At 37.7% G+C, this 144,179-nt stretch overlaps 9 protein-coding genes, 2 long non-coding RNA genes and 2 other non-coding genes across 13 annotated transcripts in view; 7 read left to right on the top strand and 6 right to left on the bottom strand.

The window, feature by feature from the left end:
- Positions 1–47,181: 47,181 nt before the first annotated feature.
- LOC118487722 lies at positions 47,182–47,288 on the top strand. Its single transcript, XR_004882665.1, has one exon. It is a non-coding gene; the product is annotated as a small nucleolar RNA R71 (small nucleolar RNA).
- An 8,754-nt stretch (positions 47,289–56,042) lies between these two features.
- LOC118487748 lies at positions 56,043–56,149 on the bottom strand. The gene has a single exon (XR_004882691.1). It is a non-coding gene; the product is annotated as a small nucleolar RNA R71 (small nucleolar RNA).
- Positions 56,150–63,239: 7,090 nt separating this feature from the next.
- On the top strand, positions 63,240–63,692 carry LOC118487461 (secreted RxLR effector protein 161-like). Its single transcript, XM_035984334.1, has one exon. It carries the CDS (start codon positions 63,240–63,242, stop codon positions 63,690–63,692), a length of 453 nt encoding a protein of 150 aa, XP_035840227.1.
- A 12,363-nt stretch (positions 63,693–76,055) lies between these two features.
- Positions 76,056–80,604, top strand: LOC110911789 (CSC1-like protein ERD4). The gene is made up of 5 exons (XM_022156441.2): positions 76,056–76,509; positions 77,882–78,027; positions 78,132–79,249; positions 79,336–79,591; positions 80,032–80,604. Exons 1-5 carry the CDS (start codon positions 76,236–76,238, stop codon positions 80,380–80,382), a joined length of 2,145 nt encoding a protein of 714 aa, XP_022012133.1. The 5' UTR covers positions 76,056–76,235; the 3' UTR covers positions 80,383–80,604.
- A 946-nt stretch (positions 80,605–81,550) lies between these two features.
- Positions 81,551–83,267, bottom strand: LOC110911788 (phospholipase A1-Igamma1, chloroplastic). Its single transcript, XM_022156440.2, has one exon. The coding sequence runs from the start codon at positions 83,258–83,260 to the stop codon at positions 81,641–81,643; it is 1,620 nt and encodes a 539-aa protein (XP_022012132.2). The 5' UTR covers positions 83,261–83,267; the 3' UTR covers positions 81,551–81,640.
- A 7,659-nt stretch (positions 83,268–90,926) lies between these two features.
- On the bottom strand, positions 90,927–94,160 carry LOC110911787. The gene is made up of 2 exons (XR_002577354.2): positions 93,999–94,160; positions 90,927–91,298 (listed from the first exon to the last, which is right to left on the bottom strand). It is a non-coding gene; the product is annotated as an uncharacterized LOC110911787 (long non-coding RNA).
- A 2,321-nt stretch (positions 94,161–96,481) lies between these two features.
- On the bottom strand, positions 96,482–97,831 carry LOC110911786. The gene is made up of 2 exons (XM_022156439.2): positions 97,634–97,831; positions 96,482–97,432 (listed from the first exon to the last, which is right to left on the bottom strand). The coding sequence occupies exons 1-2, from the start codon at positions 97,719–97,721 to the stop codon at positions 96,606–96,608; spliced, it is 915 nt and encodes a 304-aa protein (XP_022012131.1). The 5' UTR covers positions 97,722–97,831; the 3' UTR covers positions 96,482–96,605.
- A 2,877-nt stretch (positions 97,832–100,708) lies between these two features.
- Positions 100,709–101,805, top strand: LOC110911785 (photosystem I reaction center subunit psaK, chloroplastic). The gene is made up of 3 exons (XM_022156438.2): positions 100,709–100,888; positions 101,284–101,370; positions 101,464–101,805. The coding sequence occupies exons 1-3, from the start codon at positions 100,808–100,810 to the stop codon at positions 101,689–101,691; spliced, it is 396 nt and encodes a 131-aa protein (XP_022012130.1). The 5' UTR covers positions 100,709–100,807; the 3' UTR covers positions 101,692–101,805.
- Positions 101,806–102,359: 554 nt separating this feature from the next.
- LOC118487613 lies at positions 102,360–102,830 on the bottom strand. The gene is made up of 3 exons (XR_004882134.1): positions 102,772–102,830; positions 102,542–102,598; positions 102,360–102,455 (listed from the first exon to the last, which is right to left on the bottom strand). It is a non-coding gene; the product is annotated as an uncharacterized LOC118487613 (long non-coding RNA).
- A 12,276-nt stretch (positions 102,831–115,106) lies between these two features.
- Positions 115,107–117,062, top strand: LOC110913815. The gene is made up of 3 exons (XM_022158633.1): positions 115,107–116,051; positions 116,169–116,464; positions 116,588–117,062. The coding sequence occupies exons 1-3, from the start codon at positions 115,107–115,109 to the stop codon at positions 117,060–117,062; spliced, it is 1,716 nt and encodes a 571-aa protein (XP_022014325.1).
- A 246-nt stretch (positions 117,063–117,308) lies between these two features.
- LOC110913814 (uncharacterized protein K02A2.6-like) lies at positions 117,309–119,586 on the top strand. The gene is made up of 2 exons (XM_022158632.1): positions 117,309–117,479; positions 118,438–119,586. The coding sequence occupies exons 1-2, from the start codon at positions 117,309–117,311 to the stop codon at positions 119,584–119,586; spliced, it is 1,320 nt and encodes a 439-aa protein (XP_022014324.1).
- A 7,697-nt stretch (positions 119,587–127,283) lies between these two features.
- LOC110911784 (DNA damage-binding protein 1) lies at positions 127,284–135,935 on the top strand. Its single transcript, XM_022156437.2, has 19 exons — positions 127,284–127,518; positions 128,672–128,720; positions 129,608–129,667; positions 129,751–129,842; positions 129,917–129,968; positions 130,086–130,148; positions 130,247–130,296; positions 130,475–130,550; positions 130,662–130,871; positions 130,986–131,092; positions 131,192–131,300; positions 131,555–131,755; positions 131,838–132,053; positions 132,128–132,238; positions 132,343–132,618; positions 132,710–132,984; positions 133,115–133,466; positions 134,066–134,350; positions 135,178–135,935. The coding sequence occupies exons 1-19, from the start codon at positions 127,415–127,417 to the stop codon at positions 135,757–135,759; spliced, it is 3,270 nt and encodes a 1,089-aa protein (XP_022012129.1). The 5' UTR covers positions 127,284–127,414; the 3' UTR covers positions 135,760–135,935.
- A 7,857-nt stretch (positions 135,936–143,792) lies between these two features.
- LOC110913812 (lysine-rich arabinogalactan protein 19-like) overlaps positions 143,793–144,179 on the bottom strand; it is a 411-nt gene continuing 24 nt past the window's right edge. The window contains exon 1 of the mRNA XM_022158631.1: positions 143,793–144,179. This exon is cut by the window's right edge and continues 24 nt beyond it. Coding sequence (XP_022014323.1) covers positions 143,793–144,179 — 387 coding nt within the window.

The raw sequence follows: 144,179 nt of genomic DNA, 5'->3' as shown, positions 1-144,179 counted from the left end.
TCGCGCTCCGGTCAAAGATAATATTTATAAGCTCAAATTACCCTTAACAAATAGTTAGTGGTAGCAAGGGGTCGAACCACGAAGAGTATGTGGTTTGCGTATCGATTCAATTGAATTAGAACGATTGTCACAATTTATGAAGCTTGCCAGATATTTTTGTATTTTTGTTTAGTTGAAAGATGTGAATTTAAACTAATGAAATTGGTTCAAATGATTAACAACTGCTAATTAACGAATGCAAGAAAGATTGATTAATAAACAATATTAAGAAAAAGGGTTCACACCCGGTTTCGGTAATCGCCAACCTAGGGTTTCTACAAGTTTTTAGATTCAACTCAATTGTATATGATTAGAGGATTTAGTGTACCGTGACTTAGGTGCCAATAACTATCAACGTTTCAAAGAACGGACAAGAATGCACTTTGTAATCAACACAAGTAAAACCTAACCAAGACAATGCATAACTACACATAACCATTTCGTAAAGTCATAACTTTTAACATCGTTCGACAATTTACGAATACGAAACAAATGTAAACTATTGTCAAAGGTTTCAAAAATCAATAAAAGTTGTCACAAAGTTGAATCAAGAACAATTCAAAACCCTTAATTTAACAACTACCTACACTGGGGTGAAACCAAGGTGATTAGCCGCTCATGATTGAAGAAGCTTGAACATCGGATGCTTAGAACTTGAATGAAGTCATCTCGAAGCTTGAACAATGGAGAATTGATGGATGTTGAAGGTTTGGTGAAGGATGATGGTGGAAAGATTGATGGTGGTGATTAGGGTTTGTATGGATTGGTGATTGTGAATGATTGATGATGATCTTGGTATGATTCGGGTGTTGTTGTATGTTCTTGATGGAATAGAGATGGTAGATGGAATTGGTGATGAAATGGCTCCAATATGAGTTCAAATCTTCAAAACAAGTGTAACTCCCGTCTTCCTTGGCTCCCCAACCAATTAGAATCGTGTTTATCCCAAAACTTAACAAATTTCGCGTTTCAACAAATTACAGCCCGTCGGCGACGGGTGGGGGGCCGTCGGCGACGGGTTCCCCATTTCTCATTTTCTGCCGACGGGTTATATGACTGGATACGGGGTTCTTGGCTGACGGGATCATCTAGAGCCCGTCCGGGATGGCCCTAGACCCGTCGGCGACGACCTCTTGAACTCCAATTCTCCAAATTTCGCTTCTTGCACTCCCGGTTGATCCGTAACGCATCCCGGTGCTCCAGTTTCTGACCCGGTGACTCCTAAAGCTCCTGAAAAGCTCCTTAAACTTCATCAAACCTGCAAAACACATTTTTGATTAAAAGTAGGCTATCCGAAATTAAAACTTACGTAAAAACATCAAGTTATACACTAACAAACACCGGTTTTCAACCACGTATCACATCCCTATATGTCCTAAAATACACCACGTATGTGAAAATGGGCCCCAAATACCTTTAATTTAATAAAATAAAAATAAAAACAAGATTTAAAGGGCCGTCGCGGGGCGCGTAGCCTACGACTACCTCCTACGCGGGGTGCGACAATTGGTCACCAGGGCGACACCCTGAGCTGCCACGTGTCACCGTTCGTGTCGACCTATAGTGCTGACCAGGCCAAGCTAGGCCCTACTGCCCTACTATGCGGGCCGCGTAGCCCTGGCTACGTCTTACGCGGGCCGCGAGGGAAGGCGAAAGGTCGCCTATATAAGAAGGCCCTCAGCCTTCAGTTTCCGTCGTTCATTTCTCGATCTCTCGGTCTAATTTCCGCATAGACAAAATAATTCTCGGGAATAATACCCCCTAATTAACGAAGTTCTGCCCCGTTGTATGTATCATAACCCCGATTACGTATTAGATACGCTGCCCGATTGATCCAGGGTTCCGTAACGGCTATCGTGGTTCTGTTCGACGTAGTCGTTGGAATGTCGTCTCGGGGAGGGTATTACTAATGTAAATATTGGGTTGTTATACTAACGCGTGTGCATATGTGTATTTAATAGATAATCCCTAGGAAACCATAAAGGAAACCATAAGACAGCAATGTGAGTAATCTCCTTTTTGTAAACTATTTTTGCAAAACCTTAAATATTTTACAATGGAATTAAGCAGAGATTCAGTCTTCGTAGTTCTTCAATTACTGCCGGTATGTTGGAGTTTTGTATATAAAATGTGGAACACGTTACCATTGGACAAAGAGTTAGCCAATGGGTAATATGGCCCACCAGTCAGGATTGACAATACTGAATGAGTAATTATGTAGATGTAAACATTGTAATCGCTCTCAATACTGTGAAAATTGATAAAACTCTTCTTGATTAAACTGGGATTCACTCACCAGTATTTCCCACTGACAAAATGTTTTTAAACGCGTTTCAGGTAACAAAATGTGAAAGCCAACTAGAAGACAGCTGGACAGCACTAAAGGCTTAGAAAAGTGGCTATAAAAGTTACATAAATAAAAGAAGATGTTTTATTCAATAAAATAGGGATTTCCCTATGAAAATGTTTGTAATGAAAACTTGGGTTTTATCCCAATATGTTTAATATTATAAAAGCGTGGTATTTACTCTGATAAAATATTTCCTAACTACGGTCCTGATGAAATTTCCGCTGCCAAATTGATAAACACCTGGATACCACCGAAACTGGTCTCGCGGCCGCCCGTTCCCGGGGCAGATAGGGGACGGGGGTTGCGACAAAAGATGGTATCAGAGCTAAGCCACTGATTCAGCCACAAAAGTGTTCTGCTGACATCAAGATATTATTCAAATTGTTAGGAAATTAATTACGGAAATACGTGCATAATCTGTATTTTATTGCTGTGTGTTATTTGACTATTTATTAGTTTACAGTATGAGCGATCAAGGACCCTCCGACGCTTATCGTCAGTTGTCCGGCTCACAAGGCACCTCTTCACAGCCTGCCCTCTCTGGGTATTCAGCTGACAATGAAGATGGGATATTCTTGTTTAAGGCTCAGTCTGAAGAGCTATTCCCTCAGAAAAAGAGAGGATTGTTCAGTAGGGGAGCACACGAGCGTAGGAAAATGTAACACTCATCTTATTATTTCATTGTTTAATCATAAAATACAGACTTTTTAAACCAAAAAGCATAGTTAACAAAAACTTAGTTAATCAGTTATTATGTACATTGTTTTAGTGAGTTAACACAAGCAACCATCTAGTTTAAAAACATTCACATCTAATAGAGATTACAAAAACAACATTGTCTAGACATGTTTAGTTTAGTGCGGAAGCTTCAAAACGGTGTTCGGTTCTTGATTTCACGCTTGATCAGCACCCATAACTAACGAGCATCACCTGAGGTCAAAACCACATAAATAATTAGTTTTGACAATGTTAGTTGAGCTTAGACAAGTCCCAAACAAATAAACATAACAAAAATCAAAAAAATTCCGGTTATTAGTCTGTCGCGCCACGCGCCAGACTTGGTCCGATCCTTCGCGTGGCGCGGGAGGCCCCGCGTGTCGCGCCAGTCCCCTATGCCCCTGTCGCGTGGCGCGGGGGAGTACGTTTTCCAGCAGGTCCAGTTTCTGGACCTGCATTTTGCCCAGCTCCGAAAATTCACAAAATCTAACTTTAAACAATCATAACTTTTGACTCGGTTATCCGTTTTAGTCCATTCTTTTTCCTATGAGTCCGTAATAAAATTACGGAGCCAACCATGTAAATTTCATATTATGAAAACTGAATTACGAACAAATGGTTCACAAAATCCTTGTTTCAATTTGCATAATACCAATTTTCCGTTCTAAAACCTTTTAGACGTAATTACCCAAATCCCCGGGCTTGTAAATCTTGGCGTATCCGCGCCATTCCATGGCTTTACGCTCACATTAGAATACGATGCTTGTTTCTCTAAATTCAAGCAAACCGCTTCAAGCGATACTTGCAATTGACTTCTATTGTTTGACCCGATATCTCGGATTCGTAAACTTAAATTAACATAATCAATTCATTGACGTATTATTATTTCCAACACTAACGCAATATGAGACTCTCAAGTCTCTCAACACATGATTATTTCAAAAGCGTAATTTCTACCCGTTTGATTGTCGAGTGAAAACCATCACTTTGATTTTGTTTTAATTTTGTTTGGTGTGTTTTAATTTTTTTTATTTAATTAAGTTTCAAGTTTAACAACATAAGCCCCTCAACTTTGGTTTGGTTTATAACTTGAGCATTTTAGTTCTTTCATGTGTTATTACAAGACTCATAGCTAACTGGGTTACTTTTTTCCTAGTTAGCTTATTCTCGTTTATTCTGTACTTTATATTTCTATTATAAAGTTTTATAAATTTAGGGGTGTTATAGAAATAGAATGAAAAAGTTACAACAGCAGCGCGTTCTAGCAGCCGCTAAAAGAGAAACTGATGCCCACACCCAAGACATGCTTAATAGGAGTTTAGCAAACTTCCATATTTTAGCATCCACAGCTGCCGACCCAAACCTGGAACAACTAGTAGCCCCTCAACCATTACCCTTATTTCCCACACAGCCAATGGAGATTGAAAACAACCCTGAAAACCAAATCCAAATGCTTGATTTCAACCCAAAGGAGATACCTAGGGTACCAACACCCAATCCTTTAGACCCAGACTACGACCCGTGGTTCGATGATCATAGGGATTATGTACAATGCTACCACCTAATAGATGAACCCATGCCGAACCTAGCAGCTTACCCAGGTCTGGACCCTCTAGATCCCTACTACGATAATGATGAATACATTAGAGAAATCCTAGAGAATCCGTACCCTCAGGAAGAACCCATGCCACAGTACCCAGATCCAGTACCAGCAACTGCACCCCCAATGAGTGCAGAAAAAATAATAATAATAATAATAATAATAATAATAAAAAAAATCTATCGTAGTATAGACCAGTTTATGGTTAGTGATGCATAATAATATTGTAATTTTTAATTCCAGTTTTAGTTTGTATTAGATATATAATAGATAAGAAAGAGTAAGTCGCAATACTTGACGCTTTTGACCAATATGTGTGTTGTGTGATTGTTTGCCTTAAAATATTATTTTGTGATATTAATAATTGGCAAATGTTTAAAATTCAGATGGACAACGAAGTGAACCAGGAAAACCAGAATAATGATAACCAGAGTAACAATAACCTGGATAACCATAACCCGGACAACAATAATAACGAAAACCAAGTGGATAACAGTGCCATGCAACACATAGTGGCACAAGGGATAATAGATGCGATGCCATATATTATTAAAACGGTTAAGGAAGCAGAAAATAAAAGTAAACGTGATAGTAAACGACCAACTGAACCTGAACACAGCGTAAACAATGGACCCATACTTCAAGTGCCCATTCCCAAAAGAAGAAGAACCATGTCCTATGGTTGTTCTTAGCGAAATCCATCGCTTTATTTAACCAAAACTTTATTCTTTATGTGACCATGCTTGATGGTCTTATAAATTCTGAATGATGATTATTATCATCATCCTTTCTTTACTACGAACAAAGTTAATGACTTCAATCGTCTTTTTGTATGAGCAATACCTTCGTTTCTATGACCTTGCGGATCATTTATCCTTTGGTTTTATATTCCCCTTTTTGTCAACCATGGCTCTTTCGTCCATTGTGACTTATTTCACTATTTACTTGGGTCATTTATTTCTATACGCGCCATACATCGTTTTTATGGTTCCCTCGAAAACCATTTATACGAGTATGCCCATAAGATTTCTTGATCCCAAGGTTCTTTTAACTTTTTCATTCATATTGACCTTACCACATCGGACATAACAGTGCTCATTATAAGAAGCTCATGGTATCATGTGTTCACTACTTACTTGGCCAGAGTAAGCGATCAACACATGGTACACATGACCTTATTATAATTACTACATCACGTCCCAGGTAAGTAATCTCTCGATTTATTTCATTTTTATGGTTTCGTTTGGTAAAACTTTATTTAATTGTCAATTAACAATTATTAGTTTTACCTGTTTTATCTTTGAACATATACAATGTTCCTTTTATAACCATTTATACAATCACATTCGTTGATGTGATCATTACTTTTCTCAATTGGATCTTTATTAAGAATACTTACTTGGATGATTACTTTCGTCCAAGTTTATATTTAAACTAAATTCAGTGTTGTCTTATTATTCACAACTGTGAATAATGTATATCTCTACTGAATTTCTCTTGGAATTGTCATCCTGGATAGGAACCCTATCCAGATTTTCCAAGTTTTATCTTCTATATGCAACTGTCATTCACTATATGTTTGTTGCATATTTCTAGTTATACTATAAGTTTAAGACGTGTACCTTGTAGATACTTGCTTTGATAACTTTCTTGTTCAATCTCTCGTTCGAGATCATTTCTTTATTCATGCCCTTAACATGTATGACTTACTTGTCATACTTCAGACCATATCTTCATCGTATCGATAGATCCTTAGACTCTCATCATCTTCAGATGCAAGGATCCTTTAATTTAAAACGTCTACAATTGTTAGTAACGTTAACATTAACAAGCACTCGTATTATACTACAATGCTTTCCACGACATGTGTTAACACACGTAATTCGTTTAACTATATTGGTCTTTTATCGATTTCTTTGGGGTAACATGTTTTACATGATAATCCTTATGTGTTGTTTTCAACACTTTACATGCTAGACCTTTAATGTATTGAATAACTTACCGGATTTTGTGATCAAGCTTCGAACCGAACACCAATCTTTATCAAGAGCATAAGGTTTAAGTCCAAGCATAGTTTTCCCCACCATACTTGAATCTCTTAAACCAGGGCTCTGATACCAACTTGTAAGACCCTTAGTCCAATTATACGATTATTATATAAATTTCGACTATAATAGTGTATTCACGGTTAACCATACACTAAAAATTCAGGTTTGTCAAAACATTTTAAGAAAATATAACATTTTCACATTTTATAAAACATTCGCCATTTAAAACGTGACGACGAATCATTTCACGGAAGCTTTGTTCTTTATGTGTTCGGTTCTTCGTTTAGCTTGATCGTCCTCCGGTAACTCAAATAGTACCTACATTTCATAAAACTTGAAATGAGTTAGTCATATAGCGCTTAAAACATGTCTAAACGAGTTCGCCCATCAATAGGAATGTTCATTAAATAGTAGCAGTGTTCACTGAATAGTAGGGGTTTTTACTGAATAGTAGGGGTTTTTACTGAATAGTAGGAGTTTTCACTGTACAGTAGAAGTGTTCACTGTACAGTAGGAGTGTTCACTGAACAGTAGGGGTTTTCCAAATTATTCGACCCATTCATGCATTTATCAAACAAACAAGTTTGTTTGACCGCTATTTCTCATGAACCTATTAAATTCAATGATGTTTATCATATTAGGTTCCAATTACAGGTTCATATACCTTCTTAAACCCCTTTTCGCTCATATGCTTATTTTGACCCGTTAAGGGTATTTAAGCATATTTTAAGCACGAATCGCTTTCATTCGTTTCTAAATGCGTATGTCCACATTTCTTATCAAATGCTCTCCCACCACAACTATATTTATGGTGGATTCAATGTGGTGATTTATATATTCCGAGTTTTACCCTTCGGATCATTATTTTACGGCAAAGACTCTTATGGAGTCATTTGACCAATATTTTACATCTTTCGCTTTTTATACTTATTCAAAGTATTTATTTCATCATATAACTCATTTCCAAACAACCTTTAAGGGTCGTTTGCTTGATTTAGCTTACAAGGGCGTTTTAGTCAATTCTAGTCCTTCTTTTACGACGAAGGACTTTTAATACTTGTTTGACCCCAAAATCCGACCTTTTAACCATAATCTTGTTTAGAAACCATTAGGTTTCTAAAACACCATGATTATAACTTAAATTATTCGGTTTACCTATAAGATAACCGAATATTCATTTTCAACTTCACTTAACTCTCATTAAACCTTACGTTCTAAATAAGTAGTTAACCTATCACACATAACTGGCTCGGATCAACATATTGACCCATTTAATGTTTTGCTTAATAAATGCTAATTAATAGCGATGCAAATTTCCATTCGATATATATTCCTGTAATCATACACTCGACAAAGTCATTAGTCGATATCGTCAAAGGGTGATATTTTCACCTTTTGACCCGTTTAGTCTAAATGACTGTTTATCTTTGCAATATGATATTTATTATCATCTCATCTACATGACTCGCTCCGGTTTATACCGTATGTTCATTTTACTTATAAACCATTTCTAAATGCTTTAGACCCCTTATGACTTTCGCCATAAAGTGGCTTTCAAAACTAACGGTTATTATCAACGCGTGACCAATTTTACCGTTTTGCCCTTATTATTTATATGGGTTTACCCTATAAGGTAACCACTCGAAACTCATTATCTATTAACCATTGTATGACCAATTAATCGTAATTAGTCCTTTTTAACCATTAAACATGGTTTATTATCATTGTCTTTTGTTTCGAACCGCACATGTCGTGTCGGAACATCACAATTTAAATAAGACTTTATATTATTCATAACCTATAAAACCAATAGGTATTTAATACAAAGAGTGTAAGTTGTACTTACCTAGCATCCAGATTATGTTTTTCCTTCATTCCTGATTCGTTTAACCCGCTTCCTTCCCAAGCCTTCACCGAGCTCGTCAAACGTCAAACTATCATTGTAATTTGTAAGATGGTTAGATTAGTCATAATCATTTACGACTATTCCATCCTACGCTTCTTATGTCGAATTTATCATTCGATCGTGTACTTGGTCGGTTTGACTTTTTAAAGTCAACCGCCTATCAACGTTAATAATTATTCGATGTAGCTCTACTACTTGTTTAATTACTTAGTCCATTTTCCGATAACGTCATTCTTATGTTACCGGTTTAATCATTTTAAAACATGATGATATCAACATCATTCTAATCAAGAATATATCATCATTTTCATTTTATCATACAAAACCGTTTCCTGGCAAGTATGATCATGTACTCGAACACACAATTTATTCAAGTATTTCCCTATTACTATCACGTATGATGATTCTAATCATAGTTATATCATCAATTTCGTCATATGATTAAAACCCACTTATCCTAGTGTGATAAATCATATAAACATTCAATTTATAGCATCTTATGTATAATTTTCACTTAGGGTTTGATTCCTAAGCAATTATACATCATAATTCAGCCATAGCTTCTATAATTCATGCCTAATTCGCGATTAGGATGATTATCCAATTTTTACAACTTCACCAAACATCAAGATTTTACATATCTTATGATCCTCTTGTTCGGGTGATCGTTAATTCACGTTCGGTTGTGAATTTGAGCTTCGTTTAGCCCTTCAATCTGATGGATTTGGTGGAAGCTAGGGTTTTGGGCTCCCCTGGGAGCTTCTGGTCGAACACAGAACACACACATGAAGTGTGTGTTTTGTTTTGAATTCGTTTTATAATTAAACTTTCAATTATCCACATTTGGCCCCTCTTGTTTGGTTAGTTATTAAGTAGGCTACAACTTACTTATTTCTAACAATATTTCCACTCAATAACTAGGTTAAACATTCCTAGTTAATTTAGTGAGTTCGGGGAATTTACGACTCAGTTTATTTTAAGTCCCGTTAACTCAGGCCTTTTATAAACTTTATTTCTTCAAAAGCTTTCGTTTAAGTTTTAATTAACAGTAGGTTTAGTTAAATAAATCCTAATATTTTTCGGGTTAATTTTACCACTAAAGGTACTTTACCCGTCTTTTAGTATTTACGTGGTTTGATTACCAAACCCGTTTTCGGGGTGTTACAATGATGTTTTTGCTAAAGTATTATTTGACTCTGGTGCGAACCAAAGTTTTATTAATACTTAATTTTGCAAACTTCTTAACCAACCATTAACTAAACTTCCACAAGAATGTCTAGTAGAGACAACAAATGGGGAAACCATTAAGATTTCTGAAATCTTGCAGGGAGCAAGAATAGAAATTCTAAATCAAAAATTTATTGCAAACCTTTACCCAATAAATCTGGCAGGATTTGATGTTGTGTTAGGAATGGATTGGTTAATAGCCAATAAAGCCAGTATTTATGTGATCAAAAATCAATCCAAGTAAATTCACCAAGAAGTGGAAAGATCACAATTAAAGGAAATAAACCCTCTAGATCCACAAAGTTCATCTCTGTGATGAAAACAACAAGTTATATAAGAAAAGGGTCATTAGTGTATTTGATTTCCATAATCACTAACACTAAAGGAAAAGAATTAAAAGATATTCCAGTAGTATCTCAGTTTTTAGATGTATTTCCAGAAGAATTACCAGGACAACCTCCAGACAGAGAAGTTGAATTCAGAATCCATTTGATACCAGGAACTGCACCAATTGCCAAAGCACCTTACCGTTTGGCACCCGCAGAAATGCAGGAACTAAAGAAACAATTAGATGAATTATTGGAAAGGGATTAATACGACCAAGCTCATCGCCATGGGGAGCACCGATCTTATTCGTTAAAAAGAAGGATGGATCAATGCGTATGTGCATTGATTACCGTGAATTGAACAAGGTCATGATTAAAAATCGGTATCCATTACCAAGAATCGATGATCTGTTCGATCAATTGCAAGGAGCTCGATTTTTTTTTTCTAAAATCGATTTACGATCAGGATATCATCAACTAAAGGTACAGGAAGAGGACATTCCTTAGACCGCTTTCAGGACAAGGTATGGCCATTATGAATTTACTGTCATGCCATTTGGTTTAACCAATGCCCCAGCTGCATTCATGGACATGATGAACCAAATATGTAAAACATATTTGGATAAATTCATAATTGTCTTTATAGATGATATTCTCATTTACTTTAAGAGTAAAGAGGAGCATGCAAAGCATTTGCACGCACTTCTAAGTTTACTGAGAAAAGAAAAGCTTTATGCCAAGTTTTCAAAGTGTGAGTTTTGGTTAGAACAGGTACAGTTTCTTGGACATTTAGTCAATTATGAAGGAATTCATGCGGATCCCACCAAGATCGAGGCGATTATCAAATGGAAAACCCCTGAGTCACCAACCGAGGTTAGAAGTTTCTTAGGATTGGCCGGTTATTATAGAAGATTTATTCGAGATTTTTCTAGAATAGCCATTCCCTTAACTAAGCTAACCTGTAAATCTGTTAAGTTTGAATGGGGACCAAAACAAGAAGAAGCCTTTAGAATTCTTAAGCAAAGATTAACCCATGCACCCATACTAGCGTTACCAGAAGGAACTGAAAACTTTGTTGTCTATTGTGATGCTTCTAATTAGGTTATGGATGTGTATTGATGCAACATCAAAAGGTTATAGCTTACGCCTCTAGACAACTTAAGAATCATGAAGAGAATTATTCAACCCATGATCTAGATTTAGGAGCCATAATTTTTGCCCTTAAAATTTGGAGACATTATCTTTACGGTAGTAAGTTTACCATATTCACCGACCATAAGAGTTTAAGGTATGTTTTCGGGCAAAAGGAATTGAATATGAGACAAAGACGCTGGATGGAGATACTTAGTGATTATGATTGCAAAATCCAGTATCATGCAGGAAAGGAAAATGTAGTAGCTGATGCTTTAAGCCGAAAGTATCATGAAAAGCCAAGAAAAGTACGTTCACTTAAATTAAATCTGCAAGTAGATTTAAATGAACAGATTAAAAAGGCACAAGAATCAGTAATCAAGGATGATACTGAAAAATTGAAAGGAATGATTAAGGAATTAGAACAAGGAAACCTACGCCATCGTATATTAGAAGAAGCCCGTAAATCTAAGTATACGATGCATCCTGGAAATGATAAGATGTATCAGGATTTAAGAAAGAATTTCTGGTGGATAGGAATGAAAAAGGATATAGCAGCGTATGTTTCAAAATGTTTAACCTGTTCACAAGTCAAAGCTGAACATCAGAAACCCTCAGGATTATTACAACAGTTAGAAATGCCTGTATGGAAATGGGAATTGATAACAATTGATTTTGTTACTAAATTACCCAAAACAAGAAAAGGTAATGATACAATCTGGGTGATTGTAGACAGGCTAACTAAGTCAGCTCATTTCCTACCAATGAAAGAAACTTTCAGTATGGAACAATTAGCTAAATTATATGTAAATGAAATAGTTTCATTACATGGAATTCCTCTATCAATTGTTTCTGATAGAGATAGCCGTTTTACCTCTCATTTTGGACAAGTTTCCAAAATGCAATGGGAACCAAGTTAAATCTAAGCACCGCTTATCATCCTCAAGCAGACGGACAAAGCGAAAGCACAATTCAGACAATGGAGGACATGCTTAGAGCTTGTGTAATTGATTTCGGAGGTAATTGGGACGATCACTTACCATTGATAGAATTTTATTATAATAACAGTTATCACACAGGTATCAATGCTGCATAATTCGAAGCACTTTATGGACGAAAGTGTTGAACGCCAGTCTGTTGGGCAGAAATTGGAGAAAAGCAACTATCAAGACCTGAGATAGTACAAGAAACAACAGACAAGATCATTCAAGTCAAGGAACGACTGAAAGCAGCACGTGATCGACAAAAGAGTTATGCAGATAACAGACGAAAGCCATTGGAATTTCAGGTAGGAGATAAAGTGTTATTGAAAGTCTCTCCTTGGAAAGGAGTAGTAAGATTCATCAAAAGGGGAAAGTTGAGCCCCAGGTATGTTGGACCTTTTGAGATTATTAGAAGAATAGGACCTGTAGCCTATCAGCTACAACTGCCAGAGGAAATGGCAGGAATACATGATGTATTTCATGTATGCAATCTCAAGAAATGCTTAGCTGATGAATCACTGGTAGTACCTCTTAAAGATATAGAGGTAAATGAACAACTTAAGTTTGCAGAGAAGCCTCTACAAATCGAAGACAGGAAAGTCAAGAACCTTAAGCACAAGAGATTAATTCTGGTAAAAGTGAAATGGGACTCCAAAAGAGGACCAGAGTACACATGGGAGTTTGAATCAGAAATGCAAAGAAAATACCCGCACTTATTCCAGTAGATCTCGAGGACGAGCTCTAAAACAAGGTGGGGAGGATATAACAACCCTCCTAAATAATTTTTGACACCCCCTAATATATTCTAAATGGCCCTATATGTCCTAAAATACACCCCGTATGTGAAAACGGGCCCCAAATACCTTTAATTTAATAAAATAAAAATAAAAACAAGATTTAAAGGGCCGTCACGGGGCACGTAGCCTAAGGCTACCTCCTACGCGGGGCGCGACAGTTGGTCACCAGGGCGGCACCCTGAGCTGCCACGTGTCACCGTTCGTGTCGACCCTATAGTGCTGACCAGGCCAAGCTAGGCCCTACTGCCCTACTACGCGGGCCTTGTAGCCCCTGGCTACGTCTTACGCGGCCGCGAGGGAAGGCGAAAGGTCACCTATATAAGAAGGCCCTCAGCCTTCAGTTTCCGTCGTTCATTTCTCGATCTCTCTCTCTAATTTCTGCATAGACAAAATAATTCTCGGGAATAATACCGCCCTAATTAACGAAGTTCTACCCCGTTGTATGTATCATAACCCCGATTACGTATTAGATACGCTGCCCGATTGATCCAGGGTTCCGTAACGGCTGTCGTGGTTCTGCCCGGCGTAGTCTTTGGAATGTCATCTCGGGGAGGGTATTACTAATGTAAATATTGGGTTATTATACTAACACGTGTGCATTTGTGTATTTAATAGATAATCCCCAGGAAACCTTAAAGGAAACCATAAGACAGCAATGTGAGTAATCTCCTTTTTTAAACTGTTTTACAAAACCTTAAATATTTTACAATGTGATTAAGCAGTGATTGAGTCTTTGTAGTTCTTCAATTACTACCGGTATGTTGGGATTTTGTATACAAAATGTGGAACACGTTACCATTAGACAAAGAGTTAGCCAATGGGTAATATGACCCACCAGTCAGGATTAACAATACTGAATGAGTAATTGTGTAGATGTAAACATTGTAATCGCTCTCAATATTGTGAAAATTGATAAAACTCTTCTTGATTAAACTGGGATTCACTCACCAGTATTTCTGTCACACCCCAACCGATGGCGGAATCATCAGGGCATGGCATTGAGCGAAACAAATTGTCCAGAAGTTTCCACAACAACTATCATTACTATTTAGTTTAAATAATACGTCCCATACCGTATTCCAAGTAATAAAACAAGTTATTACAGATAAGCATCTAGTCAAATATACTGTTCCGACAACTCAGATTTAAACATAATAAAATAAATATTGTTTCTGCTTCTAAAGACCCCTAGATTGACTGCTACAGACAACTATTTGTTGGGGGCTCTAGACGATTTATTCTAGCCTCGCTTCCCTAGCAAGAATGCATCTTAAACACCTGTCACATACGTTAAAATAAAGTCAATACATAAAATGTAAAGGTGAGCATACAAGTTTGATAATAGTATATAGAGTTCGAAATAGTTTACGCATAACCAGCACATACACAGAGGAAAACGAAGCATGTTAATTATTGACATGGATCTATCGATACCAATGACTGCGGGTTGACTGTACGAGACAGTTCGCAATACATGATTACCACCGTAATCCATGCAAGTAATAGTCCTTAACAACCCCCGTGTGAACGGGTGCTGAGTCCAAACTATAGTACTACGTCGTTAAGGCAGGTAGACATCATTCCACGTGTAAATATAACAACAAGCATTCATTTAGTCACGTAATACATGCAGAACGGTTAGCGTTTAAATAATTGAGTAGTGTGTTCAATTGTGATTTTGATAAGTAACGTATGTAACACCCAAAAGTGCTAAAACAAAAAGGGTTCGAGTATACTCACAACGGTTGATTGATAGATTGAAGGGAGCGCTTGAGAGTAGGGTTAGCCTGAATAGTTCGATAGCATAACGATGAGTAACACGTAGAATGGGAACAAGTGCAAGTGGGTCGAACAGCCTGGTAGATCGAACAGTAGGTTCGATCGAATGGGTCGTTCGTTCGGTTAGATAGTCCGTTCGGACAGCCAGTTCGATCGGCCGGTAGGCTCGATCGGTTGGACTGTTCGAGTGGATTGTTTCTTCCTTTGAGTAGGATGTGTTTGTGTACGATGGCTTGACCTTTTGAAGTTTTCGTTGTAGTATTTGAGAACATTGAAATTTTCTTACCTTTCAGGTAGATCGATCGAACGGGCCGTTCGATCGGCCGGCTTAACCGATCGGTTAGACACTTCGTTAGTAAGTCCTCAGCAGGATGTCACCTGATCGGACATCTTGTTCGATCGGGTGGCACTCCAATACGTCGAACGAGTTGAAAATCGATTAAGGGTTGAAGCATAGTATCTCATGATCCGATGAGTAATGTTATCGAACAGCTCGTTCGATCGAACATCACCTCGCTCAATACTATACTTCATGAAATTGTCAAAGTGTGGGGCCACTTGCTAGCCGATCGGCTGGCCTGGTCGATCGGCTGACATGTCCGATCGGTTGGGCTGTTCGTTCGGACAGCCTGTTCGAGTGTTCGGTGCGACGATTTTTGATATTTCGATTTTGACTGAAGACGATATGAATTCGATAGAGTTTCCTATTCAATTTACTTTTAATCCTAACCACTATTTCTACATACAAGCATCTACATTCCATATTTGATTTCGATTTCGATTGAGTTTCGAGTTTCGATTTGATTGATTCGATTGATCACCACACATAACATAAAGTAAACACGCACAGGTAACACATAAGGCACACACACACGTATAATAACACCAAAGCTGCATAATTCGAGTCTCGAGTTCGACTGATGATTCGATTAGCTTGATTATTGATTGATTAACTTTATCGCATTGTTACTTCCTACTATTCACAATCGTAATTCGTTTCGCGTCGATTAAACATTCGATTACCTCAATTCTTTTGATAGACAACACTTACTCCACATAATACAAAACATAAAATAGACTATTTACAGTCAAAGAAGTCAAACTTGACTTGGACTTTGACTTTGACTATTTATAGTGTAGCGTTTCGTTGACTTCAAGGTCGTCGAGAGGTATAATCAGATCATGATCAGCCAGGCATTTTCAGAGGTTTGACACATGGAAAGTCGGGTGGACATTACTAAGTTCCTCCGGTAGTTCGAGTCTGTAGGCGACTTTTCCGATCCTTTCCAGAATCTTAAAAGGTCCAACATATCGAGGCGCTAGTTTCCCTTTCTTGCCGAATCTGACCACACCCTTCCAAGGGGATACCTTTAGGAGTACGTAGTCGCCAACGTCAAATTCAAGGGGCTTGCGTCTCCTATCGGCGTAACTTTTCTGTCTATCCCTGGCTTTCGACAAGTTATCTCGAATCTGGAGGATTTTGTCAGTTGTTTCTTGTAGTAACTCAGGACCGGTTAATTGCGAGTGACCGATCTCGTGCCATACAATAGGCGAACGACATCTTCTTCCATATAAAGCCTCGAATGGTGCCATTTGTATGCTGGCATGATAGCTGTTGTTATACGAGAATTCGACTAATGGTAGGTATTTGTTCCAACTACCACCGAAGTCTATGACACACGCACGGAGCATGTCTTCAAGAGTACGGATCGTTCTTTCAGTCTGCCCGTCGGTTTGAGGATGGAATGCGGTACTTAGGTTAAGCGACGTACCAAGAGCTGCTTGAAACGTTTCCCACAATCTCGAAGTAAACCGAGCGTCACGGTCTGAAATGATGTCACGAGGCGTACCATGATTACAAATGATCTCGTCGGTGTAGATTCGGGCTAGTTGTTCTACCTTGTAGTCTTCCCGTATTGGCAAAAAGTGGGCTGATTTGGTCAGACGATCAACTATAACCCAAATGCTGTCGTGACCTGATGGCGTGGGCGGAAGTTTGGTTATGAAGTCCATAGCTATACTCTCCCACTTCCATATAGGGATTGGAGGTTGTTCGAGTAAGCCAGAAGGTCGTTGATGTTCCGCCTTAACTCTTGCACAAGTCAGGCAACTTTCAACATAGAGGGCGATATCTCTTTTCATTCCCGGCCACCAGTACTTGTAACGAAGGTCCTGGTACATTTTGTCGGCACCGGGATGAATGGATTATCGGGATTTGTGGGCTTCGTTCATTATAGTCTTTCGCAATTCGGTCCGCTTAGGGATCCAAATTCGGTCCAGATAATAGAAGATCCCATCTGCTTTGCTTACAAGCTGAGCTCCATCATGATAGATTCTCTCCTTCTTCAAGGTGCGTTCGTTAAAACAAGCATGCTGGGCTTCGCGGATGAGGGTTTCGAGATCATGTTGGGCTTGGGTATTGCGAATACTGAGCAAATAACTCTGTCTGCTGAGCGCGTCGGCAACAACATTTGCCTTGCCTGTTAAGTTCTACCTATCGGCGTTGACGCATGTTAAGTTCTTTCTGATTAAAGATGTGTTGTAAACTCCTGTGATCGGTGAAGATCGTACACTTGGTACCATACAGGTAGTGTCGCCAAATCTTCAATGCAAAAACAACTGCGCCTAGCTCGAGATCATGGGTTGTATAGTTCTTCTCGTGGATTTTGAGCTGACGAGATGCGTATGCTATAACCTTGTCCCGTTGCATGAGAACACAGCCGAGACCAAGGTTGGAAGCATCACAATAGACAATGAAATCGTTGTTTTCATCGGGCAATGTGAGAACAGGAGCATTGCAAAGCATATGCTTGAGGGTTTGAAAAACAGACTCTTGTTCGGTTCCCCAAACAAAAGACTTGTCTTTATGATTAAGGGCGGTAAGCGGCACAGCGATCTTAGAGAATCCTTCGATAAATCGTCGATAGTAGCCCGCTAGTCCGAGAAAAGAACGAACTTCGGACGGGTTCTTAGGCGTAATCCAACTCTTAACTGCTTCAATCTTCGCGGGATCGACATGAATACCTTGACTATTAACGATGTGACCCAGAAACTGAACCTCCTCTAGCCAGAATTCACACTTGGAGAACTTGGCATAGAGTTGATTCCCCTGGAGTAGCTCGAGAACCAAACGTAGATGTTGCGCGTGTTCGGCTTTCGGCTTGGAATAGATCAAGACATCGTCGACGAACACAATGTCGAAACGGTCTAGAAATGGCTTACACACGCGATTCATCAGATCCATGAAACCACGGGTGCGTTGGTTAAACCAAAAGGTATAACCACAAATTCATAATGGCCGTATCGAGTTTGAAAAGCGGTTTTGGGGATGTCTTCCTCTTGAATGCGCAATTGATGATAACCTGAACGTAGATCGATCTTTGAGAAACATTTAGCACCTTGCAGCTGATCAAATAAGTCATCGATTCGAGGCAAAGGGTAACGGTTCTTGATGGTTAACTTATTAAATTCCCTATAGTCGATGCACATCCTGAACGACCCAACCTTCTTTTTAACGAAAAGGACCGGTGCGCCCCAAGGAGAGGTGCTCGGGCGAATAAAGCCTTTTTCAAGTAACTCCTGGAGTTGGTTCGAGAGTTCCCTTATTTCGGATGGAGCGAGTCGATAAGGGGCTTTGGCAACAGGGTTAGCTCCAGGAATGAGGTCGATGCGAAAGTCGATATCACGACTTGGCGGGAGTCCAGGAAGATCGTCAGGGAATACCTGAGGAAATTCACAGACCACTGGGACGTCTTTGACTTCGGCCTTCTTTTTCTTTTCCTTCTCCGCTACTACAATGTTGGCCAAGAAAGCTCTGTATTCCTTGCGGAGATACTTGCTAGCTTGGATGCATGACATGAGCTTGAGACCTTTCGAAGTAGTTTCACCGTACACACCTAAAAGATCACCATTCGCGAGCGAGAATCGAATCATCTTATCAAAACACACAACTTCAGCATGGTTTTCGCGAAGAAAGTCCATGCCTACTATGATGTCGAAACTTCCGAGTTGCATGGGATAAGGTCGATTGGGAAGATGTGATTGTTGAGCTCGAGGGTACAATCACGGAGAACAGAATTAACGACGACAGTTCTTCCAGTAGCGACTTCGACTTCGAATGACGAGGGGAGATAAGAGCGCTTACTGTGACAACCCTCACTAAACCAGGTATCCGTACGACTTAATTAATAATTAATTACTGCTTAATTACTGTGCTTACTTGAACTTGTGAACAAACTGCTACTTAAATGCTGATACATGTACTTACTTGCATCATACTTGATTTACTGTCACTACATTATTTACATGCTGAACCTTAGTGACAAACATGATGCACAAAAGCACAATAGCACTGTAAACGGATAACCTATTAAACGTGTTGTCATAACTAGCACCAGGCAGATACTGCCTCTAAGGCCTGTATGAGCCCAAGATAGTTTACTACACCAATAGTGAGTGTAGGGATACAAGGGTTGTAGAACTGCGTCTCTAGGAATAAGTTACAGTGAGCGGATGTGCCTAAAACATACTCTAAGTACAAAATTCAGCACATTAACTAAAAATTCAGCTTTTGGTTAACTCATAAAGTGCCAAAACATGAGAAAAATATTACTAGACACTTTCCAAAGTGTCGGGAATAAGTTGTGTCACTAAAATTAATATTAACGACACTTTAAAGCTTTGTTAAACACTTTAACGGATTACTATCCAACCGAACAACCGGACTTTACCCGGGACATGAAAATATTGCCAATAACATTATTTATCTTTTTTCTGAGCCAGTTGGGGTCCCTGAATACTCTAACACCCGCCATAAAGCACAACACACTACTAACCGGGTTAATCCCTTAACTAACCTAGATTAACCTAACTATACTAACTAGATGGTTGGATTTGAACTAGGAACCCCCCCCCCTAGCCGATTTCGGTCACAATGTGACCCACCCTTGTACTATTTTGATTAAACAAATCCCCTTGTCTTATATCTAGCCTACATATGAACTATTGGTTAATGAACATGATCATGGTCTATAAGTAACAAGCCTTGCACATCATAATCTTTCACCACTCAACTCACAACAACACTTCCTCTCTCTCTCTCTCAAAGGCTCACGGCCGAACACCCCTCTTGCAACCATCAATTTTTCGAGTTTAGTTCAAGCAATTCCAAGTTCATACAAGCGTTAAGGATCACGTATAAGGAGGCTTGGTGCATTCGGAAGGCGAAGGACCTCTTCTCGTTGCTTTTATCCTCTCATTTTGCGTCTAGATTCTTCCCTAGCCTCGAGCTAGTAGTAAGTTACTATAATCACCTTCTCGAACTATTTTAAGATAGTTAAAATGATTTGTAACGGTTAAAAGTCATGAACATACAAGATGAAGTGTAAAAGTCTACTAAAAATGCAAGTAAAGATGGTTAAAAGCTTGTTTGTTGTGTAAATCTTGTAGTATTTGATTTGTGTAGTTATTTGGACCCGATCTATGTTGTGGTAGCTCGGATCATCATTTAACCCGGGTTGGTCATGATCATGGATCATGACATAAAGCTTGTTAAGTGTAACAAGGGTTAAGTGATGAAACTCTACCACACATCAAATCATGAACTTGTGTAAAATGATTTTACTTGTGAAATAGTGTTTAAAACTAGTAGATCTACGAATCTACAAGTGGTATTTTTCAAAAGACCGAGTGTCAAAGAAACCATGTTTTCTAAAGGCGGATCTTACACTAACAAGAAGGATTTTTAGAACATACAAGTGTGTAAACACTTGTGTAGCACAAAGTTTCGACAAAATAACTATTTTTGTAAAAGATGACGAGAAGTTGTAAAGATGGAATTCCTCTAAAAACGAGGTTTTTACGAAATCGGATTGCTTTATATAAAGATCCGCTAAAAGTAATGGGATTTACATCATAGTTTTGGAAAAACTACAAGTTCATGTAATTTTTGCGATTTACATGTTTATTAACTAGTTTGATGCGTTGAATATTGTTTTGGTTAAATAAGAAAATGGTTGATTTGATTTATAAAAGAAAATGATACGCTTGAAAGCGTGGCCACCTCCAGTTACAGAGGAAACTCTGGCGAAATTTTTCCAAAAACCTAACACTTAGAAATATTTTCACTACAAGTGTTAGAAATACTTTTCGACATGTTTTCAAATATAAGTCTCGCCACGACTTTATTTACAAAATATCGGAGGTGGGATTTCACAAAATAAAACTTGGTAAATATATATTTAGTATATATTTTTCATAAAGTCACTTGATATGTGTTTATGATTATTTTGTGAAGTGTACAAATATTATTTTTAGGGTAAAAATAATATTACCGAATGATAACGAATCCAAAATAATACGAACGCCTCTACGTTAAATAATAAGTTACACCGGTAATTATTATTACCACTCGATCGTTAAAACATAACTTACACATTATTAAGAAAATATGACTGAACGTGTGTTTTGTCAAGGTATTATTTTTTTTTGGAAAATTTCATCTAATAGAAAATATAATATTTTTGAGAAGAATATTTATATTTGGAGTTAGAAATAAAATATATTTTAAGTGAGACTTAATAATATATTTCGAACACACATGTATTAAATCCCCCATCCTTGGGAAGGAAAATGATTACCAAGTATTTACTAAATGTAAACACGAAATAGTTGTCTAACTATTTCCCAAAAACTTCAACCATAAAGCTAAGGCACGGCCGTCCGTCTAATAGAATTAGTACGTGTAGGTCGTCACACAGCTGCTTGAGCAGGAGACATACTTGGTAGAGACGCCCCACTGTGAGTTCATGTCCCCCTTTTCTCTTAACTGTTTTCAGTTTTCTAAACTGCGGGGGTGAAATACATGTTACTTTGATTACAAGTACTTTATACATGGTATGGTTAGCGTAAGGAGGTTTACTACTTAGATCATGTGAGTGGGTAGGAGCAACACGAGGCCATTAGTCCTCATGGTAGGACCGAGGGACAGGAGCGGTAGATCTATCTGGGTGTAGCGAGCCTAGCCCCAGGCCAAACTAGAAACGGACCTCGGGGTGACTTTGTGCCCGACGCATAAATCCGCTAGGTTTGAGTCTCCCTACTTGCACTTCACACATATCAATGGCCTTGCAAACCATTGGTGATCTCTTTTTTCCTTATTTGCTACATACCATGATTTTTATACATACAAAGGTTTATTTACTCACTTACAGATGAACTCGCTCAACATTATTGTTGATTTTTCAACTTACATGTATTTCAGGGAATTAAAGGATCTGGCGCGGTATGACACGTTTTCCCGCTGCACTAGTTACGAGGTCATCCGGGTTTAGGGAATGTGACTCTTTCCTGGACAAGTCACAGTCCTTAAACTGTGTTTATGTTATGTTGATGTTGTGTTTGTTGAACAATGTTTATGTCATTAGGATGTGTTTCCGTTGATACAATGTTGTTGTATTCGGTTTTTAAAACTTAATTAAATGGATGATCTTGCATGATTTTATTTCATATAGCTTTGTTATGGTTAAGCTATGGTATTAAGAAGTCACACCAAATTAACCACGCTTCCGCAAAGCCAGGGTGTGACACTTACGACTAAGGAGCTTCTCGAATTCAAACGACACAAAGCAGTTATCGGCTCCAGTATCAAACAAACATGATGCATAAATACCATTCACAAGGAACGTACCATTAACCACGTTGTTGTCAGCCTGGGCTTGACGGGCGTTGATGTTGAAGTTTCTGGCACGGGCTGCTTGTTGCTGCTGCTGCTGTTGGGGCTCTTGCTTCACCACCCTGTTTGGGCACATGTTTGCAAAATGGTTAGGATCACCACATGCAAAGCAGACTCGAGCATTGACCGCGGGTGCTTGAGCTGCAGGCTGGCCTTGAGGGGCTGGGAGTAGAGCTTGATGAGCGGCGGCTTGAACTGGGGCTTGACGGGGACCATAGCGATAGTTAGCAGTGAAATGACCGTATAGATTGCAATGAGAGCAAAAACGACAAGCGATTCCCACCGGATGATGATATGAGCATGTCGGGCAGAGCGGGTGGGGACCTGTGTAAGCACGCTTCGCTGGCGGTGCATTGGTCACTGGAGCTGGTCGGTGATGAGACTGCTGCTAAACCGGTACGACTTGCAGAGGGGCAGCAGTCGTTGTGACAGCACAGTTCTTGCTGGAGCTGCTGTTGTTGTGCTTCTTCTTTCGGCGTGATGACTTGGATGGTTGAGCAGTGGAGCCGGTGGTTGGTGCAGTAGTAGCTTGATGTAGAGACTTGGATGGCTTATCCCAGAAACCAGCTTTTACTCGCTTGTCATTAATCTCGGCGGCAAGCAAGTAGGTCTCTTCAATTGATGATGTCTTGGCGGCGTGAACAAAGTCGGCAACAGAATCAGGTAGAGCTCGAATGTTCTTCTTGATGGCCATGTCTGGCGTCTTGACTTGATCGGGACAGATAATGCTAAGCTGCTTGAAGTGAGCATTTAAAGCAGCGTTGTCTCCGTACTTCTGCTTGATGTTCCAAAACTCGTCCTCCAGCTTTTGGCGTTCATGGGGAGGGCAGAATTCGTCCATCATGATGGCCTTCAGCTCTACCCAAGTAAGCTCATAAGCTGCATCATTCCCGCGTTTGTTTCGTTCGGCCGTCCACCAGTCTAGAGCTCGGGACTGGAAAACGCCGGTTGCATTTAGGGTACGGAGATTTTCAGGACAGCCGCTTTGGCGCAGAGTGACTTCGACTGAATCAAACCATTGAAACATGGCGGTAGGGCCATCTTCTCTGGTAAACTCTTTGGGTCCGCATGCCTTAAACTGTTTGAAGCTGAAAACGGTCTTGTTGGCATCTTTAGGAGCATCGGTTCGTGACTCCTCAGACGATTTGCTGACGTTTTCATACACCTTGCTCACAGCTTTTGCCACTTGCTTGGCGATGATAGCAGCGAGACGCTTGTCTCTCTTCTCCTGGCGGGTAAGTGGGGTTCGGTGTCCAGATGACAACATGGTCTGCAACAGACGTCGTCGTAGGTCTCAGACACAACAAATCGAATCTCACCTCACACGTCTACTACTTACTAAAGCTTAGGAACACGTCGAAACTCATATCACATAAACACACAGGCACATAACCACATATTCACGTAATCACAGAAACACGTAGAGCACAGAAACACATAAACATAGAAACACATAAACATAGAAACCTACTATTCAAAGTTCGCGTGTCGTTTGTATATATCGGTTGCGTATAGCATATCGAGTAGCATCGTATAGTCGTATAGCGTGTCGAGTAGTATAGTATAATCGTATAACATGTCGAGTGTAGTATAAGCGTATATCGTAGCATGATATCGTCGAGAATTGCAGCGACTTGTCAGCGTCTTGAGATAGAAGAGCAATGCGAGTCGTGCATGTCGATTGAAGTGATAGCAAAAATCAAGCGAACATCAAAATTAAACACATAAACAGGTAAACACACTTAGAACACATAAAATCGACGAATCATCAGAGTGACAACTGCCGACTCAAAAACACAAAAATCGGGAATTGGATTGTCTGCGGCTACTAGACATCGACTACCCAAAGCGATTCGACTATTCACATTAGACTTGTCGTCACATTTCGACTTTCAGGTTCGTGCTTCTCCCTCGATTCTTGGGCATTCAACACGCATTCCTTAGGTCATACTCGTGAGTTCAGGTCGTTGGAGTCCGTCGAGGCTTTGGTGAGACAAATAAAATCCGGAACAAGTTGTCAAGGTCAGGGTTTCACCCCTAGCTTAGCAACTTCTTCCATGTTTTAGTAAAATTGAGGAGATTATTCATCAAAATATGGATTTCACTCCTGATTTGGTATAATTCTCCTCGATAGTTCTGAAAATTTAATGAAGAAATCATTGATGAATTGATAAAGTCAGCATTGATCAAGCAATTTAGTCGAGAGTTTGCGGTTTTTCACACCTAATCCTGACTGAATCGCTTGATTCTATTTGAAAATTCGAGTGCAGTGATAGTGAAGAGTAACAGGATATAACACATACGCTTGGTCTGTTGGTTCCAAACTATACTCTAGGTCTCTAAGACAGCGACCCAGACTAGGTCGTGTCTAGCCTAATTCCTTATAGTTATGGCTCTGATACCAATCTGTCACACCCAACCGATGGCGGAATCATCGGGGCATGGCACTGAGCGAAACAGATTGTCCAGAAGTTTCCACAACAACTATCATTACTATTTAGTTTAAATAATACGTCCCATACCGTATCCCAAATAACAAAACAAGTTATTACAGATAAGCATCTAGTCAAATATACTGTTCCGACAAATCAGATTTAAACATAGTAAAATAAATATTGTTTCTGCTTCTAAAGACCCCTAGATTGACTGCTACAGACAACTATTTGTTGGGGGCTCTAGACGCTTTATTCTAGCCTCGCTTCCCTAGCAAGAATGCATCTTAAACACCTGTCACATACGTTAAAATAAAGTCAATACATACAAGTTTGATAATAGTATATAGAGTTCGAAATGGTTTACGCATAACCAGCACGTACACAGAGGAAAACGAAGCATGTTAATTATCGACATGGATCTATCGATACCAATGACTGCGGGTTGACTGTCCGAGACAGTTCGCAATACATGATTACCACCATAATCCATGCAAGTAATTGTCCTTAACAACCTCCGTGTAAACGGGTGCTGAGTCCAAACTATAGTACTACGTCGTTAAGGCAGGTAGACAACATTCCACGTGTAAACATAACAACAAGCATTCATTTAGTCACGTAATACATGCAGAACGGTTAGCGTTTAAATAATTGAGTAGTGTGTTTGATTGTGATTTTGATAAGTAACGTATGTAACACCCAAAAGTGCTAAAACAAAAAGGGTTCGAGTATACTCACAGCGGTTGATTGATGGATTGAAGGGAGCGCTTGAGAGTAGGGTTAGCCTGAATAGTTCGATAGTATAACGATGAGTAACGCGTAGAATGGAAACAAGTGCAAGTGGGTCGAACAGCCTGGTCGATCGAACAGTAGGTTCGATCGAACGGGTCGTTTGTTCGGTTAGACAGTTCGTTCGGACAGCCAGTTCGATCGGCCGGTAGGCTCGATCGGTTGGACTGTTCGAGTGGATTGTTTCTTCCTTTAAGTAGGATGTGTTTGTGTACGATGGCTTGACCTTTTGAAGTTTTCGTTGTAGTATTTTAGAACATTGAAGTGTTCTTACCTTTCAGGTCGATCGATCGAACGGGCCGTTCGATCGGCCGGCTTAACCGATCGGTTAGACACTTCGTTAGTAAGTCCTCAGCAGGATGTCACCTGATCGGACAGCATGTTCGACCGGGTGGCACTCCAATACGTCGAACGAGTTGAAAATCGATTAAGGGTTGAAGCATAGTATCTCATGACCCGATGAGTAATGTTATCGAACAGCTCGTTCGATCGAACATCACCTCGCTCAATACTATACTTCATGAAATTGTCAAAGTATGGGGCCACTTGCTAGCCGATCGGCTGGCCTGGTCGATCAGCTGACATGTCCGATAGGTTGGGCTGTTCATTCGGACAGCCTGTTCGAGTGTTCAGTGCGACGATTTCTGATATTTCGATTTCGATTGACGACGATATGAATTCGATAGAGTTTCCAATTCAATTTACTTTTAATCCCAACCACTATATCTACATACAAGCATCTACATTCCATATTCGATTTCGATTTCGATTGAGTTCGATTGAGTTTCGAGTTTCGATTTGATTGATTCGATTGATCACCACACATAACATAAAGTAAACACGCACAGGTAACACATAAGGCGTGCACACACACGTATAATAACACCAAAGCTGCATAATTCGAGTCTCGAGTTCGATTGATGATTCGATTAGCTTGATTATTGATTGATTAACTTTATCGCATTGTTACTTCCTACTATTCACAGTCGTAATTCGTTTCACGTCGATTAAACATTCGATTACCTCGATTCTTTTGATAGACAACACTTACTCCACATAATACAAAACATAAAATAGACTATTTACAGTCAAAGAAGTCAAACTTGACTTGGACTTTGACTTTGACTTTGACATTCAAAAACACGGGGTGTTACAATTTCCCACTGATAAAATGTTTTTAAACGCGTCTCAGGTAACAAAATGTGAAAGCCAACTAGAAGCCAGCTGGACAGCACTGAAGGCTTGGAAAAGTGGCTATAAAAGTTACCTAAATAAAAGAAGATGTTTTATTCAATAAAATAGGGATTTTCCCTATGAAAATGTTTGTAATGAAAACTTGGGTTTTATCCCAATATGTTTAATATTATAAAAGCGTGGTATTTACTCTGATAAAATATTTCCTAACTACGGTCCTGATGAAATTTTCGCTGCCAAATTGATAAACACCTGGATACCACCGAAACTGGTCTCGCGGCCGCCCGTTCCCGGGACAGATAGGGGACGGTGGTTGCGACAGTCGTAGTCGTGGTCGTGGTCGTCGTGGTCATGGACGTGGTCGTGGACATGCATATGGTCGGGGGAATTATCATAGTGTTCGAAGAACCCACCAGAAGTTGCATGATAATGAAAAGAAATCCAATGATGAAAGAGGTAAAAAGAAAAGTGGAACCTCATCTAATGCATGCTATCGATGTGGTGGTAACAACCACTGGGCTGGTACATGTTGTACAGCCAGACACTTAGTAGAGCTTTACCAACAATCTATAAAAGACAAACAAAAAGGAATAGAGACAAATTTCACATATAAATATGGAAATGTTGATGTCCCAAGTGGTGAAAAGGACCATACTAATGCAACTAATTTGGATTATGATGATTTCCTTATCGAGCAAGCTAATTTGGATTCTGGTGATATCATGGCTGATACAAACCAGTTGGATGCTTGCAATTTTCCGTACGCATGAATGATTATATTTAAAATTATGTTATTTTCTTGATGTTTTATTAAGACATTTTGTTTGGGATTTCGTTATGTTTTGTTTTGAAGTATTTTGGGGCACTTTATGAAATTGTTATGTTTGAATCATATTATACTTTTATTTATGAAGCTTTGTTTTGTTTTGAAGCATATGGAGTATTCAACTAAACTTCATATCAATGGTGAATATGTATGTCTAATAGACAGTGATACTACACATACAATCCTAAAGAAAAGGGACTATTTCTCTAGTTTGACAATGAAAGAGGCAAGCGTTGGTACTATATCTGGTAAAACAAAATTAATTGAAGGCTTTGGAGAAGCATATGTAGTTCTACAAAGTGGAACTTTGCTCAAAATTAACAATGCCTTATTTTCCCCACTATCTCAAAGAAATCTGATAAGCTTTAAAGATATTCGTCTAAATAGATATCATCTTGAGACTACATGTGAAGGACATGATGAGTACCTTCAAATCACAAATATTATTTCGGGTAAAAAACACATATTAGAGAAGTTACACGCATTTGCCTCTGGTTTGTATTGTACCAAAATTGGTGCAGTTGAATTAAATGCAATCATAAACCAAAAGTTTATGGATCGAGAAAATTTTATCATTTGGCATGACCGGTTAGGCCATCCCGGATCAATAATGATGCGAAAAGTTATAGAAAATTCATGTGATCATTCTTTGAAGAACCAGAAGATTCCTCAATCTAAGGATATTACATGTGTTGCATGCTCACAAGGGAAGTTAATCACTCGCTCATCACCAGTTAAGGTTGGGAGAGAATCCTTGAGTTTTTTTTAGAAAGAATACATGGGGATATATGTGGACCTATATACCCTCCCAGTGGACCATTTAGATACTTTATGGTCTTAATTGATGCATCAACTAGATGGTTACATGTGAGTTTACTATCAAGTCGTAATATGGCATTTGCATGACTACTTGCTCAATTAATAAGGTTAAGAGCACATTTTCCAGATTATCCCATTAAGAAAATTCGGTTGGATAATGCTGGGGAATTTACATCCCAAACCTTCAATGATTATTGCATGTCTATTGGCATAAGTGTAGAGCATCCAGTACCTCATGTACATATGCAAAATGGACTTGCTGAATCGCTTATCAAGCGACTTCAAATGGTTGCAAGACCAATGATTATGAAATCAAAACTACCAGCATCTGCTTGGGGGCATGCGATTTTACATGCAGCAACACTAATTCGCATCAGGCCAACGAGTTATCACACTTCCTCCCCATTAAAGTTGGTTTTTGGTCAGGAACCAAATATTTCCCATCTAAGGATTTTTGGTTGTGCCGTATATGTTCCTATCGCTCCACCACAACGAACAAAGATGGGACCTCAAAAGAGGTTAGGAATATATGTTGGGTATGAATCACCATCGATCATTAAGTATTTAGAGCCATCACTAGGTGATTTATTTACAGCTCGATTTGGTGATTGTCATTTTGTTGAAACAACATTCCTAACATTAGGGGGGAGATGAAAAGCAGCTGAAAAATAATAATATAATTTGGAATGAATTATCACTATCTCATCTTGATCCTCGAACTAAAGAGTATGAACAAGAAGTTCAAAGAATAATTCATTTACAAACATTAGCAAATCAAGCACCAGACGCATTCACTGACCTAAAGAGAGTGACTAAGTCACATATACCAGCTGCTAATGCTCCAGTAAAAATAAGTGTCCCAGAAGGAGAACCACAAGTTGGAAATGAGTCTAATGCACGTCTCAAACGTGGTAGACCAATCGGTTCTAAAGACAAAAATCCTCGAAAGAAAAAAGGAGCAAATAATGATGGTCCAGTCGAGGTAATGATAATGCCAAGAAAATAATCTTCTGAAGAGACACTAGACATGATGGTTCCAGAAGAACCTCAGGTACCTGAAAACGAAGAGATCTCAATAAATTATATCATGTCTAAAAAGGTATTGAACCGAAATGAAATCGACGTCGATGACAAATTTTCATATTATAAAAACCCTCCAAAATATTTTCGACACCCCTAACATATTTTAAATGTCTCAATATGTCCTAAAATACACCCTGTATGCGAAAACAGGCCCCAAATACCTTTAATTTAATAGAAGAAAAATAAAAACAAAATTTAAGAGGCTGTCGCAGGGCGCGTAGCCCTTGGCTACCTCTTACGCGGGCCGCGACAAATAGGCCACCAGGCTTAACCCGGTGCCGCCACGTGTCGGGATCGTAGCGAAGCTAGTTCGATGACTGGGCCAGGCTAGGGCCTACCCAGTCTACTACGCGGGCCACGTAGCCTTTGGCTACGTCTTACGCGGGCCGCGAGAGAAGTCGAAGAGGCACTATATAAGAAGGCCCTCAGCCTTCAGTTTCCGTCGCTCATTTCCTTCGATTCTCTCTCAAATTTCTACGTAGTGTACTTTATACTCGGGCAAAATACCCCCGAATTAACGAAGTTCTGCCCCGTTGTAAGTATCATAACCCCGATTACATATTAGATACACTGCCCGATTGATCCAGGGTTCCGTAACGGCTGTCGTGGTTCTGCCCGACGTAGTCATTGGAATGCCGTCTCGGGGAGGGTATTACTAATGTAAATATTGGGTTATTATACTAACGCGTGTGCATTTGTGTATTTAATAGATAATCCCCAGGAAACCTTAAAGGAAACCATAAGACAGCAATGTGAGTAATCTCCTTTTTGCAAACTGTTTTTACAAAACCTTAAATATTTTACAATGTGATTAGCGGTGATTGAGTCTTTGTAGTTCTTCAATTACTGCTGGTATGTTGGGGTTTTGTATACAAAATGTGGAACACGTTACCATTGGACAAAGAGTTAGCCAATGTGTAATATGACCCACCAGTCAGGATTGACAGTACTGAATGAGTAATTGTGTAGAAATAAACATTGTAATAGCTCTCAATACTGTGCAAATTGATAAAAATCTTCTTGACTAAACTGGGATTCACTCACCAGTATTTCCCACTGACAGAATGTTTTATAACGTGTTTCAGGTAACAAAATGTGAAAGCCAACTAGAAGCCAGCTGGACAGCAATGAAGGCTTGGAAAAGTGGCTATAAAATTTACCTAAATAAAAGAAGATGTTTTATTCAATAAAATAGGGATTTTCCCTATGAAAATGTTTGTAAAATGAAAACTTGGGTTTTATCCCAATATGTTTAATATTATAAAAGCGTGGTATTTACTCTGATAAAATATTTCCTAACTACGGTCCTGATGAAATTTCCGCTGCCAAATTGATAAACACCTGGATACCACCGAAACTGGTCTCGCAGCCGCCCTTTCTCGGGACAGATAGGGGACGGGGGTTGCGATAGAAGGTGGTATCAGAACTAAGCCACTGATTCAGCCACAGAAGTGTTCTGCTGACACCAAGATATTATTCAAATTGTTAGGAAATTAATTACGGAAATACGTGCATATCTGTATTTTATTGTTGTGTGTTATTTGACTATTTGTTAGTTTATAGTATGAGCGATCAAGGACCCTCTGACGCCTATCGTCAGTTGTCCGGCTCACCTAGAAGCGAAGGCACCTCTTCACAGCCTGCCCTCTCTGGCTATTCAGCTGACAATGAAGATGGGATATTCGTGTTTAAGGCTCAGTCTGAAGAGCCAACCCATTAGAAAAAGAGAGGATGGTTCAGTAGGGGAGCACACGAGCGTAGGAAAAGAATGAAAAAGTTACAACAGCAGCGCGTTCTAGCAGCCGCTAAAAGAGAAACCGATGCCCACACCCAAGACATGCTTAATAGGAGTTTAGCAAACTTCCATATTTTAGCATCCATAGCTGCCGACCCAAACCTGGAACAACTAGTAGCCCCTCAACCATTACCCTTGTTTCCCACACAGCCAATGGAGATGGAAAACAACCCAGAAAACCAAATCTAAATGCATGATTTCAACCCAGATGAGATAGCTAGGGTACCAGCACCCAATCCCTTAGACCCAGACTACGACCGGTGGTTCGATGATCATAGGGATTATGTACAACGCTACCATTTAACAGATGAACCCATGCCAAACCTAGCCGCCTACCCAGGTCTGGACCCTCTAGATCCCTACTACGATAATGATGAATACATTATGGAAATCCTAGAGAATTCGTATCCTCAGGAAGAACCCATGCCACAATACCCAGACCCAGTACCAGCACCTGCACCCCCAATGAGTGCAAAAAATGTGCAAGAGCTCTGAACTTTCGGATAAGAGATTTTAGAAAATAGTGACAGGATGAGGCAGATCGGAGAACGACTCGTCTGGAAGTACGACGAGCGTAATATGGAGTTCTGGATGAACCCATATCAGTAAAGGTGATGGTGGAGGTAGTAATATAATAATAATATATATATAATATGTGTGTATGAAAAATAAATAAATAAATAAATAAATAAATATATAATAATAATAATAATATATCTATCGTAGTATAGACCACTTTGTGGTTAGTGAGGCATAATAGTATTGTAATTTTTTATTCCAGTATCAGTTTGTATTAGATGCATACTATATAAGAAAGAGTAAGTCGCAATGCTCGACGCTTTTGACCAATATGTGTGTTGTGTGATTGTTTGCCTTAAAATATTAATTGGTGATATTAATAATTGGCGAATGTTTAAAATTCAGATGGACAACGAAGTGAACCAGGAAAATCAGAATAATGATAACCAGAGTAAAAATAACTCGGATAACAAAAACCCGAACAGCAACAATAATGGAAACCAAGTGGATAACAGTGCCATGCAACACATAGTAGCACAAGGGATAATAGATGCGATGCCATATATTATCAAAATGGTTAAGGAAGCAGAAAATAAAAGTAAATGTGATAGTAAACGACCCACTGAACCTGAACAAACCGTAAACAATGGACCCATACTTCAAATGACCATTCCCAAAAGAAGAAGAACCATGTCTTATGGTTGTTCTTATAAAGAATTCTGGTCTTGTAAACCAATGGAATTCTCGGGCAATGAAGGGGCCGTTGCATCTCTACGATGGATAGAAAAGACTGAGGCAGTCTTACGAATAAGCAAATGCGCGGAAGAGGATCAGATAATGTTTGCTTCCAATCTATTTAAGAATTCGGCACTAGAATGGTGGAACACTATCCTCCAGTCTAGGGGAAGTGATAGAGTTTACAATATGGAATGGGAGGAATTTAAAAACATGGTAGAAAGAAAATTCTGCCCTCCCAATAAAAAGGAACAGATAGCAATTAAGTTCCTAAACCTTAGGATGACTGAGGTAGATAGTAAGGGTTATACTACATTATTCTTTGAATATGCTAGAATAGTGCCAACCCTTGCATCACCTGAACCAGTATTAATCTCCCGTTACATCTGGGGATTAATCAGTGAAATTAGGCATGTAGTCAAGGCAGCTAGACCTCAAACCATAGAAGAAGCTGTAGAACTAGCAAACACCTTGACTGATGAATAAGTCCGTACACGAGAAGAGGATCAGAGGTGGAACTTAACCCAGAAACTTACCCAAGATTTCGTTCTGGAAATTTCAACCGTGGGAAAAATGTAGGTTCTACTTTAGCATCTTATTGCAAGTATTGCAAAAGGAAGCATTCTGGAAGATGCTCCATATATTGTAACTTCTGTAAAATATCTGGACACAAGGAGGAAGACTGCAGGAAGAAGCCTAACAACAGGATATGCTACAACTGTGGAGAACAAGGTCATATCAAGCCAAACTGTCCAAAACTAGCTCCAGCCACGAACACTGATGTGCGTGAAGTGTGTTATATTTTAGGTGTATATTTTAAGCCCTTTTTACACTTTTTAGCCAAATTTTAAATTTATAAATATGATATTCACTAACACTAAACACACATATGGGCAAGTGCACCCATCGTGGACGTAGTATAGTGTTGGTAAGATACCGAGGTCGTCCAAGGACACAAGAGCTTTTAGTACCAGTTTATCCTCAACGTCTAATCAAATCAAAACGTTAGAAAAAGATTTTTAAACTAGAAAAATAAAACTAACTAAAATGCTGAAAAGTAAAATAAAAGTAAAAACAGATAGACAAGATGAATCACTTGGATCCGACTCGTGTGTAGTGTAACCTTTGATTATTTTCGCACTTTTGCACTTATTTAAGAGATTATCTTAGTTATTGTAGTAGGCCCCTCTTTTGAAGGCGACGTTACCCTCAACCCAGTAATTTGAGTCAGCAAGGATACAATCCTAAAGGGTAGGCCCCTCTTTTGAAGGCGACGTTACTGATGTGCACAAAATGCAACATATAAATTACATCAATTGTGGCTTAAAACTAACCCTTTTTTAGTACTAATGTTGGAAAAAGTATGCTTTTGTCTTCCTTTTGTGTTTTCAGGATTAAATAAGCTCAAAATAACAAAAGAAGCAAAAAGACAGCAAAATCTAACAAAAATACAAGAAAAGGAACAAAAGTGATATGCCCGACCCCTCAACAGCATCTCCCCAAGCAAAACAGAGAAGCCAGAAGACTGAACACGCCCCGTGCTCAGCGAGCACGGGGACGTGCCCAAGAAGCAGCAGAAAAGACAAACCTATAGAAGCTTCTATTGCCCACCACGGGGCCGTGCCCAGCGGACACGGGGGCGTGGTCAGGTTGCTGCAGGCGCATTTATTGTAATTGCGAATTACAATTAATGAAGAGAGAGAGTGTCAGATGGACACGGGGCCGTGCCCAGCGGGCACGGGGCCGTGCCCAGGCTTCTGTTCAGCCTATAAATGGGAGTGCTTGGAGCCACTTCAACTCATCCCTTGGCACACCACCTCTCTCACACTTCACCCACCACCCACCACCACCATAACACCATCATCCACCACCATCATCCATTGTCCATCATAGAGTGTGTGAGTCGTCTCGGGATCCAAGATTGATCGTAAGAGTTCTTGACAATCAAAGGCCATGTTTGCCTAAGTCTCTTACATCACTTGGTGAAGACAAGTGTTTAGTGTAATACTTTTTATTTTTAATCTTTTGCACTTTTTAATTTGTTTTGTATTAATGACTTTAATTACTAGTTTCTTATGTTGAAGGTGATTCTTCCTTATCGTTTGTCCGTGGTGTCTTGGCATTATTTTACTGTCTATATAAAATAAAAGATTTTCACCATTCATATCTCCACGGTCTATATGGAGGTATGTTGGCTACCTGGTCTGGGGTTAAGGGAACGGTTTGGTAAGAGTCTTGCCATTGTTCAATGTATAGATCCTGCAAAGGACCTGGGTCAAATTTAGTAGGACCTCCTTCAATACCCAAAGGTATTGGATAGCGGGGGTCTAAACTCTTTGATCCCCTCATAAGTTAAACTACTATTAAAACTTTAACCCGGCTACTTTGGACTGTATCCCTGCTGACTCAGACAACTTAGCCGAGGGTAACTTCGCCTTCAAAAGAGGGGCCTACCACATTATGCATTAATAACTTAATTAATTATCTTTCAATAATCTGACCCTTTAGGATTGTATCCTTGCTGACTCAAACTACTGGGTTGAGGGTAACGTCACCTTCAAAAGAGGGGCCTACTATAATAACTAAGATAATCTCTTAAACAAGTGCAAAAGTGCGAAAATAATCAAAGGTTAAACTAACACATGAGTCGGATCCAAGTGATTCATCTTGTCTATCTGTTTTTACTTTTATTTTTATTTTCAGCATTTTAGTTAGTTTTATTTTCTTAGTTTAAAATCTTTTTCTAACATTTTGATTTGATTAGACGTTGAGGATAAACCGGTACTAAAAGCTCTTGTGTCCTTGGACGACCTCGGTATCTTACCAACACTATACTACGTCCACGATGGGTTCACTTGCCCATATGTGTGTTTAGTGTTAGTAAATATCGTGTTTTATAAATTTAAAACTTGGCTAAAAGTGTAAAAAGGGCTTAAAATATACACCTAAAACATATATACACTAACACGCATCAAGTTTTTGGCGCCGTTGTCGGGGACACAAGGATTTTAAGAAAGTTAGGAATCAACGGCCAAATCGCTTTTTCTATTTTCTTTTTATTTTTTTATTTTTTTTAGATTTTCTTAATTTTTCAGCTTCTACTGAACTCAGCACGGGTCGTGCTTGCTGAACACGCCCCCGTGCCCAATCATTGGAACTGGCAATCTTGTTTTAAGTCAGACAGTAAGCTGAACACGGGGCCGTGCCCACTCAACACGCCCCCGTGCCCAAGATTCAGTTACTGAAAACAAAACCGTAAGATCCCGACGGTTGGTAATTTCTGACACAAAAATGAGTGATAATGATTTTTTTTTGCTTTCGGCACTCTTATGGTACGTGGTGTCAATTATGTGGAGGCAAACATAAAGAATTATAATGTTACTTTCTAAATTATAAGCCCCACTATATAGACCCACCGTCTCCCTATAACCTTAAGAGGGGCGAAAGTAAAAATAATCACTATCTCTCCCTCGAATGCGCCCAACCAGATATTCTAGGAGAAATGCTCCTTGACGAGTTATTTCAATTAGAAAATCTAGTTCTAAATTGGTTAGAAGAGCTTAGGAAGGATTTCATTAATCCATCCCAAGACAATGACCATGAAGAAGTGTTGGGATCGCATTCAACATCCTCATTGCTCCCAAAAATACCTTCAATTCTAGTGGAGACTTGGACGATAGTCGTCCCTGTGCCGATTGTGCCGTGAAGGACTCTCCATCGACTTCGTTCGGTGCATACATAGACCTGAGCGATTCGGCATATACCTTCTTTAACGAGAGCCCGGAAAAGGGTTGGACTTGTCCACCTACATATAGCATAGGAATCACCCTCACCGACAACCTCTTGCATTCTCGTCTTAGTCTAGGGCAATTAAGGTATCTTAGGCACTTTGGGGTTGTTCCATCCAGTAAGGAACCACCCGATCCGAATAGATTCCTTAGAAATAGACAAACTTCATAATCAGCCCCTCGACACGGGGCCGTGTCCAGCCAACACGCCCCGTGTCCACCAAAAGATTCCCTTCTGACTTTTACGTCAGAATACAGACAAACTGTGTCAGGATTCTATCTGCACACGGGGCCGTGTCCAGCCGACACGGGGCCGTGTCCAGCACGTTGTCATTTTCTATAAATGCAGCCAAGAGTTCTGCACATTTGGACCATCCAGGGACAGAGATTTGAAGGGATCTTCTCTCCTACCATCCTAGGTATGTTCTAAAAGAAGGTTCCAACAACCATCTTGTCCTTTCCTCTTTTATCCATTTCCTCTTCTTCATCTTTCTCCAAAAACCTCCATTAAAGTTTGAGAATTCAAGCTTTATGGCAAGAAATATTGAGTTTTGTTCAAGGAATCTTGTTAAAAATAAGTTGTATAACATTGTTTTAAGTTACTATTGATCAAAAAGGCGTCACAAGTTAGAAAAATAACTTAAAACTTCAAGATTCCTTGTTTCAAAATTCTGCAGAAAGGTGAACACGGGGCCGTGCTCACTGAGCACAGGGCCGTGTCCAAGATACTGTTTCATTAAAATAAGCTGTTTTCGGTTTATTTTCACAGAATGTCAAGTGAAAACAGTGAAACATCGTCAGTGCATTCAAGAAACAGTAGAAGTGGAAGAAGGCCTTCCATTGAAGCTACCCTTGTACACTACGTCATGGCGCTACGGGAAGCTATCGATGAAATGACTTCGGTAGAGGAGGTCCTAATAGACCGTATAAATTATCTTACGGTGGGGCTGGAAAATAGTTTTGAAGAGATTAACTTCTTGCACCAGAGGTTAAATATTCTTGTAACACCTCCCATGGAACCCATCCTCCCTCAAGAGGATTGGAACCTAGCACTTGGAGTCAATAACCCTACCAGATGGGATGATATTCCAGCGGAGCCTCCTCTTGGAAATCTGCAAGAAGTCCCAGTGGAAGTCGCACCTCCTCAAACCGATGCCAACGAGCCCTCCTTTCTCCTCCTGAGGGAGATATAGGAATGGCTCGCCGACATATGAGGAGTCCATAACCGGAGAAAGGAGCTCTATGAAGCCACATTCAACCGAGACTACTATCTTCTCTGAAATTTTGCTAATTAGAATAACTTGTAGGCTAGGGCTCCTTGGGTTAAAGCTTCTTGTGCTTACTTATCTAACTTACTAGTATTTCAGGACTATGTAATTCTCTCTATGATTTTTAATGAAATGGTGGTTTTAAGGTTTGGATGATGTCGTAATAAATAAAACACACTCATGGTGGTACAGAATAACAAGGGAAACGAGAAACATAGCCCCATGCACGAAAACAGGGCCGCCCGACAACAATTCCTTCATTACAGCAAGTTCAGCACGGGCCGTGTTCGCCCAACACGGCCCCGTGCTGCACACCCTTCAGAAAATTGCCCAGTTCAGGTAACTGGACACGGGCCGTGTTTGCTGAACACGCCCCCGTGCCCAGGCTTCTGTTTCTTTTCTTTAATTTTTGTCACTGGCACCTGAACACGGGGCCGTGCCCGGTCACCACGGGGTCGTGTCCAGACTGCCAGTAACATAAAATTTTGCTTTTAACACCATTTTACACATTCAATCAACCTAAAAACTTATTTTTGGGACACATTGAGGACAATGTGTAACTTAAGTGTGGGGGGGGGATGCTAAAACATTGAATTTTGCAAGTCCTAATAACAAGACTTACACAAAACTCTATTGGAACCGCTAATCACCCCAAATTTTTTCCAAAAAATTTAATTTTTTACTTGTCTAAGTTTAAGTTGGGAATTCAAGTCTTAACAAGGTTATATTTTTACAAGTTTACAACCGGTAGCGTCGTAATAAAAAGAACCAACATAAGAAAATTTTGAAAAGGCATGACAAACTTAGTTAAAATTTGATTATATATACTTGATCACATAAAAACCCTTTTCCCACAAAAGTGAGTTTTGAGCCTTTAACGGGCGTACAAATATATATATTTACACTAAATGCTCATTTTTCGTTTCTTGTGTGAATAGCCGCTTGGTTCGTACGACTCTAGAACTTGCCACAACAATACATTCCCGGTCCTTACCAACTTAAACCCAAGTAAGTAAATGATGGAGGCATTAGGACGTACCCTTTTTCTTTCTACACCATTATTTTTCATTTTTTTTACCACCTACCCAAAATCCCCCTAGTTAACCCTTTTGAGCCTAAACCTTTTCATTTCTTAACCCAAAAACCATCACCCTTTTTAACCACCCAAACCTTATTATTTTTAACCCTTTAATTTAGTAAACGGTCGGTTTTCTAATGACTCTATTCAAAAAAAAAAAAAAACAGTTGTATATTTTGATGAAACCAAATAAACAAACAAGTTCATCAAAAATAACCTTGTGTGAAACAAGTGGTTCATCAAAATAAAATAAAAATGTGAAAAATAAAAAGTCTTTCAAAAACCGACGTTTGTTACGCCTTTCGCCCTTTTTACTAACCACTAACCCAACCACCCACCTTTAGCCCAAGCCTAACCCTTCACTCAAAAAGTCCTCTTGATATTTACAAAGGTATATAGTTAAAAAGGAGGAGGATTGATTGCTTGGCAAGCTTATGGTAGGAGTAAGTTCCATGCCGCTCTCGAGTGATTCACTAAAAATACACCTTCGGCCGAGTGTTGAGTGATTCCCGCGTAAGGTATGTGAACTTGTATATAAATGGAATTTTAAAAAGGTATGTCATGCCCTAATAAGTAATTTATCTTATGAAATGTTTTTAATAAATCATGACGAATAGGATTGTAAATAAATAAAAATAAAACCTAAATATTCTTGGAATTCCCGACACTCTATGACAAGCCCAAAAAACCTTCTCTTCTACCCATTCCATTTGGGAGTGAATAAAGCCACATTATAAAGAGTTTTGCTTGAGGACAAGCAAAGATTCAAGTGTGGGGGTATTTGATGTGCACAAAATGCAATATATAAATTACATCAATTGTGGCTTAAAACTAACCCTTTTTTAGTACTAATGTTGGAAAAAGTATGCTTTTGTCTTCCTTTTGTGTTTTCAGGATTAAATGAGCTCAAAATAACAAAAGAAGAAAAAAGACAGCAAAATCTAACAAAAATACAAGAAAAGGAACAAAAGTGATATGCCCGACCCCTCAACAGCATCTCCCCAAGCAAAACAGAGAAGCCAGAAGATTGAACACGCCCCGTGCTCAACGAGCACGGGGCCGTGCCCAAGAAGCAGCAGAAAAGACAAACCTATAGAAGCTTCTATTGCCCACCAGGGGCCGTGCCCAGCTGACACGGGGGCGTGGTCAGGTTGCTGCAGGCGCATTTATTGTAATTGCGAATTACAATTAATGAAGAGAGAGAGTGTCAGATGGACCCGGGGCCGTGCCCAGCGGGCACGGGGCCGTGCACAGGCTTCTGTTCAGCCTATAAATAGGAGTGCTTGGAGCCACTTCAACTAATCCCTTGGCACACCACCTCTCTCACACTTCACCCACCACCCACCACCACCATAACACCATCATCCACCACCATCATCCATTGTCTATCATAGAGTGTGTGAGTCATCTCGGGATCCAAGATTGATCGTAAGAGTTCTTGACAATCAAAGGCCATGTTTGCCTAAGTCTCTTACATCACTTGGTGAAGACAAGTGTTTAGTGTAATACTTTTTATTTTTAATCTTTTGCACTTTTGAATTGGTTTTGTATTAATGACTTTAATTACTAGTTTCTTATGTTGAAGGTGATTCTTCCTTATCGTTTGTCCGTGGTGTCTTGGCATTATTTTACTGTCTATATAAAATAAAAGATTTTCACCATTCATATCTCCACGGTCTTTATGGAGGTATGTTGGCTACCTGGTCGGGGGTTAAGGGAACGGTTTGGTAAGAGTCTTGCCATTGTTCAGTGTATAGATCCTGCAAAGGACCTGGGTCAAATTTAGTAGGACCTCCTTCAATACCCAACGGTATTAGATGGCGGGGGTCCAAACTCTTTGATCCCCTCATAAGTTAAACTACTATTAAAACTTTAACCCGGCTACTTAGGACTATATCCTTGCTGACTCAGACTACTTAGCCGAGGGTAACGTCGCCTTTAAAAGAGGGGCCTACCACATTATGCATTAATAACTTAATTAATTATCTTTCAATAATCCGACCCTTTAGGATTGTATCCTTGCTGACTCAAACTACTGGGTTGAGGGTAACGTTACCTTCAAAAGAGGGGCCTACTACAATAACTAAGATAATCTCTTAAACAAGTGCAAAAGTACGAAAATAATCAAAGGTTACACTAACACACGAGTCGGATCCAAGTGATTCATCTTGTCTATCTGTTTTTTCTTTTATTTTTATTTTCAGCATTTTAGTTAGTTTTATTTTCTTAGTTTAAAATCTTTTTCTAACATTTTGATTTGATTAGACGTTGAGGATAAACCGGTACTGAAAGCTCTTGTGTCCTTGGACGACTTCGGTATCTTACCAACACTATACTACGTCCACGATGGGTTCACTTGCCCATATGTGTGTTTAGTGTTAGTAAATATCGTGTTTTATAAATTTAAAACTTGGCTAAAAGTGAGAAAAGGGCTTAAAATATACACCTAAAACATATATACACTAACACGCATCATTACCCTCGGCTAAGTAGTCTGAGTCAGCAAGGATACAGTCCTAAGTAGCCGGGTTAAAGTTTTAATAGTAGTTTACTTATGAGGGGATCAAAGAGTTTGGACCCCCGCCATCCAATACTGTTGGGTATTGAAGGAGGTCCTACTAAATTTGACCCAGGTCCTTTGCAGGATCTATACACTGAACAATGGCAAGACTCTTACCAAACCGTTCCCTTAACCCCCGACCAGCTAGCCAACATACCTCCATATAGACCGTGGAGATATGAATGGTGAAAATCTTTTATTTTATATAGACAGTAAAATAATGCCAAGACACCACGGACAAACGATAAGGAAGAATCACCTTCAACATAAGAAACTAGTTATTAAGGTCATTAATACATAACCAAATAAAAAGTGCAAAAGATTAAAAATAAGAAGTATTACACTAAACACTTGTCTTCACCAAGTGATGTAAGAGACTTAGGCAAACATGGCCTTTGATTGTCAAGAACTCTTACGATCAATCTTGGATCCCGAGACGACTTACACACTCTATGATGGACAATGGATGATAGTGGTGGATGATGGTGTTGTGATGGTGGTGGGTGGTGGGTGAAGTGTGAGAGAGGTGGTGTGCCAAGGGATGAGTTGCAAGAGCTCCAAGCACTCCTATTTATAGGCTGAACAGAAGCTCGGGCACGGCCCCGTATCCATCCTCCTCTCTTTCTTCATTAAATGCAGTTTGTCTGCATTAGTTGACCACGCCCATGTGTCCGCTGAGCACGACCCCGTGTGCAGAAGCATATCTGTACTATCAAGATTTGCCTGGATTTCGCCAATCTTATAGTTGACCACGGCCCCGTGTCCGCTGAGCACAACACCGTGGTGGGCGATGGAAGCTTCTACCACTTTATCTTTTCTGCTGACACTTGGGCACGCCCCCGTGCTCATTGAGCACGGGGCGTGTTCAGCCATCTGTTTCCTTGTTTTGCTTGGGAAGATGCTGTCGGGGGGTCGGGCATGCCACGTATGTTCCTTTTCTTGTATTTGTGTTAGATTTAGTTGCCTTTTTGCCTATTTTGTTCATTTGAGCTCATTTAATCCTGAAAATACAAAAGGAAGACAAAAACACTTTTTCCAACATTAGTACTAAAAAGGGTTAGTTTTATGCCACAATTGATGTAATTTATATGTTGCATTTTGTACACATAAAATACCCACACACTTGAATCTTTGCTTGTCCTCAAGCAAAACTCTTTATAATGTGGCTTTTTTCACTCCCAAATGGAATGGGTAGAAGAGAAGGTTTTTGGGCTTGTCATAGAGTGTCGGGATTTCCAAGATTCTTTATTAAGTTTTATTTTTATTTATTTACAATCCTATTCGTCATGATTTATTAAAAACGTTTCATAAGATAAATTAGTTATTAGGGCATAACATGCCTCTCTTAAAATTCCATTTATATACAAGTTCACATACCTCACGGGGGATCACTCAACACTCGGCCGAAGGTGTATTTTTAGTGAATCACTCGAGAGCGGCATGGAACTTACTCCAACATAAGCTTGCCAAGCAATCAATCCTCCTCCTTTTTAACTATATACCTTTGTAAATATCAAGAGGACTTTTTGGGTGAAGGGTTAGGCTTGGGCTAAAGGTGGGTGGTTGGGTTAGTGGTTAGTAAAAGGGCGAAAAGCGTAAAAAGCGTCGGTTTTTTTAAAGACTTTTTATTTTTGACAATTTATTTTATTTTGATGAACCACTTCTTTCAAACAAAGTTTTTTTTTTTTTTTGATAAACTTGTTTGTTTATTTGGTTTCATCATCATTTTTAAAGTCATAAGAAAAACCGAGCTTTGTTACTAAAAGAAAGGGTAAAAATAAAAAAGGTTTAGGTGGGTAAAAAGGGTGATTGTTTTGGGTTAAGAAATGAAAAGGTTTAGGCTCAAAGGGGTTAACTAGGGGGATTTTGGGTAGGTGGTAAAAAAAAATAATGGTGTAGAAATAAAAAGGGTTAGTCCTAATGCCTCCATCATTTACTTACTCGGGTTTAAGTTAGTAAGGACCGGGAATGCATTGTCGTGGCAAGTTCTAGAGTCGTAAGAACCAAGCGGTTATTCACACAAGAAACGAAAAATGAGCATTTAGTGTAAAGATATGTATTTGTAGGGCTGTAAACGAACCGAACGAACACGAACGAGGCCTTGTTCGTGTTCGTTCGTTAAGCAAATAAATGTGTTCACAAACGGTTCATGAACACATACCGAACGAGATTTTATGTTCGTGTTCGTTCATTAAGGAAATGAGCGTGTTCACGAACGGTTCACGAACACAAGCGAACACAAATACATTTGGTGAACGCGATGAAGGATAAAGGTGGATGGCCTAGAGAGTAGCACTAGAACTTGAATCCTTTATTGTGGAACGGTGGTAGATCATATTCGTCGATGTAAATAATGAGAAAAGAAAGGGAAATGGTGCATAAACAAGGTGAAAGAGGGTTTCCTAGTTTAATTGTTAGGGTAATGATATAAAGAAAAGTTTAATATTATAAAAAGTATAGATAAAATATATGAAAGTATAAAAATCTTTAATTAAAACATGAACATACGAACATAAATGAACGCAAATGAACGAATGTTCACGAACACCTTACCGAACGTTCACGAACACAATTGAACGAACGAGACCTTTGTTCATGTTCGTTCATTTAACTAATTGAACGAATTTATTGTTCATGTTCGTTCGTTTATTAAACGAACGAACATAAACGAACTTCCCGCCGAACGGTTCACGAACTGTTCGCTGAACGTTCGGTTCGTTTACAGCCCTATGTATTTGTATGCTTAATAAAGGCTCAAAACTCACTTTTGTGGGAATGGGTTTTTATGTGATCAAGTATATATAATCAAATTTTAACTAAACTTGTCATGCCGTTTCATAATTTTCTTATGTTGGTTCTTTTTATCACGACGCTATCGGTTGTAAATTTGTAAAAATATAACCTTGTTAGAACTTGAAATTCCCAACTTAAACCTAGACAATTAAAAAGAAAATGAAAATTTTGGAAAAAAATTTGGGGTGATTAGCGGTTCCAATAGAGTTTTGTGTAAGGCTTGTTAATTAGGACTTTCAAGATTCAAAGTTTTAGCATCCCCCCCCCACACTTAAATTACACATTGTCCTCAATGTGTCCCAAAAATAAGTTTTTAGGTTGATTGAATGTGTAGAAGGTTGCTACAAGCAAAATTTTATTTTACTGGTACTCTGGACACGGCCTTGTGGTGACCGGGCACGGCCCCGTGTTCAAGTGCCAGTAACAAAAGTTTGTAAAAAGAAACAGAAGCCTGGACACGGGGGCGTGTTCAGTGAACACGGCCCGTGTCCAGTTACCTGAACTGGGCGTTTTCTGCAGATTGTGCAGCACGGGGCCGTGTCGGGCGGACACGGCCCGTGCTGAACTTGCCGTAATGAAGAATTTTTTGTCGGATGGCCCTGTTTTCGTGCATGGAGTGCTGGTGCAAGTTTCCCTTGTCATCCTTCACCATCCCGAGTGTGTTTTAGTCGTGAAAATTAAAACTAAAAATTATTCTAAGCTAAACTAAGGATAGTTCCGTGGAATGCCTCCGTGGTGCGCCACGTTTATAAGGGTCCTTGGCTAGACCCAAAGCCTGGTCATATGTCACTCAAGCGGGATGCTTTGCATCCCATGCACCGTAGGAGAGCATCATCCAAGCTTGAGTCGATGACCTTCATGTAGTTGACCGGATCTTCGTCTTCCACTCTTTTTCCAACCCCAAACTTTGCTTCCTCTTCCCCAAACTTCAATGTTAGTGTTCCATCATTCATGTCTACTACTGCTTGTGCTGTGGCTAGAAATGGCCTCCCTAGGATGAGAGGGACTTCAATGTCTTCTTCCATGTCTAGTATGACAAAGTCAGCCGGGAATACGAAATTTCCGACTTTGACCAATAGATTTTCAGCGACACCTTGGGGATATTTTACGGATTGGTCGGCAAGTTGTATGCTCATCTTTGTAGGGCTCGTTTTTCCTATGCCGAGTCGTTTAAACATTGAAGCGGGCATGAGGTTTATGCTAGCCCCAAGATCAGCTAGTGCATTGCGAATGGGGGACTCCCCAATTGAGCAAGGAATTGTGAAGCTTCCAGGATCAATCTTCTTTTGCGGGAGTTTGTTGAGTAGTAAGGCGGATCATTCTTCGCCTAAGTTAACTAATTGCAATGATTCAATTTTCCTTTTATGAGTGAGGAAGTCCCTCATAAATTTTGAATATTTAGGCATTTAGGTTAGGACTTCGATAAATGGAAAATTAACATGCAATTGTTTTAATAAATCTTTGAACTTCGCGAATTGCTCATCGATCTTTTGACGAATTAACCGACCGGGGTATGGAACCGGAGGAGCCTTGGTAGGCTCTTGAATTGGAGGAGAAGCCTTCTCTTGTTGGGGCGGTGTTGTGCTTCCCTCAGTTGGCGGTGGTGGAGCCTCTTCGGAACCCACGGTACGATTTCTCAATGTTATGAGATGGACTTGTGCTTGTTGGACCGTGTTCCGACCCTGAATAGTCAGTAGAGAACGTTCATCTTCACGTACGAAGGCGGAATCAACATAAATGAAGTAACAATAGCTTTCCTATTCAATTCCTTTCCTTTTATTGCTTTCTGATGTAATTTTGACAGAGTTTCAGTAACAAAGCAATCACACAGTTCCGCTTCAATGTACACGCATTCCTATTCAGGTTCGCTTCAAATGACTATTTATAGACTATGTGGTTTCGCTTGAATGACATGATCTACAAGCGAAACCTCCTTCAATACCCTTGAAGTGATACCTCTATGACACATAAGCGGAACCTTCTATGAATGTACATACAAGCGAAACCTTAATATAAAACCTAATTTTGACTTTCTAGATCCAATGTTGACCTATCTTGACCTAAGACATAATGCAGACGAAGTCAACAGACATTCTATGCATCAACAGTGCTTTTGGGTTTGTTTCGGTATTACTTGGTAACGCGCCTTGGGGTCTCTCGGAGAAATTTTGAGCTAATTGATTTATTTGTTTTTCAATGTTTTGTATACTAGCTTGTTGATTTCTAAAATTCGATTCCAATTGTTGAAATCGATCCGAGTTTTTCTTTTCAGTATCGGAGATGAGGCGAGATACAGTATCTTCAAGCCTTTCTCGTCCACCTTGTTGTTGAGAGAAATTTTGTGACTCGTTTCTTGGTTGTTGAAAGTTTGTTCGTTGGTTTAGGTTTTGTTGGTTACTACTATTGTCGGGTTCTCTCCAACCAAGGTTAGGGTGGTTACGCCATCCTTGGTTGTAGGTACCCGTTGGAGGACCCGACGGCCTAGGTCTGTTATCAATGTAGTTTGCCGACTCTGGTTGATCATCTGTTTCTTTCATACAACTCCAACTTTCATGTGGCCCACCACACCCTTCACAAGCCATAACCGAGACCGTTTTTGTCATTTCTAACTTTTTGATTTTTGAAGAAAGGGCCTCGATTTGGGCTTGGAAAGAAGTGTTTTCATCAACCTTATGGGCGCCCAGGGTAATAGATTTATTGCCTCGGGAGTCTGCCACTGAAAATTGGTTTGAGCAATTTCCTCAATTTGATTGTATATTTCATGTGGGCGGCGATTACCTAAAAGTCCTCTGGAGCTAGAGTTAAGTGTTTGTCTTGTGTGTGGCAACAACCCATTGTAGAAAGTGGATACTTGTTGCCATACCGCAAGACCGTGATGAGGACACTTTCGCAATAGCTCCTTGAACCTTTCCCAAGTTTCATATAAGGATTCCCCATCCTCTTGTGAATATGTATTAATTTCAGTCATTGATTTAGCCATTTTAGCGGGAGGGAAATACTTATATAGAAACTTTTGGACTAGTTCATCCCAGGTGTTTACCGAGCCAACTGGGAGGGCGTTGAGCCAAGCCTTTGCTCGGTCCTTTAGTGAAAATGGAAACATCCGAAGGCGGATGGCGTCGTTTGATGCTCCATTGATCCGGAAGGTATCACATATTTCTAAGAAATTAGTAATATGTAGATGGGGATCCTCGTCCGCAAGCCCATGGAAGGTTGCGGAGTTTTGAAACATTTGTATCAAATGTGGCCGAAGTTCGAAGTTGTTAGCTTCGACATTCGGTGCATTGATAGGGGCGCCGAGATTACCCACGGTCGGTCGTAGGTAATCCATGAGGGTACGTTGGTCCGCCATTGGAAGTGGGTCTCCCGAAACTTTCTCTTGGTTTTTAGCTTTAAGTTTTTTTCTGAGAAAGCGTTTGGGTTCTTCTAGAGGTTCTTTTATGTCTCTACAAGAACTGGAGCTCATACACTATGTAGGAAGTTCAGATGTGGTGCCTGGGTTCCAAGTCCTGCAATAAAAACAGAAAAGAATGTTGGTCAGAAAGTTCACCATGGCCCCGTGCTCAGTGAGCACGGCCCGTGGTCGGAGATACAGTGATTGTTTTTCGGATCCCTGTTACTGGGGAGTTGGACACGGCCCCGTGTTGCACCGACACGGCCCCGTGTTGCACCGACACGGCCCCGTGCTCAACTCTCTGTAACTCGGAAAATAAAAACGGTCAGTGACAATGCTGGGCACGGCACGTGTCCGACCAGGCACGGCCCGTGCTGAGCTCTGGAGAAGCTGAAAAATTAAGAAAATCCTAAAAAAATAAAAATAAAAAAAAATGATTAGGCCGCTGATTCCTAACTTTCTTAAAATCCTTGTGTCCCCGGCAGCGGCACCAAAAACTTGATGTGCGTGAAGTGTGTTATATTTTAGGTGTATATTTTAAGAATATGGGCAAGTGCACCCATCGTGGACGTAGTATAGTGTTGGTAAGATATCGAGGTCATCCAAGGACACAAGAGCTTTTAGTACCGGTTTATCCTCAACGTCTAATCAAATCAAAAAGTTAGAAAAAGATTTTTAAACTAGAAAAATAAAACTAACTAAAATGCTGAAAAGTAAAATAAAAGTAAAAACAGATAGACAAGATGAATCACTTGGATCCGACTCGTGTGTAGTGTAACCTTTGATTATTTTCGCACTTTTGCACTTATTTAAGAGATTATCTTAGTTATTGTAGTAGGCCCCTCTTTTGAAGGCGACGTTACCCTCAACCCAGTAGTTTGAGTCAGCAAGGATACAATCCTAAAGGGTCGGATTATTGAAAGATAATTAATTAAGTTATTAATGCATAATGTGGTAGGCCCCTCTTTTAAAGGCGACGTTACCCTCGGCTAAGTAGTCTGAGTCAGCAAGGATATAGTCCTAAGTAGCCGGGTTAAAGTTTTAATAGTAGTTTAACTTGTGAGGGGATCAAAGAGTTTGGACCCCCGCCATCTAATACCGTTGGGTATTGAAGGAGGTCCTACTAAATTTGACCCAGGTCCTTTGCAGGATCTATACACTGAACAATGGCAAGACTCTTACCAAACCGTTCCCTTAACCCCCGACCAGGTAGCCAACATACCTCCATATAGACCGTGGAGATATGAATGGTGAAAATCTTTTATTTTAAATAGACAGTAAAATAATGCCAAGACACCACGAACAAACGATAAGGAAGAATCACCTTCAACATAAGAAACTAGTTATTAAAGTCATTAATACATAACCAAATAAAAAGTGCAAAAGATTAAAAATAAAAAGTATTACACTAAACACTTGTCTTCACCAAGTGATGTAAGAGACTTAGGCAAACATGGCCTTTGATTGTCAAGAACTCTTACGATCAATCTTGGATCCCGAGACGAGTTACACACTCTATGATGGACAATGGATGATAGTGGTGGATGATGGTGTTTTGATGGTGGTGGGTGGTGGGTGAAGTGTGAGAGAGGTGGTGTGCCAAGGGATGAGTTGCAAGAGCTCCAAGCACTCCTATTTATAGGCTGAACAGAAGCTCGGGCACGGCCCCATGTCCATTGGGCACGGCCCCGTGTCTATCCTCCTCTCTTTCTTCATTAAATATAGTTTGTCTGCATTAGTTGACCACGCCCCCGTGTCCGCTGAGCACGACCCCGTGTGCAGAAGCATATCTGTAGTATCAAGATTTTCCTGGATTTCGTGAATCTTATAGTTGACCACGGCCCCGTGTCCGCTGAGCACGGCCCCGTGGTGGGCGATGGAAGCTTCTACCACTTTGTCTTTTCTGCTGACACTTGGGCACGCCCTCGTGCTCATTGAGCACGGGGCGTGTTCAGCCCTCTGTTTCCTTGTTTTGCTTGGGAAGATGTTGTCGGGGGTTCGGGCATGCCACGTGTGTTCCTTTTCTTGTATTTGTGTTAGATTTAGTTGCCTTTTTGCTTCTTTTGTTCATTTGAGCTCATTTAATCCTGAAAATATAAAAGGAAGACAAAAGCACACTTTTTCCAACATTAGTACTAAAAAGGGGTTAGTTTTATGCCACAGTTGATGTAATTTATATGTTGCATTTTGTGCACATCAAACACCAAGAATACTAAAAATGCTAGAGCATTTGTTCTAACTGCAGAAGAAGCAAAGATGATCCCGGATGTGATCGCCGGTACGTTTTTAGTTAATGACATTTTTGCTAAAGTATTATTTGACTCTGGTCGAACCAAAGTTTTATTAATACTTCATTTTGCAAACTTTTTAACCAACCATTAACTAAACTTCCACAAGAATGTCTAGTAGAGACAGCAAATGGGGAAACCATTAAAATTTCTGAAATCTTGTAGGGAGCAAGAATAGAAATTCTAACTCAGAAATTTATTGCAAACATTTCCCCAATGAATCTAGTAGGATTTGATGTTGTGTTAGGAATGGATTGGTTAATACCCAATAAAGCCAGTATTTTATGTGATCAAAAGTCAATCCAAGTAAATTCACCAAGAGGTGAAAAGATCACAATTAAAGAAAATAAACCCTCTAGATCCACAAAGTTCATCTCTGTGATGAAAACAGCAAGTTATATAAGAAAAGGGTCATTACTGTATTTGATTTCCATAATCACTAATACTAAATGAAAAGAATTAAAAGATATTCCAGTAGTATCCCAGTTTTCAGATGTATTTCCAGAAGAATTACCAGGACAACCTCCAGACAGAGAAGTTGAATTCAGATCCATTTGATACCAGGAACTGCACCAATTGCCAAAGTACCCTACCGTTTGGCACCCGCAGAAATGCGGGAACTAAAGAAACAGTTAGATGAATTATTGGAAAAGGGATTCATACGACCAAGCTCATCTTTATGGTGAACACCGATCTTATTCGCTAAAAAGAAGGACGGATCAATGCGTATGTGCATTGATTACCGTGAATTGAACAAGGTCACAATCAAGAATCGGTATCTGTTGCCAAGAATCGATGATCTGTTCGACCAATTGCAAGGAGCATGATTTTCTCTAAAATCGATTTAAGATCAGGATATCATCAATTAAAGGTACAGGAAGAGGACATTCCTAAGACCGCTTTCAGAACAAGGTATGGAAATTTAAATTACCGTCATGCCATTTGGTTTAACCAATGCCCCAGCTGCATTTATGGACATGATGAACCGAATATGTAAGCCATATTTGGATAAATTCATAATTATCTTTATAGATGATATTCTTATTTATTCTAAGAGCAAAAAGGAACATGCCGCGCATCTGCACACACTTCTAAGTTTATTAAGGAAAGAAAAGCTTTATGCTAAGTTTTCAAAGTGTGAGTTTTGGTTAGAACATGTACAGTTTCTTGGACATTTAGTCAATTATGAAAGAATTCATGTGGATCCCACCAAGATCGTGGCGATTACCAAATGGAAAACCCCTGAGTCACCAACCGAGGTTATAAGTTTCTTAGGATTGGTTAGTTATTATAGAAGATTTATTCGGGATTTTTCCAGAATAGCCATTCCTTTAACTAAGCTAACCTGTAAATCTGTTAAGTTTGAATGGGGACCAAAACAAGAAGAAGCCTTTAGAATTCTTAAGCAAAGATTAACCCATGCACCCATACTAGCGTTACTAGAAGGAACTGAAGACTTTATAGTCTATTATGACGCTTCTAAATTAGGTTATGGATGTGTGTTAATGCAGCGTCAAAAGGATATAGCTTACGCCTCTAGACAACTTAAGAATCATGAAGAGAATTATTCAACCCGTGATCTATAGTTAGGAGCTATAATTTTTGCCCTTAAAATTTGGAGACATTACCTTTATGGTAGTAAGTTTACCATTTTCACCGACCATAAGAGTTTAAGGTATGCTTTTGGGCAAAAGGAATTAAATATGAGACAAAGACGCTGGATAGAGATACTTAGTGATTATGATTGTAATATCCAGTATCATGCAAGAAAAGCAAACGTAGTAGCTGATGCTTTAAGTTGAAAGTATCATGAAAAACCAAAAAGGGTACGTTCTCTTAAATTAAATCTGCAAGTAGATTTAAATGAACATATTAAAAAGGCACAAGAATCAGTAATCAAGGATGATACTGAAAAATTGAAAGGAATAATTAAGGAATTAGAACAAGGAACAGATGGAATTTGGAGATTCCATAAGAAAAGAATGTGGATACCTAAATTAGGAAACCTACGCCATCGTATATTAGAAGAAGCCCATAAATCTAAGTATACGATGCATCCTGGAAATGATAAGATGTATCAGGATTTAAGAAAGAATTTCTGGTGGATAGGAATGAAAAAGGATATAGCAGCGTATGTTTCAAAATGTTTAACCTGTTCACAAGTCAAAGCTGAACATCAGAAACCCTCAGGATTGTTACAACAGTTAGAAATGCCTGTATGGAAATGGGAATTAATAACAATGGATTTTGTTACCAAATTGCCCAAAACAAGAAAAGGTAATGATACAATCTGGGTGATTGTAGACAGGCTAACTAAGTCAGTTCATTTCCTACCATTGAAGGAAACTTTCAGTATGGAACAATTTGCTAAATTATATGTAAATGAAATAGTTTCATTACATGGAATTCTTTTATCAATTGTTTCTGACAGAGATAGTCGTTTTACCTCTCATTTTTGGACAAGTTTCCAAAAAGCAATGGGAACCAAGTTAAATCTAAGCACCGCTTATCATCCTCAAACAGACGGATATAGGGAAAGGACAATTCAGACAATGGAGGACATGCTTAGAGCTTGTGTAATTGATTTCGGAGGTAATTGGGACGATCACTTACCATTGATAGAATTTTCTTATAATAACAGTTATCACAATGCTGCACCATTCAAAGCACTTGATGGACGAAAGTGCCGAACGCCAGTCTGTTGGGCAGAAATTGGAGAAAAGCAATTATCTGGACCTGAGATAGTACAAGAAACAACAGACAAGATCATTCAAGTCAAGGAACGACTGAAAGCAGCACGTGATGGACAAAAGAGTTATGCAGATAACAGACGAAAGCCATTGGAATTTCAGGTAGGGGATAAAGTGTTATTGAAAGTCTCTCCTTGGAAAGGAGTAGTAAGATTCATCAAAAGGGGAAAGCTGAGCCCTAGGTATGTTGGACCTTTTGAGATTATTAGAAGAATAGGACCTTTAGCCTATCAGCTACAACTGCCAGAGGAAATGGCAGGAATACATAATGTATTTCATGTATGCAATCTCAAGAAGTGTTTAGCTGATGAATCACTAGTAGTACCTCTTAAGGATATAGAGGTAAATGAACAACTTAAGTTTGTAGAGAAGCCTCTACAGATCGAAGACAGGAAAATCAAGAACCTCAAGCACAAGAGACTAGTTCTGGTCAAAGTAAAATGGGGCTCCAAAAGAGGACCAGAATACACATAGGAGCTTGAATCAGAAATGCAAAGGAAATATCCACACTTATTCCAGTAGATCTCGAGGACGAGCTCTAAAACAAGGTGGGGAGGATATAACAACCTTCCAAAATATTTTCGACACTCCTAATATATTTTAAATGTCTCAATATGTCTTAAAATACACCCCGTATGCGAACACGGGCCCTGAATACCTTTAATTTAATAAAATAAAAACAAAATTTAAGGGGCTGTCGCGGGGCGCGTAGCCCTTGACTACCTCTTACGCGGGCCGCGACAGATAGGCCACCAGGCTTAACCCGGTGCCGTGATGTGTGTAAAATGCAACATATAAATTACATCAAATAAGGCATAAAACTAACCCTTTTTAAGTACTAATGTTGGAAAAAGAGTGTTTTTGTCTTCCTTTTGTATTTTCAGGATTAAATGAGCTCAAATTAACAAAAGAAGCAAAAAGGCAGCTAAATCTAACATAAACACAAGAAAAGGAACATAAGTGGATTGCCCGACCCCTCAACAGCATCCTCCCAAGCAAAACAGAGAAGGCAGAAGACTGAACACGCCCCGTGCTCAGCCAGCACGGGGCCGTGCCCAAGAAGCAGCAGAAAAGACAAACCTATAGAAGCTTCTATTGCCCACCACGGGGCCGTGCCCAGCGAACACGGGGGCGTGGCGAAAGTACTGCAAGCGCATTAGTTGTAATTGTGAATTACAATTAATGAAGAGAGAGAATGTCAGACAGGCACGGGGCCGTGCCCAGCGGACACGGGGCCGTGCCCAGCCTTGCAACTCATCCCTTGGCACACCACCTCTCTCACACTTCATCCACCACCCACCACCATCACAACACCATCATCCACCACCATCATCCATTGTCCATCATAGAGTGTGTGAGTCGTCTCGGGATCCAAGATTGATCGTAAGAGTTCTTGACAATCAAGGCCATGTTTGCCTAAGTCTCTTACATCACTTGGTGAAGACAAGTGTTTAGTATAATACTTTTTATTTTTAATCTTTTGCACTTTTTATTTGGTTTTGTATTAATGACTTTAATAACTAGTTGCTTATGTTGAAGGTGATTCTTCCTTATCGTTTGTCCGTGGTGTCTTGGCATTATTTTACTGTCTATATAAAATAAAAGATTTTCACCATTCAAATCTTCACGGTCTATATGGAGGTATGTTGGCTACCTGGTCGGGGGTTAAGGGAACGGTTTGGTAAGGGTCTTGCCCTTGTTCAGCGTTTAGAGGTCCTGCAAGGGACCTGGGTCAAATTTAGTAGGATCTCCTTCAATGCCCATAGGTATTGGATGACGGGGATCCAAACTCTTTGACCCCCTCATAAGTTAACTACTATTAATACTATAACCAGGCTATTTAGGACTGTATCCCTGCTGACTCAGACTACTTAGTCGAGGGTAACGTCACCTCCAAAAGAGGGGCCTACCATAATTTGCATTAATAACTTAATTCATTATCTTTCAATAATCCGACCCTTTAGGATTGTATCCTTGCTGACTCAAACTACTAGGTTGAGGGTAACGTCGCCTTCAAAAGAGGGGCCTACTACAATAACTAAGATAATCTCTTAAACAAGTGCAAAAGTGCGAAAATAATCAAAGGTTATACTAATACACGAGTCGGATCCAAGTGATTCATCTTGTCTATCTGTTTTATTTTTATTTTTCAGCATTTAGTTAGTTTTTATTTTCTTAGTTTAAAAATCTTTTCTAACATTTTGATTTGGTTAGACGTTGAGGATAAACAGGTACTAAAAGCTCTTGTGTCCTTGGACGACCTCGGTATCTTACCAACACTATACTACGTCCACGATGGGTGCACTTGCCCATATGTGTGTTTAGTGTTAGTAAATATCGTGTTTTATAAATTTAAAACTTGGCTAAAAGTGTAAAAAGGGCTTAAAATATACATCTAAAATATAACACACTTCACGCACATCAAGTTTTTGGCGCCGTTGCCGGGGACACAAGGATTTTAGGGAAGTTAGGAATCAACGGCCTAATCATATTTTTATTTTTCTTTTCAATTTTTTCGGATTTTCTTAGTTTTTCAGCTTCTGCAGAGCTCAGCACGGGCCGTGCCCATCATTGTTACTGGCAGTTTTTAGTTTTCCAAGTTACAGAAGGCTGAGCACGGGGCCGTGTCGGTGCAACAAGGGGCCGTGTCCAACTCTCCAGTAACTGGGATTTGGAAAATAATCACTGTAACTCCGACCACGGGCCGTGTTCACTGAGCACGGGGCCGTGGTGAACCTTCTGACCAGCATTCTTTTCTGTTTTTATTGCAGGATTTGGAACCAGACGCCACCCCTACGTAGTGTATGAGCTCCAGTTCTAACAATGACATAAAAGAACCTCTAGAAGAACCCGAACGCTTTCTCAGAAAAAGACTAAAAGCCAAAAACCAAGAGAAAGTTTCGGGGAATCCACTTCCAATGGCGGACCAACGTACCCTCATGGATTATCTACGACCCACCGTAGGTAATCTCGGCGTCGCTATTAACGCACCAAATGTTGAAGCCAATAACTTCGAACTTCGGCCGCCTTTGATACAGATGCTTCAAAACTCCGCAACCTTTCATGGGCTTGCGGACGAGGATCCCCATCTACATATTACTAATTTCTTAGAAATATGTGATACTTTTCGGATCAATGGGGCATCAAATGACGCCATCCGCCTTTGAATGTTTCCTTTCTCACTAAAAGACCGAGCGAAAGCTTGGCTTAACGCCCTCCCAGCTGGATCAGTAAACACCTGGGATGAACTAGCCCAAAAATTTCTATATAAGTATTTCCCTCCCGCTAAAACGGCTAAATTAATGACTGAAATTAATACATATTCACAAGAGGACGGGGAATCCTTATATGAAACTTGGGAAAGGTTCAAGGACCTATTGCGAAAATGTCCACATCACGGCCTTGCAATATGGCAACAAGTATCCACTTTCTATAATGGGTTGTTGCCACACACAAGGCAGACACTTGACTCTAGCTCCGGGGGACTTTTAGGTAATCGCCGCCCGCATGAAATATATAATCAAATTGAGGAAATTGCTCAAACCAATTTTCAGTGGCACACTCCACGAGGCAATAAATCTATTGCCCCGGGCGCCCATAAGGTTGATGAAAGCACTTCTTTACAAGCCCAAATCGAGGCCCTTTCTTCGAAAATAAAAAAATTGGAAATGACAAAAACAGTCTCGGTTATGGCTTGTGAAGGGTGTGGTGGGCCACATGAAAATTGGAGTTGTATGAAAGAAACAGACGATCAACAAGAGTCGGTAAACTACATTGATAATAGACCTAGGCCGTCGGGTCCTCCAACGGACACCTACAACCAAGGATGGCGAAATCACCCTAACCTTGGTTGGAGAGAACCCGGCAATAGTAGTAACCAACAAACCAACGAACAAACTTTCAAAAACCAAGAAATGAGTCACAAAATTTCCCTCAACAATAAGGTGGACGAGAAAGGCTTGAAGATACTATATCTCGCCTCATCTCCGACACTGAAAAGAAAAACTCGGAAAGGTTTCTACAATTAGAATCAAATTTTAGAAATCAACAAGCTAGTATTCAAAACATAGAAAAACAATTAAGTCAACTAGCCCAAAATTTTTCCGAGAGACCACAAGGCGCATTACCAAGCAATACCGAAACAAACCCAAAAGCGCAAGTTCATCTCATCACATTACGAAGCAGCACCGTGGGGCCTACGGAAGTGCCACCGCCTACAAAGGAGACTATACCGCCGCCTCTACAAGAAAAGGGTTCCCCTCCATCACCAGAACCTACCAAGGCTCCTCGAGTTCCGTACCCCGGTAGGTTAATCCATCAAAAGACCAATGAGCAATTCGCAAAATTCGAAAGTCTACTAAAACAATTGCATGTCAATATTCCTTTTATTGATGTCCTAACCCAAATGCCCAAATACTCTAAGTTCATGAGGGACTTCTCACTCATAAAAAGAAAATAGAAACTTTGCAATTAGTTAACTTAGGCGAAGAATGCTCTGCCCTCGTACTCAACAAACTCCCCCAAAAGAAAATTGATCTCGGAAGCTTCACGATTCCTTGCTCGATCGGGGACTCCCCCGTTCGTAATGCACTAGCCGACCTTGGGGCTAGCATTAACCTCATGCCCTCATCAATGTTCAAAAGACTCGGCCTAGGAACAACAAGTCCTACAAAAATGAGCATACAACTTGCTGACCGATCCGTCAAATTCCCGCAAGGTGTCATCGAAAATATCCTAGTAAAGGTAAACAAATTTGTCTACCCGGCCGACTTTGTCATACTCGATATGGAAGAAGACACCGAAGTCCCCCTCATACTAGGGAGACCATTTCTCGCCACCGCATAAGCAGTGGTAGACATGAATGACGGAACGCTCACCTTAAGGTACGGGGATGATGAAGTAAAGTTCGGGGTTGGGAAGAGAATAGAGGACGATGACCCGGTCTACTACATGAAGGTTATTGATTCGAGTTTGGATGCTGCTCTCCAACGGTGCAACATGGGATGCCAAACATCCCACTCAGAAAATATATAACCTCACATTGGGTCTAGCCAAGGACCCTTATAAACGTGGCGCACCACGGAGGCATTCCGCGAAACTATCCTTAGTTTAGTTTAATCTTTTAGTTTTAATTTGCAGGAATAAAACACACTTATGGTGGTAAAGGATGATAAGAGAAATGAGAAACATGGCCCCATGCACAAGAACAAGGCCACCCGTCAACAATTTCTCCATTACAGTAGGTTCAGCATGGGCCGTGCCCAGCCCACACAGCCCCGTGCTGAACACCCTGCAGGAAAATGCCCAGTTCAGGTAACTGGACAAGGGCCGTGTTCACTAGACACGCCCCCGTGTCCAGGCTTCTGTTTCTTTTCTTTAATTTTCGTAACTGGCACCTGAACACGGGGTCGTGCCCGGTCCCCACGGGGCCGTGTCCAGACTGCCAGTAACATAAATTTTTGCTTTTAACACCATGTTACACATTCAATCAACCTAAAAATTTATTTTTCGGACACATTGAGGACAATGTGTAATTTAAGTGTGGGGGATGCTAAAACCTTGAATTTTGCAAGTCCTAATAACAAGCCTTACACAAAACTCTATTGGAACCGCTAATCACCCCAAAAAAAAAATTTTCAAAAATTTTCATTTTTTTTCACTTGTCTAAAGTTTAAGTTGGGAATTCTAAGACTAACAAGGTTATATTTTTACAAATTTACAACCAATAGCGTCGTGATAAAAAGAACCAACATAAGAAAATTATGAAACAGCATGACAAGCTTAGTTAAAATTCGATTATATATACTTGATCACATAGAAAAACCCATTCCCACAAAAAGTGAGTTTTGAGCCTTTATTGAGCATACAAATATACATCTTTACGCTAAATGCTCATTTTTCGTTTCTTGTGTGAATAGCCGCTTGGTTCTTACGACTCTAGAACTTGTCACGATAATTCATTCCCGGTCCTTACCAACTTAAACCCAAGTAAGTAAATGATGAAGGCATTAGGACTAACCCTTTTTCTTTCAAAACCATTATTTTTATTTTTCTTTTCACCTACCCAAAAACTCCCCCTAGTTAACCCCTTTGAGCCTAAACCTTTTCATTTCTTAACCCAAAACCCCTTTTTACCCACAAAAAAAAAAACCCTTTTTATTTTTACCCTTTTATTTTAGTAACAAGCTCGGTTTTCGTGTGACTAAAAAAAATGTGAATTTTACAATGAAGTTAGAAATAAACAAACAAAGCTTCTAAAAAGCTTGTTTGAAGAAATACTTCATTAAGAATAAAAAGTCACTAAAACAAAATGTTTTACGAAAACCGACGCTTTTTACGCTTTCCGCCCTTTTCTACTAACCACTAACCCAACTACCCACCTTTAGCCCAAGCCTTTACCCAAAAAGTCCTCTTGATATTTACAAAGGTAAAAAGTTAAAAAGGATGAGGATTGATTGCTTGGCAAGCCTATGGTAGGAATAAGTTCCATGCCGCTCTCGAGTGATTCACTAAAAAATACACCTTCGGCCGTGAGGTATGTGAACTTGTATATAAATGGAATTTTAAAAAGGCATGCTATGCCCAAATAAGTAATTTCTCTTATGAAACGTTCTAAATAAATCATAACGAATAGGATTGTAAATAAATAAAAATAAAACCCAATAAAGATCTTGGATTCCCGACACTCTATGACAAGCCAAATCCTTCTCTTCTACCCATTCCATTCGGGAGTGTAAGCCACATATTAAAGAGTTTTGCTTGAGAACAAGCAAAAATTCAAGTGTGGGGGTATTTGATGTGTGTAAAATGCAACATATAAATTACATCAAATAAGGCATAAAACTAACCCTTTTTAAGTACTAATGTTGGAAAAAGAGTGTTTTTGTCTTCCTTTTGTATTTTCAGAATTAAATGAGCTCAAATTAACAAAAGAAGCAAAAAGGCAGCTAAATCTAACATAAACACAAGAAAAGGAACATAAGTGGATTGCCCGACCCCTCAACAGCATCCTCCCAAGCAAAACAGAGAAGGCAGAAGACTGAACACGCCCCGTGCTCAGCCAGCACGGGGCCGTGCCCAAGAAGCAGCAGAAAAGACAAACCTATAGAAGCTTCTATTTCCCACCACGGGGCCGTGCCCAGCGAACACGGGGGCGTGGCGAAAGTACTGCAAGCGCATTAGTTGTAATTGTGAATTACAATTAATGAAGAGAGAGAATGTCAGACAGGCACGGGGCCGTGCCCAGCGGACACGGGGCCGTGCCCAGCCTTCTGTTCAGCCTATAAATAGGAGTGCTTGGTTTCATTGCAACTCATCCCTTGGCACACCACCTCTCTCACACTTCATCCACCACCCACCACCATCACAACACCATCATCCACCACCATCATCCATTGTCCATCATAGAGTGTGTGAGTCGTCTCGGGATCCAAGATTGATCGTAAGAGTTCTTGACAATCAAGGCCATGTTTGCCTAAGTCTCTTACATCACTTGGTGAAGACAAGTGTTTAGTATAATACTTTTTATTTTTAATCTTTTGCACTTTTTATTTGGTTTTGTATTAATGACTTTAATAACTAGTTGCTTATGTTGAAGGTGATTCTTCCTTATCGTTTGTCCGTGGTGTCTTGGCATTATTTTACTGTCTATATAAAATAAAAGATTTTCACCATTCAAATCTCCACGGTCTATATGGAGGTATGTTGGCTACCTGGTCGGGGGTTAAGGGAACGGTTTGGTAAGGGTCTTGCCCTTGTTCAGCGTTTAGAGGTCCTGCAAGGGACCTGGGTCAAATTTAGTAGGATCTCCTTCAATGCCCATAGGTATTGGATGGCGGGGATCCAAACTCTTTGACCCCCTCATAAGTTAACTACTATTAATACTATAACCCGGCTATTTAGGATTGTATCCCTGCTGACTCAGACTACTTAGTCGAGGGTAACGTCACCTCCAAAAGAGGGGCCTACCATAATTTGCATTAATAACTTAATTCATTATCTTTCAATAATCCGACCCTTTAGGATTGTATCCTTGCTGACTCAAACTACTAGGTTGAGGGTAACGTCGCCTTCAAAAGAGGGGCCTACTACAATAACTAAGATAATCTCTTAAACAAGTGCAAAAGTGCGAAAATAATCAAAGGTTATACTAATACACGAGTCGGATCCAAGTGATTCATCTTGTCTATCTGTTTTTATTTTTATTTTTCAGCATTTAGTTAGTTTTTATTTTCTTAGTTTAAAAATCTTTTCTAACATTTTGATTTGGTTAGACGTTGAGGATAAACCGGTACTAAAAGCTCTTGTGTCCTTGGACGACCTCGGTATCTTACCAACACTATACTACGTCCACGATGGGTGCACTTGCCCATATGTGTGTTTAGTGTTAGTAAATATCGTGTTTTATAAATTTAAAACTTGGCTAAAAGTGTAAAAAGGGCTTAAAATATACATCTAAAATATAACACACTTCACGCACATCATGCCGCCACGTGTCGGGCTCGTGGCGAAGCTAGTTCGATGACTGGGCCAGGCTAGGGCCTACCCAGTCTACTATGCGGGCCGCGTAGCCTTAGGCTACGTCTTACGCGGGCCGCGAGGGAAGTCGAAGAGGCACTATATAAGAAGGCCCTCAGCCTTCAGTTTCCATCGCTCATTTCCTTCGATTCTCTCTCAAATTTCTATGTAGTGTACTTTATACTCGGGAAAAATACCCCCTAATTAACGAAGTTCTGCCCCGTTGTAAGTATCATAACCCCGATTACGTATTAGATACGTTGCCCAATTGATCCAGGGTTCTGTAATGGCTATCGTGGTTCTGCCCGACGTAGTCGTTGGAATGCCGTCTCGGGGAGGGTATTACTAATGTAAATATTGGGTTATTATACTAACGCGTGTGCATTTGTGTATTCAATAGATAATCCCCAGGAAACCTTTAAGGAAACCATAAGACGGCAATGTGAGTAATCTCCTTTTTGCAAACTGTTTTTACAAAACCTTAAATATTTTACAATGTGATTAGCAGTGATTGAGTCTTTGTAGTTCTTCAATTACTGCCAGTATGTTGGGGTTTCGTATACAAAATGTGGAACACGTTATCATTGGACAAAGAGTTAGCCAATGTGTAATATGACCCACCAGTCATGATTGACAGTACTAAATGAGTAATTGTGTAGAAATAAATATTGTAATAGCTCTCAATACTGTGCAAATTGATAAAACTCTTCTTGATTAAACTGGGATTCACTCACCAGTATTTCCTACTGACAAAATGTTTTTAAACGCGTTTCAGGTAACAAAATGTGAAAGCCAACTAGAAGCCAGCTGGACAGCACTAAAGGCTTGGAAAAGTGGCTATAAAATTTACCTAAATTAAAGAAGATGTTTTATTCAATAAAATAGGGATTTTCCCTATGAAAATGTTTGTAATGAAAACTTGGGTTTTATCCCAATATGTTTAATATTATAAAAGCGTGGTATTTACTCTGATAAAATATTTCCTAACTACGGTCCTGATGAAATTTCCGTTGCAAAATTGATAAACACCTGGATACCACCGAAACTGGTCTCGCGGCCGCCCGTTCCCGGGACCGATAGGGGACGGGGGTTGCGACACATATAACATAGCGCTAGAAGTAATGGAATATAACGAGGATCAAGAACCAAAATCTGTTGAGGAATGTAAACAAAGAAATGATTGGCCAAATTAGAAAGACGCAATTAAGGCAGAACTAGATTCCATCAATAAACGAGAAGTTTTTGGACAAGTAGTCCTTGTACCTGAAGGTGTAAAGCCTATAGGATATAAGTGGGTCTTTGTGCGAAAACGCAATGAGAAAAATAAAATTGTACGATACAAGGCACGATTAGTAGCACAAAGATTTTCGCAAAGACCTGGGATTGATTATGAGGAGACATATTCTCCGGTGATGGATGCAACAACTTTTCGTTATCTTGTTAGTCTGGTAATACAAGAAGGGATTGATCTGCGTCTAATGGATGTTGTAACAGCCTACCTCTATGGCTCACTTGATACTAATATTTACATGAAACTCCCTAAAGGATTCAAATTACCAAACTCATGTACATCTAGTTCTTGAGAACATCTTTCAATTAAATTAAACAAATCATTATATGGGCTAAAACAATATGGGCGTATGTGGTATAATCGCCTTAGTGAATATTTGTTGAAAGAAGGTTACAAAAATGATTCAATATGCCCGTGTATCTTTATAAAAAGGTCAGAATCTGAATATGTTATAATTGTTGTATACGTTGATGACTTAAATATAATTGGAACGCAAAGTGAGCTCCAAAAGGCGGTTGAATGCTTGAAAAGATAATTTGAAATGAAAGACCTTGGAAAGACAAAATTTTGTCTTGGGTTACAAATCGAACACCTCAAGGGTGGAATCCTTGTACATCAACAAAACTACATAGAAAAGTTACTTAGAAGGTTTTATATGAAAAAATCACATCCAGTGAGTACCCCAATGATTGTAAGATCTCTTGATGTCGAGAAAGACCCATTCCGACCTCCGAACGATGGAAAGGAAATTCTTGGTCTAGAAGTACCATATTTAAGTGCAATTGGCGCACTAATGTTTATTGCTAGTCATACACGACCAGATATATCATTTTCTGTAAATTTATTGGCAAGATATAGTTCATGCCCTACGAAGAGGCATTGGTATGGGGTAAAACAAATATTTCGATACCTTCAAGGTACAAAAGATATGGGGTTGTATTTTACTAACCAGTCGACAACAAGTTTGGTTGGTTTTGCAGATGCAGGGTATTTGTCTGATCCTCACACTGGACGATCTCAAACTGGATATTTATTCACAAGTGGAGGCACTGCTATTTCATGGCGTTCTGTAAAGCAAACCATCACAGCCACATCATCTAACCATGCAGAAATATTGGCGATTCATGAAGCTAGTTGAGAATGTGTTTGGTTAAGAAGTGTAATACAACACATTTGTGGATCTTGTGGTATTTCTACGAGATATGAGGGACCGGCAATTTTACATGAAGACAATGCAGCATGCATTGCTCAACTTAAGGAAGGATACATCAAAGGTGACAGAACGAAGCACATTTTACCAAAGTTTTTTTTTACACATGATTTGCAAAAGAATGGAGATATTACTGTCCAACAAGTTCGTTCTAGCGACAATTTGGCAGACTTGTTTACTAAATCACTTCCGACCTCTACATTCAAGAAACTGGTTCATGGGATCTGGTCATCGGGATGCGTCGACTCAAGGAGCTTAAATCATCAGGGGGAGAATAATACGCGCTGCACTCTTTTTCCCTTAGCTATGGTTTTATCCTACTGGGTTTTCCTAGCAAGGTTTTTAACGAGGCAGCATCACCAAGCGTATTATAAGAATAATATATTATTTTGTCATGTGGATAGTCAAGGGGGAGCGTTATGAATTATTATATATTTATTGTGTGACTATCCACATACTTAACCGCCATCTTGTAAGCCTATAAATAAAGGCATATATGTGATCCATTAGAGACATCAATAAGATATTCATTTTCCCCAATCTCTCTTTCTTATCTCTAATGTTAGTAGGCTAGTTGTTACAAAACAATACTAATAATATTTGAGTTTTTTTTAAATCTTTTTTGTCTTTTTTTTTTATGCCCCTTCAACTTTTAGCTTATTATAAAGACTTTGTAATCGAGTTTTACATATTTATTTTTATATTTTTTATGTATGTATCAATATAAATTCAAGTTGATTTACTTTTAAACGTAATTGTTTTCCTAGAAATAAGTTAAAATAATTTTTATGATTTTTTTCCGGAAATCTGTCGGGTCAAATATAATATGTTTGTATGCTTATTTTTATGTACGTTTTCAATTGTTTTACGTTTTGACGTAAATTTTGTTCGGAAACAAGTCGGGTCAAATATAATACGTTTTTATTAGATGGTATAAATTAGAGTCACTTTACATGTCGACACCACCGCAATGTGCCGTACCATTCTTTAACTTAAAAAACACTAGTTTCTTACGTGTTTATTTTTATGCACATGTCGGTATAAGTTCAAGTTGGTTTACGCTTCAATGTAAAGTTTTTTTTTTTTTTTTGAAAATACGTCGGGTCAAGTATGATATGTTTTCGTGCTTATTTTTATATACGTTTTCAGTTGTTCTACGTTTTGACGTAGTTTTTTTCGGAAACCAGTCAAGTCAAATATAATACGTTTTCACTAAATGGTACAAATTCGAGGTACTTTACGTTTCAATGTCGTGGCAACGTGCGGGGTAAATTCACCTCTTGCATTATTATATGCCTTTAACCCAATAGTTTTATTCTCTTATAACTTTCGTTCGTTAGTTTATTTTTTACAACAAAATACGTGATATAAATTATTTTGAAAACATATTGAAAAAACATGTGTTGATTGCCTCAAGTGCCAGCACCATATCGATGTCGTAATGAACCAAACTAATATCAATCGGATTGATGCCATTAACATTATTTTACCATTCCATCTATATTTCCATTTAAAATTTATTAAAATTGAATCGTCTCGCCGCGGACCCCAGGTGTAACCCACCCACTAGTTCAAATACATATATCTGATATATTAAATATATATTTATGTTGAAATATTATTATATTTAAAGTTATTATAAAATAACTAAATGATATACAGTAAGTTATATACAAAACTGATAACTAAAATAAACAAAAATAATAACTATAAATGTATATCTATTAGTTAGCAAATGATAATCGAGTTACATTCCAGTCACGTTTGAGCTTGAAAAAAATAAAACTCATAACAAGCAGAACTCATCGCTCGGCTCGTTTACACTCTAACAATTACAACCCTTGAACCCAAAAACAATCGAATAAAAAATGTAGATTAAGACCATTTACAAAAGTAGATTAGGTGCCTTTATGTTTAGTGCATCATGGAATGATAATATACCATTTACAAAAGTAGATTAAGACACTTGATCATGTTTAGTCTAAAATGCATATGAACATCATTGTTGAAAGTTTCAAAATTGAAGTATCTAAACAAGCATTAATTTCAATCTTTTCGTGGCATAACAATAGGTAGGAATCAATGTCTAAGCACAATGTAGAGTAATGCGCTAATGTCATCCGGTTTGCTTTGATTATCTATATATAATCAAAAGTTTAGTTGCATGTTAGTGTTTTAAAGTCAAAATTTATGATGTTATAAATTCAACACTTAAAACAATATTGATCAACCTATTTAATCTAAAGAAGCTCAAAAGTTATATTGATTTGTAACTTATCTATACTATATTAAAGTAAATAGATTTAATTTTATGCATTTAAAAGGTAATATGAAATGGTGTAGACGGTTACTAATTTACTTACTTCATGTAAATGACTTGGTTTTTTTCATTTAATAGGTGAATAACTGAATATAAAACGGTGGGCATTATATTGTATTTAAAGTTTTCATTAAACTCGGTTGGTATACACAGTGTAAGCCCAACCCACTATATAATCCCTTTTATCTTTCTTTCCTCCCCTCATTTGCACCAAACCCTAGCCCCAAATATTATAGCTTTCTAGACAAACACAAACTTCAGATTGTTACTCGACAAACACACCCACTGCAACTTTCTAGAGAGAGAGAGAGTCAGGAGAGTATGAGAGAGGGGGACGGCCGGCTGCCACCATGGGCGGTGGAGCTCCGGTGGCTGGTGTCGTCGGTTGTTGACGTTGTTTGGCCTGTGATCGAGCGGAGGAAGAGAAAAACGATGCATGGTGTGCGGCGGCAGTGGTTTCGTGGCGGCGTGCCGTCTTTCCGACGAAATAACATCAGCAACGACATCAATATCGGAGGTCATTTGGACCTCCGATGACAGCGACGTACGGCTCCGGGGTTCGGGTTCAGATTGGGGTTCTTAAATGTTCGGTTTTGGAGGCGACACAAGGTATTGGGTTTCTACATCTTCAATCTAGGATTCCGGCGAGTGTAAGTGCTTACATTATTTTTGAATTAAGTTAATAAAGAGAAAATGATTATAGGAAGTTTTGGTAGAATTTTGGCATGTCTGTAAAGTTGTGATGGAGCGAAGGCATTAGCAATTATTAAAGATAAAGTCTATTGTTGCGGTTTTTTTTTATCCCATGCTGGATAACATCATTGCATCTCAAGCAGCTTTAACTTCGAATCCAGGTATGTATTTCTTGAAACAAACAGATTTGTTATATATTTTGATTAATGTTCCTAGAAAAAGAAATCATTTTAGTTAACGTTTTTTGACATATTTGTAGACGAAAAGAAGCCGATTCTTACAGATTTAATCACCTACGTTCAATTGGCTTCCAGTTACGTAGCGGGCTAACAATTCTTATATATGGTTAAAGAATTTTAAGTAGTATATACAGGTTTTATTTGGTATTGGAGTTTTTTGATATAAATGTAAGTAGTATAGTCGGGTTTTCTTTAACCTAAAATCTCTAATGTATGAATAAATGGGTAATTTATTACATTCACTTGACCTGCAAGGGCTTTTGTGTTAGTTTATAGACACTCATTGTTTGAGACTTGGAGATACATCACAGCTTTACAAATGGTAAGTGTCGGACATTAAGATGGAAAGAATTTGTTGCAGTTTTCTATTTGGGTGTTGAACTCTGGTAAATGATCAAGGAATGGATTGTACTTATTTTTCGTTATAAAAGTGTCAGTATAGTTTGATCTCAAAGTTTGAAGGATATTGGTATGAAGGTGGTACCATTGGCCTCATTGCCAAAAGAAATGACAACAGAATATTCAATAAGAAATGGTATTACAGCCTGTAAATCACAAGCACACATGTTACGATTCGCCATCTAGGCAACGAATCCCTGTACTACCACATCGATGGGTTCAAATCTATTAATTAGATAATCCAATTCATTTTTTATAAGAAGCGTCAAAGATAATTTATTTAAAGTTTAATATAAATTAAATTTTGCATAGTGGCACATATAATTCGATTCGATCAGCCTTACTTTACCATTATCTTTGTATTTGGTCTTTGTTTAAATTTTATTCAATATCATTTAGTAATTCTTATTTGTTTTTTTTTAATTTTAGTATTTAAAAACTTTGGGATACGAATGAGCCAGTTTTCATCTTAGACCCCTATGAGGTTTAACCGTTTGAAATTTAAAACGTGTTGATATAATTGTGATTCGATTGGATATGTTTCTATTGCAGTATTTGGATTGAATTGACTGTTGCAATTTAATAATCGTCAGTTATAATTCGTTTTTTGAATATAGAGAAACACTGACTTGGGTGAATAGTAGCAATATAAACTGCTATTGTAATTTGGTGTGATATTCAATTTAGTATCAGCAACCTAATCAAATTGTGCCCTAAACATAGAGTAAATGTGTTCACCAGCAAGGTAATAATATGTGTTAAAGTAAGGCTGATCTAACCATTGTCCCTGTAATGTATGTTTTTAGACTTGGCATACATGTTTGTTCTTAAACAGATTCCGCAAACAAAGTTTCCTGTGCTATACACGCCTTAAATTTTGTGTGGCCGGCTTATGGTACAAGCTCTTATCACGTTTTGTATGGCTTCTCTTACATTGTCTTTTGGCTAATTATCTTTTATCCATACATAAACATTTTCCCCAAACGCACAACAAAATGAAGGACACTAACTGTTGGTCATGCCGTGCATCGCACGGGCCTACCCTCTAGTAATTTATAAGACTTGAACGGGTTTTTTATAAACATTTTGCATAAATATTCATTGTGCTATAAATATAATTTAAGGAGTTCAAAGAGTAGATTTTTTTTAATGGCAAAGCGTACTCTCTCCTATATCACACCAATTAACTAAACTAGAATTGATTCTCCACAACGCGGAGGTCGGTATTTTATTGTGATTTGAGCGTATTGATATATTTTTTTTTTTTTGCAATTGCTTTTGAAGAGAAAAATATGAGCAATTACATTTCTAATCCTTTAGATACTTCTAAAATTGTTTGATAAATCAATTGTAGTCGAATCTCATGGTGTGTTAATGCGGTTGAACCCACATCTTACCGTAATTTTGTATTTATTAATCGTAGTTGGATCTCACGAAATGTTTCAAGCCAAACTTTTCAATTAATTATAGACTTTTAGTTAATATACACACAACACAAAAACTAAACTTATATGACTTAATACAAGTTAATTCTATTTCTCATTCATTTTAATTATAAAATAAGGATGTTACCTAAAAATTACTCTATATAACATTTAGAGTATATTCTTAGGAACAGTACTCAAAATACCCCTCTTTTGCAAATTAGTTACAAAATTGCCTAGCAATTAACAAGGCATGGGGTAAGAAATGTGGGCCAGCACAACAAATAAAAGATACAAACAAATTGTACTTTTGTTATTTTTAGATAAATCCCTCAATTTTTTGTCTTTTACTTAAAGTTTTCTTTCATATCCCTTTAAGTTTCAAAGTTTTCATTTTTGTCGTCATTTTCTAAAACCTTATATTAGTCGGCGTTTGCTTACTACTTTACACGGTTTTATGTCCTCCATGCGCGCTTTCTCGGGTTTGTCTAAAAACCTTATATTAGCCGTTTTGGGTCTTTAGGTTAAGCTTTCTCGGTAAAAAATTGGGTTTCTCTATGTTTTACGCTTGCTCGCGGTATAAGTTCGTGTTTGTCTTTGCTTACGTTTTACGTCACATGGCACTATAAATTCACATTTTTGTTTTATGAATTTTTTTCCGGTTTTGATCGTCGTTTGCTTACAATTTAGCACAGTTTTAGGACCATCGCAGCCGCAACGCGGGGAGTTAATAATTTGCTGAAGGATGTATTTCAAATATATGCAACAGTCATGAAAATTACAACAATATTAATTTAGATTTTTCATGCAAAATATGTATGAATTTAAGAGATGACATTGTATCCCACATGGCTAGATATTATAGTGTTTGTGAGTCAAATACATGTGAATATAGCTTCCACTATAGCTAACAACTTCTTTAACAATAGATATAGTAATAACCCTCTTGCCTAGATTTGAACCTAAAATGTCTTCTCGAAGAGCTTCTACCAAGCGGGCTAGCCCTATATTGGCAAAATAAGGCTTATTCTATTTTCATGTCTTTAAATTCTTATTTTCACATCCTTTTTATTCTATCTCTCTCTATATAGAGAGAGAGATGAAGAAGAGAGGTGTGTGAAGAATTGAAGATTAACACCCAAAAGGTTATGTTATAATATCGTTAGACATGAAGTATATTGTGGCTTTAAACATCATATCTTACTTAGTTATCGAGTGATTATAATGGTTATTGTTGAGCATTGTATTGGCTTTAAACATCATATCTTACTTAGTTATCGAGTGATTATAACGGTTACTGTTGAGCATTGTATAAGACATGTGTTAGGTTGAATCAACATTTAAAAGTTGAATATATTACATATATATGACGTTTTAAAATTGTGGTGAAATTTTTTTAACAGAAAACAAATCCTTTAAATGAGTTACTGACAAAACTCATCACATCGGAATACACCCGTCTTCGAACCTGGAAAAACCCTCATCTAGAGGTGAAGCCTATGAAGGCTCGACAGTGTGGTGAGGTAAAACTCGTTCAGTTCAAGGATTGAACTAGCAATCACCACCTACTCGTCTAGTCTCCCATCATCACCTAGTGCCATCAAAACTAATAAGTAAAACACAAATCGAACATGAGTCACTAAAAACACTAGGTCTCTCACTTACTACTTCACTACTAACTCATTGACTAAAGTCGAGTAATTTTTTTTTTTTTTTTTTTTTTTTTGAACAGCATCCGGTTAAAATAACATTAACTAGGTTAGTAGTTAGTATCACTACATTATACATATTATATATATTAATACAAACAGGCCATGAACAATGTTTTTTTGCCTTTTTTAATATTGTTTTTTTCTAGGTTTTTATTGTTATATTGTTTTATTAGTTTAATTGATTTAAACATATATTTTTATATAACTTTTAAGATATGATCAAAGTACCAGTTATCAAACAAGAAATCATAAAAATGAATATATACTGGTACTGATGTTGTTCAGTACGGTATGGTAGTGATACGATATTAATTAATCAAAAGCAAAAAAAAAACACTAAAAATAAATATTGATACGGATACAGATGTTATTCAATCGGTTTTGATTGAATATGGTATGATAGCTACACAATATCCGTTTAAAAAATATACATCATAATGTTGAAATAAAAAGAGGGGAACAATTATTTTTGATTTTTTTCATTATTGTTTTTTCTAAAGTTTTATTATTTTATTGGTTTATTACTTTAATTGATTTAAGTATATTTTGTTCTCTCATATAACTTTTAAGATATGATCAAGTACCTGTTATCAAACAGGAAACAATAAAACGAGATGTATACAGGTACCGTTGATGTTCGGTACAATATGGTAGCGATACAGTATCAGTTTATTGAAAGAAAAAAAAAACTAAAAATAACAAAATATTGGTACCGATACAAATATTGTTCAATTGGGCTCGGTATGATAGCGGCATATTAATACAAACAGGCCATGAACAATGTTTTTTTGCCTTTTTTAATATTGTTTTTTTTTCTAGGTTTTTATTGTTATATTGTTTTATTAGTTTAATTGATTTAAACATATATTTTTATATAACTTTTAAGATATGATCAAAGTACCAGTTATCAAACAAGAAATCATAAAAATGAATATATACTGGTACTGATGTTGTTCAGTACGGTATGGTACTGATACGATATTAATTAATCAAAAGCAAAAAAAAAACACTAAAAATAAATATTGATACGGATACAGATGTTATTCAATCGGTTTTGATTGAATATGGTATGATAGCTACACAATATCCGTTTAAAAAATATACATCATAATGTTGAAATAAAAAGAGGGGAACAATTATTTTTTATTTTTTTCATTATTGTTTTTTCTAAAGTTTTATTATTTTATTGGTTTATTACTTTAATTGATTTAAGTATATTTTGTTCTCTCATATAACTTTTAAGATATGATCAAGTACCTGTTATCAAACAGGAAACAATAAAACGAGATGTATACAGGTACCGTTGATGTTCGGTACAATATGGTAGCGATACAGTTTCAGTTTATTGAAAGAAAAAAAAAACTAAAAATAACAAAATATTGGTACCGATACAAATATTGTTCAATTGGGCTCGGTATGATAGCGGCATATTAATACAAACAGGCCATGAACAATGTTTTTTTGCCTTTTTTAATATTGTTTTTTTTCTAGGTTTTTATTGTTATATTGTTTTATTAGTTTAATTGATTTAAACATATATTTTTATATAACTTTTAAGATATGATCAAAGTACCAGTTATCAAACAAGAAATCATAAAAATGAATATATACTGGTACTGATGTTGTTCAGTACGGTATGGTAGTGATACGATATTAATTAATCAAAAGCAAAAAAAAAACACTAAAAATAAATATTGATACGGATACAGATGTTATTCAATTGGTTTTGATTGAATATGGTATGATAGCTACACAATATCCGTTTAAAAAATATACATCATAATGTTGAAATAAAAAGAGGGGAACAATTATTTTTGATTTTTTTCATTATTGTTTTTTCTAAAGTTTTATTATTTTATTGGTTTATTACTTTAATTGATTTAAGTATATTTTGTTCTCTCATATAACTTTTAAGATATGATCAAGTACCTGTTATCAAACAGGAAACAATAAAACGAGATGTATACAGGTACCGTTGATGTTCGGTACAATATGGTAGCGATACAGTTTCAGTTTATTGAAAGAAAAAAAAAACTAAAAATAACAAAATATTGGTACCGATACAAATATTGTTCAATTGGGCTCGGTATGATAGCGGAAGAATATCTGTTATCAAAAAAACATCGTAATGTTGAAATAAAATAAACTAAAATGCAAGCGAATCGAACAGATATCAACTGAACAACATATATATGTTTTTTTTTTTTTTTTTTGCTTTTGAACGATGTAATGCTTGCCTTTTCAATTACTATATCAAGTATAGGTACAATAATGAACCAAATTAATATCGACTTAATCCCGCCGCGAAGCGCGGGGAAATATGAATAGTTAATATTAAAATCTTCTTTGCTTTGAATCCAAAATCTTAAGAGCAAAGCTACTTCCTAAAATCGAGTAAAGTGATTGGATATTTTGAGAAAAAAAAGGATAATAAAGTCAGGATATAATGAGTAGCAACGTGACTCTCGCCCCTACCACGTGTTGTGTGCGCGTAAGGGTTCGTTTCCCTTCGCTGTCAACTTGCCACGCAAGCTTACTATTTTGGCATCATATTCTTTTATTTTGTTTTTATTTTTATTTTTTGTTTAATGCATATTGCAAACTCACCACCACAACCGCTACCAAATCCACACCTCTCACTTTTTTACTAAAACTTTTAAGTTTTAAATAAATAAATTATTACACAACTGAAATAAGTTTCATATATACTTTTATTTTTACCTTATTCTGAGAGAGTAACGATCACGTGCTCTTGATTTCTATAAAATATCGATATCACATGCAAATCTTACCACAAAACCAATTTAAATAAAAAAAATCTTTAGAATCACATGGTATATTTATACTTGTACATGATACTATTTGTCACATAGAATAATACAATAAAAAGAGAAAAAGAAATAAGTAAAAATACGTTACATAAAAAGACAAAAAAGAGAGAGCAAAAATACATGTTACATAACTGTATTATACATCACATATTACACAAGACATAAATTATTATGATTCAATCAATTATCACTCATATTCATATTCATATTATATATCTTTTCATAAAAATCTATCTAATTTAAAATTTATCATACTAAATCTGGCTAGTTTACTTTCTCCCTCCTTAGGGGAGTGGGCGTGATCACAAGTGATTATCACTCACAAGCATCCAATCAAGTTTCGTCATGTCATCAGCCACTATTCTATTATTCACAAGCATTTTTAGTGGCGGTGGTCATCACTAGTGATGGAATTCCATCACTCACAAATTTTTTTAACTTTTTTTCTAAATTAGAAATTAACAATAAAACACTAAAATTATAAATTTTATTAAAATTATAACATACTAGTTCAATTTAACATACTAGAAATATTTTAGGCTACAATTTAAAAAAAATACTAAACAAACTCTACTCCTCGTCCGACTCATGAAACTCCAAATCTAAAGAACCTACTAGTTCGATTAAATAGTATCTCAACTGAAAGTGTGTTTTTTCATCACGCAAGTCTTGTTGGATATTTTGTGGAACTTGAACTTGTGTAGGAGGATCCGGCACCCAATCCGGAGATATTGCACGTCCGTCTTCTTTGATTATCATATTATGCAATATGATACATGCATATACTATGGTATGTATGGATTTCTTGTTCATCGCACAAATCGGTCGGTGTAGTATACCCCATCTACCCTTTAAAACACCAAAAGCCCTCTCAACATCTTTTCTTGCCGATTCTTGCAATTTTTTAACACTATTTCTTTAGCCTCGATAGGAAATGAGGGAGCTTTCACAAAAACATACCATGAAGGGTAGATACCATCCACAAGAAAAAAGTCTCGTCTGTAATATCGTCCGTTAACATAGAATGGAGAAAAGGGTGTGGTACCATCCGTTACGGTTTGAAACAACGGCGACGTGTGCAACACATTGATGTCGTTGTTTGAACTTGGAACACCGAAATATGAATGCCAAATCCATAAATCATTCGACGCCACCGCTTCTAGTATGATGGTTGGTCTTTTGATGTCACCCCTAACATACGCCCCTCGCAACTCTCTTGGACAATTTTTCCACTCGATATGTGTACAATCGATGCTACCGAGCATCCCTGGAAAATGCCATCTAGCCTCATGTGCGGCGTAAATACGTGAGATGTCGTGGCTCGTCGGTTTGCGTAAAAACTCTTTACCATACAACTTAATGTCCGCGTTGCAAAAAAATTGCAGACATTCACGGGAAGTTCTGGACGCCATAGCTAGGTATTCATCATATTGATCGGGAGGGTTACCTGTCGCTAGTTGGCGAATGGCGGACGTGCATTTTTGTATCGCCGTGAAACTTGATTTGCCCCTCGCATCGTAACCTTCTTGAAACCATTCCTTGCTTGCTTCGATGTCTCCAACAATCTTTAAAAATAATTCTTTTGGTAAACGAAACCGATCTCTAAACGTTTCGGCATTGTAGAGCGGATTCTCCACAAAATAATCGTTCATTAACACTTCGTTGGCACGTATACGATCACGATCTACCATCTTCTTCTTTGGGCGGGACGAACTAGTATCAAGTTCGTTATACACCGACACAAAATATTTTAGCGTCTCATTGTCGGAAGACGACTCGGTATCGCTATCGCTATCCATCGGAAACGTCAAATCCATAGGAAACTCCATTTGAGAAAAATGCAGATTGTGTGAAATGTGTTTGTGTTTTAGTGTGGGTGAAATGGTTTAAAATGGAGATGTATAAAAAGTTTAAAGGGTTTTTTTTTTTTTAATATAGTTTACTGTTGAAAAACGGTCAAAAAACATCAACAACGTTCAAATTTCACAAAGTTCAACGCGTGATATTCTCCACGCGTTACAAGTTCAACGCGTTATATATATAGGTGGCGGCGGTGTGCTAATCTTCATCACAAATTCAGATAAGAGGTGTTAATCATTCAGAGGCAAATGACTGAACCATTCAAACAAATGATCACGAAACAAACAGTCCGAATCATTAAGTGCTAAACCAGTAAGAGGTCCAAACCATTAAAAGTCCATTAAGAGCTGAAACAAACAACCCCTACCACATGCTCTTTCGGTTCTACTGACAATTATATCGCAAAAATGCAAAATTGTCAAGTAAACTATCCCTGTCGCAAGTTTATTATAAATGTTAGACCATGTGTAGCAGGCATTAGTCTATCGTTTGAATATAATATACTTCTCAACATGGTCCATCCCAAATCCTCCAATCACTTCATTTTATTTTATTTTTTATTTAATTTATTAGTTAAACCAATTTATTAGTCACTATCTTCATGACATTAATTTAACACATACTTTTTCACTCGCTAACCATTATCTTTATCGATCATCACTACACATACTTTAAAACTTGAAGTTTTAATTTAATTTAAGATTTTGTGTGTGTTTGACGTGTGTATTGTGTGTATCATAGATATTTTTGTCGGCAACGAAGCTAATTCTGTCACTAAAAAGACAGAGATATTTTCAGTCACTCAATCAATGCAACCGTTGTATCATTACACCTCTTGTCTCCATTCACATCAAAACCCTCACCTTTACGTATACTTTATTTAACCAACTTGCTTCTAACGGTAACTTCAACAAACCTTTTGCTCCACACAAAACACCTCTCTGTGTGTGTTTCTAGAGAGAGAAACTGTTGTAAAACAAGCGTTGTTGAAGGATGGATTTGAGTTCGTTCATCACGTCACTGTTTACTTCATTCATCGTTTTTGTGATTTTAATGATCTTGTTCGCATGGTTATCCACGAAACCGGGTAATGCTGTTATATATTATCCGAACCGAATCTTGAAAGGTTTGGATCCGTTGGATGGGAGCAAGTCCAAGACCCGTAACCCGTTTGCTTGGATCCGTGAAGCCTTTTCTTCATCTGAACAAGATGTTATTGCTTTGTCTGGTGTTGATTCTGCGGTCTATTTTGTCTTCTTGAGCACCGGTAATTCCTCTTCTTCTAACTCTTCCAATTTTTGAATATTTTTGTTTGAACAACCAACAAATCAATCTCGAGCCGAGGAAAACCCAGTAACCCACCTCTCCGTAGACACGACGGTAAAGTTACCGGTAAAATCCGTTTGGCTCAAGAATCGAACTCAGATTTCCCTGTATGTATCATGAGAATTGAACTTGAGTCTTTAAAAAAGATCTCAAGTCCTCCTACCACTTGAGTTAGAGTTAATTGGCATCAATTTTGAATTGACAACTTTTATTCTTGCTTAAAATATATTCAAAGTTTTGAATTAATTTTTTGTAAGTTGTTCATTTATTAATGTTACTTTCCTTTTTTAGCAAGAAAAATGTTGTATAAAAGTTTAAAAACAAACCCTAATACTTGTCAAGCCCCAAATTTAGATGCTAAATAACCACCAAATTTGGTCTAGATGTCAATTAAGAATTGGGTTTGTATTATTTGGGGTTTATCTGCTAGCCAATTGATTTAGAGCTGGGATTTTGGGCTCATTAAATACGACCAGCATCTTAGTTAGGGGTCTTTATTATCCCTGACTTTTAGGAAAATTTTGGGCCGAACCATTAACTACGGTTCGGGAAATGGGGAGCTAGACTGCCCATGTTTTAACGGTTTTTGAACCATTGAAGCTGGCTAAACCACTTAAACCGAAGCAAGTTGACTGGTTTGAGATTTATATGGTTTTGGTGGGCGGCGGCTTGGCGGTCTAACGGTCCGCTTAAGGATAGGGTTATTGTGCAAATGGGTCTTACTATACTAAAAGAGAGAAGCAAAGAAAGATTTTTTCCCCATCTAGTCGAGCATGTATTTTAGTCCTGAAATCTAAAAAACTACTTAAAAAAAATTTATATAATTACAATAGTAGAGTAATTATATAATCAATCCAGAATAATTGGCGTTGCATATAATTACTCAACTAGAGTAATTATGCAATTTTTTTTTTATTTTTTTGCAATTAAAAATCATGCTTAAGTAGATGGGAAAAAGTTCCAAAAAAAAAACTTCTTTCACTGCTCACGTTTAATATGTTAAGGCCCATTTGTATTTGATCTTTTGACGCTGTATAGAACCATCTTTATTATTCCAAAAAAGTTAAGGTGATTTTAAATGGAAATAATCCGGTTCAAACCGCCAAGCCACAAAAACTAGCTGGTCCGGTCAACCCACCCAACCCAGACGCTTTGGTTTGTCGTTTCCCAAAATCGTAACCACAACTCATCCTATAAATTTCGTCAAAACCGGCCGAATCAGGCCGTGAACACCCCTAATTATACGGATATGTCAGTATCTCTTTACTTCTAATTATAACCTGTTATTTACTTTACTGTCTTTGTTTTTCCAGTGTTCGGGATACTGCTGCTTTCAGGCCTTTTCTTGGTACCAATAGTTATACCCCTTGCTATCACCGAAAAGACCCCGGATGTTAAGGATTCCATAGGGAAAAACGCTTTCGATGACCTCGACAAGCTATCAATGGCACATATCAAAGTTAGTTCATAACTATTTTACACCTTTTTATCTAAACTATATGATAAACTTACTAGCTTTTACGACTTTTGGTAACCATAAGAACCCGTTTATCTTGGTTTCAGGAAAACGGCAAGCGGTTATGGGCATGCGTGTTAGCTTGCTATTGGGTTTCCTTAGTTTCTTATGTCTTTCTATGGAAAGCATACAAACATGTGTCTGATCTTAGAGCTGCAGCATTGATGTCACCCGAAGCTAAACCCGAACAATTTGCTGTTTTAGTTAGAGACATACCGGCATCATCTGACGGGCAGTCTCGAAAGGAACAAGTCGACGCGTATTTCAAAAACATATATCCCGAAACGTTCTACAAGTCATTGGTGGTAACAGAGAACAAAGAAGTCAACAAAATCTACGAAGAGTTGGAAGAGTGTAAAAAGAAGCTCAGACGAGCTGAGATCATATACGCTGACTCGAAAAAAGTCAACCCCGAAGGAGTTGTACAGACTCACAAGACTGGCTTTCTTGGTCTCGTTGGTAAAAAGGTCGATTCGATTAAATATTATAACGAAAAAATCGACGAGTTGACCCCAAAACTCGAGGCTGCACAGAAGTCAACTGTTAGAGAGAAACAACAAGGTGCAGCTGTGGTGTTTTTTACAAGCAGAGTAACTGCAGCGGCTGCAGCTCAGAGTGCACACGCGCGGATGATTGACACATGGACGGTCACGGATGCGCCTGAACCGCGACAAATATTATGGACTAAACTTTCTAAAACTTATTACGAAAGGGAGATCCGACAGTATGTTGTGTACTTCATCGTTTTCTTGACGATATTGTTCTACATGATCCCGATTGGGCTGATTTCGGCTTTCACCACGTTACCAAATTTGAGAAAACTGCTTCCGTTTTTGAAAGTTATTCTCGATCAGACCACGATTAGAACGGTTTTGGGAGCTTATCTTCCTCAGCTTGCTCTTATTGTATTTCTCGCCTTGCTGCCTAAATTCCTTTTGTTTTTATCGAAAGAAGAGGGGCTTACATCTGAGAGCCATGCTGAACGGGGTGCATCCGGGAAGTACTTTTATTTCTCGGTGTTTAATGTTTTTATCGGTGTCACGCTTGGTGGAACTCTTTTTGATTCATTGAAGGATATTGAGAATCACCCGAATTCCATTGTTGACAAGCTAGCGCAAAGCCTTCCTGGGAACGCAACTTTCTTCATCACTTTCGTCGCTCTCAAGTAAGCTTTTATGTTTTTATGTTTTAATGTTTTATCTGAACTTTATTTGATTGAATGTTGACTTACCGTGTGATGTTTTGAATCAGGTTCTTCGTCGGTTATGGGCTCGAGTTATCGAGAATAGTTCCTTTGATCATATTCCATCTCAAAAGGAAGTATTTGTGTAAGACTGAAGAAGACTTGAGAGACGCTTGGTTACCTGGTGATCTTGGATATGCAACCAAAATTCCTAATGACTTGCTTGTTTTCACAATTACCCTTTGTTACGTGGTCATCACTCCGCTAATTATTCCGTTCGGAGCAATATACTTCGGCCTAGGATGGCTTGTCTTTCGGAATCAGGTAAATATATCATGCGGGTTTTCGTTAGTTACAACCCTGTACGAAAATAATAAGGTTTTGGGTTGTCATAATTCGGTTGCCCAGTTTATTTAAATGTGTGGTGTTCAGGTTGACCCGTTTAATCTAAGTCAACCTGCACAACCGAACAAGTCAAACCCGTTTAATGCATTTGTTAGAATCCTCCAACCCATTTAGCATGTTCACAACATCCGCCAACACAACCCGTTTGACTCATTTTGGATAAATGTGTTAAACATATCGTGTTTATGTTACATGATCTGGTATGGGTTGATGTATTTGATACGAACAAATATATGTGTCGTGTTGAAGGTCAACGATTAACCATTCAACCCAATTGACATCCTATTTAAAATGGCCTCAAATGATGCTTTTAAAAATCAGGATTATGTTGATTAACACGATATGCTATTTCTGTACAGGTCCTCAAAGTTGTCGTGCCAAAATATGAAAGCAACGGGAAGATGTGGCCGCATATCCACCTTCGAATCGTGGCCTCGTTACTATTGTTCCAAGTTACAATGATCGGGTATTTTGGAGTAAAGAAGTTCATCTACACCCCGGTCATAATCCCGCTTCCAATACTCACTTTCATCTTTGCGTTCGTGTGTAACAAGAAATTTTACCGGTTTTTCCAATCAACTGCACTCGAGGTTGTTGCCCGCCATGAACTGAAGGACATGCCGAATATGGAAACCGTCTACAAATCCTTCATCCCGCCAAGCCTCAACTCCGAAAAAGGGCCCGATGAACACTATGATGACAGTGTTTAAGTTGTTGTATGTTGATGATTGTGTAACATAATTTGTTTGTTGATGTTTTGTTACTAGTTGTTGATAACTTGATATAGGAGGGTCAGTTTGGTTGTTTTGTAAGCAAATGTTGGTCCCAAAAACTCTCTTGTACGGAAAGATGGTGTGTTATTGCAAATAGGAAAACTCAAATTTGTAGCAAGAAATTGCGTCTAAACTAGTTATAACATGATGTTTTAACAAGACCTTGTTCGTGTTCGTTTGTTAAGAAATATATGTGTTCACAAACTGTTCATGAACATTTACCGAACGAGATTTTATGTTCGTGTTCGTTTGTTACTTTTAGGCAACGAACGAAAACGAACTTTGATGAACACAAATGAGCACAAACTAATGTTCGTGAATACAAATAGAAACAAACGAACACAAACAAGCGTTCTTGAACATAATATATAATACACCGACACTTATTAAATATTTAATTTGTCGAAATTGTGAAGTATTTAAAATATAAAAACTGAAAACACTAATAACTATGGAACACAATCGAACACGTTGTCGAACGTTCACGAAAGTAAATGAACGAACGCGACCTTTGTTCATGTTCGTTCATTTAACTAAACGAACGAAATTTTGTGTTCGTGTTCGTTTGTTTAATAAACGAACGAACACAAACGGACTTCCTGCCGAACAGTTTACAAACTGTATGCCAAACGTTTAATTCGTTTGTAGCCTTATTAACGCCTGTAGAAACTATATGATATAATGTTGATCCACACCTTTTAACTCTGTGTCTAAACCACTTGTGATTAAAGAGACCTATAACCATAAGTCCCTAACCCTAAAATAGATGTGCTAGCTTGAATTCTTCATTCTTTTCACATGTAAAAATCACTCTTATATAAAAAAAAGTTGACTCTGTACGTACACACCACATGTATAAACAATGCTATAAACATGTTATTATGGTCCCATTAAGCTTAATTTTCAACAGAAAAATATACGAATTTGGTGATTTTGGTCCACAAGAGCCTTTGCTAATCTGGTCCACAACCACAATTGCCTCAAATTTAAAGGCCTATGGTGTTTTCACTATTCAATAAAGTTATGATTGTTAAGTGTCTTTTTGACTTTCTGATAACTGAATTAATAAAGCCAAAATGATGTATATGACTCTTTAGATAAATTATTAGATGGTGAACAAATAAAAAATGTATTCATTAAAGAAGCTACAATTATAATACACCATTAAATGGATTTATCAACCAAATGATTAAGCCTAAACATCTAAATTTTCTTCTTCAATAGGTGGTGAAGGTATGTCTTCAGATGACCTTTTAGGTCGAACCATTCTTCCAACTTTATTGGAAACTAACCCTTTGTTGCTTAATTGATACCAACATGGTGGTATCCTAAGCTCATTTACAAGCATATCACAATATTTATTGACTAGTGCCACATCCCGCTTAGCGTCAGGCCGAAACGGCGAGGTGCTACTAACGTATCCATCTATAAGATGTAAATACGTCTCAGGATGATGAATCCCAATAAAATTTGACCCACGTTTAAGAAAAGGTGAAGCTCTGACGTCAAGCTTCAACTCTGCCCCAACGTGGTGGTAAACCCACTCAAGGGTGCCCGTCAGGTCATCAAATTTTTGCAAGGTCTCGTTAAAAACAATTCCAGGCATACGAGGGACGAGATCTTGCTTTATGGTGATTCGCAACGCTTTCACGCCTTTATGATGAAGCTCGTCCCTAAAAGCGATATTTCCAACCCTTGGTGCACCAAAAGATATCACGCTTATCGGAAGAGTTGGAAACATTATAGAAGCCTCATAAGCGTTCAACAGCGCTAACGCACCACCCAAACTATGCCCAGTAATCGTAAGACTAACTTCCTCGCCTCTCTCCTTATAAAACTTAACCAACCGCTTCAATTCCCCCATCACCTGATCCGACGCACTCGTCTTATTATACCTCGTCGTCACACGCTTAGACTTATAAATACTCAAAAACCCTCTCTCCACCTTCGCTTCACCATGCCCTAACGGCTCTAAATCCCTTTGCATATCCTCATACCACTCCGAAGGCAACACGGTCCCACGCCACGCCACCACAACATCTCTCCTCCCAATCCGCCTCGTCTCCACGTCATCACTAACCGCCACATAACCCATCCAATTACTATCCTTACTCCACGTGTCCGCCACGTAGGACTTCTCAAGCCACCTAGGAATCTCATATTGTGACATGGCATAAACATATCTCCTCACATCATACCCATGCTTCTGAAGCCCTAACTTGTTAAAAAAGCTTTGTTGGTTATACAAACAACTTCCGCAATACTCGGAGAACGAGTCAAAGTCAAAAGCATCATACGTTGCTTGTGCGAACTCACCGTATTTTATTATCTCTCTACGGAGAAGATGATGAAGTGGATCTAGAAGATTCTCCCAATCGGATCCACCGTGGATTTGGCGCCAAAGTGTGGAGATATCTTCTTTAGGTGATGATGTCGGTAAGTCGAGCTTTGAATCGGCTTGAACGACGACGTTTTGGTTGAAGCGTTGGAGGAGGCTTTTTAGCGACGGTTTATCGATGGAGAGGTTTAAGAGGTTTGTGATGGATTTAGCGAGACGGATTGATTTGTTTGAAAATTTGTTGATGTCGTTGAGTGTTGAGTCGTTGAAGTAGGAGGTTATACGGTGGCGGTTGGTGGTTGATGATAGTTGGTGGTGGTTGGTGAGGTGGTTTACGGTGGTCGTCGCCATGTGGATTGGTATCGAGATCTGAGTGAGAGAGGAGGTGGTTTTGGTTTTATATATGTTGGATGGATGTGCTTTTTCCAGAGCTAAAATTTTATATTTCAAACTTTGTACCGGCGTTTTTTGTTTCATCCTTTTTCATTCATGGTGACCATACCCATACTAATAAATTATAGTAAACTTGTATGTGTGGTTCGTGTTTTGTGATGGGAATATTAAACCGAATAAAAAGAAGAGGTAAAAACGTTGAATTATGCATACGTGTTGTAGCTCGTAAAACTTAGACCAAAACGTAAAATGTAGAAAATAATTACTAACAGAACTCGCACATTGTGACGGGTCATTACACCGCAAAAAATGTAAAAACGTTGAACCATACACGCGTTTTGCAGCGTGTTAACTCGAAAAATTTAGACTGAAACGTAAAAAACAAATTTGTAAAAGATTAAAAGTATAAGGTACATACTAATAAATTATAGTAAACTTGTATGTGTGGTTCGTGTTTTGTGATGGGAATATTAAACCGAATAAAAAGAAGAGGTAAAAACGTTGAATTATGCATACGTGTTGTAGCTCGTAAAACTTAGACCAAAACGTAAAATGTAGAAAATAATTACTAACAGAACTCGCACATTGTGACGGGTCATTACACCGCAAAAAATGTAAAAACGTTGAACCATACACGCGCTTTGCAGCGTGTTAACTCGAAAAATTTAGACTGAAACGTAAAAAACAAATTTGTAAAAGATTAAAAGTATAAGGTACATACTAATAAATTATAGTAAACTTGTATGTGTGGTTCGTGTTTTGTGATGGGAATATTAAACCGAATAAAAAGAAGAGGTAAAAACGTTGAATTATGCATACGTGTTGTAGCTCGTAAAACTTAGACCAAAACGTAAAATGTAGAAAATAATTACTAACAGAACTCGCACATTGTGACGGGTCATTACACCGCAAAAAATGTAAAAACGTTGAACCATACACGCGCTTTGCAGCGTGTTAACTCGAAAAATTTAGACTGAAACGTAAAAAACAAATTTGTAAAAGATTAAAAGTATAAGGTACATACTAATAAATTATAGTAAACTTGTATGTGTGGTTCGTGTTTTGTGATGGGAATATTAAACCGAATAAAAAGAAGAGGTAAAAACGTTGAATTATGCATACGTGTTGTAGCTCGTAAAACTTAGACCAAAACGTAAAATGTAGAAAATAATTACTAACAGAACTCGCACATTGTGACGGGTCATTACACCGCAAAAAATGTAAAAACGTTGAACCATACACGCGCTTTGCAGCGTGTTAACTCGAAAAATTTAGACTGAAACGTAAAAAACAAATTTGTAAAAGATTAAAAGTATAAGGTACCGAAGTTAAAAACTGCAAAAGTGTTGGGATTACAATGAAAAATAGTTTATAACAAAGTTGTAAAAGAAGAAAAGTATGAGGATGAAAAATGTAGAACAAATGAATAGTAAATTTTACTCACAAACAAAAGTTGTAAATTAATATATTAATATATAGGTAATATATAGGTAACTAGTAAATTATTGGAATGACACTTTATACAACAACAAACCTCGACCTTAACTCGGTTTTTATATAAAAGATATTTTAAAAGAATGTTTGTGCGTTTGGGTTCCCACCCAAACGTCCCGGATGAGCATGCTCCAACAAACCAATCTTCTCGAATGTTACATCTCCAATGGAGCATTTGCATTGGGTTTGTGGTGGTGGTTTGTATCTCTAGAAGGTGCCTATGCCACATGGACACCGTTGAAGGTTCTCTCTATAGACCACGTTAGATTTCAAAACTCACTCAAAAACATCTATTTTCTCATAACACAAGACATCTATAAACCATTAAACCTTCACTCATTCTACTTTTTATATAAAAAAATATGAAAATAATATTGTTTGTGTGTGGAGCCTACCTATCAGTCCGGACATGGTTAGAATGCACAGGCCGGAGACACGGACTTTAGGTCGGACTTCCTTCCACAATGGGAAGTTGCTCCGTAGGGGTAGGCAAAGAGAAACAAACTTGTCTAGCTATGTAACACCTCGAATTTTTGTGTCCAATAATGTGTTAACACGTGTCATTTGTTTACACGTGGCATTGATATGAAATAAAGGACTAATATTGACAAACCTTGAAAGTATATAAATTCGAGGATTATAAATGTCAAACAAGGGTAAATATACTGTACAGAAACCCTAAATGGTGCTTGTACCTTCAAACGAATAAATCATGGATCGTACGGAAGAGAAACGCGGAAGAAAGTGAGAGATTACAAGCTACAGGGGTTAACTGTGTCAACATGTTTAACTATACCTCTGAGTGACCCTTTAACGCTCCCGAGGCTTTGTAACAGTATTATACACTCGCTAGAACATATCGTATAAAATCCGCGAAGTTCCGTTTTGAAACGAGAAAGTTATAATCAAATTCGTATGAGAAGGGTTAAAAGCGTCAATAATGAAAGTTAAGACTTTCTGAATAATTAATAAACTAACCGGGGACTTAACAACGCGGGTAAATAACACGAGGTCCTTAGTTGTAATTAACCGAGGGCCAAACCGCAAAGTTACCCCTTCAAACCCGAAAGGTCAGGTTAATAATTACGAAAGATTTCGTTATTAATTACCAGGATTTCGTAAGGATTATAAAAGATTTTAAAAATCTGAAAAACAGGCCTCTCGCGACCCGCGTGATGTTTTGGCCTAAGTTGAGGTGGGCCGCGAGCCCTCTTTTACCCTCCTGATATTTAAATCTCAGGCGACCCGCATTAAACATGCATGGAACTCCCATGCGGACCGCATTAGACGCCCAGATGCAGAAACTTTGTATTTTCTTGCCTTTTGAGCATTATGAACGATCAAACACCAATAAATGAGGCATGGGCACCCTATACTTGACCCATAGCTCTATGGGACACCTGCCCATCATCCATGATCAGCTGTAGGCTGTTGTGTGATGATCTTGAGTGCATTGTTTCACTATAAATAGGCTAGTTTGGTTCATAACATTCACACAACTCAAACACTCCTATCTGATCATTCTAAGAAGCTCTCTAGCATTCTCTTCTGCTCTCTAAGCAAGATACAACTTCTGTAAGTCGTTCAAATCCATTTTGGTCATATATTTCCATAGTTTTAGCTTATAAACTCAACCGTCGTAACTAACGGTTGTCATAGCGATAAATCACAAATGGTCCAGTGAATTGTCGGATTAAAAGGTAGTTTTGAGTTGGTATTTATGTGGGTAATAAACCCCTAAAAGGGTTCCCTCTGATCACCACTCTAACTATGTCAAATGTCGAGTCAAACGTGCGGTTAAAAAGTCAACAGAAAGCTATTTTTGCGATTTATGCATAACCAGTAATGTATATGCTATGAAACCTGTTTAGACACTCATAAAACATGATATTAAGTATATAAACTTGTTTACGCTCGTTTGAATCGACCATTTGCTATATTGACCCGGTTCGGAGCCGAATGTCGCAAAAGTTTGACTTTTGCATTGACTTCAGTTCTGACCCGTTTTAGTGAGGTATAGATATACCATAGGACTCTCTTAAGACCAGGTTACATGATGGTATAAACCTCTGTGATCGGTTCATGAGTTATCCGAGTCTTTTGCGCATTTCCGTTAATCGCCTAAAAGTTGACCGTAACGCCATTTTGAAAATAAAACGAGTATTTCGGACACGTGAACGGACCAGAACCTTTCTTATTAAATTATAAGCATGTCCTTAAAGTTTCACGTCAATCCGAGGTCTAGAATGAGAGTTATGCTAAATAGCGCGGTTAAAATAAACTTTTGTAATAAAAGGCGCAATTAGCATAACACCTATCTAAACCAAGATTTCGTCACCAAAACTTTTACCCACTGTTATAAAATAATATTTTGGGAATTTTAGAGATTTTTAATAATTTTTACCTTGCTCATAACCTGCGGTTATAGCTACGGTTCGGTAAATACCGAATATGCCCTTTTCGGCCAAAACTTGAGTTCTACAAGGTCTTTTGACCCGATTCCAGTTGCTACTTATTTTAAATAATAAATAAAGTATTTTAGACTTTATAAACTGTTCGGGAAACTCAGATTTCCTGTAGAACTCGAAAAGCTCTTTAAAAGTCTTTAAAATGACCGAAAAGCCCCTACGGGGCATAATATTAACTTAAACTCGTTACGGGCATCACGGGAGGTATCCTACTGATACCACAACCTCTTTGAGGCATATTGACTTAGGAAATAAGCGTAAGACTCTCATGGTTAACCGTTTCGCCTATTGCACGCACAGTTCGGCTTATGAAACTAGTTTTCATAATTTAGCCGATACGGGTCAAATTATATTATTTGAACCCCAAGATCCAGAGTGTGAACCATAAACCCATATAAAACAAGTCTCTGAACTTGTTGGGTCAGAATCACACTCCATTCTCGGTTTTCGCCTTTTCGCGCGATTAAACCATATTTATATTCCGGAACCAACCGGTCTAGGCCACGGCCAATATAAAGATCCGTTAGGATTCTAAGAGGTTAATTAAAACCTTCGTTCCAGATTAGGAGCACAGTAAAAGCTATCGGCGATTTAATCAAATTAAGGAATAATACTTGCAAAGGTAAATACTTTAACTTATTTCCCCTATACGGGCTTGGGTTACGGTATGTTAATACCGCTTGATTGAGCATTATATTTTTCCATCGCTTAGGTGGTTAATTAAATAATATGATCGGCTCATTTAAACAGTTTTGTTTCTTAAAAGCCTTTGGGGGGTTTAATGACCGTTGTCCCGGATATCCTTGGCATCATTTTACGAAATGGCCACGACCATCGACATCCCGGTGTAGGCGTACACCCGGTATATATTGTCGACATTAAATTAAAAGACGTAGCCGTTGGTTTTTATACTACGGTTTTACGCAATGTGGTGTGTCTATAAATCTTTAACCCGGCACGACCCGGGCTACTGAACGCATAAAAGAACATGTAAAACGTTCACAAGATTTTAATAATTTTCCCAAGTTATAAAAGAGTTTGTGCCTTGTGCATTCAAACCAATTTTAATAAACATTTTCAAATGTGTCAGTTGAATGTATTTACCAGTGTAAACTGACGTATTTTTCCCCAAAAAGATTAAGTGCAGGTACTATACGAAATTGGCTGGTATTAGCTTCCTAAGCATCACGAATAGTCTCGCAAACTCGATGCCGTATCTGAATGAACAATATTTTTATTATTTTTGATCCGCTGTGGATACATTCGACTTCTGTAATACATTTGATATTACAACCAGAGGTTGAAGTATATATTTATCTTTAAGCTTCCGCTGTGCATTTATATAATTGTGTGGTTTGACTATATTGTTGCCAACTACGTCACGGTAATCCCCCACCGGGCCCACCGGTGATACACGTGGAAATCGGGGTGTGACAAGCTAAGCCACAAAAAGTAAGTTAAGTTACAGTTTTAGTTCTTGTGATTTGGTCAAAATTATCATTTTAGTCGAATGGTTTTGTTTTGATTTTTTAGTCACTATGGTTTTAATTTCATCTTACGTAACTAAGGCCATTAACTACAACCAAAAATTTTATCAACTTTTTTAAAGACAAAAATGTCTGAATTTGAAAGCTCACGTTTGAACGATGGTGTTTATTTCTTGTATTGCTCTGAGAGCAACAACCACACATGGATGGATCTTTCTAAACAATTGTAGCTCTTTTGAAATCTTACATGGTTGGTGGTGTTCTATTGTTCTTGGTTGGAAGTTATAGAGGATGAGCATGGTAGCGATTTAAGAAATTTTTTATTTAACTTATACTTTTTTATATCAAATATCATGTGTAAGTCAGAGGTTTTACCATAGTAGGCCTTAGAGCAGTAGATTTCCTCTGGAATTGATAAGAGATCGGGTTACCAGCGCCTTTTGCCAATGGGTGTACCCGGATGACCGGGCTTGGGTGTTAAAAAAACTATTTGACTGAAATTGTTATTTTAACTATACTATAGGGACTAAAAGTGTGATTTACTTTTTTTTTTATCTTCAACGGTATGTTTCTGGATTTAGGAATTATTAGTGTGGAAAATAGTTTTTGCGATTTTGACTGGTCAAGACCCGTGACGCGTTTATTCGGACTCTGGAAGTATCCGGGTTGGTTCAAGGGGGTCGGTGTTTTCCTGTTGGATAGTCGGGTACGAATCTATTTTGGTCAAATGACTGCTGCTCTTTTTTCTCATTTTCAACATGTTTTATTGTCAACTGTTTTGAAACTTTTTTTTTTTAAATCATGCGAATAAACATTTAATCAAAAACATTATAAAAAAAGCCAATACTTTTTTGTGCTATCAATTTGATCTGATGGGGTTATTATAAAAAGAGGGGTCTTTTTTTTAGAACGGTAAGAAGTGTATTAATATCATTGTAGCACAATCTCTTTTGATCGTCATCTTTAATAAGAACCCGTTCTGATACATATGGTATGAATAAGTTATACTAAGTGTATGTTTGGGATTGCGTTTTCAACCTGATTATTTGATTATTGTGTTTTGAAATCGCAAAAAATCTATTTTGAGTGTTTGGTAAAAAATTAATAAAAAATGATTTTTTACGTTTTGTAGAGTTCAAAACGTGATAATCCATAAGTAGGTCACCCCTTGCTGCAGGAAAACGTGATAATCAAAAAACTGATTTTTTACGTTTTCACTTATTTATTTTTTTAAAATATATATATACTTGCCAAACACTCAAATAGTTGATTATCTGATTTTTGTGATATCAAACAACATAATCAAATCCAAACAATGTTGATTATCTGATTATTGTGATATCAAACAACATAATCAAATCCAAACACTATCTTTCTGCAGCACGTTTTGTTACAGCTAATTATCTGATTCTGATTATTCAAAACGCATAATCTGTTTTCAAAACTCAACCCCAAACACCCCCTAATTTACGTCTCAACATATTAATTTTATTTCAGTCTATGCATAATAGATTACATTTTTATCGTTACAGATATCATAATATTCATTATTTAAATTAAAAGTGAGGATAGATTTTGAAGGCGAGGGAGTCCACCCGGCGCATTGATTGTCTGTGACCTCTTTGGCTTCTTCCACTGTTGACATTGTACCAACTTCCCAAAAATAAAATCACTGGCCATTAACCGAAGTAGGGCCTAATCGTTTGGACGATCGATATTGCCATTTTCGAGTTCACAAACTGCATACTGCTTTGATGACCATAAAGATCCTTCACAGTGATTGATCATCATGAGGATGATTGGTAGAAATAAGATGACATAATTTGCTTTTGTGTGTATATTTTGGTAAAAGTTATGTTGATTTGTTGATGCATATAAAGAATACAAGGTTTCACTTGGATGAAAATAATGTTGTAATTTGTGAACATTGAATGTAACAATTGCCTTTCTTTTTTGTACGTGCAAAACAATAATGTTAGAATAGACAAGCGCACGTTAATCAAACATGAAATATCGAAAGAAAACAAAAAAAAAAAAAACAAATAAATAAATAGAATACCACAAATTGAAAATATTTTGTGCAAATTATTATTAATTAAAGTAAATTGCATAAATCAACCTTTATCTTATACCCAAACTACACTTCGTACCTTTCACTGTGAAATCGGCAAAAAGCCAAAAATCAACCTTTATGTTCATGTTTTGCTACAGGGTATAACCTTTACAAATAACCAATATATTATTTCTTCTAACATATGTTTGGGAAAAGTGTTGGTTTGGTTCAACTACTCCTATATCAAAAGAGTAAATAAAACATATCTTTGCTTTGCCACAATAAAACAAACTGGTTATTTAGAAACAAACATATGCAATGGAGAATTATGGATAATCGAGTACGTATTGTTAAGAATGAATCATTAAAAAGCTTTCCCGACAAGCACCAATTTCAAATCGCCAAGAAAAGCTCGGTTCTACCTGAGGCTCTATCCCTGAGCTCAAAAATAGGCCTAAGTTGGAGGTCCAAATCGCATAGTGAAGCTCAATTATACCTAAGGCTCGATCCCTCAGCTCGGAATTCGTAAATGGGCATAACTTGAGTTCCAAATTGTGAAGCTCGGTCCCAACCAAAGGCTCGATCCTTCATCTCGAATATGTGCATTAATGAGAGTTTTTCTAGTAAGAACAAAAAATGACAACTCAGAACTGAAAACATCAAATCAAGTGTATCATGTTGCAGATAAAAGTGAGGTGAACATGATGTAAACGAGCCAGGCCTCTTGTGAGCTACTTGAGATCGGCTCGCTAAAAGATCAAATCTAGTCAGGCTTAAAAGAGCCTAGGCCCGCGTAGGCTCGTGAGCCTAAACAAGCCTTTTTATTATTTAACTATTTAATATATTAAATATAATATATATTTTTCATAATATTAATTAATATATGCAAAATTGTGATAAAAATAACTTAGGGGTGTAAACAAGCCAAGAGGCTCAAAAGCTACTCGTCATTGGCTCGGTTAAAAGCTCGGACGATCCGAGCTTTAACGAGCCCGAGTTCAAGCCTGAAATAGAGCTCGTTTAGTTATCGAGTTTGAAATATAAAGCTCATTTAGGCTCGCGAGCCTAAACGAGCCCAAACAAATATTTATTTATTTTACAATAATATATAGTGATGATTGATAACATTGGCGAGCCGAGCTTTGGCCGTTTAAGCGATACTGAAGTGAGCTTGAGCTGAGCTTTTAGCTCGTTTGAGGTTGTTCTCAGAATAGCTCGGGCTTTGGGTTTTACTCGTGCGCCAAGCTCGTGCTCAAATAAGTATGCTCGAACCGAGCCGAGCTCGAGCCCAATCAAGCTCGGGCTTGGCCCGGCTCGTTTACACCCCTAAAATAACTAAATAATTTATATTACATTATAATAAAAATTATAATTATATGAATGAAAAATATATAATTGATCTTTTGTTTTAAAAAAAAAAAAAATAAAATTATATGAAATTATTAACGAATAATAGACGAGCTTGAGCATAAGCTCGAGCTTTAAAACCTATTCACGAGCCGAGATCGAGCTTTAGAATTAGAGCTTCAAGCTAGCCGAGCACGAGTTTTCATAAGCTAAAGGAGCCAATCTCGAGTTCGACCCAGCCAGTTTTAAACCCCTACAAATATCATTATAGCAAAAAAATTAAACCTTCATGCAATTATCATCTTTGCGAACACAAATTATCTTTGATCGTGAATAGAATTGCTGATGTGATGCATCATGCATGCTGTTAAATGTTTGAGTGATTCCCTTCATAAACATCTTGCAAGTCGACTGATGTTTTTAACATTTTTTGGAAACTCTTAAGATTTTCTGTATCACTGATTTAAGCCTCAAGACAAAGCCTCGAGTCATGAGGTTCTGATACAGTGAATGGGAAAACATGAATCACAGACAAGCAGGATAACCACCTGAATCAGATTTTCACCTACTATTATTGAATCCATCAAAGCCAACTAAACAATTTGGTAATGGTGGTGGTGGCGTTGATAGATTCCAATTCCTTCAACAAAAAAAACTTAGAACAAACGCCACAGTTGGCGTATGTATAAACTTAGCTAGAGCTCAGCTTTTGTGTCCTATCCTAAAAAAAGCTAGAGGTGGTAATCTTGACCAGTTTACTTATGATCTGGTTGATTTGAGTTGTAAACGGGTTGAAACTTGAAAGTCACCCAAACTATATTTTTAAATGTCAATAACCACCTAACGCGTTTTAGACTCTTAGGCAAACATTTAGATTATGTATGCAATTGTAAACATGTTTGATGCCTTACCTAGTATTAATTTTTGTTTCTTTAATGGACATACAGAGGGCGTGTAGGTCAACCAACCCATTTTGACCGTTTAAAAACCGACTGTTTCAACCTACACCCATTTTGACATGTTTCCAACCTGCCAGACCTGTGCATCTTGCCACCTCTACTTAAAACATACGAGCCCTATCTTGACCGTTTCAGTCAAACATTTAGATTACGTGTGTAGCAATCTTCTCTGTAATTATGTTAATATGTTATATGCGTTAAGTTGTTAACTCGTAGTGAAATTTTTCTTTAAATGGACAGAAAAGCGTGGGTAGGTCAACCAGCCCATTTTGAGTGACCATTTTACAAAAAAAACATTTTCAACCTAAAAGTTTTTACCCGTTTCCAACCCGCACGACCCGTTCACTTGCTACCTCTGCCCAAAACAAATAAGCCCTATATTGACCAGTGATAAGCAGAATTGCATAAACTCAACGAAATTCAATAACAATCGCAATAGTTTAATCCTAGGGGTTTGAACTTAACCACTACAACCTAATGCCTAAATCTGAATTATTGAAGATAACAATCTGAGTTTCAAAAACCAAAACCAAAACCAAAACCAGAATCTGACTGCACGACTATTGTCTGCACGGTTAGACGGAGTAGAGGTAGCAAATGTGCCTTGGTGTTTTAATGTTTTCAATCAACTATAAGAAATTCCTGGTGATTCTTATTTAAAAATATTATATACGTCTATTAGTCTGTTTCGGGTGAAATACGAAGAACATTGCATCAAGATACATAAACCAGAGCTTTGAATCTGAACAATCCGAGCAACTGATAAAAGAAAAGTAGTCTAGTTTGGCTTCAAACACAACAAATTAATTATATTATTGACAGGGTTTTACAATAGATCTGACTTGGCACTCTGCCCTAAGGTTTTTCAATTATTATCCACGCATACACAATAGTAAATACTGATTTTAGACATCCAAGCCTAACTTTTGTGCGAAAAGAAAACAGTTGTAGGATAGATTGACAGTGAAATTTCAAACACTCGTACGTATAGATGTAGTAAAAGATTATAATTACCTTACATATGCGGAGATTTATGAATGTTTGCGTTGATTGTTGATTCCGATCAGTGGCTAGCACCAGCATATGTTCCATGGCCCTTCCCTGAGGAACTAGCTAGGGTTTATGTTAAAAGGGGGCAAGATTGATTTTCATTTTTAACCTAAACCCCATTCCACTTTATACTAGTACCCCCTTAAAACAAAACAAAAATTTGTGTATTTTAAAGATTAAAATCACGATCACGCCGAGTCACGTCTAAGCCTTTGACGCCCCGTAATGGTGGTTAACGGGCCATAAATAATTCTTATTATCCTTTGTAAGAGCATTCACATCCAAGGCATCATGTTCTCAGTGTGGTGTTTTTAAAATATAAAAAGTATAAAAAGTGGTTGTGAGTAGAGGAGAGAGAAAATGTTACTGTTCATTTGTATATTTGGAGGGACACTGTTCACCCACTATAATTTTTTAATATATATTGAAAGTGGTTGTGAGTGAAGGAGAGAGAAAAATGTAATGATAAAGGTATAAAAATATTATTTAATTGAAAAGGAGAGAGAAAAAATATTTGTTTTTAGTGGAAATATATTGATATAGGAGTTGTTTTTTAGTGGAATGTATGTATAATTTTAGGAGGTTGGATGTGAATGCTCTAATAATAATAAAATCATTTTCTTGTTTTCTCTACAATCAAATAAAGGAATTATAAGTGAAATTAAATCGGTTGGGTTTTTGTGGTGTAGTAGTAGATTGAAAGCTAGGTCCGTTTTGTGGTCTTTGACCGAATGGTGTAATTTTGTAATTATGTAACTTTTGTTGTATGGCTGTCCTGTTTTGTGGGTGGGTGTAGTGTTTTCTATTGAAGTTTACTTTAAAAATATCAAATAAAGGAATAATCGTTAAAATTTCTTTTATGTAACTCGTGTAATAGATGGGTTTTTAACTTAGCAGCATATAAAATCATATGTACTAAATATATAGAACAAGGCTTATGAGTTATGACTTGATTCGTTTAATTTTAAAAAGTTAATTACACTTATAGATCCTATAGTTTACCCAATACAACATCTTTAAGGTCTAAAGCTCCCGAGTTGCAAGTTCAGGTTTAGTTGCGTCGATGGGCCCTTTTGTTCGCTTAGTTTTTATTTTTTTTCTTGGTTCATAGGCAGGTTCAAAATTGAACCGAATCAAAAATTTTGGTTATATATAGTTATGGTCATGACTGAAAGCCGAATTGAACCACCATATGCACACCTTTAAAATCACCAACCTAAATGTTGTATTCTTCATCGCATCGCGCACGCACCACTCTAGTCTCATACTAAATGATAATTTGAATGAGTATATTAGTTTATTCATGTATATGAAAATAAAATTAACATATATCAAACAACATATATATCCAACTCTTTTCATATATAATGTTAGCCAAACATGATATGATAATGCAATGCAACAGATCATCCCATTTTGTCCCATATTCCATTCCGTCTAACCAAACATCCTGACATATATAGTTTGCAAGTAAGCTATTCATTTGTTTTTATTAAAAACGCTGCTTTATCAAACATATGTGGGTTCGTTATTGTGAAAAATGTAATGATTTGGGTTAGTTATTTATGTTGAATTATGTAACGTTTAACATTTATGGAATGACGTTTGTAATCTGATTATGCATAAGGCCATGTGTACTGGTCAAGCCCCATAAGGGGAGTTATGTAACAAGTGGCAAAATGTGTAAGAGAGGGGGTTACATAACTTGAGTGTGTAGGAAAGGGGGTTATATAACCCCTTCAATTATGCATACATATGTATGTAAATATATGTGTGTGTGGACCAACATAACATCACGCCGTGATATTTTTCGCGAGGAAGAGCCTTGGGCCGCATATAATTGGTGTTTCAAGGCGTCATGTGACCCTTTGGCGTGATATACCCCTCCACTACGGATAGTCCAAGTGACACGTCGGCACTAGTCGAGTGGGGGTGTAACAGACAATGCCTCAACTAATGTATAATAACCGGATATACATTAATCAGTCGTGGAGATATTCTTATGAATTGTCATGCTTTAGTACATAAGATGACACCATGAAAACCTTTGAAGGTGGTGTAGTGGTAAGCACCTGATTCCCACTTGATTCCCACTAGGAGATGTCTCAGGTTCGAATCTTTCTTCCACTGTTGTCACGTTTCCTACCAATCTAAAGGCCACCTGCCAAGCGCAAGCTGCGATTTACCTGATCTTGTTGGTTAGCTAAGCACTGGCAGGTCCCGTGAGTTTTCTAGTGATAGGTTCTTACGGTTACCAAAAAAAAAGGTGACGCCATTCGCTTGAGATTTTGAGTTTCATATGGTTGTGACATGTTGTTTCTTACATATAGTTCTGCAAATTATTTATAGGTTCTTTAATTTTCTGTAGCACATATCCTTAACTATGTAGAGAGAAAACATAACACATTAATAGTTTATAAACTTGCTTGTTTAAACTTGTTCTTGTGCTAGTCATTAAAGATAAATATTAGAGTTGTTTCTTTACATGTTACATGGGACCGTACACGCGCTACAAATACAGACCTCACAGATGATTCCCTTTATTGAACATACAATTTTCGGTATCATCTTCTACGACTGTATATGTGTTTTTTTCACATGTTCACCACCCTTTTTGCCATTTCTTTTCTCATTTAGTTCAAAACACTTCAACATATGCTCTAACTCTGTCATCCCTTCTTCAATGTCCACAATTTCATCACTTTCTGTTGTGAGATGTTGTCGATAGTTTCGTATCTTTTCTAAACTGCAACTAACTTTGACTCCCGTTTCCTCTATTGTCGACTGCATCACCGTATTCTCTTCATGCGCGTCTTTTAGTTTTCTTTTCATTGACCTGTATTCATCTAATAATTTCAAAAGTTGCTTTGAAAGTGACTTGTTATGTTCTTGAAGCTCTATGGTTCCTTGTGTTTCTTTCTCTTTTTCTTCCTCCTTATGCACTTCTGCGCATTCGTGTACCTTCTCCAACAACGTCTCGTTTTGTGCTTTAAGGTGGTTTATATGTTCCTCCATTTCAGCTAACTCGTGTGCTTTTTTCGTCAACTCTCCCATCATTATCTCCTTTTCTTTACCCAAACTGGAGCACATGATTTCCAGACTCTTTCGCGCAGCCAAAGTTGCACTGAGCTCTCTTTTCAGGCTTTCTTTGTCATCATTCGTTGTTGAGTCGGATAACCGTTTGTCCTTGTTTGGGCTTTGAACAGGACTCGACCTTGGAAACTCCGCTCGTTTGGTTCCAAACGATTGGCATTTCTGAATCCTCGTTCGAACCATGTCGATGATGGTCATCATTCCTGCCACCCTTAACATCCTTTTCCCATCATTTCTTTGTGTTTTGCATGCATCTTTGTGATCTTGAATCAATTTCAATAGTAACTTCACATTTGCAGCAACACCTAATGCATCATCATACATCATATCATATCATCCACATCATGAATATTTTAAATGGTGAAACCTCGGTTTTCAAAAGCGCATCTGAGGCGTGAGGCGATTAGAAAACCGCCAACGACACTTATTGTGTATGTGGGTCAATTTAAAATATTAAATTTCATAATATTTTAAATTATGAAATATAAAAGAGATGGATTAATTACCTTCTAAAGCTGCATCATCATAATTTTGTTGTGTATTTGTTGATGTTGCAGTTAATTCTGGAGGTCTTTTATCCCTAAGCTTACTCATATCTAGAAAATGAATAAAAAAATAGAAAAAAACATATGATGGTGATCTGAGAGAATGAGAGAGAGGGGGGTCAAATTAGAAAATTTTCCCTCTCTTTTTTTAATTTCTCAAAGATCAGCATAAGCCTTTCCTTTCTTTCAGAAATTGTTTGATGTTACAATTACTTTTGTGGTGTATGCTGTATTTGGATTATGGTTGGTTGACAATGCTTGTTTTTCCTGCTTCATAGCCTTTTCCTTTGACCTATTCTTTATTATTTATTTATTAAGTCATAGCTAAAGTACAGTTAAATAAAATATTACAAGAATTTAGAGTGAATTGCAAGTTTTGTCCTTTATTTTTAGGCCATTTTGCAAGTTTTGTCCTTTATGTTTAAATTTGACGAGTTTTGTCCTTTATGTTTAAAAATCAAGCACGTTTTATCCTTTGGGCCTTAAAAATCAAGCACGTTTTGTCCTTTATGTTTAAAAATCAAGCACATTTTGTCTTTTATGTTTAAAAAATCAAGCACGTTTTGTCCTTAAAAATCAAGCACGTTTTCCCCCAAAGGGTAAAACGTGCTTGATTTTCAAACATAAAGGACAAAACTCGTCAAATTTAAACATAAAGGACAAAACTCGTCAAATTTAAACATAAAGGACAAAACTTGCAAAATGACCTAAAGATAAAGGACAAAACTTGCAATTCACTCCAAGAATTTAATTATTTTGACTATATATATATACTAGGTTATAACCCCGTGTATTACACGGGGTTGAATAAATAAATTTTATATACTAAATAATAAAATAATATATCTTTAAAAACCTTATTTATTGTACGGGTTGAATAAATATAATTTTATATATTAAATAACAAAAAAATATATCTATAAGAACCATATTGTACGGATTGAATAAACGTAATTTTATGTAACAAATAAAAAGAGTTATATCTTTAAACCTCGTGTATTACACGGGTTGAATAAATGTAATATTGTCTACCAAATAATAAAACAATACATCTTTAAAAAACCACATGGGTTTTTTTAAAGATACGATGTTTTTAGTATTTAATATACAAAATTACATTTATTTGGTAGATTTTTCAACCCGACTATACATGGGTTTTTAATAGATACAATGTTTTTAGTATTTAATATACAAAATTACATTTATTTAATCTATGTAATACACATGGTTTTTAAAGATATAACTCTTTTTTAAATCTATTCAACACGTGTAATATACAGGGTTTTTAAGGATATAATTTTTTTAATTATTTGGTAGATTTATTCATCCTGATTATACACGGGTTTTTTTAAAGATACGACGTTTTTAGTATTTAGCATACAAAATTACATTTATTTAATTTGTGTAATACACATGATTTTTTAAGATATAATTTTTTTATTATTTGATATATAAAATTACATTTATTTAACCCGTACAATATACAGGGTTCATAAAGATATAACTTTTTATTATATAATATATAAAATTACATTTATTTAATCCGTGTAATACACGAGGTAACAACATAGTAAAAACGATAAAGTAAAACACATTTTTATTATAAAAAAATATGCCGGTTAGCTAACTTATGATTGACTTCTTAATCAACAACATGAGAATCTAAATTATTAGATAACAACAAATAAGTGAATAACCACCCACTATGTAACGAAACTATCACTAATTTTTTTTCTAACTCATACCTCATTAGCTAGACTTCACAAAATAATAATAATACATGCTTTCCTGCATTCATTTTTTTTACCCAATAATAATATTTAGTAGGAATGTTATCTATAATTAATTAGAAGATATTAAATTAAAATAATAATTATTTATAAGAGATGACCTAATATGATGACAAGTGTCCCTAAGTGGTTTCTTTTATTATATAGTATAGATACACACACATAATTGTTTGTTTGTTACAAATAGTTACAAAAAGTATAACCAGATCAAAAGACGTTTGTTGACATAAATATCGTTGTCGGTGTTGTTTTGGGCTTAAAAAGTGCTATTAGCGCGAGCTTGGCCTCAAAAATCGAAAAGGGGTATAGGTTTATTTAACTTGAAAATGACATGTCGGCTTAAAAGAGGAATGGTGCGGTTTTAGGATGGAAAATCACAAATAGCATTGAGGAGGGTAAGAGGTAGACAGTCTTACCAATAGCAAAATAATATAGGATCTGAGGGGGGTAAGATGTAGACAGCCTTACCTCTACCCCATAGGAATAGAGAGGCTGCTTTCAGTGAGACCCCCGGCTCGATAGTAGTTTTGCATCAAGCCATGGACATAAGGCACATAACACTCAGCAATTAAGACAAAGGCCGATTAGTGCATCTACTCCCTTGTCTTTCGGCTATCAACGCCACCACATGATGCATGATTAACCACCCCCTCTTTTAATGTTATTTTCACGAAATTAGTAAAATAACGTTAAAATTAATGCACTTTCACTTTTGTTCCCCGAGCGCCCACACATATATACATTATATGCGCATACCGCAAACGAGGCGTAACATTGTAAAGCCTAATTAACAATGTAAAGCCTAGATGTTTCGTCTTTTTAGGTTTACTCCATGGGTTCAAGATTCTATGGTCATTCTAAGGACCACTAGGTTATGAGTTTGATTTTCACAAAGAGTTTTTTTTTTTCAGATTTATTAGGTTTTGTGTTTCTTATTGAATTGGTGTATAGACATTATTGCCTAGTGAAGATAGATATAAGTGGGGATGGATATGATAGAGTGGTTTTTCTCGTGGCACGATGATAATCCAGTTGTTTGTGATCCAAATTTGCCGTTAAAAAAGTATATAAAACAACAACAACAACAACAACAATAATAATAATAATTATAATAATAATAATAATAATAATAATAATAAATAAAATAAAAAAATAAATAAAATCTAGTGGATATGGAGAAGTCCAACCATAGAAGGCCATGTAAGCATCAAGAATCAAAGTCTATCCTACTTGAAACTTTCCATGGCCATAAACACAACTCTTTTATGTGGCTTCTGCTTTATACATCTTTCAATAAACTCCATTTTTTTCAAACTCAGAAATCCAAGTTTTTTCAAGATCACAAATGGCTGCTGTCATGACTTCTCTTCCTCAATTCACTGGTTTAAAGGCCACTTCATCATCACTTTCCCCGGTTCAAAGCATGGTTAGTTGATTCTAGTTTTTATACATTGTATTTGTTTAACCAAATATATTATATGGTTTTCTTTTTCCACTTACACAACTTGGTAATAGCAAGTGAAGTGATTCACATTCTTTTTTGTCACAATTTCGATAATGGGTTGAACTAGAGAGTGTTTGTTGACCCTTTGGAAAAAAAAGTGACCTATCAAACTCTCTTCCATGAATTAATCAAGTCGAATATAACAAAACAGTTTTTATCGTAACCAACCAGTTGAAAAGTTTTGGTTCCATCAGCAGACGTATCATTTTCTTGTAGTTTGACCCTCAAATTGATCTAATATATTATTAGCCAATTATATAATAGGTGGATGAAAATCATAAGTGTATAATTATGTTATTGACAACTGAAATTTTCAGGTATCATTGCAACCAATGAAACCCAAGGGAAAGGGAAAGGGAGCTTTAGGTGTTCGTTGCGATTTCATCGGTTCATCTACAAATCTGGTTAATTACTTGTACCCATGTTTACATAAACATTAAGAATATTGAAAGCAAAATAAATATATAACAATTTCAATAATATGTTTGCATATATAGATAATGGTGACATCAACCACCTTGATGTTGTTTGCTGGCCGATTCGGATTGGCACCGTCAGCAAACAGGAAGGCGACCGCAGGGCTAAAGCTCGAGGTGAGGGATTCAGGGCTTCAAACCGGCGACCCTGCTGGCTTCACACTTGCTGACACGTTGGCGTGCGGAACTGTTGGTCACATTATTGGTGTTGGTGTTGTTTTAGGCCTCAAGAACATTGGTGCCATCTAAACTTGTTTGAAAACATATTATCATGTTAATAACATTTGCGCAATCATCTTCGTTTTGAGTTAACGTTTATTCGTTTTGGAGTTTAAATTATGTATGTAAAGGTGGATTAAGACATGATTATTTCAACTAAAATGTTACAAAATAGAAATGAAAATTAGATTTTATAAACATCACCAAAATCTAAATGAACTTGTTATCAAGTGATTGATATTGTGTTGTTTAATTGCTTTTTATTACTAAACAAATACATCAATGTTAACTTGTACACCACTTAAATACCGGATTGTTAATTTACGAGTATTGTCATGAGTTGTCACCTTTTGACTTGTGTATTACTTGTCGTTAATTGTAACTTAATTTATTAACAACAAACTACTATATCTTGAATATAACTAGAGGGTAGGCCCGTGCGATGCACGGTATGACCAACAGTTAGTGTCCTTCATTTTGTTATGTGCGGGGAAAATGTTTATGTATAGATAAAAGATAATTAGCCAAAAGACAATGTAAGAGAAGCCATACAAAACGTGATAAGAGCTTGTACCATAAGCCGGCCACACAAAATTTAAGGCGTGCATAGCACAGGAAACTTTGTTTGCGGAATCTGTTTAAGAACAAACATGTATGCCAAGTCTAAAAACATACATTACAGGAAAAAAACTTAAAGGAGTCCATAAAGCTTCCGGTTTTATTCAATAATTCACGAAATCTTCTGCCGCTAATGCATGGCCATGTAGTCGACGTTCCCCTTAGTAGTTTCTTGTCTACAACAGGTTTAAGGAAGTAACATAAGCAACGGCTATGAGCTAGTCAAATCAAATATCTATATGCTTTTAGGCAAAATATATACCTTTCACCTGGAGCGCTACCCACAGAACCATCTGAATAAGAACCTTCATAAGTAGGGCTGGGAAATAAAAAAGGAAATGTTAGGCAGAACTTTAACTTGGATGATGTATAGAATGTAACTTCGTTCAAGTAGTGACATAGCGACAAATATTCAATTTTGAACATTTACTTAAACACAACACAAATGGATATGATGTCTAAAACGTATATGCTTATAGGCTAAATACATACCTTTCACCTGGAGCGCTACCCACAGAACCATCTGAATCAGAACCTTCATAAGTAGGGCTAGAAAAGAAAGAAAGGAAATGTTAGGCAGAACTTTAACTTGGATGATGTATATATTAGTAGTTCATATTCCATTATTTTGTACTAAAAACTTGATAGAATGTAACTCCGTTCAAGTAAATTCCCATTTATGAACTGCAGTTCAAGCTCGTTGAAGTTAAATTCATTCCATTTAGCTATTTGGCATGTATAAATAGGAAAAAAAAAGCATAAACTAATGATTTAACTTAAATATCCAAACGAACAAAAAAGCATAAACAAATTCACTACAAATTTCATCATAATCGACATAAAGAAAGGTAACCTTACGGAATGTGGGAATCTAGTGGTAATGCCCGCGCGTTGCCGACTTGCCACGGGTAAGTTCCATTACAATTCATTTCAACACTAAAGCGATGGGCTCGTATGCGTTCTCAACGCTAAAAATTGAAAGACTTAAGTTAGGGAAAAAGAAAGACCAAACGGACAATAAGGATGAGGCACTTACCGTTCGTTGGTTAGGTTGAACTCAACCGCGCGAGCACCCGATGCTTTCACAGACTGCGGCCCCACCTCAGTAACATATCCGATAACATCTGCAGCGCAACGAAAATCAGTCTGAATTAGAAATGTGTCTAATAGTCTAACCGAGCCAAATTCAACTGAATAAACTAATTTATTCGGTTCAGTTATCTGATCGAACCAGTTAATATCTGGTTTATTCGTTTTCATTTAGTTTGGTTATCCGAATAAGCAAGATTTGTGGAACCCGGATTCTGAATTTATATTCGGATACGGTTAGGGACCGAACTAAAAACCGAATTCACCATTCGTTCGGTTATTTCTCGTACGGATATGGTTTGGTTTTTGGGTTTTCTGTTTGCTTGTACGTTTGACCACATATTTTTATCAGTAGCTAGTTAAAACACAGTTGTGAGAGATTGATTTCTGCTTATTTAACACTCATTTTTGTAAATGCTACTATTTAAAATTCAAATATAAACGTGCAGGGACTAATGGAATATGCAATTTATAAACATGGTTGTTTAGTTAGTAACCAATAAGTACTTTAACCTTTATTGGACCATTTTTATATAAGAAAAGCAAACAACCGTTACACCAGCATGAGGAGAGTAAACATACCTACAAAATACTTGCCCTCTGTTGGTTCGAGGTCCTCAAACGCCGTAAGTAAGAACGGGTAGCGCGTAAATGAACCACTAGCATCGTCAACCCTCTTAACAGTCGTGGAGCCATTTAACCCGATAACAAAGGGGTTGTCTTTTAGAATCCGGTATTGATCGGTGCTCTGGACTATAAAACCCTTGAGTAAATATATCCCGCCCTCTTTGAGCTTGTCAAAGAAGTAGTGTGCAATGTTATTCCGGGCGGTACAATGCATCACACCTCCCTATGCAAACCAAACAGCAGACTTTCAGTAACGATGAAACTCGTAAAAGGGAAAGGGTACGGGGGTTAAAAGGGTGAGAGTTACCTTTATATCACTGACGACATAGTCGGTGCTCATGTAGCGTCCATTGACACTTGTGACGCCCCACTTTCTGCAAACCATAACTGTGATGGGGTCGGTACTCCCTTCACGGAGGTCAGCAAGGACCATTTGGTTGCCAACACCAATTCCTGATGTATTCACACTAAGAGAGCTAGCCATGATAGTAGAGTAGCAAGTTTGAATATGGGCCTACAACAATAGGGAAGGTGGAGCTCATATAATAGAAATTCAGACCATTCACCTTCCCAGAAAGAAGCCGGTGAATAATCAATGCACTTAAAGCCGACCGTAAATTGTGGTGGTATGTAAACAGCCCCATTAAATGATCATGCAATTGTGGTATGTAAATAGCCTCATTAATCAATATCCATAATTAAAACCCTAAAATCTTACTTATGAAATAATATGATATAATGACACAATTTCAATAATATGAAGAATGATTACCTGGCCACAATAATTCCTAGAATTAACATCAGCTCCATTATCAAGCAATAATGTCCAAGTAATTAAACTGTTAATATCCAAGTAATTAAGCTGTAATTAAGCCAAGTAATTAAGCTATTAATCTAACCTTTTGATTTATCGACGAAGAACACAGAATCGCTCAGAACTTCGGTGAGCATATATTCGGAGCTAATATTGGATGTCCATGTCGATTTCGAAACCGAAGAATGATTACCTGACCACAATAATTCCTAGAATTAACATCAGCTCCATTATCAAGCAGCAATGCAACAATCTAAAACCACAAAACACCAAAAAAAAACAGCATAAACACCAAATTAAACAATTAAACACAAAATCAACAGGTGAAAAGCGATAAATTCACACATCATTATGGCCTTTAGCAGCGGCAACATATTATGTATGTGTCAAATGACAAAATTACTTTTAAGAATTATAATCAAACAGAAGTATTACTTTTAAGAGCTTCAAAACAAAGAAAGGTGCTATTTAAAAATAATGCTTAATAATAATAAACTACCAGGCCTGCACATGTGCCTTTATTCATGATTCTTGTAGCGCTATGGTGATTTGGTATTTGGTGAGTGGCCCATTGATGTGTGTCGGTGTGTATATATTTTTGATGAGTATTTAAGCCCTTTTTACACTTTTAGCCAAGTTTTAAATTTATAAAACACGATATTCACTAACACTAAACACACATATGGGCAAGTGCACCCATCGTGGACGTAGTATAGTGTTGGTAAGATACCGAGGTCGTCCAAGGACACAAGAGCTTTTAGTACCGGTTTATCCTCAACGTCTAATCAAATCAAAAAGTGAGAAAAATGTTTTAAACTAAGAAAAATAAAAACTAACTAAATGCTGAAAAATAAAATAAAATAAAAACAGATAGACAAGATGAATCACTTGGATCCGACACGTGTATTAGTATAACCTTTGATTATTTTTGCACTTTTGCACTTGTTTAAGAGATTATCTTAGTTATTGTAGTAGGCCCCTCTTTTGAAGGCGACGTTACCCTCAACCCAGTAGTTTGAGTCAGCAAGGATACAATCCTAAAGGGTCGGATTATTGAAAGATAATGAATTAAGTTATTAATGCAAATTGTGGTAGGCCCCGCTTTTGGCGGTGACGTTACCCTCGGCTAAGTAGTCTGAGTCAGCAGGGATACAGTCCTAAATAGTCGGGTTATAGTATTAATAGTAGTTAACTTATGAGGGGGTCAAAGAGTTTGGATCCCCGCCATCCAATACCTATGGGCATTGAAGGAGATCCTACTAAATTTGACCCAGGTCCCAAGCAGGACCTCTAAACGCTGAACAAGGGCAAGACCCTTACCAAACCGTTCCCTTAACCCCCGACCAGGTAGCCAACATACCTCCATATAGACCGTGGAGATATGAATGGTGAAAATCTTTTATTTTATATAGACAGTAAAATAATGCCAAGACACCACGGACAAACGATAAGGAAAGATCACCTTCAACATAAGTAACTAGTTATTAAAGTCATTAATACAAAACCAAATAAAAAGTGCAAAAGATTAAAAATAAAAAGTATTATACTAAACACTTGTCTTCACCAAGTGATGTAAGAGACTTAGGCAAACATGGCCTTGATTGTCAAGAACTCTTACGATCAATCTTGGATCCCGAGACGACTCACACACTCTACGATGGACAATGGATGATGGTGGTGGATGATGGTGTTATGGTGGTGGTGGATGGTGGATGAAGTGTGAGAGAGGTGGTGTGCCAAGGGATGAGAGAGAAGGAAGCCAAGCTCCTCTATTTATAGGCTGAACAGAAGGCTGGACACGGCCCCGTGGTGGGCAATGGAAGCTTCTACTGTTTTGTCTTTTCTGCTGCTTCCTGGGCACGCCCACGTGTTCGCTGGACACGGGGCGTGTTCAGACTCTGTTTCTTCTCCTTTGCCTTGGGAGGTGCCGTTGAGGGTCCGGGCAGTCCACTTTTGTTCCTTTTCTTGTATTTATGCTAGAATTAGTTGTCTTTTTGCTTCTTTTGTGATTTTGAGCTCATTTCATCCTGAAAATACAAAAGGAAGACAAAAACACTCTTTTTCCAACATTAGTACTTAAAAGGGGTTAGTTTTATGCCTTAATTGATGTGATTTATATGTTGCATTTTACACAAATCAAATACCCCCACACTTGAACTTTTGCTTGTCCTCAAGCAAAACTCTCTAAATGTGGCTTACACTCCCAAATGGAATAGGTAGAAGAGAAGGTTTTTAGCTTATCCTAGAGTGTCGGGAATCCAAGGTCTTTGTAAGTTTTATTTTTATTTATTTACAATCCTATTCGTTATGATTTAATTTGAACGTTTCATAAGATAAATTACTTATTTGGGCATAACATGCCTTATTAAAATTCCATTTATATACGAGTTCACATACCTCACGGGAGATCACTCAACACTCGGCCGAAGGTGTATATTTTAGTGAATCACTCGAGAGCGGCATGGAACTTACGCCTTCCATAGGCTTGCCAAGCAATCAACCCTTCTCCTTTTTAACTTTTTACCTTTGTAAATATCAAGAGGACTTTTGGGGTGAAGGGTTAGGCTTGGGTTAAAGGTGGGTGGTTGGGTTAGTGGTTAGTAAAAAGGGCGAAAATCGTAAAAAGCATCGGTTTTCGTAAAATGCCTTGTTTTTAGTGACTTTTTTTTTTTTTGAAGTATTTCTCCAAACAAGCTTTTTTAAATAGCTTTTGTTTGTTTTTGACTTCATCACTATTTTTTTTTTTTTACGTCACATGAAAGGGCAAGTTTACGAAAAACCGAGCTTGTTACTAAAATAAAGGGTGAAAAATAAAAAGGTTTTTGGTGGGTAAAAAGGGTTTTTGGGGTAATGAAATGAAAGGTTTAGGCTCAAAGGGGCTATCTAGGGGGATTTTTGGGTAGGTGATAAAAAAAATGAAAAATAATGGTTTTGAAAGAAAAATGGTTAGTCCTAATGCCTCCATCATTTACTTACTTGGGTTTAAGTTGGTAAGGACCGGGAATGTATCGTCGTGGCAAGTTCTAGATTTGTAAGAACCAAGCGGCTATTCACACAAGAAACGAAAAATGAGCATTTAATCTAAAGATGTGTATATTTTTATGCTCAATAAAGGCTCAAAAACTCACTTTTGTGGGAATGGGTTTTTATGTCAAGTATATAATCGAATTTTTAACTAAGCTTGTCATGCCGTTTCATAATTTTCTTGTGTTGGTTCTTTTTATCATGACGCTATCGGTTGTAAATTTGTAAAAATATAATCTTTTTAGAACTTGTTATTCCCAACTTAAACTAAGACAAGTAAATAAAAAAAAGTTTTTGAAAAAATTTGGGGTGTTTAGCGGTTCCAATAGAGTTTTGTGTAAGGCTTGTGTTTAGGATTTTGCAAAATTCCAAGGTTTTAGCATCCCCCCCCTCCCCCACACTTAAATTACACATTGTCCTCAATGTGTCCAAAAATAAAGTTTTTGGTTGATTAGAATGTGTAAAAGTGGGTTTAAAAGCAAAGTTTTGTGTTACTGGCATCCTGGACACGGCCCCGTGTTGACCGGGCACGGCCCCGTGGTCAAGTGCCAGTAACAAAAATTAGAGAATAGAAACAGAAGCCTGGACACGGGGGCGTGTCCGCTGAACACGGCCCGTGTCCAGTTACCTGAACTGGGTGATTTTCTGCAGGGGGCTCAGCACGGGGCCGTGTTGGTTGGGCACGGCCCGTGTTGAGCCTTCTGTGATGGAGATTTTTGTCGGGTTGCTCTGTTCTTCTTGCATGGTTCCATTTTTCTCGTTCCCTTTTTCATCCATTACCACCATGAGTGTGTTTTATACTCACGACAACCATCAATCATAAAAACCATCATAACATTACTAATCATAGAGAGACATTACATAAAGATAAAGATAAAAATTACATAAATATTAAACTTATGGAGTTCTAGCCCTATGTTTTATTTTAATTTAGCAAAATTTCCAAGAAGCTACTAATCTTGGTTAGATAAGGCTATGTAGAACTCCTACTCCCGGGTGTGGTTCTCCTCATATGTCGGCAAGCCACTCCTCTACCTCCCTTGGAAGGAGAAAAGAGGGCTCGTTCGCATTAGTTTGAGGAGTTTCAACTTCCGCTAGAACTTCTTGTGGGTTTTCCATGGGAGGTTCTGCGGGAAAGTCTCCCCACCCGGTAGGGTTGTTAACACCGAGTGCCAAGTTCCAGTCTTGTTGTGGAAGGACTGGTTCCATAGGAGGTGCTACCAAAATGTTTAACCTTTGGTGCAAAAGGTTAATCTCTTGGAAGCTGCTTTCAAGTCCCATTGTAAGATCGTTAATACGGTCAATGAGGACCTCCTCTACTGACGTCATTTCGTCGAGAGCTTCCCTCAGTGCTATCACGTAGTGCACAAGTGTAGCTTCAACGGAGGGCCTCCTTCCCCTTCGGCTGTTTGAGGAATGAACGGATGATGTTTCGCTGTTTTCACTCGCCATTCTACGAAAAATAAACCAAAAGCAGTTTATATGACGAAACAGTTTCTGGACACGGCCCCGTGCTCATTGAGCATGGCCCCGTGTTCATCTTTCTGCATAATTTTGGAGCAAGGAATCTTGGGTTTTTAAGTTATTTCCTGGGTTTATGTAAACTTTTTGACAGTAAATAACTTTAAACAATGTTACACAACATGTTTTTACCAAGATTTCATGATCAAAACTCATTGTTTCCTACCACAAAAGTTGAAAAATTCAAACTTTTCATGGTAGCTTTTGAAGAAAGATGAAGAAGAAGGAAATGTCTAGAAGAGGAAAGGACAAGATGGGTTGTTGGAAACTTCTTTTAGACTTACCTAGGATTGTTTGAGAGAAGATTCCTTCAAATCTCTGTCCCAAGTTGGTCCAAATGTGCAGGATTTTTGGCTGCATTTATAGAAAACGACAACCTTCTGGACACGGCCCCGTGTGCAGATGAAATTCTGACACAGTTTGTCCGTATTCTGACGTTCTGATCAGAGGGGAATCTTTTGGTGGATACGGGGGCGTGTTGGCCGGACACGGCCCCGTGTCGGAAAGCTGTTTTATGAAGTTTTGTCTCTACTAAGGAGTTAATTTATATCGGGTGGCTCTTGACTTGTTGGAACAACCCCAAAGTGCCTAAGATACCTTAATTGTCCTATACTAAGGCGAGAACGCAAGAGGTTGTCGGTGAGGGTAATTCCTATTTTCATTCTAGGTGGACAAGTCCAACCCTTTCCCGGGCTCTCGTTAAAGAAGGTGTATGCCGAATCGCTCAGGTCTATGTATGCACCGAACGAAGTCGATGGGGAGTCCTTCACGGCACAATCGGCACAGGGACGACTATCGTCCACGTCTTTTCTAGGTAAGAAGGTATTTTCGGGAGCAACGAGGTTGTCGGAATGCGGTTCCAACATTTCCTCATGGTCATCGTCTTGGGATGGATCTAAAAAATCCTTCCTAAGTTCTTTTGACCAATTGAGAAGTAGTTCTTCTAGTTGAAATAACTCGTCAAGGAGCATTTCTCCTAGAATATCTGGCTGGGCGCATTCGAGGGAGAAATAGTGCTTACTTTTACTTTCGCCCCTCTTAAGGTTACAGGGAATCGGTGGGTCTATATAGTGGGGCCTATAAGTGAGAAAAAAACATTTTAATTCCTCATGTTCGCCTCCACATATTTGACACCACAAACCATAAGAGTGCCGAAAGTAAAAAAGAATTACTATTACTCATGTTTGTGTCAGAAATTACCAACCGCCGGGATCTAACGGTTCTGTTTTCAGCAACTGAATCTTGGGCACGGGGGCGTGTTGAGTGGACACGGCCCCGTGTTCAGCCTACTGTCTGACTTAAAAACAAGATTGCCAGTTCCAATGATTGAACACGGGGCGTGTTCAGCAGGCACGGCCCCGTGTTGAGCTCTGCAGAATCTGAAAAACTAAGAAAAATTCCTAAAAAATTAAAAGAAAAATAAAAATATGATTAGGCCGTTGATTCCTAACTTTCTTAAAATCCTTGTGTCCCCGGCAACGGCGCCAAAAAACTTGATGTGTGTCGGTGTGTATATATTTTTGATGAGTATTTAAGCCTTTTTTACACTTTTAGCCAAGTTTTAAATTTATAAAACACGATATTCACTAACACTAAACACACATATGGGCAAGTGCACCCATCGTGGACGTAGTATAGTGTTGGTAAGATACCGAGGTCGTCCAAGGACACAAGAGCTTTTAGTACCGGTTTATCCTCAACGTCTAATCAAATCAAAAAGTGAGAAAAATGTTTTAAACTAAGAAAAATAAAAACTAACTAAATGCTGAAAAATAAAATAAAAACAGATAGACAAGATGAATCACTTGGATCCGACACGTGTATTAGTATAACCTTTGATTATTTTTGCACTTTTGCACTTGTTTAAGAGATTATCTTAGTTATTGTAGTAGGCCCCTCTTTTGAAGGCGACGTTACCCTCAACCCAGTAGTTTGAGTCAGCAAGGATACAATCCTAAAGGGTCGGATTATTGAAAGATAATGAATTAAGTTATTAATGCAAATTGTGGTAGGCCCCGCTTTTGGCGGTGACGTTACCCTCGGCTAAGTAGTCTGAGTCAGCAGGGATACAGTCCTAAATAGTCGGGTTATAGTATTAATAGTAGTTAACTTATGAGGGGGTCAAAGAGTTTGGATCCCCGCCATCCAATACCTATGGGCATTGAAGGAGATCCTACTAAATTTGACCCAGGTCCCAAGCAGGACCTCTAAACGCTGAACAAGGGCAAGACCCTTACCAAACCGTTCCCTTAACCCCCGACCAGGTAGCCAACATACCTCCATATAGACCGTGGAGATATGAATGGTGAAAATCTTTTATTTTATATAGACAGTAAAATAATGCCAAGACACCACGGACAAACGATAAGGAAAGATCACCTTCAACATAAGTAACTAGTTATTAAAGTCATTAATACAAAACCAAATAAAAAGTGCAAAAGATTAAAAATAAAAAGTATTATACTAAACACTTGTCTTCACCAAGTGATGTAAGAGACTTAGGCAAACATGGCCTTGATTGTCAAGAACTCTTACGATCAATCTTGGATCCCGAGACGACTCACACATTCTACGATGGACAATGGATGATGGTGGTGGATGATGGTGTTATGGTGGTGGTGGGTGGTGGATGAAGTGTGAGAGAGGTGGTATGCCAACGGATGAGAGAGAAGGAAGCCAAGCTCCTCTATTTATAGGCTGAACAGAAGGCTGGACACGGCCCCGTGGTGGGCAATGGAAGCTTCTACTGGTTTGTCTTTTCTGCTGCTTCCTGGGCACGCCCCCGTGTTCGCTGGACACGGGGCGTGTTCAGACTCTGTTTCTTCTCCTTTGCCTTGGGAGGTGCCGTTGAGGGTCCGGGCAGTCCACTTTTGTTCCTTTTCTTGTATTTATGCTAGAATTAGTTGTCTTTTTGCTTCTTTTGTGATTTTGAGCTCATTTCATCCTGAAAATACAAAAGGAAGACAAAAACACTCTTTTTCCAACATTAGTACTTAAAAAGGGTTAGTTTTATGCCTTAATTGATGTGATTTATATGTTGCATTTTACACACATCACCCATGTATAGTTTCGACCCAAATGAGTTACATAATAGCAAGAAACATACATTCCAATGAATGTCTTAAAGGGTCATTTGGTAGTCTATGTAAGTGAAAACCTAAGCCAATTAAACTTCAATGTGAAATTACTAAAAAGCCTTTTGTTTAACGTGTTTCTGAATCAACATCACGACTGATTCTTGAATCTATATCCAATATCATGGGTTCATATACGTGAGCATGTGCTCGATGTGCAAGGAAGCAAAGATTCACTTTCGGGCTTGAATGGCCCATGTTAGATAAGCTAATCACCATGGTCCGACGACTAACTGACCATACCATACCCAAAGTTAACTCCATCCAGTCCTTGGCCTCCAGATCGAGGAACCGGATACTTAGGTACGCTGAGTTTATACTCAAGTGTGATCGCATCTAAGCAGTGTATTTATCACAACCCACACATAACATATAAAAGTAGCTTCCATTATTCATATGGGATAATGTATATGAAGACTGCCTAAGTATATTCAAAGTCGTTGATTTTGTTTCAGAAGTTCCTTCATTTTGTCTTTTTTGCTGAAGAGTATCAAAAATGAAAATCAGATACAGATAATTGGCAAGAACAGAATTACCTACGTTTCAAACCCTCTTCTGGCCTCCCGAGTCCCGAGCGCACCACACCACCGAAGTCTCCATCTCTACCAGCCGACACCAACCGTTCACCGGAGGCTGAACATCCAAAGGAGTTCCCCATTTTCACAGATAATTAGCGAATTTTGTGAAGAATTGTGGATCGGAAAGCAGATGGTGATATATAGGTGAAATGTGTGCGATTGGAAATTAGGTCAACTGTCAGTGTGTTGAAGACGAAATTTGGGGAATTTGTGGAGGATAATTAGATGATGACAAATTGGTTATTTCCGTGAAAATTCATTGAGAAGAGGTTTGTTTGTGGATGATCGATTCCACAGATTCAGAGATTGAGAGTCGATGGCTTTCTCCACAGCTTCCCTAATTTCCATGTTCAAAACCCTAATTAAAAGGAAAAGGTGGATGGAGGCGGACTTATGATTTTGTAATATATTATTTTAATCGATATTATTTTAAGTACTGCATTTAAAACATCATAAATGTTGATTTTAAAACAGAACATGTAACTAGATTTTAGATTATATATAGATAAGCACGAGTGAATATAACTTTTACGACGTTGTGGGCGGGCCAGTGTTCACACCGGTCCGCATCACCCCTCTTCCTGCCCCAAGTTGTCATTTTTGCACTCCGTGTGGCCTTTTAGTAGTTTATGTAACTAGATTTCAGTAACAAAATGCTTAATCATCTTTACTACCTTGCAAGTAAATGTGGACTTTTTTTTTAACAAGTGGTAAACTATAATTATTAAACAATACTGATGACGGGGTAGCCCAAGACTAAATAAAATGACTAAAATACATGAATACCCAAAGGATTAAACGGTTCAAAGGTTGAAAAGCTGAGGAGGTGAAGTAAAGCAATGTGGGAACAGTAAATGGTCACATCTCCGAGTCACTTCACCAACTCACCAGCCGCAAAAGCAACATGGAGCCACATAGCACATTCTTTTACCCGCAGGTCAAAGCCTTCAACCCCCAAAAAGGGCAAAACCCCCACTGCAAGCATGGTCACTAGTCAAACACATTCCCCTTCGGGAGATGTCTTCTCCTATAAATTTGACATTTCATTAACTGAAGGGAAGACATTCCAGGCCAGCCCTGATTTCTCGAAATCCCTGGCCATACATCACGAGTACTTGCTTCTCGCAAGATACTTTCTCTCACAATCAACACACACATTCCTTTTGCTAATTCATCCGAATCTGAACACATTTCAGAGGAGGATCTTCAGCAAATTACAAAATCAAACTAGTGAACCTCTCTCCACGTCTTGCAAACGTGGGGGAACCCCACGACCTGCATTAGGCAAAGTTGAACCCTTCGACCCTTTTGCCTAACCGACCCAGCTACTATCATTGGTCTGTTATTTGTTGCATCAACAAGTTGGCGCCCACCGTGGGGCTACGCCACTATTTTTCTTCAAAAGACCTAGTAGTGTAACTCCATTCTCCTGAAATTACCATGTCAGAAAGTGGATCCCCGAGAGAAGTAAATCAGGTTCCAAACACCTCTACCCCGGGTACTAGCCAAACTCATGTGGCTATACCAACTTCTTTCTCAACTCCGGGGAGCACTCCTGAATTCCTCACTTTCAACACCCCAACTCCGTCCAGATCTGGAGTCCCTTCTTCCAATGTTGGTGTCTCGGACACCCCGACACGTGTTGAACTTACCCCCGAGGGGGTTGCCAACAATTTCCTTGAGTTGAGGTCTCTCCTCAACCAATATGTAAGTAGGGAAAGAGACAAGGGAGTAAGGATTCGTCTAGACTATGATGAGCCTGAACCAACATTATCTCCCGGACCTCCCATCCCTCCTTTTACATCTAGGGATGAGGCTGGCCCCAGTAATCCTCCAAATCCTAACCCGTATCTGTACGCGAGGCCAAATCCTACAGCATACCCTCTCTTCTCATCCCAACCAGCTACAAGCGGTGCTCCACTAGGCCATGAGCTGACCCTCGACCAGCTCCTACAGTCCCCGGTGACAAGCCTTCCACCCTTAACAACAACTTCATGGGAATAGGCCTTGTCGGTACTCCCCTTGGCACGAAGTGCCGTTATGAGCACTCCCTTGGGAGTTAACTACTTTGTTGCACCTGGAAGCCTTCAAGGCTTTAACCTTCTGCCTCAGATGATGACCCAGATGATGACCGGTTTCCCAAGGCAGCACTTCATCAATCAAGTGCTAGCAACCCAAGGGAACAGCAACAACGTGGGTGCAAGGGTTGAAGAAGATTTAGCCAAACCTTACAAGCCAAGTAACCTCTCATGCTTTTCACAGCAAATAGCCGATTATGATTTTCAAACAAAGATCAAAATGCCGTCCCACATTAGAACATATGATGGGACTGAAGATCATGAAGACCATCTTCAGATCTTTACTAGTGCCGCAAGAATCGGGAAATGGTCAAATGCTGAATGTTGTTTGATGTTCATGCAAACCCTTGTCGGATCAGTCAGAATCTGGTTCAATGACTTACCTGCTCGAAGCGTTCGAAGTTTCGATGATCTAAGCAAAGGGTTCCTAGCCAATTTCTCTCAACAGAGGCGGTATGTCAAAGATGCCACAGTGATCTTTCAGATCAAACAAAGAGATGATGAAAGCCTTCGAGAGTTCATAGAAAAATACAAGAAGGAAGGTCTAACTTATGTGGGGGCAGACGAAAATCTGAGGGTGGCCGGTTTCATGAATGCCATTACCTCAAAATATCTCACAAGGGATTTCAACAAATCCCTGCCCAAGACCTTGGAAGAAGCTCTCGAAAGGGTTGAAGCCCACATCCGGGGAGAGGAGGCAGTAGACATTAAAGAACAAAGGAAAAGAGGATCCAGCTGGCGAGGCAATAGCCCAGCTAGAAAGAGAGGAAACTTCAACTCCTATGACAGACGCCAAAAGGGTTCAGACCATCGAAGGTCTGAAGGCCGGAACCCTCCCAGCAGGGAAAAAGGCATGAGTTTCACACCTCTCACCAAGACTCCTCAAGAAATCCTAGCTACAGAAGAAGTCAAACAAAACTTTCAGCCTCCTAGGCCTCTCCCCAAAAGCAGAAAGAATGAGAACTCCACACAATACTGTGAATTTCATAAAGAAAAAGGTCACCATACCAATGATTGCTTCCAGCTTAAGAAAAGGATTGAAGAAGTTGTTAAGTCCGGAGAACTTGCTCATTTGGTAAAAGGAGTAAGGGACAAAATGGTTGAAGGAAAAGGCACGGAAGTCAATATGGTGGATTTTGATGGAAGGGTTCCACACAAGAGGCAACGGTTGGAAGCTTGGGAGCTTCAGTGTGTTTGCTTTCCCCCAACAGAGAAAAACCCTCTTTCAAACCCTCTCGTGGTAGAGGCAACTATGGGAACATTACAAACAAGTAGGGCATACATAGAAACTGGGGCAGCTACTGAAATCATGTTTGAGAAGTTCTTCAACCGCTTGAGCAATGAAGAACGTTCAAGGCTTCAACCCTCTGGAACCTCCATAAAAGGTATTGCCGATATACCCCTTAAGCCTTTAGGGCAACTGACACTTAATGTTCGTTTCAGCGAAGGTCAGAAAGAAAGAACCCAACTCACCTTTGTGGTTATCAATATTCCCTCAAACTATGACGTGATCATCGAGAGGCCAGGACAGTGTGCATTTTACATGGCTGTGTCTGTCAGCCATGGCACTGTCAAATTTCCCACCGAGAGGGGAATAGCAACCCTTCAACCGTCCCAGGAAGCCTACATGGTTGAAGGTGAAAGCTCCAAAAGTGAAGAAGACAAGCAAAGGCTAATCATAAATCCTAAGTACCCTGAACAGAGAATAAGGGTCAACCCAAACCTTTCACAAGAAACCCTTTCATATCTTGAAAAATTGCTAACACACCACAGCGATGTCTTCGCTTGGTGTCCGGAAGATATGACGGGGATCCCCCGAAACATTGCTGAACATGAGTTAAGGATACCACCAGATGTTAAGCCTATGGTCCAAAAGAAAAGAAGTATAGCACCTGAGAGAAGCCTGGCTGCTTGCTAAGAAGTTGAAAAACTTGTGTCAGCCGGCATTCTCCGAGAAGTCAAGTACCAATCATGGGTTGCAAACCTAGTTATGGTCAAGAAGCCAGACAACTCTTGGAGGATGTGCATAGATTTCAAAGATCTTAACAAAGCTTGTCCCAAGAATTGCTATCCATTGCCAGAAATTGATCTCAAGGTTGACTCCCTCACCGGTTACCCTTTCAAGTGCTTTCTTGATGCTTACAAAGGATATCATCAAATACTCATGAAAGAAGAAGATGAAGAAAAGACAACGTTCCACACCGATAAAGAAATCTTTTGTTACCAAAAGATGCCTTTCGGCCTCAAAAACGTTGGGGCAACCTACCAACGTTTAGTGGACAAAGCCTTTGCAAGCCAAATTGGTAAAAACATGGAAGCATATGTCGATGACTTGGTGATCAAAAGCAAGACGGAGTATCAAATGCTCGATGACATTCAAGAAACTTTCAAGAACCTCAGAAAGGTTAACATGAAGCTCAACCCTGAAAAAATGTTCATTTGGGTTTGAGGAACGCAAGTTCTTGGGTCATATTGTTGGGAAACAAAGCATCAAGGCTAACCCAAACAAGGTGAAAGCTGTTCTTGAAACCAAACCACCAAAAACCAAGAAGGAGGTTGAAAGCCTGAATGGGAAGCTTGCAGCCTTGAAGCGTTTTACCTCAAAGTTAGCAGAAAGGTCTCTCCCCTTTTTCAAAACGCTCAAAGGTTGCACCGATAAGAAGGACTTCAAATGGACTGAAGAGGCCGATGAAGCCTTTAACCAAATGAAGCAGCACCTAGCTTCCCTACCTGACATGGCAGCCCCAGAAACGGGAGAATTAATCTCAGTATACCTCTCATTTGCTTAAGAAGCAATAAGTGTGGTCCTCACCATTGAGCGAGAAAAGGCATAGGTACCCATTTATTTCTTCAGCAAAACTCTAAAATTGGCTGAAACCAAATATCCTCATTTGGAAAAAATGGCCCTAGCCCTAGTTCAAATAGCTAGAAGGCTTCAAAGGTATTTCCAAGCACATCCTATACAAGTGGTCACCGACCAACCTATCAGGAGTGTGCTTGAAAAACCAGAAAACTCGGGGCGATTAGCCAAATGGGTAGTGGAACTAGGTGAACACAACATCACCTATGTCCCAAGAAAAGCCATCAAAGCCCAAGTTTTGGCTGACTTCATTGTAGAAGTCCCTATGCAAACCATCACTGAAGTAAATACAGCCGCCACTGAACCCTCAAGCCCTGAAGCCTGGAAGCTTTTTACCGATGGGGCTTCAAGCGTTGAAGGGTCAGGGGCTGGGCTTATTCTGATCAACCCAGAAGGGTTAGAATTCACATACGCTCTTCGCTTTGATTTTCAGACAACCAACAACGAAGCCGAATACGAAGCACTGATAGCCGGCTTAAGACTGGCTAAAGAGATGAAGGTCCAGAAGCTTGAAGTGTTCACAGATTCGCTGCTGGTATCAAGCCAGGTGAATGAAAGCTACATTGCAAAGGAGCCCAACATGAAAAGATACAAAGAAGAATCCAAAGAATTGATGGATACCTTCCAAACATGTAGTATCAAGCAAATCCCCAGGTCCCAAAACAAGAAGGCAGATGCCTTAAGCAAGCTTGCGTCTCTCACCTTTGCCCACCTTACAAAGAAGGTGTTGGTAGAAGTGTTAAAGGCTCCATCAATTGATGAGTTAGAAGTTCAAGATGTAATCATCGATGAAGATCCAAATTGGATGACTCCAATGAAGAAATTCCTCAAAAACGGTGAATTGCCTAGTGATCAAACAGAGGCTGAAAGGGTTAAAATTAAGGCAAGGCAGTATGTACTACAAAGTGAAACCCTTTACAAAAAAGGTTATCTTGCTCCCTTGTTAAGATGCGTAGGTCCCGAGAAAAGTCAATATTTGATCAAAGAAATTCACGAAGGTATATGCGGAGCTCATTTTGGAGCTAGATCGGTGGTTGCCAAACTCATGAACCTTGGGTATTTTTGGCCCTCAATGCACCGAGATGCCGCTGAGCAGCTAAAGAAGTGTGATGTCTGCCAAATTCATGCACCTGTCCCAAAAAGTCCTAAACATGACCTTGTCCCAATAACCTCAGCATGGCCCTTCTACAAATGGGGCATGGACATCGTCGGACCATTCCCCCCAAGCAAAGGTGGAGTAAAATTTTTGTTGGTGGCCATAGATTATTTCACCAAGTGGCCCGAAGTTAAACCACTTGCAAAAATCACGGGCAAGCAGGTCATTGACTTTGTTTGGGAGAACATTATTTGCCGTTATGGATTGCCGGGAGTACTTGTCACTGACAATGGAAAGCAATTTGCTGAGAAGCCTTTCAGCATTTGGTGCAAAGAATACAGGATAAATCAAGTCTTCAGCTCAGTGGCTTACCCGCAATCAAACGGTCAAGTTGAAAGGACGAATCGAAGCATAGTGGAAGGGATCAAAACAAGATTGGGAAGGTATGAAAGCAACTGGCTTGAAGAGTTGCCAAGTGTTTTATAGGCAATCCGGACAACCGAAAAAGCAAGCCATAAAAGAACACCTTATAGCCTAGTATTTGGGTCTGAGGCTGTAATTCCTACTGAAATAGGAGTTGTAACACAACGAGTTGCCAACGTAGATCCCGAAACAAACCAAAAAGAGACTATGTTGAACTAACAACTCCTAGAGGAAGCACGAGACCAAGCCGCAATTCAAGAAGCCAAATACAAGCAACGAATGGAAGCCTACTACAACAAGAGAGTCAAGAATGAACGTTTCAACCCAGGAGACCTGGTCCTTAGAAACAATGAAGCTAGCAAGAAAGAGAATCAAGGAAAGCTTGGCCCAAAATGGGAAGGCCCATACACCAACCTTGAAGCACATAAGGGTGGATCCTACAAGCTAGCAGACCCAGAAGGTAAAAGGCTTCCAAGGCACTGGAATGGAAAAACCTTGAAAAGGTTTCATGTCTAAACGGGAAAGATTGGTTTGTATTTCACAATGTTGCATTTCAAGAGTTGAACTATGAAAACCTTTTGTAAAAATGTCTCTTGAATGAATGAAGCTGTTTTATCAAATTTGTCTTTCTATCCTAAAATCAGGTTGAGAACCTAGCAAGAAACTCCATGGCAAGGGCCATGTAAGGGGTTGAGCTCCCAGGCCACATCGCTCAATAGGTTCAAGGGTTGAATGGACCTATATAAGGGGTGAGTTCCTAAATCAATACAACTCCATGAGACTTATTATCAAAAACAAAATGGTCTCATAGACAGGCTTGAACAGCCTACACCAAATGTTCCTTAAGCCTTAGAAAAACAGCAAGCAAACAGGCTTACGAAATCAAATAAAATGATAAAAAGGATAGGTGCTATGTCTTCTTGTTAAAAATACCAAGGCTAAGTGTCTGCAGCACTGAACCCTTTAAGGTATATAAAACATAAAGACAATGCAAACTTAACAAAGACAAAAGTACAAGAAAAAGGAAATAAATCAAAGAGCAATGCAACAACTTGAACGAAAGGTTATAAAAACCTAAAAAAAATACAAACCAAGTCAAGTTATAAAACTAAGAAGCCTTCAAGGCTTCAAGCCACGAATGAGATAACTCAAAACCTTAAAGGTTGCAACCTACTTACAGATAGTCAAAAAGCTTAAAAGCTTGAAACCAACAAAGCTGCCTTCAACCAAATAGGCACAAGTATAAAAACAAAGCGCAAAGAAAATAGTTAAACATAATATCATAACAAAGAAAGCCCCGAAAGACTTTCAACAATTCAAGCACAAGTTAAAACAAGTCCTAGTGACTTGCAAGTTTGGATATTGTTCAAACGGCCATACAGGCCTAAAAGCACAACCACATAACAGGAACCTTAGGGGTTCCTGCAAAACCTAATATTGTTTAAAGTTAACATTACAAACCACAAATTGTTTTTGAGTGCTAAGAAAGCTACGAATATCCGTTAAGCATCGGCAGAAGGCTTGGAAACCCCGGAACCATCAGCCTTGACCTTCTTTGCTTCTTGGACTTCTTAGCTTTTGCACCACCATCACCACCTACTGCCGAAGCCTCCAAGCTCGCATCCTTCGAAGCATCAGGCACACTTGAAAGGGTGTCATCACTATCTCCTGAGTAGGATCTCTTCTTCGAAAGAGAACCCAAGACTTCAGCACAAACTTTTTCATTAAGGCCATCCGGTTTCAAGTCCTGTAACATAGCAAGAGGCTTACCAAAACAAGAAGAAACTTGATGAATATAAAGTTAGGTCAGCTTCTCCATCTGTTCAATGGAGCCCTTGAAAACATCGGAAGCTTCAGGACGAAACAAAGGAGACATCTCCAAAGGATGGCCAGATTCATGAAGCTTATAACCAGCAATAAGGCCTTGATGTTTCCCCAAGTTAAGTAATTTAGTGTATACTTCACCAAGTGCAGAATTAAACTCCTTGGAGTGGAGAAGGTAGGTGACAACCTGTTGAAAGCCTTGCTCGATCAACCATTGGTTATCATCGGTGGCCTGAGCAACCGCAGCCTTCAACCCTTCCTTCTCTGCATCAAAATCCCTTTGCTGAACAGACAAAGCTTCCCTATCAGCCTTAAGCTTCAACCGATCGGCCTCAAAGCTCTTCTTCAAATCACTCATTTCAATATCATGCCTCCTAATCATTTCACTAACCTCCTTGTCCCGCGCCTCTTCTTTCTTAGCAAACCCAGCTATCTCCTTCTTCATCGCGGCCATTGAAGATTTCATCTTATCTTTCTTCTTAGAAAATTCTTCATATTCTTGCATCCTCTGACGAAAACGGGCAATGCCCTGAGGGAGCATGGCAGCAAGGTTGCAGGTACTCAGAATCATGCGAGATAACATCATGTCATCATCCATCTTAGCAATGGTGTTGTGAAATGAAGGGGGAGCAATGTGACTCAAAGCATCTTCACAAACAGCAGCATCTTTGAAGTTGTCGTCAATTTTCACTGACCAACCAGGCACATAAATTTCGTCCAGATCCAACCCTTCAACATCCCTGCTTGAAGAACCCTGAACAGGGGTAGCAATAACCTTTTTGGCTGAAGCCTTCTTACCATGGATAACCAGATTCTTCTCCTTTTCAACACCCGCTTCAACACCTTGATCTTCAGAAATTTCAATATCATCACTCAACTCCACTGGTTCAGTAGAAGTGGATTGAGGAGCAGCCTTCAACAAACGGCGGGTAGACCGACGGGTTGAAGTCTTAGGAGCATGAGACTTGGAAAAACCTTTGACATTGGAAGCACCAACATAACCCGAACCCTTGAACCTTTGTTTAGCAGTCCTAACTACAACGTTTTCATCAGGAACAGATGGGGCATCCCCATACACAACATCAGAAGTGTCGTCACTCTTGATAAAATCCAGGGAAGGCATGACTACAAATAACAAAAAACAAAACTCATAAGACATAAATAAAGAAAAATGCAAAGATGGCAAAATAGGAAAATGCATACCCGTGCCACTCCTCATTAGAACCGGATCCCGATCGGCATTTTCCCACAATTTACTAACCCCTAATAAAACTAGCAAGTGTTCAGGGAAGGGACGAACCCTCGAAGGGCACTCCCGGATGGCTTTGACATAAGCATCATTCAACTCAGATTCAGAGGGTTCCGGTTCATTGAGAACGGCATCCGGGTGCCTCCACACCATTTTGAATGGGACAATAGAATCAGAAACCCAGAAAAAGCGATCTTTCCAAGTCCCGAGTGTTGTAACCATAGACGAAATAAAACAAACATCAACCTTGGATGTTTCAAAAGTGAACCAATCATCGTTTTTAGCCAATCGAAAAAAAACGGCGAAAAAGCAAAAGTGAAGGATCATAACCAAGGGCACGGCACAAAACTTCGAAATGTAAAACCCTAGCCATACCCTTTGGGTGAATCTGACCAAAATAGACTCGGTAATACTCCAATAAATTCAGAACAAAGAGGGAAAAAGGATAACGGAGGTTTGAAAACTCAAAATGACGGCAATAAAGAGCAATCGAACCAGGGGTCGGTTTATCAACAGAAACATCACAAGCAGGAGCGGTCGGATTAAACATTTTATCAATACCATATTCCACACAAAATAAATCTACCTCTTCTTGGGTTAATCAGGAAAAGGATGTTCCCAAATCCTTACGAGCACCCATTCTACAAAGAAAGTAAAGAAATACGAAAGAAACCGAACTAACCTTGAAGAGAGGAAAGGAATTGCAGAAGAAAACTTGAAAGGACAATGCGGAAATTGAATGATATATTCAAATATAAAATAAAACTCGAAATAATGGTGATAATTGCAAACAGTTACTTTCTGCAAAACCGCCGCCCTATGAACTGCCACACATCAATCAAATCAGTTGTCAGTTATTTAAAATTCAAAAATTAACTGCCTCTAACCCTTTAAGCCTTTAAGCTTTGAACCCTTGAAGCCTTTAGTCAATAAAACACATGTATAAAAGTCAGAAGTCTTTGAGCTCATTTCCCAAAAGCCTCTGACTTGGGGGGGCTGATGACGGGGGTAGCCCAAGACTAAATAAAATAACTAAAATACATGAATGCCCAAAGGGTTAAACGGTTCAAAGGTTGAAAAGCTTAGGAGGTGAAGTAAAGCAACGTGGGAACAGTAAATGGTCACATCTCCGAATCACTTCACCAACTCACCAGCCGCAAAACCAACATGGAGCCACAGAGCACATTCTTTTACCCGCAGGTCAAAGCCTTCAACCCCCAAAAAGGGCAAAACCCCCACTGCAAGCATGGTCACTAGTCAAACACATTCCCCTTCGGGAGATGTCTTCTCCTATAAATTTGACACTTCATTAACTGAAGCGAAGACATTCCAGGCCAGCCCTGATTTCTCGAAATCCTGGTCATACATCACGAGTACTTGCTTCTCGCAAGGTACTTTCTCTCACAATCAACACACACATTCCTTTTACTAATTCATCCGAATCTGAACACATTTCAGAGGAGGATCTTCAGCAAATTACAAAATCAAACTAGTGAACCTCTCTCCACGTCTTGCAAACGTGGGGGGACCCCATGACCTGCGTTAGGCAATGTTGAACCCTTCAACTCTTTTGCCTAACCGACCCAGCTACTATCCTTGGTCTGTTATTTGTTGCATCAACAAATACAAATATTATGCAAGTAAATGTGGAGTTTTATTTTAACAAACAAGTGTTAACTATAACTATAATTATTAAACAATACAAATATTAAAGAGTAAACTTTTGTTTTGCTCCCTTTGATTTGGTCGTTTTAACGGTTTTGCTCCAATCATTTAAAAACGGTCATTTTCCCCCAATAGTTTACTATGTTTTTCCCATCTTGTTTCCCGCCTCTAATTCCATCCAAAATGTTTGTTAACTAAAAGCGTATTTTGGTAACTTCGAATATAAAACTAAGGGTATTTTTGTAAAATTACAAATAAAGATTATATTATACATAATCTTAAAGTATAATGTGGTGTGGTGTGGTTTTCATCAAACCCCCTTAACTTTTGCATATACCATTCCTAACTCTTTACTATTTTCTCTTGGCATAATAACACCTCCAATTTTTAACCTATTAACTTTTAACTAATTCAATTTTTCTTCGCTAGCATTTGATTGTTAATTTCCGTTTTAAAAAAACTAATTTGTGATTGTGTTTCAAAACTTTATAAAATACTATTTTGACCCTCTTAAATTTCTAGAGTTTTGAGTTTACCCTTTTTCTTCCTTTACTTTTTAAAGCTAATTTTTACATCCGTATTTTTACGTACGTGTAGGTATAAATTCGAGTTAGCCTACGTTTTGAGGCTATCTTTTTTTCCAAAACAAATCAAGTCAAATATAATACATTTTTATGTTTATTTTACGTACGTTTCGATTGGTCTACGTTTCAATTTAAATTTTGTTCTAAAACGAGTGAAGTTAAATATAATATGTTTTCATTCGACGATATAAATTCGAGTTACTTTGTGTTTCGACTCCGTCGCAACGCGCGGCAGGTGCAATTATACTTTGCAAAAGACTCATATTCTCCTCATGATGTGAATGTGTTTTCTTTTGTACTTTTATGGTTTATTTTAAGCTCTAATTAATTCTTTTGATTATGCATGTCAGATTTTTATTTACACACGTTTTTATGCTTTTCTTTTTTTAGGTATGATTTCTATGTGTGAGTCGGGCCACATATAAATACGTACGATTCAGATTCAGTTTACTTTACGCTTTGATCTAAATGCAATGCTTATATTGAGTTAAATCAAATACGTTGAAATGCGCGGTTTCATATAGTTAACGAATCACATAATCTCTGGACTAATCCATTCGATGTTTGCAACGGGCCCGCGGCGCATCGCCCGTGGACCATATTACTAGTTATATATAATAATATAATATAACAAACCCCATAAACTGGTTATCTCTTCTCTCTCTACACTCTCTTTTCTCTCTCACCAACAACCACCACCACTACCAACCGTCACCACCTCACCACCACCGTGCACGACCCCCACCTTGAAGCAACTCCTATCGAACAACCACCACCAACCCTACCTGGCAACCATTAGATAATTGAGATCATTGACCTTCACAATGAGAGAATCGACCTTCACAAAACGAGAATGTCACACATTTTAATACCAAACCACCTTAAAGTGATAAGGGAGCCGTGAGTGCAAAACATAGAAAGAATATTGACGTTGGAAGGTGGAAAAAAGCAATTTACATACCAATATCGTGGTTGCATAGTTGGGCAAGCATGTGCACGTCGAAAGGTAAATTCTTTATGGTTATTAGTCATATTTACATTTGTTTATGTTTGTTCGTCTCAGTTTAAATACATAAGCAGATATTTTTATATAAATAGTAAACATAAAAGGAACTTTCTAACTACTTATATAAGTTTAACTAAATGGTAATTGAACTTTTTAGTAATAAAAGTGGGTTATCCAATGAAATTTATCATAACTAATCAATAATTTATATAAATAATTACTTTATGTTAGTTTATGTTCGTGAACTGTTCGTTTAAATCATGGCAATAACTCAACTACTTGAACTTTTATGAGAAATAAAAAATCAGTGGTATAAAGGGTGGGTAAAAGCAAGGTTGTAGAACTCGCTAGTCGACAGGTGAAGTGGGACTATCGATTAATCAGATTGGAATTTTTATATGTGTTTATACATTATTGAAAAGTTAAGGTATACAACGAATAGATGTGTATACCTTAAATATAGTAACATTAACTAAAGCTGTATGCGTGTGTATAATACTATAATTCAGTTAAAAACCTTCAAAATGATAAGTTCATTTATTATGATGGGTGATCTAAGGATCGAATAAAAACTTAAAAGTAATTTTAAAAGAACATGGCAGATGATGCTTTAGTATGTGATTAATGGGAATTGGGATTAATGGTCGATGTAGGGGTATTGGGGTAGGGTCGTAGGGATTGATAGAAAATGGGCTTAAACAATATTTTTGGGCCAAATTTTAAGTCATCTTATTGGGCCGACTAGCCCTAACTAGCACCGGCTTGGACCGACTAGCGATTAATGGACTATTAATTGAAAATTAATAGGTAGCAGGCCGATCACCGACTAATCACGATTTTTACAACACTGGATAAAAGCAGCAGCTACGTGACCCAATAGTAAAAGTACACAAACAAATAAGCTGTCGTGGCAAAATTGTAATTAACGCCCACCAAATGATTTAGCATACATAATATCATGGATTTTTTTATCTATAGATAGCATATAACATTATTACGAAGGACAACCGATTAAGCTACACAAGACATATCAGGTAAAAAGTTTAATACTTCATAGTTATGTTTGAATTAACAATCTCCCATTTTTAGATTATATCGATTTCACCTATGACACCTCATTAATACGTTTGTGTGTATCCAATTATAAAATTCAACACCGAGTCAGGTAAATACATAAACTCTTCTAAAAACTTCCACAATGTCTTTTTTAACTTAAAAAAAATCCTAATACAATTTTACTTTTTTCCAAACAACAAACTACAACACTTATCTCAAATTAGACTAGAACACTTAAATAGATCCAACATCAATGAAAAATATCTTAAAAAAAGTAAAAAAAAAAAAAAAAAAAAAACAAGAATAGGAACCCTAGTGTCTCATATGTTAGACATAGCCCAATACCAACAATACCCATAGCCTCCTCATACACCTCAAAACGACGTCGTGGCCCGCATTCTCACCAGCAACACAATAATAATAAGTAGCATTCGCGGTGCCGGTGTCCAACAGAAATCGAAGAATCGAGAAGAACAGGGTTTCTAGGGTTCCATTTCGAAGAACAAGATGAGTACGTATAATTACGTCGTTACAGCTCATAAGCCGACGAATGTCACTCATTCATGTGTAGGTAATTTCACCGGTTCTCAAGAACTCAACCTTATCATCGCGTAAGTCTTCACTCCGATTTCTATTTTCATTTCGATTCCGTTTTCGTTTCCGTTTACTAGATGTTGATTCGTATTGTTTACGAGTGTACGAGAACGATTGCGAGCTGTGGATTAGGTTAGATGTGTAAATTTGAGCTATCGTTTCTGTAATTTTACGGCTGTTTTGTGAAAAATTGATTCATGTGAAAAAGTTAGGGTTGTTTTTTGTTATGAGTTTTACATCTTTAGTTGCTATGTGAGTAGTTATATGATTATCATGTCTAGAAGGTATCCAAGTGACCGAGTGTAACATTATTCTATATTTGTGTTGTTTACGAGCATTGGAGAACGATTGCAAGCTGTGGATTAGGTTAGATGGGGGAATTTGAGCTATTGTTTTTGTAATTTGAAAGTTTTTTTTTTTTTTTTTTTTTTTTTTTTTTTTTTGTGAAAAATTGATTGATGTAAAAAATTAGAAATTGTTGTTGATATCTGTTGTGAATTTTACATCTCTTGTTATAATTATCATATTCAGAAGGTATCCAAGTGTAACAGAATATGGCATTATGTTAGTTCTTACATGGTGTGAAGGGCTTATTTCTCTGTTAATAGATTTGTGTGTTCTTATACGGTTGTGAGGTATGGATTGTATTAGATAGATACGTAAATTTGAGCTAGCATTTCGGTAATTTGACGGTTTTTTCGTGAAAATTAATCGGTATAGAATGCTAGAATCTTTGTTGATTTCTGTCTAGAAGTTTACATTTTTAATTGTTATGTGTTAAATTTGTTGTATAACTATCATATCTAGAATAAATCCATGTGTAATATATTCGGTACAGAATAAGGCATCTTAGTTTTTACAAGGTGCGCATAATTTGTTCCGATGTTGATAAAGATAAACGGTTTATATATGGATTTTTTTTTTGTATAGGATTGATATTGGGGATGACCTAAGAATTTAAACTGTATCTTTTTGGTTTTTAGCTACGAGATTAGGCTGTTTTGATTGGCAACTGTGCGAAACATGCTTTTGCTTGGTCATAATTTTTTGTTCCTGTTACTTTATGTTAGCTTTTTTTTTTTCTGGAAATTTTAGCATTTTTAGTAACAAAGGGATTTTAATTGCGTTATCTTGTGACTCATTTTTGTTCAATGTGCATCTGTTTGCCAGGAAATGTACGCGTATAGAGATTCATTTACTTACTCCTCAAGGCTTGCAGGTGGGTTCACGCTCATGATTTTTGCATATTAGATAGTTCATGTGTGCTTTGTAGTTTGTAAACACACATTAGCCATCATTTATGCGTTTTGGTCCTTTATTACACCGGTATATGTTTAGCTGCACAACATTCCACTTTACTTAACCTACATGCCAGGTTTTGATTCAGAAATTTCAGATATCCTAGTATAAACCTAGATAATTGACAATTGATACCATGCAACAAGGTTTGGTTTTGCTGTCATTTTTACTTATTTTACAATAAACTAACAATATTGGACACATTTGAGGTAAAGTATGTTCTGTTGTCCAGAGTGAACAAAATTTAAATTTCCAGTTGATCTAGTTTTTGAAAACTTTCTTCAACAAATGTAGAAAGATAAATATATCTGCTTAGGCAATAGTAAACAAAAAGTTAGTTAGTCAGTGGTAAAATTAAAAGAATAGAGCATCATTATCCGTCCAGAGTGAACAAAATTTAAATTTCCAGTTGATCTAGTTTTTGAAAACTTTCTTCAACAAATGTAGAAAGATAAATATATCTGCTTAAGCAATAGTAAAAAAAGTTAGTTAGTCAGTGGTAAAATTAAAAGAATAGAGCATCATTATCCTGCATATGAATTGACCAAGATGTGAGAATAAAGAATTTTAAGGCTGAAACGTAGACTTGTTTTTGTTTAACAATTATAGACAAAGGTTGCAATGCAAAGGATGTAAGATACCACTTTTACGTTTTTTAGATGCTTGAAGTTGTATCATTCATATTGATCAACTTTCTTACATGATTATTTTTTTTTACCATGCATCTCTAAGTATGACAAGATCCTATAGTTTTGATTGGCGGATAAATCTGATGCTATATTTAATTGAGAATTTGCTTTTATGCAGCCTATGCTGGATGTGCCAATATACGGAAGAATCGCAACCCTAGAACTTTTCCGTCCTCATGTGAGTCAATTAATGTGTAGATTTTATAAGAACCTATGATATAGTTCATGCATCATTCATGTTGTGTTGTTCATGTATTAAAGGGTGAAACACAAGACCTGCTGTTTATTGCAACAGAAAGATACAAATTTTGCGTTCTTCAATGGGATGCTGCTGCGAACGAGGTTATTACAAGGTTGGGTTCTATAGTAAAGCTAAACTATGTTTTTATACAACATATTAATATTTTTTTGTTTATGATTTGTGTAGATCTAACGGTGATGTCTCAGATCGCATAGGCAGACCTACAGACAATGGCCAGGTATGTATCGCTATCAGGTTTCTTGAACATCACCATTTTATATTTATAATAGCAAAATTGAGCCCTATTCCGTTTATTTAGTGTCTAATATTCTTTTCCACATTTTGATCTTTGCAGATAGGCATAATTGACCCCGACTGCAGACTCATTGGACTCCATTTGTACGATGGCTTGTTCAAGGTACTTGTTTCTTTCGAGGCAATTTAGGTTTCAGGTTTCAATTCACCTTCTCTGTTTTCTTATGCCGTTGGAATAACCACATTACTTTATGTCTTCAGGTTATTCCATTCGATAACAAAGGACAACTCAAAGAAGCATTTAACATCAGGCACATGTTACTTTTGAGCACTATATGTTACTGTCACATCGTTTATGCTTATTTGACAAATGCAAAAGTTTTTCACCGTTCATTTTCATTATAAATACCCCATTCTGCTCTATTTCTTCACAAGTGTTGTGATACTGAAAGTAACCAACTTATTGTTCTCTTTCTATATGTATTTCAGGCTAGAAGAACTTCAAGTTTTGGATATCAAATTTCTATATGGTTGTCCAAAGCCTACAATTGTTGTTCTATATCAGGTTGGTTTCTTAGAAGGATTTTGTTTTCGAAGTTATTAACAGCCGAATGTTATTTAGTGAGAATCAAAAATCTTTTTCAAGAAAGACAAACATCTTGTTGCTTAATTTCAGGATAACAAAGATGCTCGCCATGTTAAAACATACGAGGTTTCTTTAAAGGACAAAGACTTTGTTGAGGGTCCGTGGTCTCAGAACAATCTCGATAATGGTGCTGATTTGCTGATTCCGGTTCCTCCACCTTTTTGTGGTGTATTAATTATTGGGGAAGAGACAATTGTCTATTGTAGTGCTTCTACATTTAAAGCGATTCCAATTAGACCCGTAAGTCAAGTGAACCTTCTTCTTACCCCCCCCCCCCCCACACACACACACATACACATTTTATAAATGTTTATTTTTTTTGATTGATGACCATGGTGTTGTATAAAATTGTAGTCAATTACTAGATCATATGGAAGGGTGGATGCTGATGGTTCTAGGTATTTACTTGGTGATCTTAGTGGGCTTCTTCACTTGCTCGTCATAGCACACGAGAAAGAAAAGTGAGTTATAATTCTGTATTTTCTGCTTATACAGATGTAATTAAGCCTACTTGATGTTCATGATTGTTCTTAGCGACAATTTCTTTATGTTGTTTCTAGGGTTACTGGACTAAAAATTGAGCTTCTCGGGGAAACATCTGTAGCATCAACCATATCATATCTTGATAATGCGTTTGTATATGTAGGCTCAAGCTATGGAGATTCCCAGGTGTGTGTACACGATTGCTTTTTTTTTATTTTATTAATTCACAATTGTTAAGGTTATACTTTCTCCAGTTCAGGGATTTAGGAGACACATGGGCCAAATTTATATATAAAAACATTTAAACTGACAACTTAAACGAAGACCTGCTTTTTAATTTGAAGGATCAAGTTCCTATATTTGTGAAGTTTTCACGCTTCTGTTGAATTGAGTTATATCATGCCACGTCACTGAAGTTTTTACTCCATTGTCCATTGCAGCTTATTAAGTTAAATCTCCAGCCTGATGCAAAGGGTTCTTATGTAGAAGTGCTAGAAAAGTATGTCAACTTGGGCCCTATTGTTGACTTTTGTGTGGTTGACTTAGAGAGGCAAGGTCAAGGCCAAGTTGTCACTTGCTCAGGAGCATATAAAGACGGCTCTCTTCGCATCGTTAGAAACGGAATTGGGATAAACGAACAGGTATGCTTTAATCTTTTTGTTTCTATTGACCCTACTTCACAAGCGTGATTACTTATATTATACCACAATTTCCATTTTAAAGGCATCTGTGGAACTACAAGGTATAAAAGGAATGTGGTCACTAAGATCAGCAACAGATGATCTGTATGACACATTTTTGGTTGTTAGCTTTATTAGCGAGACTCGAATATTAGCAATGAATATGGAAGATGAGCTCGAGGAAACTGAAATTGAGGGCTTTTGTTCTCAAGTACAAACATTATTCTGTCATGATGCTGTGCATAATCAACTTGTTCAGGTATGCATGAGTATCTTCAATTTATTATTTTGCATATATGTTTCTTTATTTGAATATTTTGTTATATGTTTCAGGTTACTTCAAGCTCTGTGAGACTTGTGAGTTCGGTATCCCGAGAATTAAGACATGAGTGGCCTGCACCTGCTGACTACTCTATCAATGTTGCCACTGCTAATGCTACTCAGGTAATTAATTTTCATCTTGATATTTTTTATATTATCTGTTTCGTTTTGATATTATTTAAAGGAAGACATGAGTGACTAATTTTAAAATATTAATTTTGTGACAGGTTCTTTTGGCTACTAGAGGTGGCCATCTTGTCTATCTCGAAATTGGTGATGGAATATTAGTTGAAAAAAAGCATGCCCAACTGAAATACGACATTTCATGCCTCGACATAAATCCGATCGGTGAAAATCCAAATTACAGTAGCCTTGCTGCTGTTGGTATGTGGACGGACATTAGCGTTAAAATATTTTCACTCCCGGACCTAAATCTCATGACTGAGGAACAGTTAGGTGGTGAAATTATACCCCGATCCGTTCTTCTATGTGCCTTTGAAGGGGTATGATTTTAATTCTTTTAATTTATTTTTAAGTTGTTTATAGATTCATCTTTATTTAATTAATTATGAGAATTAAATGTTTATTTTCCAGATACCTTACTTGCTATGTGCACTTGGAGATGGTCATCTTTTGAACTTTTTACTGAACATGAGTACTGGCGAATTAACTGATAGGAAAAAAGTTTCACTTGGGACCCAACCAATAACCCTTCGAACGTTTTCATCGAAGAATACCACACATGTTTTTGCAGCCTCTGACAGGCCAACAGTTATATACAGCAGTAACAAAAAGTTACTCTACAGTAACGTGAACCTGAAAGAAGTCAGTTACATGTGCCCATTCAACTCTGCTGCTTTCCCAGACAGGTTAACTACCTTCACCCTTAACTTTCATAAACAATTAATTTAGTGTCACATGAACAACCTAGTGATGTAACAAGGTGTCGTATGATGTGATTATAATTCTTTTATGATGCGATGTCTCTTTTTTGGGCAGTCTTGCAATTGCTAAAGAAGGTGAATTGACAATTGGGACAATTGATGATATTCAGAAGCTTCACATCCGTTCAATTCCTCTCGGTGAACATGCAAGGCGTATCTGCCATCAAGAGAAGTCTCGTACATTTGCGATATGCAGTTTAAAGTACAACCAGTCAAGCACAGAAGAATCGGAAATGCATTTTATTCGTTTGTTAGATGACCAAACATTTGATTTCATATCCACTTATTCACTTGACCAATTTGAGTACGGTTGCTCCATACTCAGCTGTTCTTTCTCAGATGACAACAATGCATATTACTGTGTCGGGACTGCTTATGTTATGCCAGAGGAGAACGAACCATCAAAGGTATGCTGCTGTTAATATTTTGATACTTTGTACATATCTTTTTGCCTTTGTTAAATTTCAATACGAATATAATTTGTTATTTGTATTTTTTTGATATATTTTGCTAGGATCAATATCTATGTTCTGAAATTTTAGTGTTAACCAAGAAAAATGACTCAATATTTTGATTTGCCTATTAAGGTTTGGCAATTATTGCGAGTTTTGCCCCTCGAGGTTTGGTCCTTAGGGACGAAAATGACAAGATTTTGAAACCACAAGGACCCAGATGGGAAAAAACAAACCTTTGGATGAAAGTCGCAAAAGTGGCCAAACCTCGGGACGAAAATGACAATTGACTTGATATTAATCGAAGTGGCAAAATGAGTGGGTTGGGTAGCAGGTCAAATGGACACTTTTGGAACAGGTTGACCTGAATGGGGTTTTTCTTTTTTACTTGTTTGACCCGTTTGAGATTAAACAAAATCTGAATGGATCTGTTCATAACTAAATGGGTTGAAATTGCCAGAATACTTAATCCACACAGTTTTGTTCTATTAGTTCAGTCAAGATATGTTCCTTCATGTTTTACATATTGTTTTTTTATCGATGAACATGTGCAGGGCCGTATTTTGGTTTTCCTAGTTGAAGATGGGAAGCTACAACTAGTAGCTGAGAAAGAAACTAAAGGTGCTGTTTACTCCTTGAATGCCTTCAATGGTAAACTCCTTGCTGCTATAAATCAAAAAATTCAGCTGTACAAGTGGATGCTTCGTGACGATGGCACACGTGAACTACAATCTGAATGTGGACATCACGGTCACATTCTTGCTCTCTATGTACAAACTCGTGGGGATTTCATCGTTGTTGGTGATTTGATGAAATCAATTTCACTCTTGATTTATAAGGTACCCAACTCATTATTCTACATACCAAAGTTATTCTATTATGTTCAGATGTGGCAAGATGGGTAGGGAGGGCATGTGTGCAACTGATTAGAACATTTAATCAAAACGGGTCAGGTCTTGTTGACCAACAAACACTTTTTCTGTCCATTTTTAAAGAGTAAAATACCATTTTCGTCCCTGAGGTTTGACAAGTTTTACGATTTTCGTCCAAAGGTTTGTTATTCCGCATCTGAATCCAAAAGGTTTGAAATCTTGCCATTTTCATCTGGCTCGTTAACTGCATCCATTTTTCTCCGTTAAGTCGGGTATTTCCGTCTTTTATGTTAACTTAAAAAACGATTCCTGTCTTTTTCACTTTATGTACAATCATGTAGCATAATGTACAAGTGTTCAAAAGACCGAATTGCCCTTTTTAAGTTAACAAAACAGTCAAAATACTCCCGACTTAACGGAGAAAATTGGATGGAGTTAACGAGCCGGATGAAAATGGCAAGATTTCAAACCTTTTGGATCTAGATGCGATAAAACAAACTTTTGGACGAAAGTCGCAAAACTGGCCAAACCTTATATAGACGAAAGTGGCATTCTACTCATTTTTAAATTGCTATTACAATAAACGGTTGGGCGGGCAGGTGGCAAGGTAGGCAGGCTTAGTACTAGTTGAAATAGAATGGGTCTGATTTTAGTACTATTGAAGTGGCCACGATTTGATTAACCTGTTTGACTAATTTAAAATTAAATACAACCCACGTTGACCCATTTACAAGTAATGTTCAAAATTGCTACATCTACTACTTATACCCTTTCTTTTGTTGTTGCCACTTCAGCATGAGGAAGGTGCTATAGAGGAACGGGCCCGTGACTACAACGCCAACTGGATGTCAGCTGTAGAAATTCTTGATGACGACATATACCTTGGTGCTGAAAACAATTTCAATCTTTTTACAGTCCGTAAAAACAGCGAAGGTGCTACTGATGAAGAACGAGGCCGCCTAGAGGTTGTTGGTGAATACCACCTTGGTGAATTTGTGAACCGTTTCCGACACGGTTCACTTGTGATGCGGTTGCCAGATTCTGATGTTGGTCACATCCCAACCATAATTTTTGGAACCGTTAACGGTGTTATTGGCGTTATTGCTTCACTCCCACAAGACCAATACATTTTCATGGAGAAACTTCAAACCAGTTTAAGAAAGGTCATAAAAGGTGTCGGCGGGTTGAGCCACGAGCAATGGAGGTCGTTTTATAACGAGAAGAAAACCGCTGACTCGAGAAATTTCTTGGACGGTGACTTAATCGAGTCGTTTCTTGATCTGGGAAGGAACAGAATGGAAGAAATATCGAAAACTATGAATGTTTCGGTGGAGGAACTTATGAAGAGAGTAGAAGAACTAACAAGGTTGCATTGAGTTACTTCGCAACAGAAACCTTCTTTGAATCTTTTGTCATATGAAACACTGCACCTTTTTTCCTTGGTTTGGTTTGTATCATCTTATAATGTTGTTGCACAAAAGAAAGAAAGTTTGTCACTTTATCTTGCCTTTCACCATCTTTTATTTATTTTTTCTTGAATGAGTTTATGTTATTAGGCATTGTTACTTGTTTTGCTGAGTTGGTAACTTGTTTAATGTCGTTTTTGTATGGTTGGGTTGGGTAACGTATTAGAATAATAACCATATTCTTTAATATGGTACATGATATTCATATTTCTATGCTACTTCCAGTATTTGTTGCCCCGACACACATTTTGTAAAAACGTATTCTTGATTGATGGCCCATGGTGTCGTATGAAATTGTAGTCTGTGGAAGGGTGGATGCTGTTAGGTTGAACCGTTGAGGTAATAGTGCACAAATCGGTTTCTTTCTATAACCGGTTAGTCAAAACTGGTTTTTGCCGAATCTGGTTTCCAAGTGAAAAATATAGATTCGGTTCCAAACCGCTTCCGGTTTATAGGCGGTTCGGTTAAGCGGCTCCAAACCGGTTTTGACGAAGGGGTTTTCAAACCATATCAAACCTATGAGTTCAGTCAGTTTGATTTTCGGTTTCGGTTTGGGTTCTACCCGGAACCGAACCAGTTTTTTCCCCACCTGAAGGCTGAGGTACTATGTACTTGGCGATTCTTGTGGGCTTCTACATTTGCATGTCATAGCGCAGAAGAAAGAAAAGTGAGTTAAAATTTTGAACAAATACATCTTTTATTTATTTTTTCGTGAATGAGTTTATAATGAAGTTAAAAAAATCTAACTTATAATAAAAGACTCCAAATAATGCCAGATGACATTCTCTCCCTTAACCTCATAAATTTTATTTATAATAATTTAATAAATTTCTTTTAATATTAATTTAATAACTATTATATAGATATCATTTATTTTTATTCTTATCTTTATCTAAGATTAATATATAACTTCAATTTTTCAATTTAGACCCTTTGTTTTTTTACTTTTAACCCAAAGTTTTTTATCTTTTCCAATTTAATCCCAACTTTTTTTTTATTGAGTAAATTACAAAGTTCGTCCTTTATGTATGTCATTTATTACAAAGTACGTCCTTTATCTTTAATAAGCTCAGAAAACATACTTAATGTTTGCAAATCCTTACATGTTACGTCCTTTAGTCCTAATCCAGTTACTTTTCATGGTTAAATTTGACTAAGTCAATCCCACATAAGGGTATTTTGGTCATATTATCATAAATATTAAAATAAATAATAAAAAAATTATATATATATATATACATACACAGCTCTCTTTCTCTCTCTCTCACAACGCACATCAGCTCTCTCTCTCACACATAAACAAAATATACATACTCTCTCTCTAAAACACAGAACTACCCTCACCACCATCTCCAGCGACTTGTCACCACCTCCCGCCACTTGCCACCTCCCACTCCTGCACAATCAATTTTCAATATCAATGCAAATGCATCCCAAACTTATCAAGTATGACATAAAATCTACACAATTGCAAAAAAGCAACTAACAGAGAGCTTTGCACAATCAATTGATATAAAAACAACTAACACAATAAAAATAACCATATATACAAAATAATGACCAAGAGAGCTTTGCAGATAATCATGTGATGTGACTGATTAATAAAGAACACATTCAGGTATAGTATGTAAAACAGGATTCCAACTGCATCTGAAGAGAAAGTCGCCAGCCACATCCACCCACCTGCCACCACCGCCACCACCGCCACCACCCACCTGCCACCACATCCACACACCACCTGTTATCACCAATCAAACCAAACACCCACATCTACCCCCACCACCGTCACCGGAAAGAAAGAAAGAAAAAAAATGAAACATGAGGGGATCCATAAGGATTCTGAGATGAACAAGAACAAGGGGACATGATATTACCACCTGTTGTTTACCGTCGCACCACCGCCGCCGTGCTAGCCGCTTCCGTCGTCTCCCTCTTTCTCTCACTTGCCACCACAGCCACACACCATCTGCCCCTTTATTTGGTCTGCTGATACCCAAAATTTACAGATGGTGAATCGCCAGAGGACGGAGGAGATCTGAACCGGAGGTCGGAGGATCTCTGAACCGGAGGACGGCGGCTAGGGTTCCGATCCGAGACATAGAAAGAAAGAGAGGAGGGGTGTGTGTGAGAGTTCTTGGTCGCCGGAGTTTGGCGGTGGTGTTTCACCGGAGAAGAAGACCGGTTGGTGTGGTGGTAGGTGGGTGGTGGGGGTTGTGGTTGTGGTTGTGCCAGGGTAGTCATAGAGAGAGAAGAAGGTTGGGGATTGTTTAGATATATGTGTGTTGTCTGTGTATATATTTATAAATATAATTATACATGTAGAATATTTTTTTTAAACATTAATATTTTATTTAGGGTAAAATGACTAAAATAGCCTTATGTGAGGTTCACTTAGTCAAATTTAACCATGAAAATTAACTGAGTTTGGGTTAAAGGACATAACTTGCAAGGGTTTGCAAACATCGAGTATGTTTCTTGTATATATTAAAGATAAAGGACACAGTTTGTAATAAGTAGCATACATAAAGGACGATTTTTGTAATTTACTCTTTTTTATTTTCAATTTTGGTCCACCATACTTATCATTTTTACCAAGTTTTTTGTTTCGTTCTAAATTTTGTGAGTTAATGCACTGCAACGTGCGTGTGGGGTTCAACATTTTTTTTCGTATATTTTTTCCCGTTTGACTGGACTGTCACAACAAATCTATTTTCCTCCGTTTAACAAGTTCGACCAACGTGCGGGTGCTGGATTGACTGAGTTATTTTTTTCTATGTTTTACGTTTCGGTTTAATTTCTTTGCAGCGAGCGTTCGTGATTCAAAGATTTTACGTCTGCTTTTCGCTCGGCATTATTTTTTCGTTTTTATTTAATTTGTTTTTACGAGCTTTTCCGGTGTTGCTGATCGCTAACAGTGGTATAGCATTGGTACTACTTGACACAGTTTTACAACAACTGCTGCAACGCAGAGGCTTAATACTAGTAATAAAAATATAGGATAGTTAATATAGAAAAGATACGAGAAGAAAACAATTTTATACATATTACTAATTTACTAGAATATATTATTTTTATTATCTATTTTACAATATAATTATGTGGGTCAATAATATAAAAACTAAACAATCATTTAAAAATAAATTCTAGAACTATCAAGACAACATGTTAAAACATTAAGAGTTGTTATAAACAATGTTAAAACACCAAGGGTTAGGATGGAAATAAGTACTTTACTAGTAGATAAAAAGGACTCATGATGAAATGTAGATAAAAACACTTATATTCAGAAATCACCAAAAAGTTACATTGTAAATTAAACTCGCGTAAAATCGTGACACATCCAAATTTGTTACAATTCTATATTCTTATGTTCCCGTTAAAGTCAATGAGAACAAAAAGAAATTTCAGCCATTAGATCAAGCTGAGATTAAATCTCAGCCCTTTAAAATAGAGAAATGCTTCTAGAAGCAGCAGTTACTTAAGATTAGGATGTTGACGTTCCGGATATCATGTTGCCCACGATCTAACTACAAAAAAAAGAAAGAAACCTTACACAAATGTGCAGTTATAAACGATTACTAAATACACCCCCCTTTTTACTAATTATACCTCCCTCTCATATTTTATTGTTTTTTTTGTTTTTTTGTTATTATATTTTATTGTCCTTTTGTGTTTTTGTTATTACTATTATTTACAATTAGTAATAGTAATGCATTATTATTATTATTATTATTATTATTATTATTATTATTATTATTTATTTTTATATTTTTTTGAACAACAAACATTATTATATTCAAAAGATAATTTAATTTGTTTTCTAGTGCATTTCATATCAAATTTGTATTTCGTAAGATATTTAATTTGTTTTTTAGTGCCTTTCATATCAAACTGCATTCAAAAGATGCATCATTATATTCTTTTTTATTTCCCTATTTGTTACCTGAGATTCTTATATTGTTACCTATCACTATTTTTATTTCATCATATTAAATTCAAACAGAGGCTTTTACTCTCGTTCTTTAACATATACTCCAGAAAGCCATTCAAAGAGCTGCATCATAAATTTATGTATTCATAAATTTACTTGTTAAAAGAGTGATCTACTTATGCTTCATCATATCATTCAGAAAAGCTAAAGAGATGTCTGGGTTTTCAACGAATCAGGTATAGTTTTTAATTCCCATGTTTCAAGTTTCAACTTAGTTATATAATCCAGTTAGGTTAAGGGTCTTGTTTTAGTTTAAATGAGTTCGTTTGGCATACCAAATTTCATTTCATTATAATCCATACGGAAATTCTTTGATTTATAACCGTTAAAATATACGAATGATAACTAGTTGTCACTTGTCATTATCAACTACTTATTAGCTCATAACAATAATGTAACATCCCCAAAACCTACTAAACTTATGAAGGTTTTATTTTTATTTTGTAACTACTCAAGCTTATTCACCTAAGTATTTTGTAACTAATATTAGTTCACTTTTAGGTGTTCAAGTCTCGTGAAGAGTTGATGGAATGGGTTAGAAACACCGAACGTAGCCTTGGTTACGCTATTGTGACTAAAAGATCGAAAACGAAAAATGCATGCGAGAAAGTCTCGTGTAGGTGGCATATATCTCAAAGTATATTTAGAAACTGCAAATCATCTTTCACCACGGAACATGATTGGAATTCGCTTTGGAGAGGCCCTCACGAGTTCCCAGAAAAAAAATAATAATTACAATTGTACACGTGAATGGTAATCATTTTATAATGGTAGAATTGCAAGGAGAGTATCCAATTGCCAGCACAAACAACCTATGGAAATTAATGAGAGAAAATGATGCAGCTGGCTGGAAGAATATATTTGAATCACGTCAAAATATGTATAATTCTTGGATAGCACAACCTGCTACATTTTCTGTTATAGATTAAAGATCGGTATGTAAATTATTAAATGATATTAACTTTGTAAAAAAGTACTTATCTTTAGTTGATATTAATTATTAATAAAGAGTAATAATAAATAATATATCATTACTACTACTATTACTAATAATAATAATAATAAATAAATAAATAAATAAATAAATAAATAAAAAGTGCATGCTTCTTTTACTATTTAGTTATAATAATAATCCCGCCCCTAGCCTAGTTGGGTATCCCCTTGCTGGTTAAGTTGGGCTGCCTTCCTCTTTGGAGGTCGTCGGTTCGACTCCCGGCTGCGGCATATGGGGGTGGGACGTCCCAATGATGGATCGTTCCTACCGAGGCATGGTGCGGTCCTGAGGGAAACCCGGTTTTACCCAGCTGTTACCCCAGCGAGTCTCTCGTGTGGGAGCAGTATGGTTTCCGGGCGGAAGTCAGCTTGCGCACCGGCCGGGGCCCGATCGAATATCGCGTCCGTAAGAGCGGGGCTGACGGGGAAATGTCTTCGACATGACCCCGGTGACCACTTCGGTCCTGTACAGAGAAAGTCACATTCCAAAAAAAAGTTATAATAATAACTAATAAACAAAAAATAAATAAGTAACAATTAAAAAAAGACAACTAAAAGACAAAAAACACTAAAAACAAAATAAAAGTTATTAATGGATGTGATGTTTTTATAGAGGAGGGTGTAATTAGTAAAAAGGGGGTGTAAATAGAATGAGCCTTAATAAATAATAAATAAAGTTAATAAAAAGAAACAGATAAAAGTACAATTATTCTAAAAATAAAAAAAGTAGAGAAATATATAACACATAAATTGTTGAATATAGTTAATAAAAACATAACAAAAGGTATTTGAGTGTAAAATTCATAAGTATTTGAGTGTAAAATTCATTATTAGTTAATTCCTATTTGGTTTACAAAAATAAAATAAAAAAATAGGTTGTATGTGGTTAAAGTGTAAAAAGAAAACTTTTTGTGATCAAAACATTAAGAAGATAAAACTAAAAAAATTTGAGGGGATGTGTAAAAACCAAAACTTTTGTGGTTAATATATAAAATATAAAAGAAGATGATTTTATCTTGTATTATACTAAAAAGTGCCACTCAAATATGAGTTAATTACTTAAATGCCATAAAAAGAAAAAATAATAATATTAGTGAGAGTTATAGATACTGTATTTGGTGATGCAAATTAATATATAGTATAATATAATATAATTTTTCTCCTTCACTTTTTACTTTAGTTTTCTTCTGTCCTGTTCTTTTATCTTTTCCGTACTCAAAGCAAACCAAAGCATCCAGTTTCATCACTATTTCATTTCTTTCCGTAACCATAAAAGGCTAATCGTGGAAATTTGGGGGTCAAACTAACCTAAAGCTACAGCAAATACCCATTTTTAGTCGATATTTTGGTTGGTCAAAGAGTTAATGGACCGCCAGAACCCCTTTGGTTCCGCCGATGGTATAGGCAACTTTGCCTTTTAATATATATATATATATATATATATATATATATATATATATATATATATATATATATATATATATATATATATATATATATATATATATATATATATATATATATATATATATATATATAGGGTAAGGTTCATGCGAGAACCACCTTTATTGCGAGAACCGCGAGAACCAATGTGAATACAAGTTAAAATAGCTAAAAAAACCTAAAAAAACCCTAAAAAAAACCTAACCCCCACCCCCCAAAAACCTAAACCCCCCCCCCCCCCCAAGCTAAATGCTAAAAACTAAAACCCTCAAAAAAACCTAAAAAAAACCTAACCCCCACCCCCAAAAACCTAAACCCCCCACCCCCCCCCCCCCAAAAAAAACCTAACCCCCCCCCCCCCCCCAAAAAAAAAACCTAACCCCCCCCCCAAGCTAAATGCTAAAAACTAAAACCTAAAAAAACCTAACCCCCCCCACCCCCCCCCCAAAAACCTAAACCCCCTCCCCACCACCCAAAAACCTAAACCCCCCCCCCCCCCCCCCCCCCACTCCCAAGCTAAAATGCTAAAAACTAAACCCCCAAAAAACCTAAAAATCTAAAAAAATCAAAAAAAAAATCTAAAATTTTTTTTATTTTTTTACTATTTTTTATGTTCAAATCGCTACTTTTTGTAGCAAAAAAAAAAAAAAAAATTTTTTTTTAAAAAAAAAAAAAAATTTTTTTTTTAAAAAAAAAAAAAAAAATTTAAAAAAAAAAAAATTTTTTTTTTTTTGGATACTAAAAGTAGCGATTTTTATATAAAAAATAGTAAAAAAATAAAAAAAAATTTTTTTGGGTGTTTTTTAGATTTTTTTAGCTATTACTGTTTGTGTTCACACTGGTTCTCGCGGTTCTCGCAATAAAGGGTGGTTCCTAACGGATCTTTGTCCTATATATATATATATATATATATATATATATATATAGGGAGTCGCTAAAATGAAAACCACTCCCAGTTGTAAGAACTGCGAGAACCACTTTCCACCAATCAAACTTTGCCATTTGTGCTATATTATTTTATACATTTAAGGCTAATTTCGTCATTTCCTCGAAATGTCACCTCTGTCTTTCTGTGTGCCTCATTAAAGTCTACTGACTTTGTTATCAGATCATAATTTTGAAATCTTAGAGCATTCACACCCAATCCATCAAATTATACATACATTCTACTAAAAAACAAATCCTATATCAATATATTTCCACTAAAAACAAATACTTTTTCTCTCTCCTTTCAATTAAATAATATTATCATTACATTTTTCTCTAACTTTCACTCACAACCACTTTCAAAATATATTAAAAAATTATAACAGGTGAACAGTGTCCCCCCAAATATACAGATGAACAGTAACATTTTCTCTCTCCTCTACTCACAACCACTTTTTATACCCTTTATAATATAAAAACCCCTCCTCACATAATTTGATGGTTAGAATGTGAATGCTCTTATATCCTCTCTCTCTCTCTCTCAAACTCACATCTTCAAAAAAAATAACCAGATCTAACACTCACATCTTCAAAAAAAATTAAACCAGACGGGTGGTGTCAGGTGCTTGGTCGGTGGTGGGGGGTGGTTGGTCGGCGACGGAAGACGGTGGTCGGAGGTGGTTGGCCGGAAGACGATGGTGGGGAGGTGGTTGGTGGGAGTTGGTCGGCGGCGATGGTGAAAATTCAACCGAATCCCTTCATCTGAAGCCCTAACGACGTCAAAATCGGAGAAAACCGAGTTATACGAATTCGGCGACGGACCCGGAGCCAAATCTGACGGTGGCGGAGACGGCGATGATGGCGATGGAGGAATCGAGAAGAGAGAGAGGGAGACGGTAGTGGCCGATGCCGTCTCCGACGACGGCGACGGCCACATCCATTCTCCGCTGGCTATGCTATCCAAACTACCACTGAT

This window comes from Helianthus annuus, chromosome 15 (assembly GCF_002127325.2).
Source record: "Helianthus annuus cultivar XRQ/B chromosome 15, HanXRQr2.0-SUNRISE, whole genome shotgun sequence".
Lineage (NCBI taxonomy): Eukaryota > Viridiplantae > Streptophyta > Magnoliopsida > Asterales > Asteraceae > Helianthus > Helianthus annuus.
The sequence above is the reverse complement of the archived record's forward strand: the minus strand, read 5'-3'. Positions and strand labels throughout refer to the sequence as shown.

What these genes read in the sequence shown, in the direction of transcription:
- LOC110911788 (XM_022156440.2), bottom strand. Translation starts at nt 83,260, where the DNA reads ATGAAACAAAAAACGCCGGTACAAAGTTTGAAATATAAAATTTTAGCT.
- LOC118487461 (XM_035984334.1), top strand. Translation starts at nt 63,240, where the DNA reads ATGATTGTAAGATCTCTTGATGTCGAGAAAGACCCATTCCGACCTCCG.
- LOC110911786 (XM_022156439.2), bottom strand. Translation starts at nt 97,721, where the DNA reads ATGAGTAAGCTTAGGGATAAAAGACCTCCAGAATTAACTGCAACATCA. An exon ending in TGATGATGCAGCTTTAGAAG is followed by an intron (nt 97,433 to 97,633) that starts GTAATTAATCCA and finishes ATGATGCATTAG; the next exon opens with GTGTTGCTGCAAATGTGAAG.
- LOC110913815 (XM_022158633.1), top strand. Translation starts at nt 115,107, where the DNA reads ATGAGCACTCCCTTGGGAGTTAACTACTTTGTTGCACCTGGAAGCCTT. An exon ending in AAATCCTAGCTACAGAAGAA is followed by an intron (nt 116,052 to 116,168) that starts GTCAAACAAAAC and finishes GATTGCTTCCAG; the next exon opens with CTTAAGAAAAGGATTGAAGA. An exon ending in ACTGAAATCATGTTTGAGAA is followed by an intron (nt 116,465 to 116,587) that starts GTTCTTCAACCG and finishes TGTTCGTTTCAG; the next exon opens with CGAAGGTCAGAAAGAAAGAA.
- LOC110913814 (XM_022158632.1), top strand. Translation starts at nt 117,309, where the DNA reads ATGAAAGAAGAAGATGAAGAAAAGACAACGTTCCACACCGATAAAGAA. An exon ending in AAGCATATGTCGATGACTTG is followed by an intron (nt 117,480 to 118,437) that starts GTGATCAAAAGC and finishes TTTGATTTTCAG; the next exon opens with ACAACCAACAACGAAGCCGA.
- LOC110911784 (XM_022156437.2), top strand. Translation starts at nt 127,415, where the DNA reads ATGAGTACGTATAATTACGTCGTTACAGCTCATAAGCCGACGAATGTC. An exon ending in AAGCGATTCCAATTAGACCC is followed by an intron (nt 130,872 to 130,985) that starts GTAAGTCAAGTG and finishes ATAAAATTGTAG; the next exon opens with TCAATTACTAGATCATATGG. An exon ending in TGCATAATCAACTTGTTCAG is followed by an intron (nt 132,054 to 132,127) that starts GTATGCATGAGT and finishes TATATGTTTCAG; the next exon opens with GTTACTTCAAGCTCTGTGAG.
- LOC110911789 (XM_022156441.2), top strand. Translation starts at nt 76,236, where the DNA reads ATGGATTTGAGTTCGTTCATCACGTCACTGTTTACTTCATTCATCGTT. An exon ending in TTTTGTCTTCTTGAGCACCG is followed by an intron (nt 76,510 to 77,881) that starts GTAATTCCTCTT and finishes TTGTTTTTCCAG; the next exon opens with TGTTCGGGATACTGCTGCTT. An exon ending in ATCACTTTCGTCGCTCTCAA is followed by an intron (nt 79,250 to 79,335) that starts GTAAGCTTTTAT and finishes GTTTTGAATCAG; the next exon opens with GTTCTTCGTCGGTTATGGGC.
- LOC110911785 (XM_022156438.2), top strand. Translation starts at nt 100,808, where the DNA reads ATGGCTGCTGTCATGACTTCTCTTCCTCAATTCACTGGTTTAAAGGCC. An exon ending in TTTCCCCGGTTCAAAGCATG is followed by an intron (nt 100,889 to 101,283) that starts GTTAGTTGATTC and finishes TGAAATTTTCAG; the next exon opens with GTATCATTGCAACCAATGAA. An exon ending in TCGGTTCATCTACAAATCTG is followed by an intron (nt 101,371 to 101,463) that starts GTTAATTACTTG and finishes TTGCATATATAG; the next exon opens with ATAATGGTGACATCAACCAC.